At 42.3% G+C, this 139005-nt stretch overlaps 17 protein-coding genes across 33 annotated transcripts in view; 9 read left to right on the top strand and 8 right to left on the bottom strand.

The window, feature by feature from the left end:
* The window catches only part of LOC108037720 (potassium channel subfamily T member 2), a 29688-nt gene extending 24952 nt beyond the window's left edge, over positions 1-4736 (top strand). The window contains 4 exon segments of the mRNA XM_044459347.1: positions 357-562; positions 804-1161; positions 2615-2803; positions 2858-4736. Coding sequence (XP_044315282.1) covers positions 357-562; positions 804-1161; positions 2615-2803; positions 2858-3145 — 1041 coding nt within the window. The 3' untranslated portion in view covers positions 3146-4736.
* Positions 4737-5234: 498 nt separating this feature from the next.
* On the bottom strand, positions 5235-14131 carry LOC108037715 (nidogen). The gene is made up of 12 exons (XM_017114352.2): positions 13538-14131; positions 10970-11449; positions 10089-10850; positions 9329-10030; positions 8345-8612; positions 8133-8278; positions 7654-8063; positions 7219-7376; positions 6377-6631; positions 6146-6320; positions 5756-6040; positions 5235-5693 (listed from the first exon to the last, which is right to left on the bottom strand). The coding sequence occupies exons 1-12, from the start codon at positions 13766-13768 to the stop codon at positions 5432-5434; spliced, it is 4134 nt and encodes a 1377-aa protein (XP_016969841.2). The 5' UTR covers positions 13769-14131; the 3' UTR covers positions 5235-5431.
* Positions 6655-7212, top strand: LOC108037718. The gene is made up of 2 exons (XM_017114354.2): positions 6655-6823; positions 6883-7212. The coding sequence occupies exon 2, from the start codon at positions 6885-6887 to the stop codon at positions 7188-7190; it is 306 nt and encodes a 101-aa protein (XP_016969843.1). The 5' UTR covers positions 6655-6823; positions 6883-6884; the 3' UTR covers positions 7191-7212.
* A 2826-nt stretch (positions 14132-16957) lies between the features above and the next one.
* On the top strand, positions 16958-19719 carry LOC108037719. The gene is made up of 4 exons (XM_017114355.2): positions 16958-17819; positions 19095-19208; positions 19260-19416; positions 19476-19719. Exons 1-4 carry the CDS (start codon positions 17703-17705, stop codon positions 19685-19687), a joined length of 600 nt encoding a protein of 199 aa, XP_016969844.1. The 5' UTR covers positions 16958-17702; the 3' UTR covers positions 19688-19719.
* A 1-nt stretch (position 19720) lies between these two features.
* LOC108037716 (cell growth-regulating nucleolar protein) lies at positions 19721-20742 on the bottom strand. The gene has a single exon (XM_017114353.2). The coding sequence runs from the start codon at positions 20614-20616 to the stop codon at positions 19774-19776; it is 843 nt and encodes a 280-aa protein (XP_016969842.1). The 5' UTR covers positions 20617-20742; the 3' UTR covers positions 19721-19773.
* Positions 20743-21775: 1033 nt separating this feature from the next.
* Positions 21776-24411, top strand: LOC108037711 (ribonuclease Z, mitochondrial). The gene is made up of 2 exons (XM_017114343.2): positions 21776-23110; positions 23172-24411. The coding sequence occupies exons 1-2, from the start codon at positions 21895-21897 to the stop codon at positions 24245-24247; spliced, it is 2292 nt and encodes a 763-aa protein (XP_016969832.2). The 5' UTR covers positions 21776-21894; the 3' UTR covers positions 24248-24411.
* Positions 24412-24607: 196 nt separating this feature from the next.
* Positions 24608-57327, bottom strand: LOC108037710. Its single transcript, XM_044459348.1, is given in 20 exon segments — positions 24608-25515; positions 25584-25816; positions 25877-26083; positions 26590-26704; positions 26764-27097; positions 31614-31712; positions 31912-35730; positions 36089-36267; positions 36330-36382; positions 36805-36837; positions 37170-37290; positions 37353-37506; positions 37936-37968; positions 38172-38244; positions 38343-38482; positions 45349-45549; positions 48075-50323; positions 50325-52618; positions 52620-53593; positions 57151-57327. Coding segments are annotated over 19 exon segments (11451 nt in total). The 5' UTR covers positions 53565-53593; positions 57151-57327; the 3' UTR covers positions 24608-25346.
* A 7127-nt stretch (positions 57328-64454) lies between these two features.
* On the bottom strand, positions 64455-69606 carry LOC108037712. Of its 3 annotated transcripts, none has more exons than XM_017114345.2 (5): positions 68223-68388; positions 67021-67626; positions 66772-66934; positions 65584-65890; positions 64455-65523 (listed from the first exon to the last, which is right to left on the bottom strand). In XM_017114345.2, the coding sequence occupies exons 2-5, from the start codon at positions 67126-67128 to the stop codon at positions 64701-64703; spliced, it is 1401 nt and encodes a 466-aa protein (XP_016969834.2). In that variant the 5' UTR covers positions 67129-67626; positions 68223-68388; the 3' UTR covers positions 64455-64700. The 3 variants fall into 3 exon arrangements, with proteins under 3 accessions (XP_016969834.2, XP_016969835.2, XP_044315284.1); XM_017114346.2 differs by having other exon boundaries at positions 68303-68369; XM_044459349.1 differs by lacking the exons at positions 67021-67626; positions 68223-68388 and adding an exon at positions 69453-69606.
* Positions 69607-74012: 4406 nt separating this feature from the next.
* On the bottom strand, positions 74013-79377 carry LOC108037706 (eukaryotic translation initiation factor 4B). Of its 6 annotated transcripts, none has more exons than XM_017114334.2 (5): positions 79171-79377; positions 76551-77058; positions 76066-76177; positions 75255-75674; positions 74013-74654 (listed from the first exon to the last, which is right to left on the bottom strand). In XM_017114334.2, exons 1-5 carry the CDS (start codon positions 79186-79188, stop codon positions 74450-74452), a joined length of 1263 nt encoding a protein of 420 aa, XP_016969823.2. In that variant the 5' UTR covers positions 79189-79377; the 3' UTR covers positions 74013-74449. The 6 variants fall into 6 exon arrangements, with proteins under 6 accessions (XP_016969823.2, XP_016969824.2, XP_016969827.2 ...); XM_017114335.2 differs by having other exon boundaries at positions 76108-76177; positions 79171-79376; XM_017114336.2 differs by having other exon boundaries at positions 74538-74680; positions 79171-79374.
* Positions 79378-80520: 1143 nt separating this feature from the next.
* Positions 80521-87308, bottom strand: LOC108037723 (chondroitin sulfate N-acetylgalactosaminyltransferase 1). The gene is made up of 5 exons (XM_044459356.1): positions 87199-87308; positions 82416-83482; positions 81922-82058; positions 81547-81849; positions 80521-81485 (listed from the first exon to the last, which is right to left on the bottom strand). Exons 2-5 carry the CDS (start codon positions 83452-83454, stop codon positions 81342-81344), a joined length of 1623 nt encoding a protein of 540 aa, XP_044315291.1. The 5' UTR covers positions 83455-83482; positions 87199-87308; the 3' UTR covers positions 80521-81341.
* On the top strand, positions 83936-87218 carry LOC108037725 (synaptobrevin). 5 transcript variants are annotated; one of them, XR_001768900.2, is made up of 5 exons: positions 83936-84070; positions 84363-84419; positions 85363-85691; positions 85972-86192; positions 86805-87218. XR_001768900.2 is itself a non-coding variant. In XM_017114377.2 (4 exons), the coding sequence occupies exons 2-4, from the start codon at positions 84373-84375 to the stop codon at positions 86879-86881; spliced, it is 390 nt and encodes a 129-aa protein (XP_016969866.1). In that variant the 5' UTR covers positions 83936-84070; positions 84363-84372; the 3' UTR covers positions 86882-87218. The 5 variants fall into 5 exon arrangements, 4 of the variants coding, with proteins under 4 accessions (XP_016969866.1, XP_016969864.1, XP_016969865.1 ...); XM_017114377.2 differs by lacking the exon at positions 85972-86192 and having other exon boundaries at positions 85426-85691; XM_017114375.2 differs by lacking the exon at positions 85972-86192.
* On the bottom strand, positions 87243-88914 carry LOC108037724. Of its 2 annotated transcripts, none has more exons than XM_017114373.2 (5): positions 88467-88911; positions 88260-88410; positions 88060-88206; positions 87872-88009; positions 87243-87706 (listed from the first exon to the last, which is right to left on the bottom strand). In XM_017114373.2, exons 1-5 carry the CDS (start codon positions 88577-88579, stop codon positions 87488-87490), a joined length of 768 nt encoding a protein of 255 aa, XP_016969862.1. In that variant the 5' UTR covers positions 88580-88911; the 3' UTR covers positions 87243-87487. The 2 variants fall into 2 exon arrangements, with proteins under 2 accessions (XP_016969862.1, XP_016969863.2); XM_017114374.2 differs by having other exon boundaries at positions 87589-87813; positions 88467-88914.
* A 350-nt stretch (positions 88915-89264) lies between these two features.
* Positions 89265-90658, top strand: LOC108037707. The gene is given in 6 exon segments (XM_017114340.2): positions 89265-89505; positions 89556-89700; positions 89757-89882; positions 89933-90082; positions 90138-90171; positions 90174-90658. Coding segments are annotated over 6 exon segments (861 nt in total). The 5' UTR covers positions 89265-89377; the 3' UTR covers positions 90452-90658.
* A 62-nt stretch (positions 90659-90720) lies between these two features.
* On the bottom strand, positions 90721-99697 carry LOC108037722 (histidine decarboxylase). Of its 2 annotated transcripts, XM_044459353.1 has the most exons (9): positions 99652-99697; positions 98283-98513; positions 96930-97532; positions 96295-96404; positions 96081-96134; positions 94293-94986; positions 93546-93691; positions 93263-93491; positions 90721-91976 (listed from the first exon to the last, which is right to left on the bottom strand). In XM_044459353.1, exons 2-9 carry the CDS (start codon positions 98308-98310, stop codon positions 91270-91272), a joined length of 2571 nt encoding a protein of 856 aa, XP_044315288.1. In that variant the 5' UTR covers positions 98311-98513; positions 99652-99697; the 3' UTR covers positions 90721-91269. The 2 variants fall into 2 exon arrangements, with proteins under 2 accessions (XP_044315288.1, XP_044315287.1); XM_044459352.1 differs by lacking the exons at positions 98283-98513; positions 99652-99697 and having other exon boundaries at positions 96953-97066.
* Positions 99698-105778: 6081 nt separating this feature from the next.
* Positions 105779-107136, top strand: LOC108037714 (putative uncharacterized protein DDB_G0294196). The gene is given in 2 exon segments (XM_017114351.2): positions 105779-106596; positions 106599-107136. Coding segments are annotated over 2 exon segments (357 nt in total). The 5' UTR covers positions 105779-106323; the 3' UTR covers positions 106683-107136.
* A 546-nt stretch (positions 107137-107682) lies between these two features.
* Positions 107683-138756, top strand: LOC108037713 (probable nuclear hormone receptor HR3). 3 transcript variants are annotated; one of them, XM_044459358.1, is made up of 9 exons: positions 107683-108464; positions 133107-133334; positions 133722-133890; positions 134079-134242; positions 134871-134974; positions 135048-135194; positions 135259-135502; positions 135563-135713; positions 136196-138756. In XM_044459358.1, exons 1-9 carry the CDS (start codon positions 107720-107722, stop codon positions 136314-136316), a joined length of 2073 nt encoding a protein of 690 aa, XP_044315293.1. In that variant the 5' UTR covers positions 107683-107719; the 3' UTR covers positions 136317-138756. The 3 variants fall into 3 exon arrangements, with proteins under 3 accessions (XP_044315293.1, XP_044315292.1, XP_044315294.1); XM_044459357.1 differs by having other exon boundaries at positions 134073-134242; XM_044459359.1 differs by lacking the exon at positions 107683-108464 and adding an exon at positions 118605-118734 and having other exon boundaries at positions 134073-134242.
* Positions 113230-117805, top strand: LOC123037676 (myb-like protein I). Of its 2 annotated transcripts, none has more exons than XM_044459361.1 (2): positions 113230-113738; positions 117227-117805. In XM_044459361.1, the coding sequence occupies exon 2, from the start codon at positions 117427-117429 to the stop codon at positions 117787-117789; it is 363 nt and encodes a 120-aa protein (XP_044315296.1). In that variant the 5' UTR covers positions 113230-113738; positions 117227-117426; the 3' UTR covers positions 117790-117805. The 2 variants fall into 2 exon arrangements, with proteins under 2 accessions (XP_044315296.1, XP_044315295.1); XM_044459360.1 differs by having other exon boundaries at positions 113230-113823.
* Positions 138757-139005: the final 249 nt, after the last annotated feature.

The raw sequence follows: 139005 nt of genomic DNA, 5'->3' as shown, positions 1-139005 counted from the left end.
CTCCATTCTGGCTTTTGCAGCATGATGTTCTTTGTATGGTAGCATGATTCACTGCAACTAAAACAACTAAGCCGGCAAGCGACCATGGATTCCATTGGTCAGCCAATTCTCACTGTCCATCCGTCTGCATTTCAGCACAACAATAACACAAACTCAGGATCAGCTAGCATACATCCAACAGGCCTTATTGGGGTTTTTCTTACACACACTTTAATTTGCCTACGTTTGGTTTCAAAAGTGTAGCACACTTTTGTTCAAATTTTGATCAGTGAAAGAAAAAACGCTAACTGGCCTGTAACTTTATGTGTACGAAAAACTCCAAGACATTGTGTTATGAAAGTGCTTAACCCTTTTAGTATTCCATCAACCTGGCCGACGAGGCGAGGGACAACCATGCTCAGCAGATTGAGCGGGCCGAGATCGCGAACCTGGTGCGAAGTCGGATGGAGTCTCTGAATCTGCCCACAATAGATTACGACGATGTGAGCGAGAAGCGCAACCACCTGTCCTATGTGATAATCAACCCGAGCTGTGATCTGAAACTGGAGGAAGGCGATCTCATGTGAGTATCAAGCCATTTAAATTTTGTATATACATAGAAATCAGAGAAAAATAACTCTAAACATTAAGGAATGAAGATCTGCTCGGGCGCCATGTGTAAACCAAACGTAACTCGTTACTTTCAACAGAGTTTTCGTTTAAAAATAACTAAATAATTTACTTACGTATATATCAGCATATAGATTATTGATTACCAGTAATGGGTAAATGGTTATATTTTGAATGTTTTCTTTACATCTTAGATACTTGGTGAGGCCGTCGCCGTTCTCGGCACAAAAGACCTTTGAGCGACACAACTCTCGGCGCAAATCGAACATCTCGTTTTGCTCGAACATTAACCTGGGCGCCACCTGCGGCCCCCAAATGCCGCAGATGAACATGAACATGGCCAACACCGCCGTCGGGGCTGGATCGCGTCGAGGATCGGGCATCGGCGGCTTGAACCCCATGCAAATGCAGAGCGTTCAGACCTTGGCCGGGTATGGATCATCCTCGCAGCGCTGTAGCCCCCCGATGCAGCAAATTAAATCGAATTCTCTTTCTCTACCCGACAGTCCGACGGTGGTTGGCAATCAGCGAGGACGGAGTAACTCATTGCGGGTTGGCTATTATTCCTATTACACCCACACACCCCAAACACACACCACCTATTTCCTTCTATATGTTTGTTCGGTTTGATTCGATTCACGTTTCCACGTTGGTTTGTTCCATTTTTGTTTAGATACACCAGAAACACTAAATCAAATCACACTAAATAAAATCACGATGATCGAGTTTTATATTGCGATCGCCTAGTTAAAATCTCAATATATGAAAATGGAGCTTTTTTTCCGTCTTCTTTTCATTAAACATAAACAAAACAAGAGAGAACGCTATAGTCGGGTGCCCCGACTATCAGATACCCGTTACTAAGGTAAAGGGAGTGCGAGGGAGATGGAGATAGAAACTTTGATCACGCATAACTTTTTAACGAATGGTCCGATTTGAAAATTTTCTTCACATTTCGATAGGTATTGATAAACACAATAAAACTGCATTTTTACTTTTCCGAAATATTTAAATTTTTAAAATCGTATATAAGCGATTGTGGGCGTTAAAGGGGCGTGGCACCTTTTGAAACAAACTTGCGCTGCGTAGGAACTCCTAGAATCTGCATGCAAAATGCCAATCTTCTAGCTTTTATAGTTTCCGAGATCTCAGCGTTCATACGGACAGACAGACAGACAGACAGACGGACAGACAGACGGACAGACGGACAGACGGACAGACGGACAGACGGACATGGCTATATCGACTCGGCTAGTGACCCTGATCAAGAATATATATACTTTATAGGGTCGGAAACGCTTCCTTCTAGCTGTTACATACTTTTGCACGAATACAATATACCCTTTTACTCTACGAGTAACGGGTATAACTATCAAAATATTCCAAATTTTCTAAATTTTCTGATCGCAATGTAAACTCCATCTTAGAATTGCTAAAGTGAGCTCCTTACAGAGCTTCGAAAAACACGAGTAACTTTTTCAAACTTTAGCCTTTGCTTGGTTTTATTGTTGATTTCTTAACAAATTGGCTTGAACTAACGAACCCCGTTGCTTTTCCCACTTTCCGGGGCCAAGCACTTGCACTCTCACACTGAGCATCAAAATTATGGGTACACTTTTCAAAATAAGCCGCAGAACACTCCACCAAACAGCACGGCAGCCACTGCAACTATCAACAGCAGCAACCGCAAGAACAACTGCAACAATTATTCATAGCAATAGTTCGCACTCAGAGGACAATCACTAAAGCAAGGAACTCATGAAATAACAGACACGTTTCATCCAGTGTCCAAGTCATCGAGCCGCATTTCGAGTTGAAGTTCATGTGTTTCTTCTTAATGTATTTGTTTAGTTCATTGAGTAACTGTTACTGCAACAATAGCCAATTTGTATGTGTAAACGTAATTGAGTTTTGTTGGTACAATAATATCTTGGTTTTGGGCTTACTAACCCCACTAACGACCGCCATCCCTGGTGGATATTCCCCATGCTTGCCTCTCTTGCAGATCGACAACGACATCCTGCTCCGTCGATCCTCGTCCCTGCGACAGGGCCTTCCCAGCGTGGGCGTCAGCCACGGCCGGAGAAAGTCGTCGCTGGAGGAGATCGGCATCAGTCACTTCACCACACTCATGCAGGCGACGAACCACAGTAATCCCATCAAGATATCGCTTAACGGCAGCATCGGCATGGAGGTGGGTTTGCAGTTCAATCTTGTTAATCGACAAGAAGACTAACCTCTTGCCCAGAATCAAATCTCCCTGCAGGTGACGCCACCCGAGGAGCCCACACCCATGCTGGGTGTACCCTGTGTGGTGGGCGGAGGCGGTGGAGGAGGTATTAACCCATCCGGAGCTGGTTCCTCTACCGGCGGAATGCTGGGCGCCGGCTCTTCCCTGGCCATCAATACCGCTGACCTTGGCCCAGGACCGAGCACCTCATCCGGAGCCGGTGGGTCACTGCAGGCCCAGGATTCCCTGGGGCAGCAGTCGTCGCAAGTATCTTCGCCGCAGCATTTGCAGGGAACGATCGTATGATACAACCTGATGTGGGGGCGCCGACTCCGCTCCTCCATGTCGAAAAACAAGTGGATATAGAACACGGCCGGCACACACAGACACACCCGTAGAGATAAGTTCTAGGCAGAGCGAAAGTATTAGGAACCCAACCAAATAAACCCACCCACCCCAAAAGGCTGTCTGTGGTGTGTGGCCCCCGGAAAATCCATTTCGAGCCCCATTAAGTTAGTCTCGTATGTTCAATAGATCACTAGATCTCTAGTGCGCGTGCTTATCGGTTTATCCCTTAGGAGTATGTATAGATATATATATAATGTACATTGCAAGTTTTGCAATTAGTTATAAGCTAATGATTACGACGGCTTTGCACACTGAAGCCGCGGCAAATTGTGTTTTGGGAACAACAAATGTAGTTAAACTATTGGATAGGTGGGACTATGATGATTTAGCAAACTGTATAACTGTATATATATAATGCCTAGTTGTAAGCATTTCCGAGAAGTCAGACGTAGCAAACTATCAAATAGATCAGGCTTTAACGCTTAAATCCATGTATATACCTTAGGTATGACCATTTAGTTGGGCTTCAGCTCGGCTTAGCTTCCCCTTCCTTCGGGAGGAAATTCCTCTGACCCACGTAAACCCCATATAGATACATATATGAAGGTGCTATCAATGTCTTGTACTATACACACACTCAGATAAACGTTTTGTGAAACTACTATAAATGTTTTACAGAATTATAGGAAAGAAAGGAGGTAAACAAACCAAGAAAGTGAAAAGGTTTTCATAACATAAATTGGAACGGGCTTTGGTATACTCTAATGCTTTACAAAACCAACAGAAATATGTATACATATATAAAAATAAATCAAAGAATTTGTATATAAACTAATTAGGTAAGAACCAAACATGCATTCAAGAAAAAACAAAACGAAAAACTAACTACTAGAACCTAATGGACAAACTTAAATCGAAAAACAACAGAATCTAGGAATAAAGTTCTACTTTAGAGTTTACTAATTAAGACTAGTTTGGACCGAGGATGGAATACCGGTAACTGTACCAAATTCAATGAGCTATATGAACCAGCGTTCGCAGCTAACACAACCCTGTAGCAACGCAACCTACGTCCCTTTAAATTAATTCGATCCCAGCTATAGGCCCTATAGGAAGTAGCTAAAGCGAACAATGTACCTACACGACCACTTACCACTCAAGCATCCACACTCACTTAAAAATGTTAGTTAAAGCACCTAAAGCAGTTTTATAAGGAAATTTTAGTCAACGATGACGATGAAATGCATTCCAGTGTCTCGGGAGGAAACTAGTTAAGCTTATGCCTAGCACCCCAGAAACCTATTTATATAGATCTGTATACTTATGTATCTGTATATCTGCATCTACCACATAGATCCAACCGATGTCTCAATGTACAAAAGTAGGTAACTAAACCGCATCTGGCATTGGCTGCAGCATTAGAGATACATTTAGTGAACTAGGGTATAAACTTGCTGTAATATTTATCAGCGCAATGCTCTTTAAGGCATGCCGAACAAAACTCACAATAAACTCAAACTATAGTTGGAAATAATTGGATCGGATTTTGTTTTTAAACCTCTTTGGCCGCTGCAAAGGTAAGATATGGTGTTTAAGTACAATTAATTGTGGATTAATTGTAAAACTATCTGTTAAATATCTTTCTTAAATTTTTCTAAATTCAATGTTTAAGGACCACTTGGAGAGAAGCCAGATCTTAGCACACATCTATGTACGTAGACCAGATTATTCGGTCAAAATGTGCAGGCTGTTTCTTTCGGTCTCGGGCTGTACGTATATTCCTATAATTTTAACCAGGATTAATATGTCTATATTCATATATTTTTACTTCGCTGTCAATAAATTGCACATACTTTAGGTCTACATTTTCCCGAGAAAAGTAAATTTTAAGAACTTTTTAAAGCTGTTAAAGTTGACGAAACGGGAAAGAATGGTTGTGTTCCTTTGTACCTTTTTAGTATTTCACAACAAAATATATAGTGTGAGTATGGGCTCAAATCGATTTAAAAAATATTCATTTGTGTAAGGCTTAAAACTTAAATTTAAATCCTGTGTAAGACTTGTTTTTCTTTATTAATTATTTTTCTTTGAGTAGCTTTACATAAATTGGCACACAGGCACTCCTAGTTAGTTTATTTAATTTAGTTTAGTTTACTTCCGTTTCATTCAGCGCTTTGGTTAACTTGCTTTGTGTGTGATTGTATACGAATCGAAAAATAATTTCCGTTCCCATTAAACATATTCTTATAAGTTGGGGTAGGGCGCTGGCACAGTGCATCCGGTGGAGGCGGAGGTGCACTTGCAGCTCTTTCCAGACGGAGCCTCTCGGTTCACCAGGCAGAGCCGGGAGTCCGTGCATCCGCCGTTGTTGATCTGGCAGGGACTCTGGTACTGCGGGCAGTTCTGCTCCACGACCGTCATGGCGAACATCTTGTGGCTGCCGAAGAAGAACGGCTGGAGGGCGGTCTGCCGCGTGCCCAGGCTGTCCACGCTCTCAACTTTTTTGCTGAAATAATATAAACAGCTATTAGAAAGGGCTCTTAAGGAAGGCGGTCCGTGGAAACTCACGTGGTCCAGTCCGTCCAGTAGAACTTATCCTGCGCGTAGGCGATGCCGAAGGGATAGGACGGCTCGTTGGAAATGGTGCGGACCTGTCGGTTCTCTGGGTTGACGCACTCCACCTTTTTGGTACCCGCATCCGCGAAGCACACTTCGCCAGAGTTTTCGAGCACCACCAGGGAGTTGGGCAGGTTCACTGCCTGCTGACCCAGCAGCAGTTCCCGACCAGTGCCATCCAAGTTGGACATCTCGATTTTGGGCGAGTTACGGTCCCAATCCGACCAGTAGAGTTTTCTGGCAAAAGTAAACGAACATATTAGTAGAAACACGTTTGCTTTGTAGGTTGGTCAACTAAAAAAGGGGATTTCTTTTTATGAAAACCGCAGGGAAGGCACTCACTCCCTGTAAGGATCTACGGCAATGCCACGCGGGTTCACCAGCTGCTTGTTGATGAGTACCGCCCGCAAGGTAGGATCGTCCAGACTGGCCACCTCAATGGTGTCCTTCCCCGAATCCGCCCAGTAAAGGCGGCGCGAGATCACATCAATGGCAATGCCCTCGGGAGATTCGATATCTGGGTATAACAAATGGTTAAGGATTTGATTCCGTGCGGTGAGTTATTCGTCCTACCCGTGGTGATGAAGGGACGTACATCGGTGCCGTCGTACTTGGCGCTAACAATCTTCTTGCTTGAAATATCGCTCCAGTAGACACGTCCCTCCACACAGTCCTTGTCCAGACCAATGGCCATCTGGGCCATCGAAATAATTTGCACCTTGCGTCCATTCAGGGAAAAGCGGAGAATTCCCACGCCCTGGCTGACGATCAGGAAGTCCGATTCGTGCCGCTGACGCTCCTGGCAAATCGATCCGTTGCCATAGAAATCTGAAGCATTTAAAGTTTATGATTTGAAAAAAATAAATTAATTAATAAACATATATTATTGTTAAATTATGATAATTAAGAAGGAGTTGTTTAAGGGATCGTAGTACCAGTTTCTGTTTCACTCTTTTCTAGGCCTTTCTTTTTATTCAGAAACTACTTTTTCTTTAAATTTTCAGTTCCTTAAATCATTCGGTAAGTTTCCTTATATAGCATAGACATTCCTGATCATGTTAGTCTACTATCCCATCAAGGGATGCCTCACGCCCAGAAGCTGTTGACCAAGATGTGGCGCCCATCCACTAGTGGTCTGAAATTGAAATGCCGCTCTTTCAACCAGCAAAACTTCACCCCTAAGAATCCCGACGATTCGCTCAAGCGCCCTGCTCATTTCCAGTCCATGCGGGAATTCTTCATGCATCCGCTGACCTGGGACCGAAACAACGGCTACTTCAATGTGGTGCTGGCCCTGAGCATCTTCGGCTTCTGCTTCTTCAACTCGTGCGCTCCTTGCGAACAACAGAGGAGCGGCCTCGAGGAGCGCACCACCCGCCCGCAGTGAATCCAGATCGGATTGGGCCCCAACTCACCCTGATTGCAGACGCAGACCAGACCGGCGTTGGTCGATCGGCACTGGGCATTCATGTCGCACAGCGTCGGGTTGTTCAGGCAGTTCTGCTCCTCAATGCACACGTGTCCATCGCCCTTGAAACCAGCAAGGCACTGGCACTCGTAATTCGCCGGGTCCCTAAAAATATAGAATTGGAAAAATATTTTTATTTCTTTTACATTGACTTCCGATGATCGTCTTTTAGTCTATTAGAAATACTCCAAATCCGATTTTAAATATGCATAATTTAAAGTGATATAAACCTTCTTCACTTTATGAGTTCAAAGGTCGCAAAACAAGCCACTCTTGATCATGATTTTTCTATAATCAAAGTTTTTTTTTAGAAATGGCCTAAAAATACGAGTCGAAATGTATGTCTCGATTAAAGAAACCTTTTATTCTTTGAGGCACTCACTCGGTGGGCTCGCAGGAGGCATGGTCTCCGCAGTTGTTCGCCACGTGGCAGGAGAGGGGCTTGCTGATGCATCCTTGCACGGGATTGCCCTGGTATCCCTCGAGGCAGCTGCAGAACTGGGTGCTCTGCGCCGAGTCCAACTTGCAGATGGCATTGGAGCCGCAAAAGTCGTCGCCGCACCGTCCAGCTGGCACACAACGGTCGCTATCGTCCCGCTCGAAGTTCACTTGGCAGCGGCAGACGCCGTCCTCGCAAATGGCGTTCTCGCCGCAATGCTCGGCCGAACGGCAATGGGGGGCCGGTTGGCACCGGAAGCCATCGCCTTCGTAGCCCTCCCTGCACTGGCATACCAACTTGACCAGGTCCTCGGTGTAGACGCAGGCGGCATTGACATCGCAGAGATCGGGTATCTAAAAGCCAAGCGGTGCACGTTTTATGGAGGATTCTTATAGAGATCATGGAGGAATTCGCAAGCTCACATTTCCACAGGAGTCCTCGCCAACTGGTTCGCAGGTGAAGCCATCACCTCGGAATCCCGGCTTGCAATTGCAACTGTTTTTCAACTCCTCGTTGTTCCAAATGCAGGAGGCATTGATGTGGCAGGCTTCATCCACGTCGCAGGGAACTACAAAGTTGAAAGAGGGAGTTATAATGATATACCAATGTATATTGAAGGTATTCTAGAACTCACTTAGTTCGGAAATCGATTCCTGATCAAAATCTTGGGCGTAGGAGCATCGCAGGCCATCCTCGGTCAGATCGTATCCATGGGGGCATCGGCAATCGCCCAAAGCATCGCAGACCGGGTCCACGTCGTGCCAGTCATTTAGAGGCTCGCAATGATCGTTGTCCCAAATCTCGTTTTCCCCGCAAAGGGCGCTGCAGTTGTAGCCATCGCCATCAAAGCCCTCGTGGCAGGTGCACCGACCATTGTTGCAGTCGGCATAATGTGAACAGCGCTGTGAAACGGAATGATGATGCTAATGAGAAACGGAATACACTGCGGGAATATACTGCGTCTACTAACTATAAATATATAATAATAATATTATATAATAAATATATGACTGATAAAGGATATAGGCAACTCAAGGGATTGAAACGAAATGATAAAAAAGCAAGTAAACATGTTCAGTGTACACATAAAATAATTTTGAAAATTTTATGTGGAAAGCATTCCGCGATTAAGCTGCATAAAATCATTTAGGCAATATGGCACATATTTAAAAGCTTCAGGTTATAGTAATCCTTCGTAAACATATAAAAAGGCGATTGCCAGGTTTAATTTTTTAGCTCTCTAAATAAGCTGGCAAATGTTGTAGAAACTGATGGAAATGCGGACTAAATCAAATTGCCTAGTGATATTGGTCAGGAATACGATACGGTCAAAAATGTCTCCTTTCCAGTCGTTTAATTTTTGTAAAAACTTCTGCTTGCCCAAGTTTGCTTCCTTTCTTGCTTGCACTGATTCGGGATCTTTAAGTCATTTCAATTCTCTAGCTCTATTAGTTTCTGAGATTTCATTGCTTTTTGGACGGACTGAATGACTGATGAACAAAAGGATATGCATTCTTTTCACTGCCAAGCACATTTAGAGGATATAAGATATAAGATTACGAGTAATGTGTTTGACTAATAGCTAAAGTATGTATTTAGGATTAATTGGTCAACCTACGTAGCATTCGTCGGGTTGTTGAGGCACCTGCTCCCCAGGATTAGGGTGTGTGTCCGACTGGGAAGCCTGCTCACGTTCCCGCTCCTGTTCTCGCTGTCTTTCCCTTTCCCTTTCCCATTCCCGTTCCTGTTCCTGTTGGCGTTCCTGCTCCTGGGCACGGTCTTCATTCTGGTCCCCTTCGGGTTGAGGGTATGGATCCTGGCTTTGGTTGGGATCGGTATTAGATCCCCCTTGACCCTGGTTCGTTGGCAGGTACTCAATATTGTCGGCGGTGCTATTGGACAGACAACGGTAGCCGTTGCCCTGGAAGCCCTCGGAGCAGTAGCAGGTAAATCCGCCCTCCGTGTTGGCGCAGATGGCGTTTTCGTCGCAGACATGGGAACCCGTTGCGCATTCGTCGATGTCCAGGCAGACCTCCGCGCCCCGCTCGTCCAGCTGGGCGGCGTATCCATGGTGGCAGTCACACCGATAGGTGTCCTCATAAGGAACGCAGATGGAGTTGTCCACGCAATCTGCGCTACCATCGTTGCAGGCGTTTGATTCGGCGGTCACACCGACCTTGCTCAAGGCACCAATGCGCAGAGCCTGGTCACCATCCACGTATTCCAGGGACACCTTGGATATCTTCTGCAGCACCTTGGTGGCACTGGGATCCGGCTCGTCATCCCGCAGACAGCTGCGGTACAAGATGCGTTGCTCCACCTGCAGTTGCATTTTATGAGTCATCAACAATACTTCCAAATTTATGATTTGGTCTCACCTTCAATTCCAGCACACGCTGATCTCCCGTGATCTCTATCTTGTGCACCTGCACGGACTTGAGTTCTCCAGGCCGCTCGAAGGTGTACTCCTCCACATATTCGGGCAGATGAAGGACCGCCTGGGCCGCTACCGACGGCACCTCGCCGTACAGCTCGATCTTCACGGACAGAAGGTCCCACGGGTTGAGGCCCTCGAAGGTCTGGTTGACATGGAGGCTCTCCCCGGAGTCGAACTGCAGGCGGGAGATGTGGGTGAAGACGCCGCCGGTCAGTTGGTAGCCATTGGCCACGCCGCCCACCGACTTGGCGAACAGCCAGGGCACGGTGGTCAGCAGTGGGAGGACCAGTCGGAGTTGGGCGCCCTGTTCGGGGATCAGTGGGTGGATGGTCGTGTAGGTGCGACCTTCGCTGGTCACCACATAAGACTGCAGCTTGCCCTCCTCGGTCACGGGGTGGTTGTTCAGCTCTCCGGACAGAGTTCCGGTCACTCGGATGGGCTTAGAGTTGGCCAGACAGGACTTGCCATTGCCAAAGAATCCGGACTGACAGACGCAGCAGTATCCTTCGGCGTTGTCGTGACACTCGGCCTGCTCGTGGCACTGATGGGCATGGGCCTGGCAGCTCTGGGCCAAGGCGGGTGACTCTGTGCGAGTCTCGTCGTTGTCGGGAGTCCTCACATTCAGTTCAGGCTCAATGGGAGCCACTTCGAACAGCCAGACTCCGGGCACGCCCAGGTTGGTGCTCTCGCTTAGAAAACGCGCCTGAAAATTGAATATTTTGGTATATTAACAGGGATTTATCCAAGAAGAAGTCCGACTTAATAATAGTATTTATAATAATAGAAAACTAGTGACCCTAACATAGGGTCTTTCACACGTACGTTCGCCGATCCGGAACCATTCAATTTGTAGTAGCGGCCATCTGCACCCTCGAATCCAGCCTGGGCTCGGATGTCGGGCAGACCCGATCCAGCGGTCTCGCCCTGCAGCCAGTTAAGACCGCCTTCCGGATAGATGAGCTGCACAAAGGTCTGCTGTTCGTCGGCGATCAGTGCCACCTGGAAGGTGTTCAGGCGATCTGTCTTGGAGTCGAAATAGCCCACTTTGCGCCACGTGCCCACGATCACCTGGCTAGCCTGAAAGTCATGCTGACTGCTGAACGCGTACTGCACTATTTTGGAGGCTTTGTCGAGCGTTTCTTGCTCCTTGGTCTCAAACAGGGAGATCGAGGTGCTGTCATCGCTGTTCGAGGTGTCCACATTCGAGTAGAAGGCCGCTATCGAGGGGTTCTCAAGCGGAAATTGCTGGTTCAGATAGTCTGGAAAGTCCAGATTGAAAGTAAGAATGCCATTGGTGTTGATCTGGGAAAAAAACAATAAAATAATGTCCCATATTAGTATTACATATTTTCAGATTAAAAATATGTATTAATTAATTTTATATCTTTAATTGGATTGTAAATTATTGTTATTATATAGTATATGTAAAACGTCTCAGCTTATGTAATTCGGTTTCCAACCGCTTCTCATATCTTTCATCCTGATTACCAAATTTAATAAGGGCCCTTTGTTCAGGCGTTTTGGAAACCAAAACAACATTAAGACAATTTTTTATGTTGGTGTTTTGGAATAAGGAAGCTACACTTGGGATCGTTTGAAGTGGAAATACTTGGCCTCCATATGGCGTGGCAATTAGTGCGAGGCGTGAAGTGCTAACGGGCCACTTAGCTCTAATGGGCATTCTCCTGGCGGAAACAAAACAACAACAAACCATTAACAAGGCGGCAAATGATCTGACGAAGGGATGTGCATACGAGATGTATATTAAGGCCTCCTAATTGAGTCCTCGGCCGACATCCGCCCAACGATCCGTCTAAATTTAGCGGCATCTCCAGCGATGCAACAGGCAATCTGAATAAACAACTCGGAATTGGAGCACAGGTGTTCGGGAAATGCCTTTCTTGTGGCTGCCGACAGGCCGCAGCATAAATCATGTCCATCTTCTGGCTCCACGGACTCCACTCATCTCCGCAGGTGATCGCGGCATGTCTGGGAATTCCGGCATCTTGGCAGGTGATTTGTACAGATTCCTAACTCCACATGGATAATCCACATGCCGCAATAGATGCAAAATTGAGGTTGGGTGAGCATGTAGTCGTTTATTTCTTCTTGGCCTATTTTACACACTTGATTATGTTATGTTTTTGTTCCAAATTTGAATGTTTAACGAAATAACTTTGCCTTTTGGTAGCGGATTTGGTAGTTGACCGTACATACTCGGTTAAAATTTTTCTTAAGCAGTCAATATTAAATATATTATTAATATAATATTAAATGAGAACTTCTAACCCGTTAGGACTACAGAGTACGTATTAAAATGAGGAAATGGGCTTTAAAAAAAGTTATTAGGAAATCAAAATAAACAATCACATTTTAAAAATACTAAAACCTATTTTTCCAAATATTTAGTTTTTACATAGGTTTTTCGACTATTTTCTTTAAACGTGATAAGAAGACTGGGAAAATTGGGAGATCGTTAATCTTCAACGAAGTATAACAAAATTGCAAGAAGTGTCTGAAAATATGTTTTCTTATCAGAAATATAGGTAGGTATGTATGTATATATAACCAGACTTGTGAACAAATCTTGTCTGGGGTTATTCACACGCTATTGTGGATTGGAATTTGATGAATCTATTTATACGCCTCCAAAATGCTTTCGACACCAATTTGACCCAAGAGCTTTGAAACTGGTGGCAGACTCCTCTGATCTTTTCGACCATTTTGTCAAGGAAATTCATTGAAATTTATGGATTTCTATGGCCAAAGAGCTCGTTCCGATTCTGTGCCGCCTGTGTCTACGTCAGACACATAAATTCAGTTAATTAACTAACAAAATGCCGAGCAGAAAAAGAAAATCGTTCAAAAATAGGCGACACTCTCAATTCGGAGAACTCATAACATAACTTTGGCTGCCAAGTGCCGAAACCACTCAGACACTCGGATGCGGATGCTCACAACTCTGGCATCTGGCATTTGGCCAAGGCGGCAAGCGACATCGATGGGTTCGGTTCGGTTTGGCATGGTCTTGGACCACCCTCAAGTGGCTGAGGATTGTAGCTGCGGATGTATGGCGTGTGCATTGGGACACCCATGCGAGCGAGGTGTGTGGAAATCGATGTACGACCTGTCATGTTTTGCCTAAAATTAATGTCGCCTATAAATACGCGCGCCACAACAAAGCAATCTGCCCAGAAATAGAAAAATAGTAGCTATAAACTATTGAACCGCGTTGTATTTGCATATTGATTGCCTCTTATCGTCGATACACTGACCAAAGCTTATCACCTCGTCACCCTGCACGCTGCAAAAATTCATTCAGTGCACAATCTTCGAAATACTTTGTAGCCCAAGCGAACCCTGATCTCTTAAAGGGGGTGCATTACTCACATATAGCTTCTCGTACTGCTCCCCGTAGAAGTGAATGGGCTGCTCCAGTTGCAGCACGGCCGACTCGCTGTCGCCCTTGGCCAGGTACTGGATGCTGCCCGAGGATCCTTCCTCGAACTCGTACAACTCCGAGGATCGCAAGCTGTCCAGGTAGTGCTCGAACTGACCGCTGACCAGGATCACCGAACTGAGCAGCAGGAAGGCGAGGAATTTGCTGCCGAAGCTCGGCATTATGACGGGATATATGGGGCTCTTTTTGGTTTATTTATATTTTTATTTCTGTGACTTTGACACGCGAGGATTTCACAATTTCGCCAAAGGCATTTTCACACTAGACACAGAACACTTTTGCTTTCGCCTCAAGTTTGATCCAAAAATATAGGCGATTTATAAATAAAATGTGGCACTATCTATTCGATGGTAATACATATATAGAGGTGTATGTCGTGTGTATAGTTTGACAGATTTTTGGAACTGTCGCTCCAAGTGGCGGCCCAGCTCCTCAGCTTCTGCTTTTCTTCTGGTTCCTGAACACGCGAGCGAGGAAAACCGAACGAACCGCACGCCTTGCCAACAGATTCTCGACTGATTGGCCGTCGTCTCCGCTGTGGATTCTCCTCGACTCGGTGCTCATCCGTCCGTTACACTTGAGTATCTGTGTGCGCTACTGGCCCGAGTGCCAGTGTATTGGTAAGTGCCCGAAAGCGAGAGTTTCTCTGGAGGCCACAGATACCATGCATTTGTGTCCCAAATAGGATCCGCAAACTGCAATCCCCGCCAGATGCTGTTCAATTATGACAGTTCTTTATTGATGTTTACATCAAGAACCATCCGTGGCGTGGGCACTCAACTCGTGGAGGGACTATCTAATTATAGCCAAATAAAATAATCAGTTATTGTGCTTTACTTATGTATAGCCAAGATCCAGATAAATCCAGAAGAACGATTTACGCATGAGACCTAATATTAAGACTAGGACTAAAAATGTTTTAAGTCATATGAATCGCAAACCAAATAAAAACTATGGGATTCATATTTTTAAAATTTTGTATAAAATGAGAAATATGAACGTTAGTTTTTCTTGTAAGGTATAAACACTTAGACTAGTTATAGTGTTATCAATAAAATATAAATAAATATATTTTTAAATGTATCTACAATTACAATTCGAATAATAACAAGTAATCTACAGTATGATTAATAAATAAAATAAAGTGTTCCAAATGAAAAAGAATTGTGTTAACCTAATATTTAAATAATAACTTGTTGCACTGCGCTTATAAAAAATAGGAAACAAAAGCTTTAACGATCATTTGTAGATCCTAATACTTGTAGACTTCTGTGGCAACACAGGATGTATGACATCTTTATGATCTTTCCATCACTACGTATTTACCTAGAGTTCGAATATAAAAACTAAAGAGATTTCAGAGCCACTTCTGAGTAATGTGATTTAAAATCCATTACTCAATAAAAACTGACAGAAAATCACTCATTTTCACAAATTTTATAAATTAAGATTTAAGAATGCTATAAACAAATGGCCTCTTTTTCATTCCCCTGACGGTGACTTAAAGGCCGGGCTTCCGAAACTCACGGATGCGGCTAGTTAGTTGTGGGCGTTCCAGTTCCTAGGAACTGAACTTCAGGCGGGCACGTGCCGCTCTGTTGCTCTTGCCCCCCAAATTCCCCATCGCATACCACCGTGAAGCGCCGCCAAGAAAGGGAGGAGCGGATACCTTCCATACAGGCACATCCGAGTCCACACGCACATCCACACCCATTCCTCAAGTCCCCACCCCATTCAACAACACAGCAGTGGTGCTAATTTAGATTTTTCTGGATTTCTTTAGGCATTTAAAAAAATATATCATCTTTATCGATTTGAAAGCAAATCCGTTTTGAAAAATCCTCAGCAGACATAGGACCTTGAGCGTTTAACTCTTCTGTAAATTTAAATTTGATCAGAGTTTTTAAACAATATTTTTATACCCTGCAGAGGGTATTATAATTTCAGTCAAAGTTTGCAACGCAGTGAAGGAGACATTTCCGACCCTATAAAGTATATATATTCTTGATCAGGATCACCTCCTGAGTTGATATAGCCATGTCCGTCTGTCCGTCTGTCCGTCCGTCTGTCCGTCCGTCTGTCCGTCTGTCCGTCTGTCCGTCTGTCCGTCTGTCCGTCCGTTTCTACGCAAACTAGTCCCTCAGTTTTAAAGCTATCTGCTTGAAACTTTCCCAAAAGTTGTCTTTCTATTGCAGGTAGTATATAAGTCGGAACGAGCCGGATCGGGCCACTATATCATATAGCTGCCATATAACTGAACGATCGGAAATGCCATAACTTTGGTGTTTTTTAAGTTTGGAAGTTGGGATTTTCTATGGGTCTTATTTTTGGCTAATCAATCCGACCTACCAAATTTCATAAGGATCGGACGACTATATCCTATAGCCGCCATATAACTGATTGATCGGAAATGCAATAGCTTTGGTGTTTGTAAAGTTAGGAAATTGGGATTTTCTATGGGTTTTATTTTTGGCCAATCAATCCGACCTACCAAATTTCATAAGGATCGGCCGACTATATCTTATAGCTGCCATATAACTGAACGATTGGAAATGACATAACTTTGGTGTTTTTAAAGTTGGGAAGTTGGGACTTTTTATGAGTATTAAGAATGCATCATATGAATAATTTTGGAGAATATAATTTATAGAATATTCTGCAAGGGTATATCAACTTCGCTCCAAAACTTTCCTTTCTTGTTTAAATGTAAGATTTCTCGAATCTACTTTTGGTTGGAAGGACTTAAAATAAACAAGAAAGGAAAGCTAACTCGGGCGGAGCCGAAGTTGATATACCCTTGCAGAATATTCTGTAAATTATATTCTCCAAAATCGGGTCGGTTATTCATATGATGCATTCTTAATACTCATAAAAATCCCAACTACCTAATTTAAAAACACCAAAGTATGTCATTTCCAATCGTTCAGTTATATGGCAGCTATATGATATAGTGGCCCGATCCGCTCGTTCCGACTTATATACTACCTGCAATAGAAAGACAACTTTTGGAAAAGTTTTAAGGAGATAGTTTTAAAACTGAGGGACTAGTTTGCGTAGAAACGGACGGACGGACAGACGGACGGAAAGACGGAAATGGCTAGATCGACTCTGCTGGTGATGCTGATCAAGAATATATATACTTTATAGGGTCGGAAATGTCTCCTTCTCTGCGTTGCAAAACTTTTGACTGAAATTATAATACCCTCTGCAAGGGTATAAAAATATATATTTCATATACTAAACTATCGTTGCTTAAATTCAAAATGCATTTTCAAACATATCTGCGAGAATACTTGCTATTTACAAACAATTTAAAAAATTTATTTTATAAAGTATTTAAACCATGGTTTCGGTACTAGTAAATTAGAACACTAAAAAAATGTGATTTTGAATATGTAATGAATATTTTCTGTTCGATCTTGGACTTGAAATTGTTAGTCTAGATGTGTCGTCGGCATCACTGCTGCACACCACTCCTTTTCTTTGGCGGGGTGTGTGCGAGTCAAAAATAAACAAATGGTAACTTCTGAGGCAGCGACGCAACGTCTGCGCCCTCACTGATGGCGATCGGGTGCTCTCGCGGAGGAGCTGGATCCCAAGATGCAACTGGAACCCATGGCGGAGGATGGGGGAGCGGCAGTTGGACTATTTATGATGTATTTCTCGGTTAATTAGTTGCAGCTGAACGCTACGGAATGGGTGTGGGAATGGAATTGGGATCGGGAATGCTTCCGCATGCATTTGCTAGAAAGTGCGTTTCTTAGGGCTCTGGTTATTTTTGCTATATTTGGATATTGCGCCGCTTGATCGGTGATGGATGCCTGCGCCCTTTCATCATTTATCTTCGAGTGCGGCGGGCTAATGGAACTGCAATGCGTTTCAGGTACTGGAGCGGAACGATGACGACGACGATGGTCATGATGACGCTGCACCCGGGCAGACAGTTTTCAAAATTTCGGGTGAAGTAATTTAAAAACTAAATTAAGCCCCAAATTAAAAGCCATCAAATGTTCCGCAAAATTACACTTCCACAGCAACTACTCAGTTATAAAAGCCCCTGACTTCTAAATTAGATTACCCCGGGCAGTGCAAAAAATGTTCGACCAACAACTAAACGTACTTTTCCTGCTGCTCCTGACCGTTTGGGCTATGGGTAGAACCACTTCACCCGATTTGGATGAGGACTGCGAGCTTAATGCTGTCGATACAATGGTGAGTTCACTAATCAATTGCATAAACTGGTACTTACTCCGTCAAGATAAAAAAAAATTAATAAAAATTATTTTAAAAGAGTCTGAGATTTGCGTCTGTAAAAGAAAAAGAAAATTATAAAAAAAAAAAAAAAAGCTAACTAACGGGCGGAGCCGAAGTTGATATACCCTTGCAGAATACTCTGTAAATTATATTCTCCAAAATTATTCATATGATGCATTCTTAATACTCATAAAAAATCCCAACTTCCTAACTTTAAAAACACCAAAGTTATGACATTTCCAATCGTTCAGTTATATGGCAGCTATAGGATATAGTCGGCCGATCCTTATGAAATTTGGTAGGTCGGATTGGCTGGCCAAATATAACACCCATAGAAAATGCCAACTTCCTAACTTTACAAACACCAAAGTTATGGCATTTCCGATCAATCAGTTATATGGCAGCTATAGGATATAGTCGGCCGATCCTTATGAAAATCGGCATGTCGGATTGATTAGCCAAATATAAAACCCATAGAAAATTCCAACATTCTAACTTTACAAACACCAAAGTTATGGCATTTCCGATCAATCAGTTATATGGCAGCTATAGGATATAGTCGGCCGATCCTTATGAAAATCGGCATGTCGGATTGATTAGCCAAATATAAAACCCATAGAAAATCCCAACATTCTAACTTTACAAACACCAAAGTTATGGCATTTCCGATCAATCAGTTATATGGCAGCTATAGGATATAGTCGGCCGATCCTTATGAAATTCGGCATGTCGGATTGATTAGCCAAATACAAAACCCATAGAAAATCCCAACTTCCTAACTTTACAAACACCAAAGTTATGGCATTTCCGATCGTTCAGTTATATGGCAGCTATAGGATATAGTCGGCCGATCCCGGCCGTTCCGACTTATATACTGCGTGCAAAGGAAAGAAGGGTGTGTGCAAAGTTTCAATTCGATATCTTTAAAACTGAGAGACTAGTTCGCGTAGAAACAGACAGACGGACAGACAGACAGACAGACGGACAGACGGACAGACGGACAGACGGACAGACGGACAGACGGACAGACGGACATGGCTATATCAACTCAGGAGGTGATCCTGATCAAGAATATATATACTTTATAGGGTCGGAGATGTCTCCTTCACTGCGTTGCACACTTTTGACCAAAATTATAATACCCTCTGCAAGGGTATAAAAATCTAGTCCAATCGTTAAAATTCATAGCCAGACAGAGAAATCGTCTCTTAAAATTCCGATTCTTAATTGCAGCACGATTTCTGCTGCGACCTGCACGACGAGAGTCCGCAGTTCAGCGACTGCCAGATGGAATGGCATGAGAAGATCCCCTACGAGACGGATGAAGAGGAGCAGACCTACATGTTCGTGAGTTCAGTAAAAGAGGACATAAATGTACTTAACTAAATCTATGATCAGTGCACTGCAGAGTGTAGTTTCAACAACACTAAGTTTGTGGGCAGGGATCGCCGGTCACTAAATCTTGTACAGGTAAAGGAACATTTGGAAAGCGATCTGGTCAATGATGCGGATGTGACGCTCCTTTTTGACACGTATCTTAAGTGCGACAAGCATGGTGCGTTTAAATTCGAGAAGTTACTTTTAAAACCAACCTAAAACCGATTCTCTTTTCAGCGCTCTCGCTTTTGCCGCACAAGGGAGTCAAGCAGTTGGCCAGACGTCTTCTTCGCCAAGGCTGTCATCCGTACCCGGGTTTGGTCCTCGAGTGCGTGGCCAACGAGATGATCCTCCACTGTCCCGTCAAGCGATTCCATCAAACAGCCCAGTGCGAAGAAACCCGCAATCATCTAAAGCAATGCATGCAGTACTTAAAGTATAAATCCTAGAATGGGATTAAACACACAGTATTTGCAGCTTACACGTTTATTGTCCTTCGCTATAACTTAACTATGACTAAAGGTGGGATGCTCGGCTAGCTAGCGATCTTGACCAGATCGCCATTTACTTGAAGAGAGTCGGCGAGCTTGAGTTGCTTGTCGAAGCGTTTTTGGAACTTCTTGGCCTGCTTTTCGGACAATTCCTCGACCGAAAGATGCTTGGCGTACTTCTTGAATAGCTTCTTGCGAAGTTTTTCCAGGAAAATGCCATCAGCCTGCTTCCCTACGATCTTGGTTAGCTGGGCGAGCCAATCAAAGTCGGCGGAGATGCCATTGGAGATTTCCTCCGGTGCGGCTCCCTCGGCGGCCTCCGGCTTGGATTTCTTTTTGGGTGGCGCCTCCTCCTCCTCTTCCTTCTGCTGCTGCTGCAATGCCGCCACCTTTTCCGCCTTGATCCTGGCCAGCTCCGCCTGCTTGGCCTCCTTCATCTTGTTGAGCTCCTTCTCGAGAATGTCCCACACCTGGGTGGCCTGCTGGCGGGGAATTCTCATGCAGTTGCCCACGTAGTTCTCGAACTTGGCCTTCTTGCGCGGTACATTGTCGACGCTCTGGAGCTTCTGGAAGGCGGATCGCACGGCTGGCGTTAGATTGTATTCGCTGCTATCGAGGATCGCACGGATGATGTCCATCCAGCTTTCCTGCTTCTGGGCGTTCTTGTTGCGCGGCTCCTTGGCGGCGAATCCCTGGCTCTGGCTGGCATACTTCTGTGCCTCCGAGATGCACTTGATGTGCGCCACGTACTCCTCGCCGTAGAAGTCCTTCAGGCAGTCCATGCAGGACACGTTCTTGTCTTTGCCGCGACAACGTGTCTGGTAGTGCTTCTCCACCGCCGGCTTCTTCACCGACTCGCCGCAGATGTTGCACGTGAAGAAGACCATGGTTCTAAAGTCGCTAGTATACTGGGTTCAGGCGAATCCTTGCAATTTCAGGAGATTTTTTATTGAATTTAGCGCCGGCGGAGGCCAAACAAAACGCACGTGGACATTAGTGTGACCGCCGCTTAGTGGTGCGGAAAACCAGAAATATCAGTGTTGGTAAAGTATATGTACTTCCAGGGGTGCAAATTAAAAAAATGTATATAATTTAAATATTTATTCGATCGTTGTGTAATTTATTTTTAAAATCACTTGCTAATTTTTATCTAACTGAAAAGTGTTGATAATGGTAATGGTATCCATATTAATTCGTTCGCAAATTAACTGGCTATAGTTTCCGGCTTATGATTTCCGTCCTCCTTTTTTTAAACCGTTTGCGAGCTTAGCTTAAAAGCTTGAGACTTGAATTGTTTGCACTTAAGTTTAAAATCGGCGTCAATTTTCTATACCTGCCGAAAAAAAGATCGGCTACAATTTGCTAAATTTGATCGTTTTCGAATAATTTTGGCTCTCACTGATCACCATCCATTTGGGAGAAAAGGTTTAGTCGTGTCAAAAATGTCCTATATGTTTTTAGAATGTTGACTAACGTTTTTAATACGGTATTTACACATCGGCCAATAAAATGCAATACAAATATTAAAAAAAATAGACGTTAAAGGAAAAATGTATCTACTAGAACTACCATCACTTAGATTAGCCTGAACCAAAGACATTAGAATATATGAGATTATATTAGTCTTTGCATGACCCCAAGGACTAGATTTTCCCTATAATGGATGATGACCTGATCAACAATCCGTGATCGATTTCCAAATAAGTAAGACTGTTTCTATGCGCTCATCAAAGGTCGCCCAGCTGTTCTCCCTACAGGTCAATAAAATCAAATTCCACCCTGGGCGTCCAAGATAAACTGCACAGCTTTCAAGAATATGGCCCAAAATGAATCTCTTCAAGAACTCGCAAAATTACCAGATAGAAATTACATAAGTACTTAAAGAATACTGAACACAAACAGAATTTAAGGGCACTTTTATGGAAGGTAAAGGCGCTGTTGCGGAAATTGGCTGCTGTTGGAGAAACGTCGCATGTGTGAACAGACCAAAATATCGCTGAATCGTAAGATGTATCGCAAGCCGAGTTTCATCACTAATAGCAACAGCTGCTCGCAACACGTTGCCGTTTCTGGGGAAATTCATACAAACTATTTGGTGAAATCCCCGCAGTTTTTGTTTACTAGTAGTTCAACGACCCGCGATTACAGACGCTGACGAAATACGAATGTATTTAGTGAAATCCGTAGGGTCGTCACTCCATAGAACTCTACGAACCCTAACGACGAGTACATCGATGGCGGCCACAATAGCCTCCGCAAAAGATCCTCTAACAGGACCGCGCTATGAGCGTGAACCAAATATTCTGAAGAAAAAGCTGGCATCCGTGGTGCCGGGCACCGTCAATCTGCAAGTCTTGGGCTCCGGCGCCAATGGAGCACCTGCCTCTGTATACCTTTTCACCGATCAGGCTCGATATCTGTTTAACTGTGGCGAGGGAACACAGAGATTAGCCCACGAGCACAAGACCAGGCTCTCCCGCTTGGAGCAGATCTTCGTTACTCAAAACACTTGGGCTTCCTGTGGCGGATTGCCCGGACTGACCCTCACCATCCAGGATGCGGGAGTGCGCGACCTGGGACTCCATGGACCACCTCATCTTGGCTCCATGCTGCAGTCCATGCGACGATTCGTAGTGCTGAAGAACCTTCAGGTGCAGTCGTTTGATTGCTCCGAGGGAGCTTGCTTTGAGGATTCCATTCTTAAGGTGGACTCTCTGCCGCTGATTAGCTCAGAAAATCCAAAAAAATGTGTCATCAACTACATCTGCCAGCTAAAACCACGCGCTGGAGCTCTTAACCTGCTCAAGTGCGTGGAGAAGGGTGTGCCGCCAGGTCCTCTGCTTGGACAGCTGAAGAATGGGCAGGATATAACCCTTCCCTGTGGAACAGTGGTGCGTTCAGCTGATGTCACCGAGGCCAGCGAAACGGCTCTGTCCTTTGTTTTCCTGGATGTGCCCAGCGTGGAATACTTGCCAGGACTGCTGGCACATAGTAAACGGCTCAAGAAGTTGGGCGAAGAGCAGCTTACCGAAGTGGCCCTGGTGTTGCACTTCACACCTCATCTTATAGCTTCGTGCAAGGACTACAAGGATTTCCTCGAGGAGAATTTCTCGCCGGGCACTCAGCACATCCATTTAAGCTCTCCCCTTAACCAGTTCTCTGGATATGCTGCTGCTCATCGTATCCAGCACCAATTGCACCAGCTGGCCCCGCAGGTTTTCCCACTTCTCGGCGAACAGATGCCCTGTCAGAGTCAAAGCCTTAGCCTCAACCTAAAGAAAACCAAGTTGGAAGATAACAATGCTGGTAAGGCAAATTCTAGCCAGGAAGAAGAACAGGGCGTGGTAGCCATGACCAGCTTTCATCTGCGGCCAAGAAAGGGTGAGTTCTTTATCTGTAACAAATCCGCAGTCAACTTTATACAATATATTCATTTCCCAAGGTCTGGATCGCACTCTTGAGTCCAAACTCACGCCAGAGGAGTACGTTAAGGAGACTCATGCTGTGCCCGGCTTTACAGAACTGTTGGCCAAGTTCAAAGAAGATTATAGTTTCCCCATTAACTCTGCTGACAGCTACCCGAAGATAATTTTCCTGGGCACGGGATCCTGTATACCTAATAAGACGCGCAATGTAAGCTCCATTTTGATCAAGACTGCAATTGATGCCTACGTATTGTTGGATTGTGGAGAAGGCACCTACGGCCAGATTGTGCGGCTCTATGGAAGCGATCAAGGGAAGCATGTTCTCCGCCAACTGAAGGCTATTTATGTGTCACATTTACATGCTGATCACCACATCGGACTGATTGGTCTGCTCCGGGATAGGAGACAGTTGGAACCGAAGGCTGAGCCACTGATTCTGCTGGCTCCCCGCCAAATTGAGCCTTGGCTGGAGTTTTACAATCGTGAGATCGAGACCATCGATGATGCTTACACTCTAGTGGCCAATGGCGAACTTATGGCTGGCCCCCTGACCGGGGAGAAAGTTGAACCCCTGGGCATCACTGCCATATCCACCTGCCTGGTAAGGCACTGCCCCAACTCTTTTGGAATAAGCCTCACTCTGGCAGCTAAGCACAAAAATGAGAACGTAAAGATTACCTACAGCGGCGACACCATGCCCTGCCAGGATCTGATCGATCTGGGGCGCGACTCCACCGTGCTTATCCACGAGGCCACCATGGAGGACGAATTGGAGGAGGAGGCGCGCCTTAAGACGCACAGCACCGTATCGCAGGCCATTCAGCAGGGTCGCAATATGGATGCTCGCCACACAATTCTCACCCACTTTTCGCAACGTTACGCTAAATGCCCGCGGTTACCCAGTGACGAGGACATGCAGCGAGTGGCAATTGCCTTCGACAATATGGAAGTGACCCTGGATGATTTGGAGCATTACCACAAACTATACCCCGCCCTGCTGGCCATGTACGCCGAATATACGGAAGAACTAGAGCAGCGGGCCGTTAAGCGAGAGCTGAAACAGGAGCGAAAGCGCAAGTTAGTACAAACGTGATCACAAGAGGAGCAGCTGATCGCAGGAGGAGCAGCTTAACTTATTATGGGAGCTACTGGTAAAGTAGGGAAGTGTAATTGTTTATGCTTAGATTATAAAAAATGCCTTGCATCTATGAAATTTACACAAAAGCAAAGCGGGAATATATTTTAAATATAAAGTTATATGTTTGCATATATGGGATATTAGCATATAAGTCAATATCTAATTTTTTAAGATTTTGTTGGTTTTAGGTAAAAGTATTACAAGGGTAAAACTATTTACCTTTTCTTGAAGTACTCGCCACGTTGTTATTATAAACTATGGTTCCAAAACTGCACTTAATCCCCCTCAAATCCAATAAAATGTATAAAATCCTCATTGTTTTTTAGTTTTTTCTTTATTTACTAAATACGCTTGCAACAGTGTCTGTGTAATAAACGCTTTTTGTAATGATTTTAAAATGATTTCTGTTGGTTCGGACTTGACAATATCATCATAAATAATATTAATAATTATCAATAATAATTATCCACTGCCGACAACAAGGGGCCCTTGGATCTTAGCACGTTTTTTTTTTAATTTTTGTTTTTATTTTTAGTCATTAAAATTTCAACTTTAAGGCACTTTAGTTCAACGGTCTCCACTTCTTTATATTTTTTTGCAATTGTTTTTTTTTTTTTTTGGAAATTAGCTGTGACTAGTTAAAATTAGTAGGTAAACGACAAAGTATATATATATATGATCTTAATTTAGGTCCTTCGATATTTGGTGTGTGTGTGATTCTTGGGTGAATGGGGTGTCGGAGTGGGGGAGGTGGAGGGGACAACTTCTGGTTAATATTTGCATCTCATAAATAAACGTAATTCCAACATTGATATAATTAATGCTCTGTTTAAAAATAAATAAATAGCTTTAAATTACGGCAAAACGAAAGCAGTAGAATTAGCGGGATAAGAATTATTCAACAACAACATAAAATAATCCAGTAAAACCAAGTCAGAAATAGTCATAGAACTGCCTTCGCCCCGGCCACGCTGATTCCTCCTCATATTAGACTACAAATTCATTAAGATTAGAGACGAATGCCGACCCGGGGGCAGGATCATCCGGTCGATCTCTAGGCCCGTTCCACGTAGTTGCCGGGGAATGTGCCGAAGCAGCCGGTCCTCTGCGAGGTGCCCACGAACCATCCGTCGTCGCACTTCTCCAGCACATGGACCACATCCCCCTCGAGGAGCTCCAGTTCGTCGGAGTTCTGGGGCCGGTACTTGTACAGGGCGCGGTAACTGCAAAATAGTAAGATATGTAATACAAAATCAGGATTTAAAACGGACCCATCGTTTGGATAACTCACGCCAATGGCTTGGAACTGGTGTCCACATGCAGGGCGTCCGTCTTGTGGAGCGCCCGCGTTTCCTTGAGGATTCCGTTCGGTGGTTGGACTCCATTTTGAGTGAGTGTGTTGAACTCATTGTTGATGTTTGTGCGCAGCACATCAAGATTGGGCCGCAGATTCGTGGTGCTCTGGCTGGTAATCACGGTCGTTGTTCTGGCCGCAATATCCTCAGCACCAATATCCGTGAGTACCTTTCGTTATGAAACAAGATTAGCTATCTAGGGAACTTTCTTTTTAATTTCAGAACCTACTTCGACATAGGAGCATGGGAAGATGCCCTTTCTGTTGGCAATTTTGCCCTCGAACCAGTTTCCATCCACTCGGCGAGTCAGAATTACCAATTCGCCCTTGTTCAAGGAAAGCTCGACGCCCGATTGGGCTTGGAAGTTGTATTTGGCACGGGCCTGGCCCTCCGATGGTCGCTTAGATGGAGTACGGGCACCATTTCGACTGACAATCTGGAATTGGGAAATTGATTCGAGTAATTATTAATTGCTGTTTTTGTATGCTAGTAGATAATTGTTGGTTTTGGTCAACACTTATAGACTTTATAAAATTATAAAGGAATATTATGCTGTTCTTGTACTCTTTTTGTAACTTATAGAGATAGTTGCTTTTCCTGTTTGTACGAACTACATTGGCATGTTGCTTGCATTTTTTCAATTTCTAAAATAATAGTTTATTCATCTTTTGTGACTACCTTTTTCGGTTTAATGAAAAAACAGTTTTATCTGTATGTGCAATAGCAAAAAAACCCAATAAACAGCGTGGTTTATTTACTCACTGGTCCACTAATATCACTAATGAGTATTTAATTTTAATATCATTTAAATAACACTAAACAAAAACACAAAAGTTTTTTACATATACATATAACATAAATAGAGAATGAAAGGATTGAACTACATTTTGAATAATTACCAAAAATATATCTATATTACTGAATTAATGAATGGCCACTCACCTCAACATAACTGGCCGGGAGCAAACCAATCATTGCATTGTGCTCGCCCTCGTACCAATTGGCGTCGATCTGACGCCTGATGTAGATGGTGTCGCCCTTGCGGAAGGAGAGCTCCCTGGAAATATCCTGGCTGGAGATCATCTCGTTAAGAGCAACAAATTTTAATCTACGTACTTGGAGCTCTGTCCCTGGAAGTTGAAGAGGGCCCTGGCCACCGTCTTGGGTCCGACCAGCGACTTGAGGGTCACGTCCGTGGGGAAGTCATCGTAGCGATTGAGGGCGATGGGCGACTTCTGCGACGGCGTGAAGTTGTCCGTGTGGCGGCGCGAGTTCATGTCCTGCAGCTCCTGTAGATACTTGCGGCGGCGCTCCTCGTGGTAGAGCTTCTGCATGTGCTCCGCTTGGCGAATGGCTAGTTCCTCCTCCGGCACGTTCTGGCGCTGCTCATGCCTGATCGGGGTCTTGAAGTGGATGTTCACGTCTGTGGCATAGTAACGATTGGGAGAATCTGTTAAGATGAGAGGGACAAAAGCGGCAAGATGGGGTTGAGGCTCAAGCTTAAGCGATGCGGCTTTGGCTGTGTTGGTTCCCCTCTAATATATGCAAACACACTTATGATTTCATCTTATCATCTTACCCTATCACAACTCAAGGCGATCTTAATAAGACAAAGGGGAATTTCCACAGCACAAACTTTTGTAAACCGATAATTTTATATTGATATAAAACTACTAACAAATTAAATACTTTTTATAACTGAAATGTTTCTTGAGTGGTTCCAGTGCTTATACAAGTTGTTTGAGAACCAAACTATTTAAATTAAGAACAAATTTTGCCCGAGTGTACCCGGTGTTTACCCTAAAAATAGCAAGCTGTTGTCGCCATCGTAGTTGTCTGAGTCGTAAGACGATCTAACCGCAAATCGTCGTCACTGCTGCCGCTTCTGTTACGAAACACTGGCTTATCTGAGAGTCGGGTGCGGCTGTACATATCTGTCTGCCAATTGGTAGGCAAATAAACAGCCACCACATGGCCCCCACCCACCTGACACCCCACCCGACCAGTAATAAGCGGCATTCCACAATCCCAAATTGAATTAAGCAGCTCTCTCGAATGGAGAATGAGCTGCAATTGAAGTTAATGCTCGTTAGCTTAACAATCTGGTAATTGGGGTCTGAAGGAGGCAGCAACAACAACGCAACTCTAAGCCAGTTGACCTCGCGATAAGACTGTTTCCTATTTGCTTGCGAATCTCTCGGAGTTACTGGTCGCTTTAAAGTGCCCCGATTCCGTTCAGTTCAATTGATGCTATAATGGAATTGCGCAGCAGTCGACCAACTGATAAAGATGAAATTAAACATCCATTGACCCGATTCGGGAAAATTTCAAGGGGAAAACCTCGGAAGATGGATTGGGGGTAGGTGGAAATGGAAATGGAAGTGGAAGTGGTGCGGCAGCTGCACAAATATTTGAACGGCAAATAAACCATGAGCCACAAAGCTTTGTTTTCGAACAACAACAATTAACAACAGCTTTGTACGTGCTGTTTACGCCAAGTGAAGAAATGAAAAGAGAGGTTTAATTGACACTCGGGGGATTTTCACTTTCACTGATTCGCTGCGGCATATTTTTGTCAGCGTTTGAAAGTGCTTGCACAGAGAAAAATCGTCGTTGGTATCAATATGATAGTGTTATCATTTTTTATAAAAGGTCTTGGATTATTTTTAACTATCAAGGTAATTCTAAATGTGGCGCATTCTTGTCAACAAATTTGGTACAAGTGTACATGTATTTCAAAGTCGAAACTGTAGGCCTTTCTCAATCACTTAAGAGTATGATCAAAAGCATTGGCATATAAAGAACGCAAATTAATGATAAAACATTTATTTTAATAGTGTAATTAGCTGGTAATGGCTGATTTCCAATTAAGACCACTTTACATTTTTCCCCAGTAAGGAAAGCGTTGCTTTTCATCTATCTCTGAGGCACACACACACATATATATATGCAACTGCTTTTCAAGGCTTTTCCTTCCATTTCACGCTCAATTAACTGTTTTTAAATGGTTTTCTTTATTGTTTTCTTCGGTGAGCCCTCATTAGTCACAACAATCAATCAGAATCGGAATCGAAGGCTAAGGCAATTTTCTGATAAAGCTATGGAGAATCGGCAAACAACAACAAACAAGCTTCGCGCTTCACTTGAGCCGGAGAAAAGGACAGGTAGAGGGGGTGGAGAAAGAGAGGGACTTAATAACCGACTTTACCGTAGCACGCGTAGCGCTCAACTGAAACCGAAATCGAAACTGAATGGGGGCCCCAAGGCAGCTGAGCGATATAGAGATAGATACTGAGACAGAGAGAGACGGAGAAAGGGGGACAGCAAGAGACAGTCAGAGAAGAGAAGAAAGAGAGGGAAGTCCAGAAGACGAAGCTTCGCGACTACGTCAAAGACATTTCGCCTCTCTGCCGGGTGAGTAATTCCCAGAGATAGCGGCGTTCGTATTACTACAAGTTCCGTTTTCATGCGGCGCCGCCTCACGTTTAATTGTAGTTGTTGTTGGTGGTGCAGTGGGGTGTGTGAATCGCTTGTTGGTGGTACAGTGGGTCGAAGTGGTCGAAGCCCGATGAATTTATCTCGAACGAAAGATTCGATCGATTTCTATACCGCACTGCCTTCTATTTTATTTGTTGCCGAGCTCATATCCGTAATATTTTCAGTCAGCGGGAAAAAGTAAATATTATTATATTTATTAACAACACAGTGTAATTGTTAATAACCAGTGTAATTATTATAAAATTGATGGCTCTTTTATAATAAAGATACTGTTTTCTGTCTATAATTACATTGTGTGGTTAATAAATATCGTTTAATAAAAAATATATTAATTGTGTTCAGTCCGATTAAGCCCCCTTTCCACTGTTTTATCTTCACCTTGATCATAGTAAAATAAAAGCTTTTCCTCGCAGTTACTGACACAGCTTCAAGCTTTTATCAAATCTTTCCGATTGGAACGTGAGGAGCGTGGCCAAGTGGTGGCGAACATGTGGCCAACTTTATCTCTCTCTCTTTTGGCCACCTCTCTTGAGCAAACTCAGGCGGCCCAGGTGATAACGAGTTTTTACCTTTTTGCAAAAGAAAAACCGTGAGAAAGTGCAAAACAGGAAGGTCGCTTAGTCAAATGAGAAAGTGCAAAGCGAATGGGACGTTGGGAGCTGAAAAGGGGGCTCAATCGATAGTTTGGCTTTCTTTTATCTCGCTGGGGGTCTATCACACCGCTCACCAACATCTGTGGCTAGGCTAATAGTTCAAATAAATTCAAATTTATTAATTGTCTATTTAGGTTCAAAGAAAAATATAAAAATATAAATATATATTTTTTATACCCTTTTTGAAATTTCACAGTTTGATAAAATTATTCCTATATATTTGTAGCTTAACTTCACAAAGAATACGATTTTTATAAACTTGTTTCAACGACCTCAACGTGACTAGTAGATCTTAAGGTGTTGGAATAAAAAAAAATCTTTCAAATAATTATTAACATAAAATATAAGTATTATTAATATGAAATTAGATATGCACTTTGGAGCTACAGATTATCATCAAATATTTTTATATAAATAAAAATCAAGACTAAAAATAAATAAAAGATGGAGCTATCATTTATTAGATTCCCTTGCTTTATAGTGACTTTGTTCTAGATACTAACTGCTTGGCCACTGATGCCGCATCTTTTGATATCTTTGATGTTGCTGCAAATGCTGCTGATGCTGCTGCTGCTGCAGCTGCAATTGCTGTTGCTGCTGCTGCTGCCAGAGAAGCAGAGGCATGGAGGCCCCAATGGCGTGCTGGTTGGCCAGATAGGCCTGCCTTTGGTTGGGCTGCGGTGTGTGGGGCAGTCCCACCACGTGGTAGCCACCTGCAACACCCTGATAGTTTGAGGGGGACGGAGGTCTCAGGGGCGCGTTGCTCGAGTAATCGTATCCCCGGCGATGTATCCACAGGATTTTTCCACAGTTGGGAATATCGCAAGCGCCGTCCTGACGCAATATGCCATTGTTGTTGCCGCTGGCGTTACGAACGTTGCTGGTATCGCCTCCACTGCTCTGGGGCCTTTGCCACGGATTGTCGTTAATCTCCGGGCTGCGCCACTGGCTTTGTGTCTCCGGGATTTGGTATCGGTCATCCCCCAACTCCAGGTCATTACAACTGCGATGCAACTTCTGCCGCCAGTGGACCGCCTTACTCTTGGAGTAACTGGAGGATTGGCTACGATGCGGCGCCAGCGTTTGGTGGATCATATTCCCGCAGTTGCATAAGACATTTAATTTCCGAGCGCGACCCGAAAGACACGTTTTTTTGGCACGGAAAAGTGAAACTGACTAACGGCCGCGACAGGTATATTCCCGAGTTTGTTTTGTTGACGGCATCGTCTTGGCCATGGCAACGCGAACAACTGCAGGCCGGCAAGGTGAGCCACCCCCACGTGGCAGCAACAAAACAGCCGTGCCACCACCCGAAGGGGCGGACAGGTGGGTGGTGGTTCGGCCGGGTGAGCTAAGCAGGTCAGGCCCGTCCGCGTGGCCCGCATTCTCATTGGTGATATCGATTAATTTGGTCAACTGAGGCACGGCGCGCCTTCAAAGCGAAATTGCACCAATTGCGGAAATTGTTCGCCGCTGCGGTAGTAAAAATGCTTTTAGCAAAGGTCAACGAATGAGAGCGGCTTGGAACGGGAATAGAATGTCCTGGCAGTAGTTTCAGTTAAAAAGCTCGCTTAAACTAAGCAGTTTTTATAAGGTCACATGTGGGTTTATATTCTTCTAAACTAATCTATTTCAAACTGTCTATTTACTCAATCTTACAGTGTACAGTTGAATTGGTATATACCATATAGATAAAAGGACATCAAATTGTTTCATAAAAAAGCCTCCTTACTATTTAGTAAGGCTCTTAAGCGGAGGTTATTTTCGCTCCAATATGGAGTAAGCCAGGAGAACACCTGCTTGATCGTCACTCACCTGATCCGTCGAAAGTGTCGGTGTTGTACGGGAAATCGTAGGCGGAGAGACCCTTGACTGGCGGCTGAGGGGGTATTGGGGGCGCGTTCGGGTCGAGATCTGCGCCAACGATTACAGATAAGAGACGAGTAAAGGGATAATTTGGAATAGTTAGGACCAATGGGGGAGTACCCAAAAGCAGCAGCTAGCTCTACGATATCAGGCGACCAACGAAGCATAGTCTAGAGTGGCCCTGGCCCTGTGATGCACCCGAAATACCCCCAATCACTGCTCCCTGAAAGTTGTTACTGCTAATCACCTTTGAAAGTCACCATGGCCGTCTTCTTGAGGCGCTCCAAAGTTCCATTGTCCTTGGGATTCTTATTGCCATTCTCTGCACCATCGGGTACATATCGAGCCTTGGGACGATGTTTGTTGGGATCGAACTTCTGGTTGGCGAATATGTCCCTCATGCAGCTAGTTAGTCGGGAGCCTAGTTGGTGGCTCTCCGATTTTGCCGGACGCAGTGGCGAAGTGGAGCTGGCCCGCACCACCCGCTGTGGCTTCCGGGGCAGCTCCTTGGGCTTCGAGGGCTCGGGGTGCTTGTGAGCCACCCAGTCGGCACTCAAGTGCGGCGATATGTCGTGGACATCCCGCATGTCCGGATGCGAGGTGGACAGATAGCTCTGGGTCTGTGGCTCCGGCGATTCGTAGCGCATCCTCAGTCGCTCGAAGCAGTGACTGTTGCTGCTCACGCTCCTCGTGGGACTCGGCCGGATCGGTAGCTCCCTTTTCAAGGCCGCCGTCTTGCTGATGATGTCGATATGGGGCATTAGCCTGTCCTGGGCGCTCCTCAGGCGCCTCCTCCCGCGTTCCGGCGAGGGCGTCGCTGCCCGCAGCTCGAACTTGTGGGTCAGCCGTGGCACATCCTCCTTGGACACCGCCTCCGTAGCGGTGTCCGGGGCGTCTTTGGATCCCGCATTCATCTCGGGATCGCTGCGCGCCCTCCGCAGCGAGCTAAGCCCAAAAAAATCACGCCGCTCGTTGGATGGCTCCCGGGACTGCTCCCCGGACTGCTGGATGCTCTCGAAGTGCTGGCGCATCTTCCTCACCTCGCCAGTGTATACCCTCTGCAAATAGGAGCTGGAGCAGGCGGAGGCCTGCGATTGGGGCGACAGACTGCGCGATCGGTAGTAGGAGTCCGAGTAGAGCTCAAGACTGCCGTCTCCTTGATCCGGTGATCCGTTCCCAAAGCTGATAAGCTCGTCGTCGGGCGGACGGTCGGGCGGGCTGTGCAAGTGAAAATTTACTCGGGCAGCTGGACGCTCGCCGAAAACGCCGCTCAAATCGGTCAGGGAGTTGCTCAGCTCCTGGTGGTGAAGAAGCTGCCTGGCTCGCTGGCGCTCCTGCATATTTTGATTGATGAGTCGCATAACCTCTGCCTCGTCTGGAGAGGAATCCTCGCGAGCGTGGTAAATGGTCTTCGGTGGCTCATCGAACTGGCGATCCTCGAAGTACTGTATCTTCTGGTTTATGTCCTCCGCTGGCTCGCGAGTTTCCACTTTAGAGTCCGCCTTTGCAGGTGGCTTGCTCTTGGCCTCCTGACTTGGTGCGGGTTTGGGCCTGGGTGGCACATCAGGCGGTTTGGCCAGGGTCAACTCGGCATTCTTGGCTGCGATGGCGCCACGGGTTTCCCTGGCCACCACCACCGGCGATTGACTGCGAGTGGCACGGGGCAAAGTCTGGTTGGACTGCTGTTCGTCCCGCTTGCGTTGAACGGGGCCCAGGAGCTGATCCTTGGAGATGGTCGAGTTGCAGCGCACCTTCAGGCCATTCGGTCGGGAACCCTTCTCCACGGTGACCACATACTGCTCCTCGACGGCGGGAACCGTGCGGTTTCCCGAGTAAATCTCATTCAGCTGCTGGGTGATTTTCTTGATCTGATCCTTGGACAAAGTGCTCACCAGATCGTTGTCCAAGTGGCGCTCCATCTCCGGCTCAACTTCCACGCGGTGCTCCAGACTGCTGGCCAAATCAGCCACCGTGTTGCGCCTCCAATGGCGATGAACCGGTTCCGATTGCAGTTGCTGTTGCTGCCTGAGAAGATTCAGCTGCTCGAAATTGTCCCGGAGATCCTCGACGGACTTCTTCTTGGCAATCAGTGATTGGTCGGCCTCCTGGCGCCACTTGATGGAGCCCACGTCCTTGGAACGGAAGTGCAGATCCCGCTGTTTCTGGTCATCTTGTAGCTTTCCCACCAAATAGTGGAGCTCCTTTTCAGCGCGTTCGTGAAGTCGCACCCGGCGCCATTCATCAAAGTCCAGGAGCTCGGCATCTTTCCTCAAGGGATGGAAGCTGCTGGAGGATGTGGCCCTCTCCAGCTGACCCACCCGCTCCAAAGTGCTGTAAAAGCGGTTTAGCTCGGTGAAACGCTCGCAGTTGTTGCGATACCGACAGCTGGGGCTGTGCCGCTCCAGGTGGGTCAGAGAAGTGGCGCTGTGGGCCAGTTCCCCGCACTGGTAGAGTCCATTCGCCGGAACGGGAGTGGCCCTGCGACGCTCATCGGCGCTGCTCAGACTGCTGGCCCTGGCCAACGACTGCTCCTTGTCCTTGGAACGCAGGCTGTCGATGCGTCGGCGAGAGGGGGATCGCACCTCTCGGCTAATCTGGGGCACTCTCACCTCTCGAGTGGGCGAAAAGCGACGCTCCTGGCTCAATTGCGGCGACTGCGGACGGGCAATGTCCGTCACGGACACTTGTTTCGGAGGACGCTGCTCCCTGCCCTCATACTTCCACACGAGGTCCTCGATGCACGGTTGCTGGATCGGTTGACTGGCGTAGTCGCACACATCCTCCGGACCGAATTTGTATTCCTGGGGCAATGACATGGCCTGCTTCGCATTGTACTCGTTCCAAAAGTTGGTCTTTTCGCGCACCGACTCGCTATAGGAGTGGACGGTAACCGGTGGAGATGGCTTGGAGGTGGTTTTCCCGGTCTGACGCTTCCGGGGAACATGACCTTCGCTGCGGCTGTTCTGGAGAGGAACCAGCGCCTTGGAAGACGAGCCTCTGGACTTGCTCACATACGTTTTGGGCGGTGCAATGGGCACGAATTCCTGACGCACCAGCGAGTCAATGGAGAAAGTGGAGTTACTCCGCGGCAGGCTGTCATTAGACCCATTCTTAACCTGACCCTTTCCAGCCTTCGAGGAAGACTTCCTCAGCGATCGAGTTCCACAGTCCAATAGCGTCTGGGGTCGCACTTGTGGGAAACACATGGTCTGCCTTGTAGTGGTGCTCACCGTGGTGTGACGGAGCCTTGGCAAAGACTTGCTACGCGAGGTGGCGTACGAGCGCACTGCCTCCCTTACCTCTTGAGGGGATTTCAGAGAGGGGTCCCTTAGGATATTGGTACTAGCCTCAAAGTTGGTGCGATTAGCTGGTAGGGTGTTCTCCAGTCGCTTCTTCTCCTCAGCGAAGCTGCGCTCCTTCGAGATGCTACGACCAAAGGCCACGGGGCTCCGGCTGGAGTGGCGAAGAGCCAGCAGACGGGCGGGACGTCTACTAGGACTGGAGGACCTCAAACGGGACTGCTGCTGCTGCTGCTGAACGCGACGCGTGAGTCGGGTTTCCTTGGTGGCCGTCAGGGTTTGCAGGAGGGTGGACACCGCTCCCGCCGACTTCGACCGACAAATGGGCTCGCGACGCGAACAACTCGAGGTGGCCACCTTCCTCAGGGTGATGGTGGACACCCCAGAGGCATTGCCATTCGGTGGCTGGAAGCACTGCTCATGCCTGGACTTCGAGGCGGAACTCAGCACCCGAACAGTGCTCTTCGTGCAGCTGGACTTCCGGTGGGGCGGTCTTGGAGGAGGGTCATCCTGTTGCGATACTTGCTGCTTCTTGCTCAAGGGAATGAACGAGGGCAGATTCTTCGACAGCTGCGAGAACATCTTCGCCGGCTTCCTCTCCCTCCTCTTGGTCAAATCTTGCGGTGGCGGTGGTGGAGGTGGTGGCGGCGGAGGCGGTATGGTTGGCAGTTTTTTCAAGGGTTGCTCCTCTTCCAGCTCCTTGGTGCTCACACGAATCTTTGTGAGCGTGGGAGTGATCTGTATGAATTCGAACTCCTCCACAATTTCTTGAGGAAGGCAATAATTTGGGTTTTGGGATTAGGCAGCTGCGTCTGCTAGGTTTTTGGTGGTGCCTGTTACAGTGCCAAAAACGGTGGTGCTATTTTTGTTTCTTGTCGGTGGTGCCCGCCTCCTGATGGGCGGACAAATACAACTTCAGGTGAGCAGTGAGAGTGGGTGAGAGGGAGTAAGCCAGGGCAACACGTGGCAAGAGTTTACAATCTTACATAGTTTGAGTGTACGATAGATAGACCTTGGAACCAACACCGTTTGCAGATTAGTGAGTAGAAGAGCCCAGCGACTTACAACTATGTTAGTTATTAGATTAAATGAAACTACCCAAAAATAAGAAGAGATGCGACTTACCACGGGGCTTCTCGGGCGCTGGTTTGCGGAAGCCGAGCAGTGGAGGTTCTCCGCCTGCCTGGAGACTCTTGTAGGCCTCCTTTTGTTCAACGGGACTAAGGGGACTGCTTACAGGTAGCTCCTTCTTTCGGAAGACGAGGTTTGAGTCGCTGGTATAGCCGGATTCCTTGGCCAGAGCTCTGGGAAGACGGAAAAGGCTGGTGTTACGTATCTTTCTTTTTATTTATTATAGCTTGCTTACCTGGACAAGTTACCTTCGGTATACAACGGCGATAATTTCGATTGTTCTAGATTCTATCAAAGGGGAAGAGAGAATACAAAACTTAGTTTCAATTTATGAACAAAATTGCATTTGATCGAGTGGCTTCTATTAGTAGTTCTTGTGCCTTTTGCAATGATTCCTGCCTCGCTTTCTTAATAATCTCTGACAGATCGATGGATCTTCTGTCCGGGGAAACTTACTCCGATGTCGTCGAAATCATCGACGAACTCTATGATAATTCGCGGGATGCGTGTATGCTCCCTAAGCCACTTTGCGAACGATATGGGTCAGGCGTTTTGGCAGGCGGTAAATGGTAGGCAAGGAAAGATACAACAATAAGCAGATAGTTGGGATCGGTTTAGTTTACGGTAGGCGACGGAAAACAGTCTCGAGTAACTCAATCGGAAGGTAAATAAACTAAAACTAAATCTAGAATATATAGAAGAGATCATACCCCGTTAAAGATGTCCATCACTTCGTCCCACCACTAGAATTGTGAATAGAATAATTGCTGTGAGTTAGAAAATTTGAGGCGATCTGAATGACTGAATATGGGTTGTGAATGTGAATGCTGCTTGATTATGGGCCCGGCTAGGGCTTTTTGGGTATTATCATGGCGGTGTGGGGAGCAGGGGCAATAAGCTAATAGTGGACGGTGCTAAGGATTAGGCCAGTGAAGAGGCCCATTAAGTGAATGCCGCTGATTGCTTCGCATGGGTTAAAAGTGATGGTGGTGAAGTGGATTGTTCCAAAATGATGAGTTTTTCGGTCGCACTGATGAGAGTTTATGTGGATGTTAGGAGTAGGGGCAGCACTTACCTCCTTCTTTTCCTTTTCGGAAACAGACGAATGACCTGTCGTGTAGTTCTCGATGCGACCTGGCTGATTTTTATACGAGTTCTGCGCTGATTTTATGGGATTTGGCATAGTACCATACAACCTGTAGTAAAAAGTTACTCGTTCAATAGAGGGATCGCAATTATGATAAAACTAAGGACTCACTTCTCGTCCTGGTTGAGGTTGCGCACATTGACAGCCGAGGATACGGACTGCACGCGGTGCGGATTCTGGGTGCGGTACCTCACCGTGGAGTAGTCGGAATCGTAGTTGGGTTCGGGCTCTGAGACGTAGCCGTTGCTCTTGTACGACGGACGGGCTGAGCGGATATGGAAAAACATATTAGTTGAGCCAATTATTCAGTCTAGAGAAGCTTAAAGCGGTTTCTCAAGCTCTACCAATCATAATCATTACTTTGTCTAGGTGGTGTACTGGCGGACATGATGTTAGCGTAGTTTTGTGGTTTTGCGTTGGGTGAGTTAGGCCTTAGATTAGGTTAGTCTTGAAATTTAGTAGAAAGCTTCCAAATTGTCAATGAGCTAGACACGGGAATATGAGATAAATCATATGTAGATAAACCAAATAATACAGCATGCATGTAAACAAAAGATAAACCAAATAAGTATGAGGCTCTCTATTTCTTAGAGGTTACATGGTACTGGACCTTGTCTATATTTACAGGCAAAAACGGGTAGCTAAAGGGAAGAGTATACTAGGGAATAGCATAGTTTATAGATCAAAGAATCACCTCTGGGACACTTGTAGCGAATCACGAAATCATCTTGAGGCGAAAGCGGATGGGAGAATGAGAAACGAGAGTATTTGAAGAGACCAAAACGATAAGTTGGAGATCGGACTGAAGCATTAGAGGAATGGGGGAATGGACATATTTGGGTTCTGGGAATGAGCTGGGATGGGATTGGGAATGGTGTACTCGGGGAGTTCGTAATGCTTCAGACCAAAGGAAAAGTGGGGGACATTTACCGCCGTTCTTCTGCTTGTGAATCGTCTGATACAGACGCTTGTACCACTCATGCTGATGCGGCTCCTGGACCTCCTGCATGTGGATAGGGATAAGGAACAATACTCGTATCAAATCATCTCACTTCGAGTTCAAGACCCCCGATTTGCCCATGTTAATGGGGCTTCCTTTACCGATCTGAGGATGATGGGCATTCCATCGTTGGTCACCGGACCGATGCCGTCGTACTGTCTTCGCCCTAACTGTGCCATTTTCCGGGGACGATCGCTGCCCGTCTCCGGTTCGCTCATATACTCGTGCTTGACTTTGTAGACTGGAAACCGCAGATGGAGTTTGGTTAGTTGATTGGGTTCTCTGGAGGGCTTGGTTTAGGTATTTGGTTAAGGTATTTGCGGTTAAACAGAGGACACAAACATCACAGCTACATTCAGTGTTGTGCGTCGACATGAGCTCGCTTCACCTGGTCACTTGCCCTACCCTCATTGGCTATACTTACTGACTTCATTGGGCCTGTACGCTGGGCGACTGGCGTCGGACAGTTGGCGCCGCACGAACGGCCTCTGCAACTCCGAGTTGGAAGAAGAGCGTTCGAATGCTTTTCGGGGCGATAAACGACAGTTAATCGTTAGCGAAATCAAACGAATATGGGTCTGAGAAAGGGGTTCCATGTGAAGGGGGAAGCAAGAAGGAAATAGTCGGGAAATCCGACCTAACCATAACCAATACTCAAATTTTAATATACTAGCAATTTGGTTCTCCTAAGAAGCGACCAAAAAATCATCAGGTAACTTATGTGTGTGTACCAAAACCAAAATAGAACACAACAATTTCCTTTTTATAGCAAATCATTTTACAAAAGCACTAAATAAAATCGATTTTGCCGGAAATTAATGATTCATATATTCGAAATTTGTTTTCTACTACAAAGTAACTGAATATTTCCCATTAGTTTCTTGACTCGACAAAGTCATTTATGGAAATAAACGTACTGTATAAAAAGTGTGTACAATAATGTCTGCATATTCGGTTTGTTTTACTAATAATGTGGTAATAATAATATAACAAAAGGCATAAATGGTACAATTTGGGGCTATAATAAAAACCAGAGCCTTTTTGGATTGTTTTTCATTGATAGTGTCTCAAAATAGGACCTCAAAAGAAGTCTAGAAACTATATTTTATTTGGAGAGTTAAAATTTAATAGCCTAACTGTTGCTTCCTTAAGTATAAATGTATCTTAGCCTTTTAAAATCACGACTGCCTAACAATTTCCCTTTAAGGGTAAAAGTATAACTTGCAAGATAATAAAAACGGATATAAATGGATTGACTTTGAGTATTGGACTAAGGAAAGAGGACCTCGGCTAAGTAATAAGGGTCAGGGGAAGCTGTGTGCGGATATAGTACTTCTGATCTTGTCGGAGACACTGGCACTGGGCGCCACGGGACCAAAGTGTCCCGAACAGTCGGTCTCGGCGTAGTCCGAGTTGGAATTCACGGAGTTCAGGGAGGGCGGTGCGGGGGGCAGTTGGGGGGCACCTTCTCCGTTGGTGTATGACCACGGCGGGATCGTAGTCGTCGTCTTCTGTTGCTGCTGCTGATCTTGCTGCTGCAAAGCCGTGTACCGACGTGGCAGAGTGGGGGACTCGAAGTGGACCGGGCGGAACTCCTTGCGACCGCTCAACACCGGCGACGGCTGGGGCGTCCAAACGGGCAGCGAGGGCGGCGGCGGTGGCGGGGGCGTGGCCGAGGTGGGGCCCGATTGGTTTAGTTCGCCACTGGAACCGTAAGGTGTCCACACGCCTGTCGAAAGTTTTCAGAGGGTGAGCCAGTGTGGGCGTTGGGTCTTTCATGTGGCTGATGACATTTTCAGGGGCGCCGGCGAGTTCAGAGATTGAGTTTCCCGCCCCGACATTTACACTTGTCAACAAATTTATGCTCGCTGGCTATGCTTAAACCGCAGATCTCCTCGAAAATAGCTTCTTGGGCAGTCAACAAACCGAGCGAAGACAAATTGACAAACAAACACAGCGACGTGGAACAGCCATAATTAATACGACGGCGACCGAGGAAGCCGCCATTTGGCAGCCATTCAAAATTTGGCCAACACACACACGCACACGGACACAGAGACGCACACAGACGCTCCTCTCACACGGATGGAATGAGTCATCGCATTTGGCGCATGTTTAGCATTCACAAAAAAGCACACACATGCAGAGAAGTAGTATAAATTTATATTCCCGTACCGTTAAAGAACAGGGCGAGGTGTGCTACCAAGGTTCGTTAACTTCTATATATGCATACCAAACACAAAATTTGTCTTAAACGTAAGATCTATGTATGTAAATGTAGTATTGCATGTTCAAATCAATTTAAATCAATTAAATCGTTTTCTCATATTTACATCCTTTTCAGAAATAAGATATTTAATTAAGACATTAATGGATAGATAAAAAAATATTTCGGACACAATTATGAAACAATTCAAGGACTTCAAACTACGTAAACCCAAATCAAATTTACGAATACAATCTCAACTCAATTTATACAGCTTTAGATAGGTCATAAAATTTGAAGCTAATCTTCCATTTTAATCCCCGGTTAACCACTTTAAAGCAGTGAAAATAAATTGCCGCCAATTGTGGATTTATTCTGTCAGCGTAATCTGATTACTTGTCAACTAACCCCCGCGATGTCTGTGCAGCTTTGCATTGGGTCTAGCCAAAATCTTTCATTCTACAGATTTATATGCCACCTGTAAAAAAACAAGAACCACAAACAAACCCCCGAGATCACAGATACATTTACCGATTCAGACACAGATACATTTAGAGATGCCCTAGGCGCATTGCCTTCGAGACATTGACACGTATTTGGCCGAGGAGCAGTGGTGCTGCCTCGAAATTCGTTAGCGGATTGCTTGGGTTTCACAGGGGCGGTGGGGGAAACTGTTAGGGGGAGGTGGTGGAGGTGGTGCTGATGCTGGTGTTTCGTACGTGGGCGCGCTGACGTCTTTATTCAATCAGCACTTAATTGAATTATACAATCGAATCAAAAGGAAATTTCTCCTTGCAAATGTCAATCAAACTCGCACACACCGAGATCCTCTGAGTCACTCAGATTAGTACTACTCGGATTTACTCGAGGGATTTACCTCAGGAGATTGCACAGATACCGGTTACGGATACGGATGGGCCACCGATTTCGAGAGCGATTTGCTGATTGAGTTGCTGACTCCGCGCACGGCTCGAGGCGAACTGAATTTTGCGTGACTCGCCAGCGTCGAGCAGAGCTACTATAAAAGCCCGGGAATGGGGATGGATTCCGATTCGGATTCAGATTCGGAATAGGAATGGGAATGGCTATGGGCAGGGAGAAACAAAAGCCAAACACACCCAGTTGCCGATGGCGGCTCCTCCGCCTCATCGTCACAATCCCCAAATAGCAGATCAATTACTATTCTCGCCGCTCGGTGTTCGATCAACCGGAGACAGGGGCTCTTCGAGGGGGAAACGCCAATTATGCGTGCAATGCGAAATGGAACGGAAGTGTGTGCGGCGGAGTACAGTGAAGCAGCTCACAAAAGTCACAACAAAACATCAAAACATCAAAACATCCAAACAACTCTTCGGCAAAGCCAGACAAAAAGCAAACCCAAAACAAAAAGCAAACCCAAACACACAAAGCCAACTCGATTGGTTTGGCTTGACTTGGCTTGGCACTTCCGGTGGCCACTGACGCTACTGCTGCTGCTTTAGAACAAATCAGACGGAAAATTCGAAAATTCGCTTGGAAAAATGCTAATAGTGGCACTTGAGTGCGCGACACACCCGCAAGGAGCGCCCGCAGTCGAGCAGAAGCCGCATTTCGCTGGCTTTCGTTGTTCGAGGCAATTCATTTCAAATTTATCGATTTGCGAACAAGAAAAAATTCAGAAAACAACAAAAAGGGGACTCCACGGAAAACAAAATCACTCTGAAATTCATTTTTGCTTTGAAATCAAGTAACTTATAACACCTATTAACCGAATTAATTGATTAGCCCTAAAAATAGAAACTAAATTGGTTTTTGAAAACATTTATAAAATATTGAAAATGAATTAATGTTGTTATATGTTCTTATCATGTTCTAGTTGAATGTATTAGGCAAATTTGGGTTTACTTAACGTCTCAGTCATCATACTGTATTTGGATGTAAAAATGATTAATTCTCATTTAAGCCTTGATCTTCAGTCCTTATCGTTAACTTTGTGAAACTCCTCGTTTTAATACTAGCTTAAACGGACAGAAAAGTATATTAACCATTTATCAATTAAATCAAAGACTTTTCTTTCACTGTACCTGCAATGAGGGAACCATTTAATTTTAACTCTGGATTGTTTGTAAAATGTTTTTCTAATAGCGGAACCCATATGCTCGCTGCGGCCTTGTAAAATTCACACAATAGGTGGTGGGGAAAATAGTTGGGGAGGAGTGGTGGTTGGGGGCTCTACGCAACCTGTCACAGATTGGAAAACGGGAGTTGGGATCGGGAGTTCCGAGTCAGAGTGCGACCTGTCAATTGGAAATGGGAATGAGAATGGAAAAGGGTGCGGCTGCCTCTGGCAAATTAAGAGCATTTCCTGGGTTGATTTATGTGGAATTCAGAGGGAGTCCGCCTGCGTGTGGCTCGTGGAGGAGGCGGGGACTCCTCCATTTGGGGTTATTAATGGAGTGCATATTTGCGGTTCAGCCGGAACTGATTGGAAAAGCTCTGGTTGCAAACCGCATAATGGGCTATGACATTAGCGGAATAGAAAAGAACAGAAATCATTCACTCTAAGTTATGGTGTTTTTAATGAAATTGAATAAATTATAAAAAGTATCTGGGTATCTTTTATTTCGGCTATCACGATTCAAAAATAAAAACTTAGATCCACATTCATATCCGTATGATTTCTATTAAATAAATATAAGTATCTATCTTAATTACATAAATAATTGCTTTAAGCGTCTTCGTTAAAATCATTTAAGATTAAAATTATTTATTCACAAGTCAAGTCAATTGCACAGCCAATTCGTGAGATGATAATAAATAATTATCTCATTCAGTTTAATTTGTACGCTCATCCATATACCTATTTCATCGTGATTGCCAAATTCTTTTCCAATCTATATTATTAAGATCTCTTTCAAACAGATTGATAATCCCACCGATAGCTACGTCATCAAACAAAATTAAATCGCTATTTCCCGACCAGCAGCTAAGCAAAGGAATCTTTTCGTTCAAGTTCAACTGAATTTATACCGGACTATAAATTATTTTCACTCACTAAAAGTCTTAAAATTTATATTTTCCATTCTTTGGCATGGGCAAAATAGTCCGAACAGAAAAAAAAGAAAGGGGAAAATGTTAAAAATAACAACATACAAATTAATGCTTTAAATAAATGTGTAGGAGATCGTTATTTCCAAAGCATAGATAATGCCATCAGATGACGCCAATCAAGGAATAAAAGTTTTGATGGATTTGGGTTCGCCCCCGTAAATCCTCAAAGGGGCTTTATGGCCCGCGGCGGATTCTGCTGAATGGAAAATCCAACGGACTGGGCTAAAACAACATCAAATGGGTCGAGATGGCGACATGGCATAGTACTCCCCTCTCCGTGTTGATCTTATTTAGCAGGCATTTTTATTAGAGACTGTAAAAGGCGGCACCGCGTGGGCGGCTAACACGAAAAGCGAACAACAATTGAGAACATTGCAAATATTGTAATAAATATTCCGCATTTTCTCCCTCGGATTTTACGTCATTTGATATATTTAGCAATGGCGCACCTCGTTTCCAGTTTGGATTTTCCAAAACGCTGGTCTAAATCATGTGGAAACTTTGGTGTGTGCACAATTAACATGAACTAATGTGAAATATTTTAAATAAACAATCGCAACTGCCAAAGTCGAAATCAAGTTCAGTCCTAAAGAAACAAAAAATGAAAGAGCTAACACAAAAAATATTATCTATAAATACGAGCAATAAATTTGGAAACGAATAAGTCGAATAAGACTGGGAAATCGCGGCGAAAGATCCACTCAACTCGTCTGCCGTCGAATCATCAAAGACAACCCACTGAAAACGTCATGTTGGCCATTTGTCACACTTGACGTGGGTGCATCCGCGGGATGCAAAACGCATCCGCCAGATACAATTTACCTGAGCCTGGTGGCGCGCGCGCCTTGAATTTGGGTGCAAACATCGCCGTGCCCGTGCTTTGTGTGTGCTCTGCAAAAATCAAATTGCAAATGGCCAAATCGGCGATTTAATCGGGAATACTCTTCACTGAATACACTTCACTTCGGTTGCAGCTCGTGCATCTTTGTATCTTTTCGATCTTTTCACTGGGCAGCCGTCGAGGAAGTGGCAACAAGTATGGGGTAGCACAAACAAATTCGAATACAAAACACTCAACTAACCCTGCCCCATTTCTGCTGTGGAAATATAGAAGCGACTTCTTTTTGATTTTCAATTTCCGACTTCGGACTTTTCTATATTTCTATTTTCTGACGCGCCTTCGCGTTGCTCACACGACTTTAACACGACGACGACTACGAAACGGTTGAATTTTCGGTCAGGTTGCTTGGACTTTCGTAGTCTAGAGGCCCACCGAAAATCCCAGCCGAAAAATCTCAATTTGTGTGCGAGCGCAAGACAACAAATTTGTTGAACGTTCTCGTTCTCAAATGAAAAATTCGTATTTTTTTTCCGTTTCGCCCAGTATAAACAACAGTTTTTTTATGCTTTCGTAAACAGAGACAGGAGAGGAAGCCAAAAAAGAGCGATCTCCGGGAGTGAGAACGAGAGGTCTTCGACTCAAGTGGGTCATAAATTATGGACACAGTGCAGATAAAGATAAATATATAGAGATATGTATGTGTATGTGGCCGAGTGTGGCAAGTGACCAAGAAACAAGGAGCCTTCATGTCGTATACGCAATGTGCTGAAACAAAACAGGCGAACTTTGTTGCCTACTTTCAGGCAGGCAAGTGAAATCCGCCATGTATAAAGTGGATTTGGCTAAAAATAAACTTAACATAATTAATCGTACAACGAGAAGGGGCTAGACAATTAGACAGCAGGGGTGGGGAACGGTAGTGGGCGGGGGGAGGAAGGTTGATGGACGTTCTGGGGTTTTTCTGACACACCATTGGCGTAGAGGAAGCCCTTGGCCAGCTGCAGTTCGCTGTCGATCTCCTTGAGAAGATCGCTTTCCGACCAGCTGCGTCGCTGCCGCTGCTGTTGCAGCTGCTGGGCGTTGAGGAGGAAGCGCGTCTGCTTGGGTGGGCGTGGTCGCAGCCGGACACCCATTCCCGCTCCTGCGTCCGCCTCCGATGCGGTGGCTCTGTCTGAACGATAGCATTCGGTTAGATCTTCGCCTTCTAGCGGAGTCCGTTCGTTGCCCCGTCCCTGTTCCAATTTCAGCATGCATAGTCGCTCGTACACAGAGAAAATAACCAAGGCTCAAATTGGCAACTGAATTTTGAATACAATTATTATTATTATCATTGCTGTTATTTACTTATTGTCAGTGAAAGTTAAAATATTTATATGATTTTTTTAATATTATTATTGTATATTACTTTTAGTTGAATAGTCATTTCAAAAGAAATATAGGTAAACAAAACTTCTGCTGATTGAAAAATGTATTCTGCCAACAGAAATGCCAAACAGTAACAAACCTTAATATTTTTTGAGAATTTGATTACATTTAAACTTTTAAAAATGGACCTAAATTTAAGGTCAAAGTATAATATTTTTGAAAAAAAGTAAAACTGTTAAGCCCTATTAAATTTCCTTTTCTCAAAACTTTGTGGAAATAGGAAAAAAAAATTATTTTACTTATTTTGCTCGCAGAAAAGAAATGCATCTTCACTACATTTATTTTAAAAATCAATGTGTTATTTTTCGAAATAAGTGTGTAATCAATAGATTCTGAATAAATATCAAGAATTTGATCATTAGTAGTAGTAATATTTTTCTCTGTGTAGACGCTCTAGCTCAATTGCCCCCGATTCCGTAATTCTCGTTTAAACAAACGGAACGTCTGTCGCACTGCACTTTGTGTCCATGCAATTGAATGGAATTAATTTAAAATTTCCGCTTAATCGCAATTTCGCTTGTCTTTCCTTACTTCGTTCTTGTTTCTTGAGCATGATTGCGATTCTTGGGGGGCAGATAAGTCGACTTAGGGGGTGGAATGGGTGGATTGCGATGCCGCGGAAGGGTTAAGCCGATTTCAGCCCTCGAGCATTTGAGCACAGAGCCTTAAGCGAAAGCTTGCGGATTACAAAGCCAAATGATTTATTACCTTAATTAAAGCTTAAGATTAAACAATTATACACGGTAAGTGGGGAAATATCAGAATGACTAATCTTTATGTTAAGTTAATACTAGTAGTTATGAGTTTTAGAAAAATATGTTTTAATTGCATTAGTGAAATTGCATCAGTACTTAGGGTATTCAATAAGGTAACTCGGTTAAAAGCTTGATTGAGTTATACAAATTCAAAGCATTTCCCAAAATCATGAGACGAGAAACGTTTTTAGATCTTGCGTATATCTCATGAGCATTTTGTTTACGCCTGTCTGATATTTCCCAACCGCACTGTCCGCAAATATCTGTACACTACACACAAATATGGATTAGTTTTGTTTTCAAGCACATCGTCTCTCTCTCGGGACACATCATACAACTAGAAGGAATCGCATGCGGAATATATACAAATATCGAATGAATGCAACGAAAATACTCAAATCAAGTAAACAATTTTTGGTTAATCAAATAATTTCGTTTATTAAACATTAAACAACACTAAATATAATTTTCGGTTTCGTTTTATTGCTATGGTATTAATATTATTTTTAATGTTTCGAACATTTAACAAAGTTTCACAAACGCAATTTGGACAAATCAGTAACTTGTATATTTATTTATTTAACATGAGTGGGGGGTTGCTGCATGCAGCTGCAGGGGGCGGGGCTAGAAAGGGGGCGGGTCAGGGGTCAAAGCGTTCGGTTTGTGGTTCAGGATGGCCCTAGAAAGTGTTCGAGGCGGAGTGCTCGAAGTTTCGCCAGTACTTGTCGAACTCTTCGAAGATTTTCGATCGGAAGGGCGAGCCGGCGAAAAACTCGTTCAAATTAGCACCGAATTTCCCCGCCTGGGGATCGCTGGAGCGATCTATCTGGTGGATTGTGGTGCTCCTGGAGCCGGGTTCTGTGGCCTCGTCTGTGTGGATTAAGTAGGAGCGTTTCGCGCACAATGAACAATCAGAAGAGTGAGAGAGAGATAGAGATATACAAAAGAGAGAGATAGGACAACACCAAGTGGCTACGGTATGCGGGTGAGTGTGTGATCGAGATGGCCGAAATCCAATGGGTATAAAGCCAGATATGGGATTACTTTTAACTTGATATTAACAGATGGAAATTTGGTATAGTTGACTGTTGATACCTTTTAAGATCAAGTTTGGGAAGTGATCATCAAAATAATAAACATAAGATGTGGGATCAACTTAGGAGTGAGTGGGATATGAACTAACTGAACTTGTTCCAGGCGGTCAGCAGGGATAAGCCCAGCAACAAAGCGGTGCCCAAGATGCCGCCAGCGGCGCTGGATGAAGGATTCAATGGTTCGATGGGTGGCTGTGCTGGGGATGCTGGGATAGAGGATGGGGAGGAGAGGGAGTGGGAGAAGGAGGAGGAGCCTTGTGCTGAGGACGAACCACAACCGGGATTGGAGACGGAGTCAGGCGATGAGCTGTGGTTACTGGTTAGTTCCAGGGGGATGTTATGGCGCACGAGCCGCGCCGTTTGCGAGCGTTCGCGATAGGGTCGGCCGCCCTTTGACCCGGAAAATTGGCCGGGAAACTCACCCTGGACGGAAGGCGGCAGCCGCGACACCTTGTACGTCTTCACGATGCTCGTCTTCTTGCTGGCACTGCTGTGCGAGTTGTCCGTGGCCTCCTCCCTGCGCTCCTGCTCCTCGTGGCGCTCCATCTGGGCGCCATCCGGCAGCTGCTCGCTGGTGGAGAACTTGGCGAACTCCCTCAGGTGGCGTGGCAGCTGGCGCAGATTGGCCTCCGCCTGGCCCTCGAGTATGCGCACTGGGGCGGCCTCCACATCCGACTCTGGCTGGGATTGGGCCTGATTGGGCTGCGGCTGGGACTCCGCCCCGCTCTCCCAGTCACTGTCCGCCGGCATGGCCAGCTTGTGGCGCCGCTCCTTCACCCGGTCCAGGAACTCATCGCTTATGGTGGCCCTGTCCACGGTGGAGTGGTCCTGCTCATCCTCGATCTTGGATATGCGTATGATCTTGTGCTGGCGCCGCTCCTCGCGCTCGGCCACCTTGTTCATCCACTCCTCGGCCATTTGCTGCCGGAAGACCTCATCCTCGCTCAAGGTGGGCAACTTGGCCGCGGGCCTGTAGCTCTCCCTCCGCTGGGGAGCCGGCAGGACCGGCGCCCTCTGCATCTCCTCCATCAGGCGACGCCGCTCCTGCTGCAGCCGCTCCACCTCAAACTTGAGCTCCTCCTCCTTGGAGAGTATGTACTTCAGCTGCTGCTCGTGGAGATCCCTGGGCAGCGAGGACCGCCTCTGCTGGCGATCGTAGGCGGGTGGCGGCACTTGCTGCTGCGGTGGTGGTGCAGCCGGTGGGGCAGGACTCACGCCCCTTCGCGAGGTGGTGCTGATGTACCTGGGATTGGGGTCCCTCTCGATCATGGAGTAGCAACTGCCGTAGTGGGGACGCTGCTGTTGTTGGGCCTGGTTCAGCATGGGGGCGTGGGTCCTCCGGCCGCCGTAGGCATTGAAGCTATCGAAGCTGTACTGGCTGGAGGTGCTCAGGTCATTGGTGCTGGCCGAGAGTCGCGGGGCCCTAATGGAGTGGGGTGCCCTCTGGTTCTGTCGCTGGTAGCAGATCTCCACCTCCCTGGCGAAGGGTCGCGCTATGTTCTCCGAGTAGCCCAGGTCACTGGCGTATCGCGACCAGTCATCCTGAGCCGCCGCGTGGTTGTAGTGACCCACTGTGGTGTGCGGACGTGGCGGTGGCTCGTTTAGATTGCAGAGGGACTCGGCACGGCGGGAACGGGGCTCCAGTTCTATGGGAATTTCACGGGATTGCGGGGGAGTGGCCTCCATTTGTCGCGGCACCGAGGACATGCGCTCCTGCCGGGACTTCGCCGATCGCTCTATTTCCTTCTCCAACTCCTGCATGTGGGCATGTCGCCGCTGCTGCAGTTCCTCCAGCTTCGGATGACCCGCCGAGGGCCGGGTGAAGCCACTGAGATCGTACAGGGAAGCGGACTTCTCCCGCCTTTCGCGGGTGGTTTGCAGCTCGGCGTGCATCTGCTGGGACAGCCTGTCGAAGTCCTTGAACACGCGGTCGTGGTCCAGGCCATTCTGCTGCTGCTGCTCCCGCTGATCTCCAAAAGCATCCGCCGCGGCCTTGGCACGCTGCCGAAATTCCTCATACGAACCGTTGCCGCCCCCGCTGCCGCCCCCTCTCGCCGGCTGGCTATTTTTGGGCGCCACGTCTCCATCAATGAAAGTGCCACCGTTTAATTTCGTTGCTGACATAATTGGCGGCGGGGGGATGGGCGGGGCGGGCTGCTCTTTGGGTGGCTCGCCCTCCTCCTTCTTCTCGCGACTGGAGGTGCTCACATCGTAGACCACCTGGCCGTTCTCCATGCGCTTCTTGGACTCGAAGCTGCTCGTCTCGATGTTGGAGTACCGCTTGGTTTCACTCTGCACCGGCTGATGGCTGGGGAACTCGATGTTGGAGAAGCGCTTGCGCTGCTCCTCGAAAATGTCGCCCTTGTGCTGGGGGAACATCCTGGCCAGCTCGCTCTCCATGCCGTCCAGCGTGGGAAACTTGGATGTGGCACTGGACATGCTCTCTGCGGTGTTGTGGACGCTTGTGCTGGTGGTGCTGCTGCTCTGGCGGTGCTCTGCCGACTGCTGCTCGCCGAGATCAGCTGCTCGCCTTGGTTTATTTTCAAGCGATGACGATTCGCCTGCCGCGATCTTCTGCTTTTGTTCGCTTGCGTCATCTCTCTTGGCGCTTTCATGAGCGGTTGCCTTGGCCGCGGTTTCGGCGCTCTTCAGCGGCACGGGCGGCGGGGGGAGGGGGCGCCGGCGGCGAGAGGCTCTTGCGCAACTCGCGCATCATGGCCGCGGTCTTGAGCATCTCGCTCTGCTGCTGCTGCTGCTGGTGATCCTGCTCGAGCACCTGGGCCTTGGTCAGCTCATGGTAGCCCCGGCGCTCCACGAACTTCTGGTGGGCATCCAGCAGGTCATCAGGCTGGGTCTGGGCATCCAGGAGCTCCCTCTGGCCGGGGGACAGGCAAACCAACAGCTGCGGATCGGACTGGGTGGGCAGGCCCAGCCAGGCGGAGGAGGACTTGCCCTCGCCGGCGTTCAACTGCAGCTCCTTGATGTGCGGCAACTGGGGCATGGGGTAGGGCATCTTGTTCTGCGACTGATCGGCTATGTTCTGGGCCACGCTGGCTAACTCCTCGAGCACCTGTTCGCCATAGGGCATGGACGCCAACTGCTCGGTGCACAGCAGACGCAGCTTCTTTATGGCATCCGTATCTGCATCCGTGTCTGCATCCGTATGTGCATCTGCATCCGAATCTGCAACTGAAAGCTCTGGCTCTGATTGGGGGGTGGGTGGTGCGTGGGGTGGTGCGGGCTTCTGTCTGAGTGGCGGAGTGGGTGGCTGGGCGGTGGGAGGCGGCGGGGGACTGGCCAGGTTGATGGCCGTGCATTGGCTGTGGGTGGTGCTGTCTGAGCAGTGGGAGTCGTTCGACTCCTGCCGCCTCAGCTGCAGCGGAGTGAGGTGGAACAGGGGGGAGGAGAAGGGGGACACTGCGGCAGGGGGCGGGGGAACGGGCGGCGGCGACGGCGAACGCGTCGTACCGGTCGGCGGGACTTCCACTTGCTCCTGTTCGCGCCGCGTCATCTCGATCAACTCGCGCACTTTGTCCATGTTGCGAACGAACTCCTCGCGCGTGGCCGCCAGCGGCGATGCTGTTCCGAAACTAACCGCCGATCCGCCAGATACATTTGTATCTTTTGCTAATTGTTCTCGGTCCGCGGGCGTGGGCGTCGGTGTCGGCGTCGGCGTTGCGGCGCTCAGCAGCGAAGACAGCGAGCTGGCGAGCGTCGGGTTAGCGTTAACAGGTGTGCTCTCGCGACTCTCCTCGGCCTCTCTGTCCGCCTCCGTCTCCGTCTCCGTTTCCGGTTCCGTCTCGCTCCGGTCCGCCGTGGTGGTGCTGGTGCTGCTCATCTCGTCGTCCGGCCGTAGGATCAGCCGACTGGCATCCGTGTCCAGATCGACCAGGGCCCTCTCCGCCAAGGCGGCCGCCTGCTCCAGTTCCAGCTCCATGAGGTCGGACACACTACTGGAGGCCGAGGAGCTGAGGTACACCAACTCGGCGTCTTCGGACTGCGGCGATAGGGCGCTCTGGAGACGGGTGCAGCTCTCCAGATCGGAGGACTCCTCCAGCAGCTTGGTCTCCAGCTTCAGCGGCGAGGGGGCCTCCTCTCGTCGCTTGTGCCGCCGGCTAAAGTCCAACTGGCTCTTGGGAAAGGTCTCGTCCAGCTTGGGCGTGCGGGTCCCCGCCTGATCGCCTCCGCCGGAGGAGGAGTTGGAGTTCCGGAAACTGGTCGCCTCGCCATTCTCCTCCAGGATGCTGTCCAGGTAGCGGGGATTGAGCAGCTGCGGCAGGAAGTGCGACTCCAGAGCATTCCGTTTCTGGGCGCGCTTCTGACGCAGCTGCTCCTGCTGCTCCACACGGCTGCTGGACGGCACCTGCTGATCCGACGGGGATCGCTCCGCCCCCAGGACAACCGATCCCTCCGATTCCGAGTCCGCTTCGCAGACGAGCGGCGACTGCAGGGAATTGAATTCCCCGGAGCTGCAATCACTGTTGAGCTCCAGTTCCTGGATTTGCACATCGCGGGAGAAGCGCGAGAATTGGCCGCCACTTGACACGTTCTTCGGTGATTCCACCAAATAGCGGGGCGGCGGGGAGAGAGTTCCGGCCAGAGAACCGGATGTACTGCTAATTTCCTCGAAGGTGGGCTTACCCTTTCGCGGCCGCTCTTCATCGCTGGTTTCCAGCCGGATCTGGTGGATGATCACCTTGGAGGTGTGCTGCTCAGGCTGCAACTTATTTTCTTTCAGGATTTTCTCCAAGGACTGAGCAGCAAAATCAACTTGAAACTGATTGATATTATCCAACAAGGACACTGGTTGATGCTCTTCAACTTGCTGCTGTCGTGCGTTATTAGCTTGATTTCCTCTCTGATCCTCCACTCTTTCTGCAACAGCAACATGCTGCTGCTGTACTTCATTTGATTCCTGGGGAGCTTGTGCTTTATTTAGCTGTGAGTTATCCTCTATATCTTTCCGGTTGTTTAATATTTTGCACGGCAGAAATATGTTGCTGGTGGGCATTTTCTACAAATTCCATGGCTTTTTCAAGTTGCAACACGTATTGCTCTGGTTCTTTTGGCTTAAGTTGCTGTTGCTCCTGGTCAGGTGGCAGCTCCTTAGAGGGTTCAGCTTCAACTGAGTCCTCCTTCGAATAATCCACTTCATCTTCCTTTGGTAATGAACTTTCGTTAATCTCTAGATTTTGTGCAACTGCAACATGTTGCTGCTGTGCGTCTTCTAATAACGGACTAGTTTCTAAAGGTTTCTGATGAGCTGCTTCGTTTTCTCGTCGTTCTATTGTGTCCAGTTGCGGCTTCTTTGATTCGTCAACCTCCAAGTGCTGCTCTTTGGATTCCACGACCTTCTGTTGCTGCTGTGATTCAGCCTTGCCATTTGCCTTGTCCTCCTCCCTCACAATGCGATGAACTATGACCTTGGCTTGGCGGGGGCTGCCGGGTGGCCTTCTTATAATTGTGGGTGGTGGACGCACCTGCTCTTCGACTTTTCCATTAGTCGCCTGCTTATCGGACTTTTCCTTGCGATGTTTCGAGTTTTTGGCACCCATTTCTGCGTCTAAATCTTCTTCTTTTTGGATGACTATTGCTGGTTTCTCGGATATTTCTTCTATTTCTGCGGTTTTCTCAAGAGTGTTCGTCACACTTTGGTCGAAAGCAACAACATTTTCGCCGTTTTCCGTTGGCCCATTTGAAACGCTGCCAGAATTTCCATTATCATCTATGGAGGAAGAAGAAGTTGCTACTGCGATCTGAGAATCCTGCTGCTCCTCCCGCTCTTCCCGCTCCTCCGCCCCCTCTGCCTGCTGCTGATTGTTTTGGTTTTGGTTTGGGTTTTGATTTTGATTTTGGTTTCGATTGCGTTTATTGCGATTCCGATTGCGATTACGATTGCGGTTATTGGGCATCGTCTACGTCCACTTTCGCTCGATCAGAACTAATGCAGTTTTTATGTGAGATATGTGTGTGCGTGTTTTGTGTTTCGTGTTTCTTAATCAGCCAGAATCTACAGTACAACTGAATGTTGTTTCGTTTTCGATGTCGTTTATTTCTAGTTCCCTCTGTGTGTGTCACTCGTCGCCAGAAACTCAACCAGAACTGAACGGAGAACCGAGAACCGGCGGCATTCTGCTCACTATACCCGACAGCCGGCAAAAAACGAAAAGAAAATAAAAAAGAGAACTACGAGCGGAATATCATATAAAAACGCAGCGACGTCGCTGCTGGCGTCTCTGCCGCCCCGCCCACCGCCCACCGTCCGCCAACGGCACGCGTCCGAAATCGTTATGCTTTCAGGTTTATTTTTCGCTGCCGAGATCGCGCCTTTGTCTCTGATTGTCTCGAATTGTTTTGGCCAAATTAAATTGCGTTTGCGTTTTGAACACTGAACTTTCGCTCTCGTTTTGGGGTATGTTCGATTTAGCTTCGAATTTGGGGGTGATTTAATTTTCAAATATTTTTTAGGATCGCGTTTCCCGCTCCTCGTGCCACTGGCGACCGACGGACAAGGAATGGGCCGTGGGCTTTCCACGATCCCAGTCGGGAGCCAGCTCCCCAGTCTCCCACTCACACACTGGCAATCGCGGCCCAATTCGGATGCACAGCGGCAAGTATTTGAAAATATACACACAGAAAACAAATCGGGGAATTTATAATGATGCTCATTTTCAAAATACACACAGAGAAACGGGCAGAGTGAGAGAGAGCGAGAGATACAGAGAGTGGGAGTGTTGGGGGAAATGTGCAAAACCAAAACAGAATGCAGGGTATTCCAAAGACATCAAAATACGCAAGAGACCGAAAAAACAACAATATAACTTCTAGGTCAATGCAATTTCCACAAGCCAAACAAACTCATAAAGTCAAATGAAGAGAAACGAATCGTACGTTTCGAAAATATATTTGGCGCATCCATAAATATTAGGAAATGTTTTTGGAACACGTTCATAATTTGTTTGTGGAATTTAAGCCCTCGAAAATAAATTTTTAAAAATGTCACAAACACATTTTTGTCTTGAATTTCATTTGATAAATGCTCTAGAGTGAAGGATGTAAGACATTAAGGAAAAATAAATTATTTAGAGGTCACTTGGAAGTAGAAAAACGTTTATCTGGCAATTTAAAAGTGTTTCATTTTGGTTATTTCCTACTTTAAGTGTTTTAATTTATGAAAAGCTGCCTTGCAATATGCCCAAATAGATCGTATGCAGGGCATTGAAGAAGAGAACTCAATACGGAAATAGTTTGCCACAGTTCGAGTTTGTCTATATCTTCTCGCGTGTGTGTGTGTGTATCTGATGAGTCTGCGCTGGCTGTGTATCTATATACAACTTATGGCATTTTCAAGATATTTTTCGTGCGTAATTTCTTTGATTTTTGTGGTCACCCGTCTCTGCTTTCGGTGTACTCTTGAATAATTGAAGAAGCATATATCCACGCGTATGTATATATAGCCCTCGCATGTATCATCCCAGTGGGCCATGCGGTTAGTAGTATTCCGCTTTTATTTTTAAAGGTACTTAATGGCTTTCAATTTCCCTGGCTTTGTCTGGCCTGGGGCCCCATCATCATCCTCATCTCCATCAACTTCCTCCGACCAGAACCGATCTGAACTGAAGTAGTTGTCAGGTGGGCCTGTCAGGTGCCAGACGACCCAGACACGTGATGTGGGTACTTGCCCGGGCATTATGCAATTCCCGGTTTCTGCACAGTGTGACAGACTGCCTAGCAGCGGGATCCCAATTAGGAACCTCTGAAACGATCACTTCCCCTTAGACAGAACCCACACTCTATATGTATACTCAATTAGTTTCGGTTTCCGTTCGGATTTCGTTTGGGCCTACTCGTTAACTTACTGACGTACACCCAAGTAGCCGCTATCTATGGAACCATTGTAGTAGCTTCTTTTTTTGTTATTCTGGCTGCGTAATATCAACAAATTCGAAATTGATTTCTTTGTCCCGTTTTATTTGCTGTAGAACATCGCACATTTTAGTTATCTTTTCTGGGCTATCGCTGATAAATTTTGCATTTCTGATAAGGAACGTGGGAAGGCTTGCGCAAAATGTTGCTTTCAGTAAAATCGGGGTTGGAGAAGTCAATGCAATGAGGTGATGTTTGCTTCTTGGAAATTTATTATAGATTGCATTTTTGTATCTAAACAAGCATCAAGGGGGTCATCAAAAGAAGTCTTTCATTAAGATTTCCTACAAAAAGTTCGCATGACAGAAGATCTAAGATATGCTTTTTGCTTGGGAAATGCTTTGCCATGAATGAAAAGTTCTTATGTTCCATAATATGATTTTAGTCATCACAATTTATTTACAATTATTTTGTATAGTGTTATATGTAATATTTTAATAAGTGTCTTATAAAAATAAAATTTTAAGATGTCAAGAGTAAACAATTTTTAATTTATAATTTTTTATAAATTCTTATACAATGTGGTAATTCAATTACGAGATTTTTGTGGATTCAATTAACCAATCAGCTTTTGTTGAAATGAAAATAATGGCATTTTAATGGTGAATTATCAATGTTGTAATTATTTTTCCTCTCTAACTTTTCCTTTCACAGCTTAGCATTCCCAGAGGTCACTATCATTTTTCCAACGTATGTTTATAGAAACACTCTCCATTCACTCAACATTCACTATTTGTCGCTGGTGTTTTTTCAGGGTATTCCGAGTGTTTGGCTGCCTGCCGATTTGTTGGCTCTGCACTTATGTTGTTGGGGCTATATAAGTATGGGTTCGAGATACATTCTCCCAGATACAGATACACTCTTCGCCTTTGTTGTTATTGCTGCTAATTAGCATAGATTTTTGAGAGTCTTGGTGCTGTCATGTTTACGCTTTGCTTATTTATTTGGCCAGCGCCGAGCGTTTTGTTCTCCCATAAACGAGCTGAGCACATGTCTGTCTTCCGCTCTCCCTACTTGTTGTTTGTTTGCCTTTTACACAACACTCTCAAGCACACACACAACACACACACAGAATGTTAACACAAACAATGTGCTTAGTAAATTAATTTATGAATCGCCCCACAAGAACATCGAACCCGGTCTGACGTCACGTTCTTACAATTTAATTCCCAATTAATTGCAAATCGGCGGCATCGGCGAAAAAGCGTTGCATCAAAGGCCGCGTACGTGAGCCAACTGAATTGCAAGTGCCGCAAAGAGGCCGCCGCCAAATGCCGGCCCACTGTCCCCGCCGCACAGTGGGCCACATCGCTGTCTTATCTGCGGGCATATTCTAAAATCGAATAATGATCTCAGTGCCTCGCATCCAAGTGCCAAAGTTGGCGCGTAATTGCCAACGTTTTCGCTAATAACAGTAGTTGTATTTGGCCGCGGCATAAACAAACACTTTAACTTTGGCCTATTGCGTCAGTTTTGGCAGGTTTTCCCGCCGCCTTTTCCCCCGCATTTCCCTCGGACGAAGTTAACACACACAGAGTGAAGTAGGGAAAACTAAACAAAAAACACACGCACACCAGGGCTATTTTTAAAGGGCGAAATCAATCGGCGACTCGAAAACCACAACTGGGGGAAAATCACTACAATTCCGGAACCGACTATGTAGTGCAGTGTAATTTCCGATAGCTATCAACTATGTATATAGCCCTCGCTCGATCGACACAACGTCAAAGTCGAAGTTCTAGTGCCCAACTGAAGCCGAAGCTCGGAAAGCTCCCCCGTTCACCTGGAAATACGACAAAAGGTAGCTAAACGCAGATAAGTTTCTGGCAAAGCCTTCAACTTTTGCCGATTGTCGCCCGTCTCGCTCCGTTCCTCAAGCCCTCTCTGTTCCGCACTGGAATCGATTGCAAATCGGTTTCCGACAGCTTCTAATTTGCTGGGCGCTTGGTATCGGACATTAGAAATGTTTTGGCACTGCGCCAATCTGTTGACAGCTGGAAGCAGCTTTCGATTTCTGGAATAAACAGCGGTCGGAGGGGGGTCGGAGGGGGGTCTTGACTTGCAAAACGGTTTGGAGTGCTATTCTGGGGCTGCCATGAAATCATAAGCAAATTATAAACTTGATTAGGTTGGAAAGTTAAGGTTAAACGGGTTTTGTTTTTTATCAGTATCGGTGTGCCACTTTCGAGGGAATGCTAATTTTTAAACAATGCTTAATTGTTAATAGTGAAGTACCTATGGGGTGCTTTGTATATGTTAGGTATCCGGCAAGTTATTTAAATTTTTCATTTGTTTATATCTTTTTATCGTCTTGCGTTGCTAGAATTCTTTTAGCCCAGTTCAACTATTAAATACAAACATTGGGAATTTCAAAGTCAAATATTAGGAACCTCGAATTCATATAAACGAACGCTTGTAAAGTGGAAATATAATCAAAGGGATACATTTTTCGATACATTTTTACCACTTATTTAACATTTTGCGTTAAACATCACGGCAGTTTCCACTGTACTGTAATCACTGATTGTTCTTCAAGATTTATGAGTCAATCATCACAACTGTGTCCACTGTCCTGTAATCACCAATTTGCTTTTGTTTCAGCATGATGTTAACTTATCGTACAACATAGGCCGACACAAATCAAAAGGGAGATAAGAATGAAATTTTTGCACGACAAACTCGAAAATCTTTATCAATATTTATTCAAGCATTTGATATATGATTTATTTAAGAACTTAAACCGCAGAGCAACAAAAGAATTATATAACCAAAACGTTGGCAAACGGAACACACAGATCTGAAGTCATCTTTTCGCAAAATAACAAATTCACGCTAATTGCATTGTCAAAAATTCTGTTTTGTGCTGCTTTTTCAGATACTGAATCACAATTCAATACTAAAATTTCGTTTTGTTTGTCGTTTGCACAGAAAATGATTGCCAAAAAGCCAGTCAGCTGCGTCAGCTGAGCGGCGGCAAAACGACTTTATAGATAGTCGCAAAACAGGCTGGCAAAATTATCATAATGAAATAATGGCCAAGCGACACAATGGTCAACGATTTTGGAAAGGTTCGGCAGGGGTCGAACTGCGGGGGCGCTACCAGAAAAGTAAACCTGACGCCATTAGCAGGCCGACTTAAGTCGAGCTTTTGGAGGTAAACACTAGACTAAATTAGCCGAAAATGGGGACAGAAATATAGAGGTAGCTTTTAGTCGTTTTATGGTTTCTCAGCCATATTTGTATCTTTTTATTAGCTTTTTGACTTCACTTAGTTTTTAAAGGTACCTTCTTATTTTACAAAAAGGTTGTAAATGGCTTTTTAATATAAAAGTTTGAATTAGTGTATTGTATTATAAGTGTTTGTAATATCTACTGTTCAACAGCTTTTCACTACTCATTGTTAATTTCCAAGATATTCAATGTTTGTAATTTTAATAAGCTTATATTTATAAGAAGAATAAAATGTATTTTCAACTAAAAGAATGTGACAAAAGGAACAATTAATATTTGTACAAATAAGAAAGAGTTTTAATAAAAATTTTTACGGAAAAATTTTGAATTAAAAAAATTTAAAAACATAACTTTTCAAATTTGCTTAATAAACCTCGAGTTAAAGTTGGTTATAATATTAATTTATCAATAATCTGTATTTTTGTTTCAAAATTATTACAATGACCTACATTTTGTATCTTTTATCTTTTTATTTTCTTATTAAATAATAATTCATTGAATAATTATCCGCCTACAAGTATACTTCTAAAGTTTTCCTTACACAACCAGGACAAGCGAATTAATCAATTATTGAACGCCTCTGCCATTGATACATATCTAACAATAATGGATATTAAATTATATATACGACACCTTTAAAGCTCAATTGGAAGCCGGATCCCAAAAAATAAAAACCCTCCTAACCGCGACAATCGATCGCAATCACTCATTTTTGCTTCATGGCTAATTAATGTGACAAAAGCCATTAAAATAGATACCCGACAAACAAATTGAGTAGCCGCAGGGGCAGCCCCCTCCCGAGAAATATTCCCCTAGGTAACCAGAAACCGCAATGTCTCCAGCCAAATTCAATGGCTTGAGTTGGCTGAAAGGGCCCCCAATTAATAGAGGAGTGTTCCCCGAGCCAATGACCGCACTTGATTGAGTCACCGCCAAATGATGACGATAATTTCGTTAAATTGTGTTCTAGCAATAAGTGAGCTGTTTTGGGACAAAGAACAGCTGCTAGTTAAAAATGCAGGAGTCGCTCTCAACTAGGTCACCTTTCCTTTATAATCGGTCGAAGTAAACAATGAGCTTGTCACTTTAAAAGGTTCTTGGATAGACATATTGATTTCAGTCAATACTTATACGAGCAACACCAGAAAAAGTACTTAAGGAGGCATTTCCGATTTAATGGGAAATATAATTTGGTGAAAAGTGGTAGTAAATCTATTTAAACTTTTTAATGGGCTTTTAAAAGTGTAAGGGTATTAGTCGCCAGCCTATATAATAATATTTAAACATTTTTCACTTCCCAACAGTCATAATCAGACATTTTTTCTCGCTCTTTTATAGTCTCTTTTTATCGCTTTTAGCAATTGACAATAAGTTTTTGTTAGTGTGTTTTATTTGCTGAGGAAAAACACAAACACACATAGGGTAATAATACAAAATTTTGAATTTTCGCCAGCTGAGGCTTATCAAAAATTTGTGTGTCGTCGACGTCGTGGAACGGTAAACAAAGGCAGAATAAATAGTAGTACATAGACAGTGTTCGCTATTTGCCTTGGCTTTCTTTCAGTTCAGCGATAGAAGAATGCCGAGCAGAGAATAATAATTAATCGTGAACGAGCTCGGGGAGTGCCGGTTGCCAATTGAATTATGGATTCAATTTCGTCTGACCCACTCGGGCGAAATTAATTTTAAAAAATATAATTTCACTATTAAATCAAACCCGAATTCCGGGACAAATTCCCGGCTTCATTTGCATGCACAACACACCAATCGCACGGTCACAAACACAACACTTAACATCCGGTCATTAGCGACTTAATTGAACTATGACCAACAGAGGAAAAAGGGTTGCACTGTATAATTTAAAACAAATTAGAATCGCATATGCACAGACAGATCTATATACGGCGATACACATAAAACAGCAGTTTGTGCCATTTTCGGGGTATTATTATCACGAGACACACAGGCAATGATTAACCCAAATTCGGTCTGCATTTGCCTATCGGCTGAATTTTAAATTGGAAGCCTATAATCAAATACTGCTCGATTGATTTAAATAAGTAATGAAGCCAAAAAGGTATGACACTTTTCCACTGATAATACTGGGTCAAAACCGACTTGGCACGCTGACACGAAAAGAGGGCGCCAAACTCAAGCTCTGAACGGATTTTTGAATGGGGCGACTTAGACTACGAGTAATTCGGTTAACTCACTTTGCTTGGCCTGATTTTATTGCGCTCTTTTTGCCACAACGGTAGCTAATAGTTAATACGTTTCACGCGCCCGTCCTAACTGTTTACGGTTTATTTTTTGGCACTGAACTTGACTGATCGCCCGCAAAAAAATAGCAAAAAATATATAGATTTTCGCTCGCGACAACTTGACTTGGCAAAACTTCTGTAGTAACTAAATCGGTTGGGAATACGGTGTCGTATCGTATAACACCAATACACCGAAGGCGAAAAGCACGCCAGCAGCAGGCAAAGCAAAAGCAGAGCAAAAGCAGCGCAGCAGCAGAAAAGCAGAGAGCAAAAGTCGCCTGTTGATTAGTGACTTGTTGCCGCTTCTGCCTCTGTCTCTGTCGATGCTTCTGCTGCTGCCTCTGCCGACGTCGACTGCGACGTCGAGTGGTGGGTGAGGACTGGTCTCCGCTGTTTGCACTGGTAGTTGTAGTTGTAGCCGGCTTAGAGCCGTGACTTGTTGATGTTTTGCCATAGTGGTACCCAGTAATCGTAGGACTCAGGGGTATGCCGAACTTTTAAAGAATATTTTTTCTTTGTAATAAGAAGGATATTTATGTCTTTCAATAAAATGCTTTGGCATTAATTCAATACTTATGTGAGTGGTATTTCCTGATTTTAGAATATTAGAATCCTGTGATCTAGCACATGTACAGCTCTACTGGATCTGTATATTTATATTTATTTAAAATTTTATTTTTAAATAAAAATGAGTTAATTAAACAAGAAAACTAATAAAGATATGTTTGACTAAACTTTAAAATGTAATGCTTAAAATGCTATTGTGTTTTTGGTGTAAAAACTAAAAAAGTTTAACTTTTGGTGAATTTATTACATAAAGTTTGTTCTCATTGGCAAGTAATAAAATTGTTAGGATTTGCTATACTAAATAAATATTTCCTGTTAATTTTAAACACAAAACTATAGTGAAAAACATAATTTTTAGATCTATTGTACTGGTATCAATATCGGACATAGAAATATTTACAAATTTAATTAAATGGGTATCCCGATTTCCATGCACGCAATATTCTCCTGTTCTCGGTGACTTTGTCGTCTTTGCTCCCTCGATTTGCGTTCTGCGTTCGGCGGGCACGAACCACAGATCCGATATTTTTCAAATTTGTATGCATAAATTCACACACAAATGCACACCGAGGGTCGGGGGGTCAGTTTGAATGGGGGTGTGGGTGGGGGCAAGGCGGGAAAATGGGACAGGGGCAGGGGGACGCGGCCTGGCCAGCAAACAGAACAAAAGAATCCAATCATTGTCAGTGCATTGTGCCGCAGCATGTGCGCATCTGGTTTAGGGCAGAAGCTGGGGCTGGCCTGCAACTGGAATCGGAACTGGGACTTGGATGGGGCTATATCACTCGCTATAGTCACTGCTCGACAGGCACAGACATATGTCTGGAGTGGAGGCAGTCGATGAATGACGATGACGACATAGCGGGCGGCAGTACTTATGGTCATGGGGCGATCAAGGAGTTCTGAGAAGCAATAATCATATCATATCATATTTTCGTAGAATTCGCCAAGTAATTTCTAGTCTCTGTGATTAGTTACCAAGTATATTTATTTAGTATATTTAACACTAAACATCATTTTGGAATTATTCCAGATTGTCTTCCGGAGAATTTTAAACAACCTCGACTTAAACCAACAATTAATCAACCGGCTGATAATACCGATAAAAAATGATATTCGCTGTTAATTATCTTAGGTTTCATGGAATCGATCAAACTTATAAGGTTACAAGCTTTCTTGTATCACAATCATTTATCAACACAAGTGAGGCTGTCCCATTTTCTTTTAGATAAGTAAGCAAATTATATATGTAAATATTTAACAAATTTAAAGAAAATGTTGACCTTTTTGAAAGTTTTTAATTTTTCGTTTTGCTGAGTTCTCATTGAAGGTAGTTTTAAATTAATAAATCACATCATTATATTTTAAAAGTGTAAAATGCGTGTAAAATGATTGTAACCAAAAAATAAAGCCAAATATGCTATATGATCGATATAAGATTAATATAATTTATTTCCAGTTCCCAAGCAATGATTAATTCCCGACTATCCTACTTCACTCTACAACTTTTAAAGCGACACTCGCATTTATGTTGACTTTTATTTGGTTTTTACGTTTTTCCCGGCTTAGTTAGTGACCACTCGTTCCGCACCCCCCGTTCTGCTGGGGTCGTGCCTCCCCCGATTCCAGGAACCCCCTCTCGCCACCCCGCCCCTCCTGTCACACTCCGCCGTAAACACATAATGCCAGCGTCATTGTCATCGGCGCGTCGTTCGCGTCGTCAAGCTCCAACAGATGACAGAGGCGCTGTCACGGGGGTGAAATGGGGGAAAGGGGAGTGGCAAGGGGTGCAGGGGTGGAGGGGCTGTTGGGGGAGGGTCCCTGAAAGGGGTTCGTCTTGAAATCGTTCGGCGTGCACTTTTAGTTATTATTTTTCCAATACCATTTGCAAGGGAGCGAACTGTTCTCTGCTCTGTTCTTTTCCCACTAAACTGTTTATGGGTTTGTTTTCGTTTATGCAGAGGCATGTTCCATGAGTAGAGAAAATTATTTTTGAATTATTAGTAAACTAATAAGCGACTTTAATGCTACTTTTGTACTTTCTCAGTGACTTTAAACCAAATAGATAGTTAGGTAAAATTAAATCATAAGCTATTTAAATAAATATCGACTAACTGCCCCTGTATATCTTTAAATATATATATATAAAGAAAGGTCAGTTCTTTTAAATCTTTGACCGTTTATTCTAAAATGTGTGTACTCAATGTGTACTTTTATATGTTTTTATCATAAGGGGAATGTTTCACTCCCTAGGGAGCTCTTACAAATATTTTGGTTTGTAAAAGTGTGTGATTGCTTGGTTGGAACAAAAAACCCAAGAGAGTATTTGTCATGAATTGGAATTTGAATGGTAAGCCCGGTTTTTTGCTTTTAACAATTAGGGGAGGAACTAGCATTTAGTTCTTTATGAAATGGTTCGAGTACATAATACTTGATTAATTCAATGATATTACACGGTTTTAGTGAAGGCAATCAGGATGCGGTTAACTATAGGGTTCTTTGTAATATTATACCCATTCTATCGCTCACCTGTTGTTCCGTTTTCAACCACCTGACGGCTTTCGTAGGGGGTTCCGCACTTCCGGCAAGTTTCCACTGGACTCCCAGCACTAGAAGCGAAAAAGGGGGAGTTCTCACCTCCGCGAAGGAAAACTACCGAACTGCTCACCTGCTCAGGGCCAAAATCAGAGGACCCCGCTCCCGCTGAGCGTGGAGCACTCGGAGCAGCTGGGCGTCGTTCAGCGGGACATCCTTCAGCCGCAGCGATGACTAATGGGTTGGATGGGATGTGGAGAAAAGGAAACCAAACACTTCGGATTACATCACAAATCACTTAAAGCACATTTTATTACGGCATAACACTTAGGGGAAACGGCTGGGACTTAAACTAATTTGTCGTACACTCTTGGCCACTTTCGGAGTCGCACTCGCAGGCTCCTTGCCCCTTCGCAGCGAGCAGAACTTCAGCATGTCGACGGGCTGGGGCCACGCAATCAACTGACCCGCGAGATCTCTGGTTTTTAGGGGGCGTCTGTCGAAGATCGAACCACTGATTGGGCCACGCTACACCAGATCGCAGACGCCGCGGTTTAGGAAGACCTCGAGGCACGTGTTGTCCACGCGGTCGAAGAGCAGCGATCCGAACCTCCGGGCCGTGTAGTCCACGATCAGCACCATCTTGCAGTTGATGCACTTGTCGCGGTAGTGGAACAGCAGCCCCACCGTCGGGTGCACCACATGGTCCGCGTACCCGGGAGCCGAGCGGTACACCTGGTGGTTGCCCATCTCCACAATGGCCCTGGCATTCACCACCACCTTGCTCCGCACGTAGGCGGGCAGAACCTCCAGGGTCCTCCGGACCTTCGACTGGGTGTATAGCAACCGGTTGAGGACGTGGGCGGGGGCGTTGTAGGTGTCGTTGCTGTCCCGCCGGTGGAAGAAGACGTTGCGGAAGACGAAGCCCGCGGTGCGCCCCTCGTCGCACTGGCGCAGGTAGTCCGCCAGGGTGTTGTGCTTCAGCGGCATCACCACCTCGTCCAGATCCACAACCGCCGCATACCGGAAGTTGTCCACCACATTCGCCCGGTAAACGCAGTCGTTGAACTGGGCCACTATTCCGGCGTAGTGGACGTCCTGCAGATGCGCCTGGACATTCCACTCGAAGACGTCGGCCAGGCCGATCCGTTGGTAGTGCTCCAGAACGCGACGCACATCCTCGCTGGCCTCCACGTAGTAGAAGTAGAAGTGGCTGGCTCCCTGCAGTCGATATATCTCCACGAACTCCACCAGACGGAGCACATTAGAGTAGTTCTCCTGCAAGGGACCCACGCACACGGAGATCGTGGGACGGGATCGAGCGAACAGGTTGGTCATGTTGCGGGGATAACTGGGGATTAATGGAGACTTTAAGCTGGATTGGATTATAGAGTGGACAATATGCACTCACCTGATCTGAACGAAGGTGGGACTCAGGTGACTGAGGCGGTTGGAGGCGTAGGCCAAGGCCACCGCCTGCGGCAGTCGCATGGGGGCGTGGCGGGAGGCGTGCAGCGGACACATGATGCTCCAGGCCGCGAAGGTGTTGTTGTGGACATCATGCATGGCGCCCGCCTCCTCAGCCACAATCTCCTGGCTCTTGAAGTCCGCGAAACGCACGATGCAGCTCACTTTGGAGTCGCGCATGCGCTCGGGAAGAATGGCAAAGACGCGCAGCGATCCGATGGTCATCTGCTCCTCGTCCAGGCGGACATTCCCTATCATAAATAATTGTTTATTAGATTTGAGAAGCCTTAGTGTTCTGGTTTTTAGTACTATCACAAAATAAATACCCCCTAGCATTTTTTACATCGCTACGATATTCTTATCAATTCCTTTTCTTATCAGTTTTTCACTTTATATTTTTGAATAAATATTGCCAATGTAAATATGACGTCATATTTTTGAAACTTTCAAAGTGAGAAAAGAGAAAAATTTGGAACATGTTGGCATGTTGCTTACAGAAATGTCAGCCAATGCCAAATATTTAAAAATAATTATACCCGTTACTCGTAGAGTAAAAGGGTATATTGTATTCGTGCAAAAGTATGTAACAGCTAGAAGGAAGCGTTTCCGACCCTATAAAGTATATATATTCTTGTTCAGGGTCACTAGCCGAGTCGATCTAGCCATTTCCGTCTGTCCGTCTGTCCGTCTGTCCGTCTGTCTGTCCGTCTGTCTGTCTGTCTGTCCGTATGAACGCTGAGATCTCGGAAACTATAAAAGCTAGAAGATTGGCATTTTGCATGTAGATTGTAGAAGTTCCTACGCAGCGCAAGTTTGTTTCAAAAGGTGCCACGCCCCTTTAACGCCCACAATCGCTTATATACGATTTTAAAAATTTAAATATTTCGGAAAAGTAAAAATGCAGTTTTATTGTGTTTATCAATACCTATCGAAATAATTTTTCAAATCGGACCATTCGTTAAAAAGTTATGCGTGATCAAAGTTTCTATCTCCATCGCCCTCGCACTCCCTTTACCTGTGTAACGGGTATCTGATAGTCGGGGCACCCGACTATAGCGTTCTCTCTTGTTTTTAATTATAATCAAATTATTTTTGAAATATTTATTGACCGGCTAGAGTCTGCCGAGCTCACCTATTATATCCGTCCTGGCATCGAAGTAGGCCGAGTAGATCTCGTGCCGGAACGTGGCATTGCCTATCCGGCGCCAACTGTTGCTGTAGTCCCAGTGCGGATTGGGCCGCTCGAAGATCAGCTGGCGATGCGCCTTGGCCAGATCCTCGCGCAGGCGCTCGTTCTGCAAGTGGAAGGGAGAAGGGAACAAGACCGGGAAGGATTAGTCACAGGACCGTTGCGGGGCTGAAGGGTATCCGCCACACTCACAAGGCTCGAGCGCATGGAGATGTAGACCAGGACGAGCATGGCACTGGCCACCAGGGCGGACAGCGCGAAGTACACATGCTGGAAGCGGTTCTCCTGGGCGGCCAGCATTTCTCGAGTGGGGGAAAACAGCGCTCGGGACTCCGCTCCTCAGGAATCGCCGACGGCAACTAAACTGTTTATTTATTTTCTAGCAGCGCGTTGCGTGGACGTCGACTGAAACCGAGACTGAGGGCGGCAACGGCTACGTTGGCGTTGACCTAGACGCCGACGTCTTGGGTCTCGTTCTCGGGTCGGGTCTTCTGATTCTCGGGCTTTGGGGTCTCCAGTCAACCCCAAGCGGCTCCTGTTGCTTATTTGCTTAGTGCTCTTGATGGCCGGCCATCGATTAGCGATAACACGTGTGCGGTTGTCGCTATTCGCTAGACGCTTGTCTTTGTGGGGGCGTTCCTCCAGTGTCATCACCATCGACTGCCGCCCGTCCTCGGCATTCTTTCGCCACCTCCGCACCACTGACCCACCCAGCCACAAGTTCACTTGGCGCCCCGCAATACGCAAATAAGTATTTCCCTCACACACTGGCAGAATGAAGATACGCAGGGTATACGCCTGGCCGGATAAAGCGCAAAATTATGGCATTTTAATCCCACAACATTTAAAATAGATCTCTAAACTGTGTATATCACTTTTACTGTGCGAAAATGAACATTTTTATTTTCAAAATATATGTAAATGTATATAAACGTGAAAACGAATGCAAAATTTACGATCTTTATGTTTTTGCTATATGTAGGTTAATTAACTATTAGCAACTTTTTTCTTTATTTTTTTGTAGGGTTATTGAACTCCATAAATTGCAAAAATAATTATTACAAAAAAAATCTATAAAATTTTGTTTTTGGTGTATTAGCTTTGATCTTTTCCAAAACTTAAATATGTTTCAAGTCCTTTAATTCCTATTTAATAGGTTTATTTTTCATAAGAAATTTTGTAATGAGACGTTTTCATAGCTCAAGAGGTGATTTTAGGACACGAATGGTGCTTTTTGTTAAATACCTCAATTGGTTTTCGTTATAAGTAATACAAATTTGTTTAATATCATTTCCGCATTGCCATGGCAAATTAATCACATTTATATTTTCATTTAATCATTGTTCGACGTGGACTAAATCAAACCTGAGAAACACAAGTTTCAAATTTTATACCCTTAACTATGTATATCACAATTGTAACCCCTTTTGTAACGATTAAATGCATTTTAGGAATTTTTCCGCTGTGCACTAACGAGGGTGGGGCGTACGCTTTCCCGCTTTTCTGCTTTTCCGCTTTTCTCCAGGACGCGTATGCAACAAGTTAATCAACGCACGCCTCGCATCAAACTGGCGCCTCAGTCCACGGACGCTGTCATCAAATGGCGGCGCCCCCGGCAGCGCGGCGGCGTCGCAGCAGCTGCGCAGCGGCAGAGCTTCGAGGGCCTTGTACAGCGTACTCATGCCCCAAAAGTGGGTGGTGGGTGCTGGACTGGGGGGAGGGCTTAATAAATTGTACGCTTGTCTCCCGATTGGAGTGTCCATGTCCATGTCTACCGCCTCGAGTGAGTCAGCGTCGCTTTCCCAAGCTATTTTTAAGTTAATACAGCCGACATCCTCCACTTTTATTATTGAGAATGAAAATATATCAATTATACATAGCCACATGCCAGCGGACAGCACACACAAGCGCGCTTTTCTTTTATTCGGACACATGTTTATGTATAATTGCCGCATTTAATACATTCGTCTTGGACATGGCAATCGAAAGTGAGCGAAGGCGTTGACCACTTGATGCTTTGGGCAAAATAATGCTGCCACAGTGGGACCAAAATGGTTTACAACTTTTGGGTCACCGAAATCAGTTCAATCAGTGTTTAGAGCAGTAAACCGTTTTTCAGACTACCGCATTAAATTTATTTTTGAGATTTTTGCTATGTTGTTTTTTCATATTTTACTGCCACCCCTTAAATTTTTTATTTGCACATGTAATGTACTGATTATTTACATACGTAGAAGCAAGCTAATCACGAAATACGTACATGAAAAAACTATGTTGCCATGTGTTTTTCTTCATAAGTTGAAGTCCCTTTATGTCGTTTAACACAGACATAAGTATAATTTCGAAATGTTTGCTTAAACGTTTTACCCTAACGGACAAACAGCTTTATACCTCATTATTGGTCATAAACACTAACAATCGGGGCACTGTATATTTCAATTTGTTTTCCTTCACAGCGTTTTCACATAAATACAACGAATATTTTGTAGGTATTTCGTTCATTTTGTGCTATTCAAAGCGAAATATTAATTATTCAAACCATTAAGTACTTTAAGGAGGTCCGGATGTGTTTTTGACAGAGCCTATTTGTAGCCAATATAATGCGGCTAATTTGTCACACTCACTTGTAGGAATTTATAGGCGACGAGCAGGAAAATATATACGAAAAAGACCAGGAACGCGAAATAGGTCGCCTTGGGACGCTGCCAGTACGAAATCTTACGCATTTTCCACAAATGCTGGGAAATCACGCATCCAAAAAACCGAACTATAATCCAAAAAGAGTGGAACTAAACTGAAGCGCAGAGCGCTTCACTGCCGATAATTTATCAGGTCTTATCAGCTTGGTTCCATTGATAAGATGTGCTATCGCCGGAATAGAAACGCACCTAATTGAGTTGCTCAGGTAGCGAACACGCTTTTAGATAGTTTTTGAGAACACTTAACGAAACAAAATGAAGAGTCTAGTCGTTAAAGTACTCTTTTTCCTACAATATTTTTAAATAAGAGTGGTTAGACGAAGTCAAGAAGACAATACAAATTAACCACCGCTACTTTCAGGCATTTAATTGGTCATTTAATGGGTTAGGTTTGTTAATAAGGTTTGTTATAATATTGTTAATAATAATAATAGAACTATGATTATATTATACTGATAACTATATAACCAACACAAAGCAATTGTTTTATTTCATTATCAAGGTTTAAAAAAATGAAAAATATAATTTAAAATCTCAAAACATGTAAAGATTTTTGCGATTTTTTTTAATAAGCGCGCTTATCTCCAAACATATTATTCATATCATTGAATATATATCTAAGCCAATTACTCATGCATTTTGTTCAGATTTGAACCTTTTGATAATTGTTTAAAAGTGTACAATTTTTCAAAATGTGCGTTAAAATACTTTTAAGTTCATTGAAATGTTTCCTTTATTTAACATTATATAAAGTGTAAGTCTTAAAACTTAAGAGGCTTTTATTAGTTTTAATCAATTAAGTACTTAAAATCTTCTTGGTCTTTTTTCAGGAGCCCCCGTTCCCAACAGCTGCACCTTTGGCTCATCCTTAGCCCGCATACTGCCAGTAGCCAAATCATGTCCAATTGATGATCCCACAAGAGTCCTAAGTGAAATTAAATGCAACCAGCATAACTGAACAACCAGTAGTTGCCAAACTGACACAGGAGCTGGTAAAACCACCCCAAGGTTGATACCCCTGCCCCTATCCAACTGCTTTTGTTATCATCTCTTTGAGAAAACATTTGGGTGAACACCTTTCACGGGGGATTTTCGCCAAGGGACCAAAGGAAACCCCCAGCAGCGTGAGAAAGCGAACGGGAGAAATCTTGACTAATTACTATGCACTCAACTGGTAGCCCTAGATCACTCGGTTCCCACAAGACGACAAAGTCGGGCAAACCGGGGGTGACATAACCCGGTAACCCTCCACCGGGAATCGGAATCCAGAGCCAAGAAGTAAGGCGATCGCGGGGACAGTGCCGACATACCAGCATAAAAATGAAATAAGCATTTCCAATTCAATTCATTCCTTGAGCCTAACCCTCGTTTTATTGTTGTTATGGCCCAGCGGCACGCACCCGGTTCTTGGTTCCCAGTATCCAGAATCGAACCCCTTCCAGGCATTTTGAATTCCCCCTCTGCTGGCACGCCTGCGTCATGCGAAAGTATTTCCAACAGTCGGCGATGGTGGTGGATTTTCCGCCCAGTATAAAAGACCGATCGAATCGGCATTGCAGCACAGTTCAGTCTAGTATTCCGAAGAGTGACGACATCGGACTCGAAGATCGCTAAGCCGCCACCGTTTGGTGTGGCGGCCTCAGCCGTTAATTAAAGTTCGTTAATTAAAGAAAAGTATTTCGACATTGGAAAGTTCTTCAAGACCATGGAATTCTTTCTGGATTTGTGTAAGTATTAAGCAAGTGACAGTCCTTAAAATAAATATTACAATGGCTTGTTTCCTTCTGCAGGAATACAAGAAAAAAACTACTATATAAACCGACTCAACAATAGTTCAACAGTTCATAACTTTAAACTCTTGTTATGATAAAAGCAACAGGAAATACATTGCTCAACAAGTAAATGCAAAACCAATGACTCATTAAAAATGTGGATATGTTATTGGCCACGCTAAGACAATACAGCAAATATTTGCCTTACCAAGAGTTGTGAAACTAAAGGTGTTAAAAGTTGACTTCAATACCAGCAAATTATAGCCATGATACACCATGATACAATAGCATACAATCAGACAAAGGAATTCCATATCATAAAATAATAAAAACTCGATATAAAATACAAAAATCCAAGAGCTGCAAATATTACGATTGCCAAGAAAAAATTACTACGAAAATTATCAGCACAGACATAATTTAAAAATATTAAAAAAAAAAATTATGGAGGACTGCGACTCAAGGACATATTTACTACATTTCATCTATTCTTTCACTATCCAAGCTGTTCCTTAAAAAATGCTATACAAATCAACATTTCGCTTCACCATTATCGACCAAACTAGCCAACAAAAGAATAAATCTTCCAAAATTGTATTCATAAGTTCTCCAAATTTCAAACATACACCGCTCACATTTAGTTAAAAATTTATTTGTGCCTTTTTAGTTTCATATTTTTTTTTTAGTTTTGTTGATGTTTTTTGTTAAACCAATTTGAAAGCTATAAATTTGTTGGTCTAACAATATCCTTGTAAAAAGTTTCCACTCTGTAAAGTTCTAAATTAACAGATGAACTATAGGAAAGTTTTCTCAATGTATATTGCCAATAGCAAAGCATGTTTTTGTTAAAAAATGATTGTGTTAAACATGAGGTTCCCCGAGCTATAACTAAATTCAATTAATTTTGATTTCATTCCCATTTCTTAAAACGTTAATATTCTGTGATTATCATTTTCAATTCATTTATTTAATTTTTTTTTTTAATTTCCTATTAATTTGAAGATATTTTGTGATTTTTTCGGTTCATTATGATGGATGTGGTAAGTGTTTTTCTTTCATTATTTTCATTAATTTTATTTTATACAAATCCTTTATTTCCAATTTGTTCTTATTTGTATTTAATTTGCTTTCTTTAATAGTTTTTTTTATTTAATGAATTATTATTTTTTTAAATTTATTTCGTTGCAAGCTTTTTTCGAGATTTTTATTTTATTTTATAATTTTTAAAGTTCAAATAATATTTTATTTTCGTTTTTTTATAATCGATCATAATTGGTCAAAAATGATTCTGTTCTTATTTTATTAAAAAGTTTTTTTTTTGAATTATATTGGGTTATCTAAAATTTGGTAAGTTTTCAATTTATTTTATTTTTATATTGTAATTTTTTTTGCTTTATACTTTACTTTATATATACTTTACTTTATATTTATTTTAAAATTTCAATTTATAAAATTATGTTGATTGACTTATTTTTAATGTTATTAAAATTATTAGATTATCTGTTTAAGTATTAGTAAATTTTTAATTTCTTATTTTTTTTATTTCTTATATTTCTTGACAATTTTGTGGCGTTATTAAACTTATTTTAAGCATTTTCATTTCAATATGAACGTAGATATATTTTCATCTCCTGATTTCTAAATTTTTAAGTTGATTAAAATATTTTTTTAGTTATTTGTTGGAATTAAAATTTTTTTTGTTTTTATTTTAATAAATCATTAAGTTACTGATTTATCTTTAGTATTTACATAAGTTCAATGTTGTTTTAAAAGGTTTTTTGTTTTACATGGTATTTTAAATTTGAATTTATTTTTTTATTGCTTTAATTTTTGTTTAATTTTTTCATTGGATTTTAAATTGCATTTACTACTTTTTTGACTTAACGAACTCTTTTTTTTAATCATGGGTAGTTGACTTTAGTATTTGCTTAAGTTTAATATTTGTTTTTTTAATTTTTTTATTGTGTTTTATTTATTTTTATTTGTAATTTTAAATTGATTATTGATAATTAAACTTTAATTTTTTTAATGGATTTTAAATTGCAGATTCTTTTATTTTTAATTTAACAAACTGTGTAGTTTTTTTTGGTAGATATATTTTTTTATAATAAATCATGAGTTGTTGATTTACCTTTAGTATTCACCTAAGTTCAATTTGCTTAAAACATTTTATTTTTTAATTTTGTTACATAATTTTTTAGTTCTGGAATTCTTTTTATTTTATTTTAATTACCTTTATATTTTTTACTGTGGTCTAATATTGCATTTCTTTTTGCGTATTTAAAAATTATTATTTTATTTAGTTTTTGTAACAATTTAAGATTTGTATTGCTTTATATTATTGTTTTAAATTTTTTTATTTAAAGAAATACTTTTTTGTTTTAAAATAAATCTAATTTCTTGAGAGTTTATGGTTTTTGTTGATTTTCGTTTATATTATCCTTTGACCTTGCATAAGTTCTGTGATTCTTTCTTTTATTTTATTTTACAAACTTTTTGTTTTGTTCATTCATTTATATAATGTTGTTTAATTATTTCTTTTATTTTTTTTATTTCTTCTTTGTTGAAACATATTTTATATTTTAAATATGTGTTATTTATTATGATTTTATCAATTTTGATTTGTTTAATTGTTTTGATGACTATTTCAGTTATTTATATTGAAATATTCGACTTTATTTTATTTAATATTATTATTTTTACTCTTACTTAGTTATTTTTTATATATTATTGTGTATACTTAATTTTTTTATCAAACTTAATTTTGTTGTTTATTTCTCGAGCTCAGGGTTTCTCACAAAGAAAGTTTATTGTAATAATAAAAAATAATGTATTACCTCTTAGTTAAGCATTTAATACATGAACAATAAAATAAACTGTACTTCCAACTGAAAAATACTTATTGTACTTATTACCCTGATAAAAACCAACCATTTTTTGAGGATCTTTGAAATTTGTTTATTTGAGCAAAGCTGTGCCACACATAAATATTTCTTTGGAGACTTAGCTTACGAATTACACATAAATACGGATAGTAGGTTACACTAAGCCCTGCCACGCCCACCGGGCGGGCATCTCTCCCAGCCGCTGCACTGCATCCGGTCCTGGATTTGAATGTGGACTCTGATCTGGTTTGGGTTCCAAGTCCAGTTACTGCTCGGCTGCGCCGGCACTTCCCTCGGCGGCTGTTTGGGCCGCTGGGATGGGCATGCTCTGGCCACCAGCACCACCACCACCACTTCCACCATTGCCGGCGGGACTCGCCGTGTTTCCTGGACCGTCCGATGGAGTGTCCGCGTCCCGTTCGAGCAGATAGCTGACGCCTAGAGGACGTGGTCGGCCACCATAGGAAGAGCTACAAGGGGCGACAAGAGGGCAAGCCTATCTTAATGCCGTGACCGATTCCGAGTTCGAATCCGTGCGGGGAATTACTGTGGGTGCACTCAGTGACCAATAAAAGAACCTTGAACCCTAAAATGGTTAATTTCTAATACAAACGTCAATCAATCAAAATAATAATATTGACGATTTTGGTAAGAAAATCATTAAAAATGTAGATTGCGGTAAGTTTATAAATTTAAAAGAAATCTAATGCTGTCCCAGCATTTTTGATTATACTAAGCATTCTTAAAAATGTAATATTCACGCGCTCTTTAGTTTTATAAGTTCTACAATAACATATATAGCTGAGCTTAAAATTTTGTCAAGACCTTTTTAATAAACACCTTTTACAGAAGCATTTTAAAGCATTTTTCTTAAATTTTTTTAAAACTCTACTTTTTGTTCCTCAGTGTAACGTCAGCAATATTGAAAAACAAAAGAATGAAGTCAAGTAAAAATATTATTTCCTAGGATAATTAGCTTGTTTTAATCGAGTCTCTCAAATTCAAGGCTATTTTATTTGTCTGAGTGCGTTGACGATGCTGTTGCAGGGGAAGCACCCACTGCAACTTACCTCTGTGCATCCCGCTCCCTGTCCCGTTCCCGTTCCCGTTCCCGCTCCCGACTGCCGCCGCTGCCGCTCGAGCCGTTGCTGCTGCTACTGCTGCCGCTGCTGCCCGATGCACTGCTACCGCTGCCTCCACTGCCCTTCTCCTGGTCCCCCAGATAGGTCCAGCTGCCAGGACCTCCCTCCGATCCCAGCACATTGGTATGGCCGCCCACTCGGGAGCTGTCGCTGCCAATGGCCGAGGATGTAACCTTGGAGCCACCGGCATAGGGACAATTTCCGGAGATTCGCCCACAAGGCGAACTCATTGAGGAGGAGGGTCGAGAGTAGGAGTAGCCATGCCCTCGATTCCTGCCAGCATCACTTTCGTCCTCATCGCCGGCGAAGTAATAGCCACGTCCGGAGTTATCGAAGCCGGATTGACCCCTGATCCATTTTAAGTGGTTGTTGTTCGGCAAACGGAAGCGGAGCGGTAGTCGAGTGGGAGTCAACGGGGCGGATACGGGTTTTTTGGGCGGAAAATAGTGAGTGCAGTTGTTGGGGTGCATTACGGATTAAATCATGTTGGATTGGTTTTGCCAGCCGTGAATCATCCGCAGTGTCCACAGTGTTGTTGATGTATGGTGTGTTGTTCAGAGTTGTTGTTGTACATGATGTTGGTGTGGTTGTTTTTGTTGTTGTTGTTAGCGTGTTGTTGAGTTGTTGTATGAAAGTAGAGAGTAAAATCGGAAACAATTCAGAGATAGAAAGCCAAAGATACTGAGATAGCAGACAACATGGATATACATTTTATATACACAAAAGAGTGCGACGATACCTGTAGGTCTCATCCCAAGGGCGATAGTTGCGAAAATCATACCTGGAGTAGTAGCGATCGTACGGATCGTACCGATCATAGCTGCCAGACCTCGACCGATCGTATAAGCGGTCTGAAAAGGAATAATAAGTTATAGTATACTATATGCACAAGTATAAGATTATGTTTCCAAATAACATTTTGCGCCCATATGTAAAACTATTATATTATATATTTTATACAGTATAAATATTTAAAATAATTAAATATGTTACTTTGACTATTTTACTTTTATGTAGGGCTTAGACAGATAAATAGTTTAGTATAAAATTGAGGATGTATAGAAAAGGGACTCATAAATTAAATTAGTATTCAATAAACACTTTTCTTGTTAAACTTGTATTAAGTAAAATTTAATGTAAAACCTTTCTAAAATATGAATAGAAACCCACATTTCACCTTTTGTGCTTAATAATTTTAAATTAATTTTTTTAAATTTTACATACCTCGGGAAGAGCCTTCGCTGTAGCGATCACCTCCATAGTAGCGATCTCTGTTGTCGTACCCATATCCCCGTTCCCGATCGTAGGCTCCGCGTTCGCGATCGTAGGACCCACTATACCCGGACCCCCTTCTGTAGTCATCATAGCCACGCCCCTCGTACCGGTCGTACGTCCTTGGGGTGTACCGATCATCGTAGTAGCGGGAGCGATCGTAGTACCGGTCGTAGTCGCGATCCCTGCTGCTGCTGCGGTCATCGTAGCCGGAATAATACCAGGCGCTGCTGCGCATATCGTCGCCCGATCGGCTGGCATATCCGCCGTAGTAGCGATCCCGGTCCCGATCCTCGTAGCACCTCACACAGCGCGACTGGCGACTCTTTCCCCGCAGCACCGAGTCAAGGATTCCAACGCTCGCGGTGGCCAGCTGCTGATCCTTGACGTCCACGCCGGAACGAGCCTCCGGTCCTGTCACCGCCGCCTGGACACAGACTATCAGGGCCAGGCAGGATAGCTAATACCAGACAAAATATACACAAATTTAAAAGTATTCATTACCATATTCAAAGTAATTTAATTTTATTTAATTTTTGTTTGTAAATAATGAGGTCTTGGAACATTTGTATTAAAACATTGTCTTAAGAGATTTTCAAACCATAACTCTAAGACTAACTCCATAACCATAACTCTTCAAATATTTCTGTAGTTTTCAGTTTCAACTGTATGAGAATTGTTTTATAAGAGGCTTTGTAATTATACAAAACGAAAATACGAATTAAAAAAATAAAAATATGAGCATAAACTAATTTCATATCATAGCATGGTAATAACTTTATGCGATCGCAATTTAAATGGCTTTAGTGGTCTAGTTCTAAAGGCACCGATAAAGATCCTTTCAATTCACTTAATTATTCAGATGTATACGTAGGTGATATTTTGTATTCTGCATGGAAATCGGGAGTGCGATCATCATTAGTTGATTGGCTTTAATTGCCGCTGAGTGCGGGGCCTATCGCAATCGGCTAAGCCGGGGAACCAGCCAGCCAATACATATCTCACGGTTCAGCTGCCAACTGGGCCAAAACACGGAGCTCCGTGGCAGCCTCCGATCGTAATTGAGGCGCCCTCCGCCCACAGATGAACACCGCTAAAGTGGACGACAACGCCGCGTGGCCAGTCGGCGTGAAATATGATCAGCTCCCCCACCGATTATGCAATGGATTTTGGGCCAGGCCAGAAGAGCTCGGGGATGGCCGGGTAGCATTGACATCATTTCCAGCCCGGCTCATGGCTGCATGAATCAGATTTGGAATCGGAATCGGAACCATAACTCCAGTGGCACATGCTAAAGCCGAAAATCCGAGAATGGCCAGCCCAAGCAGAGTTAATCATGGAAAATATTTTGCTGGCTGGCCGCCACGCTTTGTTAGCCAAGCATCAGGAACAACTTCCGGCCAAAGCCGATGGTGTTGGCTTCGGCATGTGGGGAATGGATGTGGATCGACGTGACTTGTCACTGACTCTGGCCAACTTCATTAGAATAATTATATTTCGAGCGAGTACCGGGCGGTATGAGTATATGAATGTGGCAAATTGTTTCGCTGACCGAGGGTCGTTGCCATCGAAAATCCATGAATGGGTTTTTCGGGGCCCTATTGGAGTTTGGCCATTCCGTCGGCCCTAATTTACATAACATGATCGTAATATTTTGGGGGTTGCATAATGTGTTCTCTATATGTTACATAACATTTATTTTGGGTCAGGTTTAGTTAACAGTTCCACGATTAAATAATGATACCACGAAGGATGTATGTATATGCATTAAAATCAAACTGCCCTTACTTTTCTTTAGATATAAGGAAACAATAATTGTCATAAACTGATTTATGTTTTCATTTTCAAAAGCCTTTTAAGAATATCTGAGGGTAGTTTATTGTTATGCACAATAAATTAAATACGATGCACGCTATGTGAATTAATAAAAACCAAGGGTGTTTAATATGTAGATTGTGTTCGTTAATGATTGATATGGAAAAATATGTTAAGTCGTTTAAAAAAGCAGATATACATGTTGTATGTAATGATTTAACAGATTTAATTTTCTAATTGTTCTACACATCGTTTTACTTGTAGGAAAAGTCTTTTTAAAGTGTAATTAAGTGATTTTTTTTTTAGGATGTAATGATTATTATTTACTATGTTAGGATTTTAACAGATTTTGTTATCTAATTGTTATACAAATTCATTTACTTATAGGAAGTGTGTTTAAAAAGTGCTATTAGGTGATTATTCTTTAGAAAGTTTGCCTGATTTTTAAGACAGGGTATGATTAATAAATATTATTTAGTTGTTAAGGATATCGACTAGTAAAAATAAATAAAATTGACCAAAATGATGTGTTCAAAGACATTTATAAGTGGCAATATAAACTGTGGCAAGGATTTAAGTCATAAAAGACTCATCTGTGGAATCTAGAAGACCTGTTTGAAGTTTCCATTATATTTCTTGATAGTTAGAATCATAGAGAGCAATTTTATAATGTAGTATTAAAGTAGTGGATTGATTTCCCTAAGAATTCTGGTGGAATTCCCGCGGTTATTTAGAATTCCACGACATCAGAACTCACCAGCACAATAGCACGCATGGTGACCCCGCTTCACTTGGTTCCACCGAATCGATCACAAACTTGGCACCTGGCACACGACGCGCCTCTTTTATTTTGGGGTAAGACCGAGAATATCCTTTCCGAACTGTTTCACAACGAGCCAAAGCGTCTCGGACTGGCGTCAGACCGCGAATGATGTGGCCGGGACGGTGGGTCCGTATTTATCTGAACTCCAACCCGAGCTCTGGTTCTGGCCGAGCCGAGAGCACTGAACCGCGATCCCAGCCCCGGATCATCGTGGCTATTAGAGGTGGGATTGCTTTTCGGCGGTTGTGGTGCTGATGGCTGTGGTTCGCTGGCATTCGTGGCTAAGGTGTTGGCACTCGGTGCTTCTGATTTTTTTTTGGCCTGGGCTGGCACGTCGATTTGTCACTTCGCCTGCTCCAACACCTTGGGGCGGGCTCTGCTCTCGTTTCATGGTCAGTTTGCCTTTCGGAGAATGGCAGGGAGGATGTGCCCGAAAAACGCCTCGATTGTCTCATCGAGACGCGGGCTAATTATGCGTCTGTTGCGTAATGCCCCGAAGAACACTCCTGTGAAATTATCGCGGATTATTCCGGCTTCTCGAGCGCTGAATCACAGAGACCTGAGGCTGAGACTCAGCATGAGATTAGCATTTCCACTTCCAACTGGAACAAAACACTTTTCAGCGCTTACATAATTCACGACCGTGACCATGAAAAGGCTTTCCACCTGAAGACGTCCCAAATTAAGAAATGTTATTCGGGCTCTACCAGAGATTTTGAATACCCTTGAAGAAAAACTAAGACAAGCGGTAAAATATGCCCAACATTGCTTGTAGCTATGGGATTTTTTAAGAAATCAGTTTATCGTTTATCCCTATCTAAGAAAACAGCTTATTATTTTGTTTTAATTTTTTTCACAATTTCCAAAAAAAATAATTTCAATATTGATAGGAATGAAAATTTTTAAAGATAAAATCTTTAAAAATCCATACAATATATTCTTAAAACAGGATACCATTACAATTGTAAAGAGATTACAATTGTTAATATACTAATGTATCAACGACAATTTTTTTTTTCTCTTATCTTTACTTTAAAAAATTTGTTTATTCATTTTTAATATAATATAATTAACATACAATTTTTTTAAAAAATAATTCATAAATAAATATTTATGTATATTAATGAAAATAATCATTTCCATAGGTAACAATCTGGTAAGATAATCAAGAACCAACCGTTAGTTAAAATCAATTTGTTGTAAAAGAATTTCAAAGCATGACAAATTACCTCACCAAAAAATGTATAGTCAGGAGGGGTGGGGGGATGGTGTGGTGGGGGGGGATGATTCGAAATAACGCAGGTGGCGCTATGGATCACCTTCTTAGTCTCCATGCTCACTGAACTCCGGACGGAGGTCGTTGGCTTCGTCCATAAAAATCATAACCATCCAACGAAAATAAACAACAACCAGGCGACAAGTTTAATTAAACGATTTAATTTAGTTTTTACAAAGCGCGCAACAGTCTGGCAGATTTGTTAGGCTCAGTTTGAGAAACGGGTTCGATATGGTACTCGTAAATATATAATTTCTTGGGCTCTGGAGATTGCATCTAGTTTGCTTCATGGAAGAACAATTTGTGATGTGTGTGTACAGTGCGATTTGTGTCTGTGTGTGGCACTTTCGAGGGCGCAACAAGATCAACAATTAAGCTAATTCAACGATTCTGCTAAATACGAGTTATTGTCTCAAGTTGTACATACTTATAGCTCAGAGTATGTGTGTTCGCATGTGTGAAGCAGTGGCAGTGCTCAGAAATGTTTTGGATATACAAAAAAAAGTCAATTAAACCGACTAAACTAAAATTAAAAATACAATATCACAAATATTCAAATATTCTATCTAAAAGAGAATTATACATTAAGTTGTCTGCATTCGCAAAATAATAATTAAGTAACCTATTTTCATTTAACTATAAGGTCCCTATTTAAAAAGATTTGTTTCATAATGTTGAAATTAGGAAATGTTGAGATGGAAAACACTAAATATAAATTGTCCTAGATCTATTAACTATATCAGATCACTGCCCTCCCTTCACACACACTTGAATGTCCGCCGTAGATAGAAAGCCAAGCGATTAAGGATAATTGCGGTATAGCCCAGTATCACAATAGCATCTTTGCCGCATTTGCAGCGGCTATGTCATCCTGGAAAGCCAGGAATCCAAGCTGGGCATGCGAGGCCTCGTTTAAAGCCCTCGATCGAATGCAGGCGCGGTACTGATCGGCTGTCAGCGAGTTGGAGCAGATCTGTAGGGTAGAAACATCTATAGAATTCCAATAAGATAGAGTTCTATAGCAAAGTCAATACCTTGGTGTGCCAGCGGTGGAAGATGCCGGGATCGGTGGCCCTGATTATCTTGATCTTTGAGCGAACGTATTTCCGGTAGAGCATCACATCCTCGCCGCCCCATCCTACGATCTCCTCCTCGTCGAAGCCTCGCACCTGCAGGAAGTTCGAGCGGTACTGACAGGTCATCCCGTAGCCAAAGTCCCGCCAGAATCCAGTGTCCCGGGAGATCACCAGCTGCTCCTCTTCGCCAGGCAAGGATTTGCCCTGCAACGTGTACACCACATGAGGATTGTACAGGCTGAATACCACCGGATAGTAAACCTGAGTAAATTGAGGGCAACAATTATTTATTCTACATACATATCAAATAACTTATATGGTAGATCCACTTACCTTCTTCCCTGGGGCGGCATTCCATCGACATCGCTCTAGAAATCTGGTTGTGAACATAATGTCAACATCGCACATGAAAAGAAGGACGTCCTCTTTGGCCGGTTGAATATGTTCCGCTCCCAGTCTCAATGCCTTAGCTGAAATTAATATTAAAACTAATCAAATTGAGCTCACAATATCTCAAAAGCAAAAAAATCTAGATTTAAGCTAAAAGTATTTTAAAATCTAAGTATTTATAAGCTAAGTCCCATTTTTAGTAGTTGTCTTGTTATTCAAATACATCTTTTTTCATTCGAATAAAGAATTTTCTAAGAGTCCAAGAATAATAATGCATTTTTTAATGATTGTTATTTAAATTAAAGTTTTACACTAAAATTTTTCATTTTGGTTAAAAAAATGTGACCTTTTTAAAAATTTTTAACAAAGTATTGAATTGAAATTGAAAATTTTAAGACACACGGTATTAATTAAATACATTTAAATAATTTGCGTACCCCTGCTAAAAGTCTCATTGAGTGCCAGAAACTGGGTCCTTTGGGATCGTCCTGCCAGTCGTTTGGCCTGCGCCAATGCGCTGGTTCCAAAGTACACCACAATGAGCTCCAATCGACGATCCTCGAGCTTGGCGAACATCTGCAGGAAGCTGCGAAAGCTATGCAGACGACCGGCCAGGGGCAGTATCACATGGATCACGGGCGGACTGCGACTTGGAGTGGCACCTCCACTGTCCACCATCGACGTTAGCTCCGATAGCTGCACCGTTTGCAGGGGGGCGAAGGGGCGCATGACCAGGGCTCTCCTCACAGGACTCGCCTGGTTCTTGACACTCTGGAAATACAGCTCGTACTGGGTGCCGGTGGTGGGTTCGTTGCGGTAAATGCCCTCGATGAAGTCATCCAGGGTGTACTTGATCACATCCGAGGGGGCTCCAGCTGGGGAGCCGGCTGCCTTTGCTCGAATCCTCGCCGAGTGGTTTCTATTCAGGCTCTCCAGGGCCTTGTTAACAGCCTCGATCAGGTCACGCCGTCGATAGCCGATGGGCTTCTCCACCACCCGCTTGCCCAGCCCCAAGTCGATGGGGTAAACGCGGGTGAAGGTGAAGTGGTTGTAGGGAATCAACTCGTACTCGTTGTTCAGCGGCAGTCCGTGCAGAATTTCGGCGGCGCCCACCTGCTTGCGGATGTAGCTGCTGCAGTCGTAGTGGTGGGCCAGCGGGGCAGTCGGTGGACCCACGGTGGTTTCCTGCAGCTGGAGACTGCCATTGGAGGGCTTGCCGGCACTGCGATTATTCTGCAGGAACAGGATTTGAGTGCGAAGGCCCAGGACCTCTTGTTTTAGCCGCTCGATTTCCGCATCCCGTTCGCTCAAAGCATAGCTGAATCCACTGGATTCGCTGGGATTGCTGGGTTGCGTTTCCCTCGCCGTAAGTTCGTCGAATCCGCATTTTGTAAGGATTACGATGGAGACGGCCGTCACCAAGGCGAACAGCAGCAGCAGACGCAACAGCAATTTAGACACCAGCGAGTTATGCATTTTCCATACTTCTTTCACTGTTTATTATCTGAAATATATAGAATTTGAAAAGCCGTTAAAGAATTAGATGGATCTGGCAACTTCCTAGTATGGTAGTGCTAACAATGTGGTATACCACTTTCCAACACTTATAGGTCGTAGAGGTGGCCACTTTTTAAACGATTGTTCGTACTGAGACATTGTTAAACATTATTGGATATAATTCACTTGAATTTTATCAAATTATTATTTATATTTAGCTAACCGTTTAAAAAAATAAATAAAATATTGTTTCTGCTTTCTCTATCTTAATAAATGAGCTGTCCTATGTTTAAATAGCATATAATTTATATTTCGACTATTCATTCACATATTTACAAAATTCACGCAAGGCGATGTGTCCCAGATAAACAATTAGCACGGACAGCAACCTCGAGGATCTTTGCTAACTCAGGGACCCAGCGCTTTTTCGCCGGTATATTTTAGTATGTTTTCGTGACAACGGAGTAATTAAGAGGGTCACACTGATCACAAGCTGATATTTATTAAAAAAAAATTGTGCTATTTAAAAGTCAGCCGCAAGTTTTCCGTGGAAAACCCGAACTACACAGCAGTATTGTACAGGCACATTGTCAAGGTGAGTGCTCGGAGGGTGGTGGGTGGCCCGGGGTGGTTTTCAAGCCGTGTAAACAGCGCTTGTTGGCAGTGCGGCATGCAACAAGTTCTTTTTTCGCCCCCATGGTGATGGCATTTCTCTAAACCGAGTGATTCATTGGCCAAATAGATAAGGTGTGTGCTCCGGTTTGTTTTCTTTCTTTTTCGGACGTGTAATCTGCGTACTTTTGGCAGTATGTGTGTCAGGGAAATTGCAAACCACTAAATAAACCAGCGAATAATGGCCTTTCTTCGATTAATTTTCCCACCTACAGCACCATCACAATGGAGAACAACGAAGCCCCCTCCCCCTCTGGATCCAACAACAACGAGTAAGTGGTGGAAATTCATCGAATCAACAGGCTCAGCGCACAAAAGCAAGGAAAATCCCATTAAGTGACGTCATCTGCCTCAATTAGGGGGCAAAGCAAACCGGAAACTTAGCCTTAAGGTTCGGATTCTGGACTTTGGAATGACAACTACAAACTATTAGATTCGGAACTCATTGAGAACGTCAGGAAAATAGGTTTTTTTTTACCCATATGGTATTGTAGCAAACAAAGATGACAAAACAGAAATGCAGCGATCACTTAGAGGGATTCATAAAGACCATAGAAGTCTCCAAAAGCATTGTATTGTAAAGTCTTTTGAATCAGAAGGGAGTAAACATTTAAATCAGTCTGTTCTTTAAAAGTTTAAAATACTAGAGTCGGTTACCTAAACCATTAAATCACTTTTATTTCTATTCCATTTCAAGTAAAGTCACTGCTAAATAAAACAGATTATAATGGATTTCGATCTAAGTCCATAGAAAAAAAACTTTAAGCGATCGTCCAAACTCAAAAGTTAAACCCTTAGTCACTTTTACGGAAGTAAGTTTCATACAACTTTCTATTAAAACAAGTCAATTAACATAATTGATTCAATTGTTAGTTTTTAATTAATTTGTTGAGACCTTTTTAAATGAACTAAGCTTTAGACTGATGAGTTAGATGCAATTATAATCATAAAGTTAATGCTAAATTAAAATATATGGCTTTATATGGCTTGAATCCTTTATATAGCAACACAAAGACATCTCTATATCAAAAGTAAAATTGATAACGATCAACTTTATACTTATTAGTACGCCTTATCGGGCATGTAGACTTTTGCCGACTTCGAGTATATTTAAAACAGATGTTCAAGCCACTTGCTTTTGTGCCCTGCAGCTTTACTGATCTGATGCTCTTCATAAGTGTAAGCATCCCCCAAAAAACACATAATATTGTACAGTTTTCCCATACTTCCGCCACCGCCGAACCATCAAAACAACCAATTCGGTGACCACCACTCCAGCAACAACAATGCGGCCCAGAAGCGACTGCAGCAGACCCAAGCCAAGGTGGACGAGGTGGTCGGCATTATGCGGGTGAACGTGGAGAAGGTTCTGGAGCGGGACCAGAAGCTTTCGGAGCTGGGCGAGCGGGCGGACCAGCTGGAGCAGGGAGCCTCGCAGTTCGAACAGCAGGCCGGCAAGCTGAAGCGCAAGCAGTGGTGGGCCAACATGAAGATGATGATCATCCTGGGCGTCATCGCCGTCGTGCTGCTCATCATTGTCCTGGGTAAGTTTCCCGTTTGAGTTTCGCTTCGGCTTCTGCTTTCTGGGGCTTCTGGTTGCGGTTTTTTCTCGATCAGGCTAAAGATCAGTAGTGTAGCTAGGTGGTTGGTTTAGTTTGGCTGTAACTATAACGCCAGTCGACGCCCTGCTCGCCCTAATCTTGCTCAACCTGTGGTTTCGGCTCTCTTGCAACTAATCCATGTGGCCCCCATCTAACTAACTCAATACTAGATACTCGTACTCGTACTGATGACAACCCGTTGTGAATTTCTGTTTACTTGCAGTGTCGCTTTTCAATTGATACAATTAATTACACACAAAGAAAAACAAAAGCAAAACCGACAAAAAATCAAAATGCAATTCCGTTTCCCATACAGCAAAGTTAAGGTTCAGACTAATCGTTAAACACGTTTATGTACGTGTATCGGGCTCCTACTATATACACTTAAAATTGTATATTATTTTAAATAAACATCTTAAGCTAAGCAACTCTAAAACTCTAAAGGTAAATGTTGTTTTGTGTCTGTCCTATGTGTTAATTATCTTTGTATTTGCTTAGTCTATAATGTGTATAGATTAGAACCTCGATGTGAACGTGTGTAGACTATTAAGTATTTTACTCTAGGTCGGGGTAGTTTTTTAAACTATAAGCATGAGAGAGTTTTTAAATGCCATTAACGGGGAAAAAATTACTGTACAGGCATTACAGTACAGGTATCAAACTTGCGGCATCAATAATATTTGTTGTTTTTAGGACTTAGTACTCAAAATATTAAAATTTAGTGATTTTATGGAACATCTTTTAGATTTATAGTCAATTCGATTAAATATCAAAAAACAATTTGTAATTTGGTAGATTAACGAAAGCCTTTTGATATTGGAAGAATTCTTACTTATTTTTATTTTGAATCATCGGTGATTCAATTTAGAACATAAGTTTATAACTTGAATCATTGGTTAGAAATTGATTAGAAAATATGACTGTCAGTCAAATACTTTGGGGACGAAAATAACAAATGGTGCAGCATTATTTTAATAGGTTTGAATAGCTCAATGATGGAGATTTGACTTGTTGAATCTTTTGACAACCTCTAACTTTTGTGCTCTGCATTTTTAGTGTCCGTTTGGCCATCTAGCAGTGACAGTAGCAGTGGTGGAGGAACTAAGGCCATCACCCAGGCACCGCCGCACTAAACGCCTCCAATGGAGTGAGGCAACTACACGGATACGGAAAGGAAAAGGACCAAACAACCACATCTAGGACGGGAACCTCAATTTCTGGTCTTTTCGCGCAATCAGAGAGTGAAAGAGGAATAGAAAAATCAAAAGGAAAACTTACTAAAATTGCGTCTAGCATATATTTAACCAGAATGTAATTATTAAAACTTAATGTTAAACGAAACATTTTTACGTATTGTAGCCGAGACCAGAGGTCCACATGAATGTGTATTGCATATGTACAATTATATATACATGTATGTCATCCAATCGAAATACATCATGCCACCTACACTTTAACCAGTCCAAGGAAGCCCGGCGTAGTTTTTTAAAGCGGTTCACAGAAAAGGCCATTTATTTACATTCAGTGACGATGGTTAAATTGCGCGTGCTGAGAAAACAGTTATCGATTTTCCGGCAAACCGAATTGAACCGAAACGACTAGAGTCGCGCCACCCTGACAAACTTGCACCATCGACATCGAGGCACTGAGCACTGATGCCCCATCAGAGTCAGAGAAGCGGAAGCCTCGCCTCGCGTAAACATTCCCAGCTGTTCCGATAGTCCGCGCATGCGTCCCACTCAGTCGGTGACTTCCCGGACAAACAGGTACTTCAATATGCTCTGAACGGTCACATCCCACTTCATCAGCTCCAGAAACGACGCTATCGTCCACACATAGCCCATGTATAGCGCGAAGAAGTTGAGGTAGTACAGCTGGCCGATCAGTATATAGTCCCCGTTGCACTCGTGATGGTAGAAGTCTGGTCTTCGCATCGAGGCAGCGAAAACAAGGACGAACTGTGGGGATATATTGTGTTTTATATTTATATTACTCGTTATTTGTGTTCCAAAGTTTTACGTAGTACAATTTTTACGTTATTGTAAAAGGTATTCTTCAGTTTGATCTGAAACTGTCAGTAATTTGGGAAAATAAGTGTACAACTAGATATCTTTGAGCCTTACCACGTTCGAGATAATAGTGTATACAAGCAAGGTAGGAAACTCGATGGTAACCCGCTTCATCTCGGCGCAAACGATGATGCCGAAACAGGTGAGCACAAATATCCGTTCGCTCCAAAGGATCACTTTGTTGCGGGAAGTCTGAGGAGAAAGAGGTAAGTGGCTGAGACCCCAAAAAATTCGGCACTTACAAAAAGGCCCCTTCTTTGGTGCACTGCCTTATTTCCGTATATTACGCTGATAGACATCATAAGGAAGGTGAGGAACACCGAAACGATGAGGCTGAAATATGGGGCTCGTTTGGCGGGCTTCATGATCGACATGGTGTTAACCTCGTACTAGAGGCAAGAAAATGGCCAATAAGATCGGACTCCTTAAAGATTAAGCTTACCGTCCAGAAGCCCGCCAGGATCCGAACCCACATAGGCTTTTTGACGATCAGATGGTAGAAAAAGCCGTAAAGCTGGATGGACAGGAAGCTGATAAGGAACTGGACCAGGCTGAGGTAGTAGCGTTCCGCCAAAAAGTCCTTAAGTGGCGTGCTGGGGGGGAGAAGGAGGTGGAGGACCTATCAAAGGGCTGAGGGACCACTACTCACATCTCCATGGCCGCCGAGACCTGAATCTGTCCGATGACGAGCATAATAATGGTCACCCTGTACGTGGGCCCCACCAAGCTCTTCTGGCGCAATTCTGGGCTCTCTCGCAACATATGTACAGACGCTCTAGGCCTGGAACGGTATCTGGAGTGGCTTGTTTAGATTCACATCTAAATTTATGAAACAAACACCTAACTAATTTCAGAAAAATAAATGCCAACTGTTCCGTCCGCCGTCCGGGACGCGATTAAGCATGTTTTGGGTGATAATGGTTACTTTTTTTTTGTTTTTGCTGTAGGAAAACGACCCTGTTGCAAAGGATATAGTATATGGCGGATCCAATATGGTGTGTAATTGACTAAGTGCCATTTTAATTTTTTTCTAAATGACAATATTAATCAGCATTCCTAAAAACCCTTGGATATCTATGTTTAAAAAAAATCATACAATAAACACAGACTCGACATAATTTATTTAAAAGCTTCCTTTATCAATCTTTAAAATTGTATTACAATTGAAAGATAGTTTCCTAAATCATTGTTTTATAATTAGAATAAATCGGGCTGAAATATTTCAACAAAAAAAGTTTTATAATTCCACATATATATTTGTTATATATGATTTTTGTGAGTTTTCTTAAGGTTTTTGAAAATATTTAATAAAAAAATCTCGCCAATGCTAACATCTGTTTAAGAATTTTTAGTTTGACACGGTTATTTAGGTTGGTAAAACCGGTTAAAGACGGAAGTAAATCAGCTAAAATTATAATGACGTCTAGGCACAGCGTCCCTGATATCATAGTAGCCGTGACTACTCCGTTAAGTTTGAACCTAGTTGTCGTTTGTTCCTATATTCCTTGCCTTTTACCGACACTCAGCTAGGGCCACGCCCACGACCACGCCCACAACGCCATGGAGGAGCGTCGCCAGAGAATGCGGGCGTACCGGCGTGCCCGTCGGAAGTTCGCCTGCGTGGTCTACATGGTGACCATAGCCTGGATGGTCCTGGCCCTCCTGCAGTGGCTCCTGGTCAGCCTGATGTGAGTTGGGAGGGTGCAGCAGAGGACGCGAATAACCCCTGTCCTTTCAGCTCGGACATAAGCCTAGCCTTCATAGAGTTTTACTGGATTAGCGTGATCTTCTTTGCGCTGGCCATGGTGATGGTCACGCTGTTCATATTCTTCGAGCGGATCCGCTTCATCATAGGTCTCAACTGGCTGATCACACTGCTGATAGTGAGTATCCTGCGAAGAGATGCTGCCTGATCTACCACTTCGATTCCATCGGCTAGGTGGAGTTCGTGATTATAGGTATATTTGCGCTGGTGGCCCGATCTCTGTGGCCGGATCTCGTGATGTGGTTTTTCATCTGTGTGCTACTGGTGTTTCTCTTCGTGCTGCTGGGATCCATAATACCAGTAAGGGATCATTCATTTTATCTACCGATTCCTCTTTACCTCTTTTTTAGCACGACCTCACCTTGGACGTTGTAATCCTGTTTGTGATGGCTTTCATTTTTCTCATCGTCACCATCTTCTTTATCATGATGCACATTTTGATAGCGATGCCGTACTCCTTCGTGGTCTTCCAGATCTTCATCAGCGTCATTGTGCTTTTGGTAAGAAGTTGATGGCCCATTGGTGACCCTTAATGCGACCCCTCTTGGCCCACAGTTCGTGATGTACCATGCCCAGACCATCAACGGGGGCGCTTCGCCGAGATGCGACTCAACGACCACCTGCTGGCCTCGCTAATCCTCTTCCACGACTTCATCATCATCTTCCTGCTGACCTTCTATGCGCAGATTGTCTACCGGATCGCCTCGAATAAGACCAGCACCACGGCGACACCACAATATGTAACCTGGGTTCGCCCGTCCTCTAACTCGGAAGTTGAGGACGTTACCACCGTTGATCCCAACGCGGACAGTGAGAGTCCCCCCGACGAAGTTAAATCACCCGATGAAGCAAGCATGATTTTCTTCTAATTTTTCTGGCATTATGTAGGAAATGAGTGGGGGTAACCTGAAGAACCTAATAAAACCATGTCTTCTCCGAAGACCCGTCGCGTCGGATAATTTGAAAACATAATGCCTATTTTCGCGATTATATATTAGTTTACTCTTTTGACTCAACCGCAAGACCAAATTTCTAGAGATTTGTTCAAAGTTTGTTAAACACGAACATATTTACAATTTGTGGGGAACTGACAACATAACTAACATCTTTTGGACCCCCGCAATAAAACAGATTTCGGTTAAGTTTAACTGGAACCATGAAATTTTAATCACATTGATTAAACGTGGATATATGTAAGCCGGTTAGTTTTTGAGTTTTCTGGTTAACTAATCCTGATGTCTGCTGCTTACATCAGAACTAGGTGACCGCTAATCAGTTATCTTACAATAGGATATAGATATAGGCATGCAAATTATGGATATAACGTACGGCTCAACATTGATTGATACTACGATTGTTTGCATTATTGATTGATTGCACAGCAGCGTTGGATTACTTGTCCTTCTCCCCAATCACACTCACATAAATATGTACAATAAAACTAAGATATTGCAGGAAATTTTGGAAATCTTGAGATTGTAATAAAAATGAATTTGAAAATATTTTACTGCCGCAAAAAAGATTCATAAATGAATAAATAAGTATTGATATTTAAATTTCGATCTAAATCGTTGGTCTAAATCGTTGGTCTAAATCGTTGGTCTCTAAGGTGAAACTTCTTAAAGTGCTCAAATTTCAAAGTCAAATAAAACTAAAGAATTCGCGTTTTCAGGGTATTAATCTAGAACTAAAGTGATTCCATCGACGAGGTTGCCGAGCAAACTGTCGCATCTGAGTCGTTCTCCAGTTCCCGTTCCCGTTCCCGTTCCCGCTGCCCCTCCCCGATTCCATGGGCGGAGAGCATCGGCAGCGAGGAGGGGGAGGCGAAGGACTGCAGCAGAGGGGTCACCAGATCGTCGAGGCTGCTCAGGGGCGTAGGCGTGGGCGTGGGACCGCCACTGAGACTGCTGCTTTCCGTCGAGGAATTCCCGAGTGACTGGGACTGCGAGGAGTAGCGTTCCAGGAGGAGTTGGCTGAAGGTCTTGGCCGGCCAGTCCGGATCCTCGAGCGCCTCCAGGGTGGGCGTGCCCAGGGGCGTGGCCAGGGGAGTGGCTAGGGGCGTAGGCAGCCGGAAGATGCTGCTGCTGAAGGAGGCACTGCTCTGGGCGAGACTTTCGAGGGGCTCCAGGAACCGCTTGCCATGATAAACGTTGCAGGTGGTGACGGGGGTCAGGAGGCTATCCACGGACACGGTGACATCGCGATTGGGCAGGGGCGTGAAAAGGGGGATCGAAATGGGTCGAAACTGGTTGGCTGGCGGGGAATGCGTGGATCCAGGGGAATGCGGGTGGGAGTGGGAGGAGGAGCTGCAACTGCGACTGGGAGTGGACAGGGAGTGGGCGTGGTCGGGAGTGGGTACATTACTGGTTCTGCACAGCGACAGCAACTCAGTTTCTAGAAATTGAAGACAAACAACTGAATTAGTTAGTAGCAGTTTCTACAATCCTGATCAGTGATGTCACATAGACTAATTACCCAGTGGGAAAGTTTAAAAGAGCTTAAAGAGTGGGAAATAAAATATAAATAAAATAAATAAAACAAATCAACTGGAAAAAATAAAAGACTTTTAAGATAATCTATGGTGCGGAAATTTTAAATGACTGTTTCTCAAATATATAAATAACAGTTATTTATTTAAACAAATTTGTTTTATACAAATAAATTAGAAACAGATGACTATTTCAAATATTCAAATAGTCGTATAATAATAATAATAAGAAAGTCGAGCTAACCTGTCGGTCTGTCCGTCGTGCGCTGACCGTATGAACGCTGAACAGAATATTATAAGCTACATTATTGATTCTCCATGTAAATTTTAGAGTTCATATGATGCATTCTTTATTCTCATAAAAAAACCCAACTTCCCTAACTTTAAAAACAACCAAAGTTTTGATGGCATTTCCAATCGTTCAGTTATTTGGTTGCTGTCAGGATACCTAGTCGATCGGTCCTAATAAAATTTGATGGGCCCGATTGCAACGCCCAAAAAATAAAACCCATAGAAAATTCCAGCTTCCTAACTTTACAAACACCAAAGTTCATGGCGCCATTTAACCGATCGACTTCAGTTACAGCTGGCAAGGTGCTCAGATAGAGTCAACGTTAATTCTCGATATAGATTTCTATTAAAGGAAATTGAGATGGTGTTGCAAATTGTCAATTCCGAACTATATCCTTAAAACTAGCAAATCAAACAAGTTTGCCTAAAACAGAGGTCTGAGTCAGACAATGGCATGACGTGACAGACAAACAGACGGACATGCTTATATCAACTCAGGAGTTGCATATTTATATTAAGAATATATTACTTTAGTAAGGGTATCTGATATGTCGCCTTCACTATAGCGTTGCACACTTGTTTTCAAAATTTTAATCTATATAAAGGTATATAATATATATAAATTTATACTTAAAATTGTTTTATATAAATAAATTTATTTCTAAGTCATTTGTAATAATGAGAAAAGTTGGATAATTATACTTTAAATTACTCTTTTAAAAATAGATATTTTATAAATTTAAAAAAAATTTTGAAAAAATTTGTTTGAGTAACTCTTTTAATGGGTTTTTTACAATTTTTTACAGACATCACTGATCTGAGTACTTCAAAGGGGTTTTCAAATGCAAACTAGCACTGGCAATATATCTAAAAGGCCGACTACACTACCTGGGCTTCATACCTTCCGGCGACTCCTCGTTGTCCTCCTGAATGCTCGCCTGCCTCTCGGCGTTTGTCTGGGCCGTGGAGGTGGTGCGGCCGTAGGAGTTGGTGGTGCTGGTCCGAGTTGCACCACTGCCGGCGTCCAGGGTCGTCTGCACCACCACGTCCATGTGCGAGTCCAGCGAGAACTGCTTGCCGGACATGAGGATACCCCGAACGCGTCGTCTCATCGATGGCGATTCCTGGTGCTGCAAGATCGTAGGTCCAAGTGTTGGCTGCCTAACTAACCCATATCGACTCACCGCTATCCGGACGCCCGCGTAGGTCTTGGCCAGAAACTCGTCCGCATCGAATATGGCCGCAAAGGAACCATTGACCACCTTGGGCGAAAGCGGAGAGTTCGAGAGCAGCAGACTCGACCCGAAGGCTTCGTTTTTCTCCTTGGTTTCTGAGGGGTAGCAAGGTAATATCATAAGGGTTTATCCCAAAGTTTTCTACAGATGACGAACAAAAAATGGCTGTAAAGAAATCAGTTACTCCACAACTCAAAAGCTTTTTATACTACTTAAACCAAATATGACATATTGTCTATAGGTCTATAAACAAGATCAATTTTACTTTTAAATGCAGATATGATCTCAGTTTTTTTCTATAGTTTTAATATTTCGGAGAAAGGTCTTCCCTTATGGTTTATATTTTATGAATCAGGTTGGGTTATCTATAACATAATATCAACAGTTCATTGATTTTTATCGGTTCCCAACAGTTTTAAACGCTGAAGATCTTATCAAACCGAATATATTTGTAAATAAATATAAACAAATCTATAAATCAAAACTCTAAAAATACATTCAAAGCACAACCGTGTATTAGCTTAGTCAAAAACCAACAATTTCGGGTGGATCGGGGTGCATTAACTGAAAACATGAACATCAACGGCAACGGCAACGCAAACAGGAACGGAAACGGAAACAGGAACGAAAATGATAACGGGAACGGGAACGAAAGCGGAAACGGTGGCTACTGAAGGCGGTACGCCTTGCGTTTACCCTTGAGATACACGCGGTTCGAGATGGTGATGTTCATTTCCTCCAGCACCATGGAGGCCACCTGCCGGATCTCCATCCAGTCCTTCACAATGTCGTCCAGGGTCGTGTGCGTCGAAGTGATGGTGAAGCGGATGACGTACTGCCCCTTCAGCGAGGAGGGGATGCAGTGCAGGTTGCCGCGGTGGTTGAGCCTCTTCAGCAGCTTCTCGGTGATCTCGTTGTCGCCTCGGATCCGGAAGACCACCAATCCCAGATGGCGCTTGGCGGGCAGTTCGAACCGGTGGTCGGCCAGGACGAGGGCCTCGAACTTCTGGGCCAGACGCACGCCCTCGCGGATGTGCCGCTGCAGTCCCTTGATCCCGTACGACCGCAGGACGAACCACACCTTCAGCGCTCGGAATCGACGGCTCAGCGGTATCTGCCAGTGCATGAAGTCCACCGCCACCCCCGAGTTCTCGTGCTGCAGATACAGGGGCTCCACATTGAAGGTCCGGTGGACGGCGGTGCTGTCGCGCACCCAGAGGGCGGTGGCATCGAAGTGCACCATCAGCCACTTGGAGGGGTTGAAGGCCATCGAGTCCGCCCGCTCGATGCCACGCAGCCAGGTGCGAAACTCCGGGCAGATGAACGCACTGCCGGCGTACGCGGCGTCCACGTGGAGCCACAGGTGGTGCTCCGAACACACCAAGCCGATCTGGGGGAAATTGCAGTTTTAAAATTATTAATATGAACGAATATGTAGATGATGATTATAAACAAGAAAGGAAGCAAACTTCGGCAAGCCGACGTTTATATACCCTTGCAGTTATTACAAATCGACTACATTTCTTTTTCTATGCCTATATTACTAAAAACAATGAAATATCTCACTTTTGCGCCGCATTTTGCATTGTTTCTATGGCAGCTATATGCTATTGTTGTCCGAATTTTAATTTAATTAAAACCGTAATTCCGTAATATTTAAATATAATTCCATAATTTAAATATTATGGAACACCAAAGAAAAAAAAATAAAAAACAATAAAGTTATATTTTTTTTGAATTTTTTTTCCGATTGTTCCTATGGGAGCTATATGATATAGTCTCCCGATCTGGCTCTTTCCGACTTATATACTACCTGCAATAGAAAGACAACTTTTGAGAAAGTTTCAAGCAGATAGCTTTAAAACTGAGGGACTAGTTTGCGTAGAAACGGACAGACGGACAGACGGACATGGCTAGAAATGTCTCCTTCAATGCGTTGCAAACTTTTGTCTTAAATTATAATATCCTCTGCAAAGCTATAAAAATGTAGGAAAAGCCTTTATAATTTTTTTAAATTTACCTAATTTAAAATATGTTTCTAAGCAGGATAAAAAAACTTAGACACTTTTAGTTAAGATATTACACCTACTAACGATTGACATATTCAAAACTTCACAAACTGTTTTAACAATGAAACATGTAATAGTCAAAAAAAAGTTCGAAAATTTAACATCATTTTTTTTAACAAATCTTTTTCTTCGATTTTTAATAAGAAATTAAATTATGACCGCAAAACACAATTTATATAAACGGTTGAAAATCGAATTTAAATATTCTCATCAATAATTGTAGTGTTATTGAATTACTCGTGGTCATACGTTGGTTATATTTTAATTTCTTTTATAACACAACGATTTATTCCACTTAACTTTCATCACACTAAAACTTTCATCACAATCTAAAATCTTAAATGCAACTTAATAAATGTGCTTTTTGTGGCCAGCGAGTTCCTAATTTTTTTTTAATTATTCCCTGAACACCCACCTCCTCCAGGTTGTCGAAGCTGCAGCTGCCGGTGGTGCCGAGCGTTGCGCAGACCTAAAAGAAAACGACCACAGGACACTTAAATGCTGACATGAATTAATTGGCTCCAGTGGGAGTCGTGAATCTGGGGTCTCCAGTCGGGAATCAGAATCAGAATCAGGAATCAGCTGGCTGCGAAAGGCGGGCCAATTAGTTTTGACAGACTGCCACTCACCCAGAAGGGAACCAAGCCCTGCTTAATGTCATCCTCGATGGCCTCGCGCAACAGCTTGCCGCGCATCGCTAGGTCCTCATCCGCCTCGATGTACCGCATCCGCACGAGTCCTGCGGAAAAGGGAAGGGGGCGTGGCTTAAGCGGTAAGCGGCTTAAACAATAAAGTTAGCTTGGTCGAGCAAACCGACTATAAGATATTGTGGTTGCAAATTGTATCACCAATATCAAACTTCATTAAAAAACAAAACCACCCGGCAGCAGTTTGCCAAATAAGTGGATTATATTCTACCATTTTCATTCAGAAAATCCAGAATCCAGTAACTATTTCTTCGAAAAGAGGGGCTCTCAAAAGTTTACAAAGTTTGACATTTAGCTATGTGACTTGACAGACATGGCTTATTCTTTTCTCTCACCTAAGAGTTGTTAAATTTAAATTAACTGAATATTTGTCCCATGATTTACATATTTAAATTTTGATATTAATGATCTCTCCCTCCGTTATGGAAGGTTATACACTATACTAAAAAGCAATTATTGTGAAACCGTGTTCCTACAAAAAAGCGGTTTACAGCTATTTAAACGGACGAGCATGATTAAATATCTTGTTCAATCTAAGCTAATAATCCAATGAATACCAGGCTGAAAATGGTAAACCCACCGAATCAGCGCTGCTTTTTCCACACTGGAGTGCGCCTGGTCCGAGCAGTAGGCCACCAGTCGGGCGTTGATCTCCGCATCCTGGTAGCCGGGATGCCGCTCGTGGAATCGCTGGATCGCCCGAGTACGTCCTGCCAGCAGGCAAACGAGAGTGGCCTCACTGGCCGTGGTCTGCAGCACTCCGCCGCCCTGACTCTGCGAACTCAGGTGGAGGAAGGCGTCCGGCAGACCGATCATCTTGCCCAGCCAGTTCATCACGATTATCTCCAGTTCCGTGCAGGCCGGCGAACTGGCCCAGGTGAATCCCAGGCAGTTGATCGCGTCCGCCAACATGTCGCCCAGAAGCGAGGGCATCGAGTTGAGGGCTGGGAAGTAGGCGTGCATGTGGGGCGACTGCCAATGGGTTATGCCCGGCATCACGATCCGCTCCACATCCGCGAAGATCTTCGGCCAGGGCTCGCCCTCGATCGGAGCCGATTCCGGGAGCAACTGGCGCATGTAGCCGGGACTCACGTCCGGAAAGACGCGACGCTCCCTTATGTTCTCCAGATAGTCCGCTATGTAGTCCACCATCTCCTTGCCTACAATCACAAATCATTTCATCACATTAAAATGCTATTGATTCCGCTTGTTCATGGTTAAACATTCACTTTTATTTTAAATTGGTTAAATTTTTACATAACGAATTTGTTCTAAGTGTATACATCTGTTGTCAAAATATATTGATGTTTAATTAGCCTTCTTTGGAAAATGATTTACTTAATAATTTTATCCCATAAGTAAACATTTTATTTAAAACTATATGGCTATAGTCGTAGTAATCGTTTGAATGCAGTTATAAAAAACATTATTTAAGAATTTAAGTTTTAGATAAATATTGCGCAGAGAACAATTTTGGAAGTATTGGTGTGATTTCAAAATTACTTCTTAAATTATTAAATTGAAAATTTATTATGGCACTTTATAGTTAAATTTGTTAAGTCGAAACTAGCTTATTTCCCTTTACATTAACACAAAAAAAAAAAATCGGAATATAAAATTCGCAATAGGAATTGACATTTTAATCTACTACTTTGAATAGCCACTAAAACAAAATGTCAATATAGGCTGGAAAAGGCGAGTTACTTTGATTTGAAAATATGATACTGGTTAAATAGGATTGTCTGCGAATTCAATTACGGGCCATCAAACGAAGACAAACGGCCGGGACAAATCCGCCCAGGGCCAATCAAATATACGCCCCGTTGGACTGGATTTCCATCCGGTGTTCACACTCACACACATGCGTCGGCCGCTGTGCATTTTATGGCCCAGATTTGGCCAGAACTCACCCCTTTGGCGGTATTCCTTGAAGTCCATGCTGCAGTCGCCTCGCTTAACCCTTGCTGACGTAAATTCTGTGCAATTGTCGCACGCAATCAGGGGTTATAAGTTTATCTGCAAGCGTCTTGTTTCGCAATGAGTTTGGCCTAATCCTGTTGGACTTCTCGCTAGGCCAGCTCCATTTTTCGGGGACTTGGGCTAAATTGAAATGCCAAATGGGAACGTCGACCGTCTGACCGCTGGCGAAAAACAGAAAACAACGGATAACAATATAATGAAATGGAAACTTGGACACTTCCGATGTTGTGGGGCTTCTGGTGATGGCTGGAAATGAAAATGAAAAGAAAAGCGCCTGGAAAGGCGCTGAGAATCGCTGCCAGCTGTGAAAACACAAGGGTGAACCTCGGGTACTGGAAGGGTTCGCCCACGATAAATCACCTAATTACGGCAGAGATAATATTATTCTATAACTACGGCTTTTGAGATCGCACCCTGCTTTTATAGACCCGGCCAGAACCAATTAGAGTGTTCGCATCGAAGTAAATCCGATTTGGCAAGGGATGTGTCGACAAGTTGTCGGAACATGGAGCTCGCTAATTGACCATCCCCCGGCAATCACGACATGAGGGGCGTGGAAAGGGGGTTGCTCTCGGATCGCAGCTGATCCCCTACAAAATTCCGTTTAAATTGGAAAGCGCCCTCTAATTGTTTATGCTTGCTGACTTGCATAGCTTGATTATATTTTAAATACCGCAAATTAATTATATCGCTCAATCTGCAGCGCGTGCGGGCGTAACGTACGGGTGCACCAATTCTCCAACTGCATTTTGTCATGCATTTAGAACGAAGGAAACATGAACTTAAACTCATCCATGGAATTGCCGGAAAATCTCATTAAATGTTTGCCATATCAAAATAATGTTGATAGTCGTAGAAGCGCAACATTGTTGCTCTAGTTGTAGATTATAAGGGCAGACGCTTTGGATAAAATGACAATTTAAATTTAAATTTTCAAATTAAATTAAAGTTAATACCAAAATAATCTTAGATTTAAGTCGCTTAAATATTAATTATATTTAAAGTTGAAACAATTGAAAATGTTTTTTTGTTAACTTTAAATACATTTTACATGATTAGGTAAAAAATATTCCCTATTACATAGTTTTACAAAGCAACTAAAGTTATAAATTAAAAATGTTGCTTTTAATTTGTAAATGACTTAAGGGTTTAGTTAAAAAATTAATTTAAAATTCAAAATATATTTAGCCTTTATACAAAAGTTATTGGAGCAGCAGTATACAAAAAATGGTTTATCTTTCTTACTTAGTTATACGTGAAATCTTTAAATAAATTCTTAAGCAAAAATTATTTTATTACCAAACTAGACACGTTTAAGCACTATAGAGTTTAATTGCCACGCACAGGACTAGAATCAAAGTCGAACTGAATGAAACTGAAGTTTTAAATTTAAAACTAAACATTATTAGCTTAAACTCATCTGTGAAATTGTCGGAAAATCAAATTAAATATGCTGTTAGTCGTAGAACGGAAAGACTTTTGCTTTTAATATAATTGTATATAGCTAGAGCAAAGACCTTATTCAAAGCTTTATTTATAAATTATCAAAAAAATTTCAAGATATAATATTTTATTTTATATAATTAGCAGTTGTATAAAATGTATTAAAGCTGCAGTAAATAAAAAAACGTTTTCTGTATTACTTATTAATAACTTTTAATAGATTTCCTAAATAAAAATTTTTTTATTACCAAACTAGACACAATCACAGAGTTTAATTCGCCACGCACAGGACTCGAATCAAAGTCGAACTGAATGGAATTGGAGTCCAGCAGGACCTATTTATACCCGGAAACTGTTGCTTTCCTTTTCCAAAAACGAAGGACACTGGGCCAAATGAAAATGCCATTAAACAGCAGGATGGCTTTTTTTCTAATGGGAGTGACGACAACAATAAGCTTATAGAATCGTGGCAGTGCGCGGAAATCTTATGATACTCTTCCGACTCTTTTTTTATGAATAATCAAATATTTACCCTATTTAGATTAACTAATAATACAATTAAACAAATTTTAATTATTCTCATATATAAATTGTATATTTATACAACGTAAATCATAATAATAATAGACATAACGGACACAATTCTTGTCTTACGAATTTTAAAAATTGTCTGCATTGTCATGATGTGACATTGTTAAATTTTAATAAATGAAATCTCTATAAATTTCGTTCTATCAGGAATGAGCACCAAGAAAGAACAGAGTTTCGAGTTTCCAAAATACGTTAACAAAAAAATATGTGAATAAGTATACCCACAACTAATTAGTGTACCTTTACCATTATTGTTACATTATTTATTTTAATTATAGTTTTTTGTATTTCCAGCTTCCTGATATCGCAGAAGAGTATACAAAGCAGCAACAGGCAGTCGTGAAACAAAAGGATTTCGAAAACAAAGCAGAACGAAGCAGCAAGAGAGGGAGAAAGAGATAGAGGGGTGGGAAGCAACAGCCAATAGCGGGAGGTGTCCTTTGGTAGGGAAACAAAGCCACTGACCAATGGCAGAACAGCCTGGCAAACGGGATCAACAGGCTGTCATCAAAATGGCTCCCCCACACCCTGACTAATTCGCTAGCGGGCTTTCTGATAAATAAATACCCCATCTGGACAGATTAAATCGAAGTTCCCCAGGGAAAACGAAGAAAACCAAGAGAAGCACAGGAAGACATAAAAACCGAAAATGCTCAAAACTTATGTTCGTATGAAGCCCGTCCCAAAAAATATCAAAAAAGCAAATCAGGCCCCTCAATCCCCGCTCATTACACACTTGTTACAAGGGAATGGGGCAGAAGACAGAAGAGAGAGAGGTCAATGAGCTTTGTACTCGTCTCGAGACTCTGAAAATTTCGACAAAATACCGCTACATTGAATGGCTTTTGCACGTTGAATGTAAATGTATCTGTAGTTGTATCTGTATCTGTGACTGTGTATTACCAAATATTGAGCAATAAGAATAAGAATTTCGGTTTCTTTTGGTCATGAGACAGACAGTTACAAAGCGGCTTTTGTTCCGCACTCTCTCTCTCTCTCTTATTTTTTTCTTTTTAAATCTGCTGCTAAAAATACATTTTTTGTAAGCTTTTATTTAGCTGTAAGCAACAGATACATTCGTTTCAAAAGTGCATGTGCATACAAAAACACAAAAAGAAATACTGTCTCATTTCTCTTTATTGGAATATTTCACTCTTCAGTTTACCTGAGGCACTCTTAAAACGATCGCCTGTCTTTCTTTCTCTTTCTGCTTTCTTTGCTCTCTCTTCCGCTCTCTCTCTTTCTCTGCCTGGGGTTTTTCGTGTGTTTTGATTCCTCCATTCTTGAGCGCTAAGAACGTTCGTTGACCTCGGAGAGTTGGGGCCTCCGCTTAGCGGTACTTCTCAACCTGTTTTCCCCGCTCTCCCGCTCGCCGCAGCGCCTATGAGTGTGTGTGTGTGTTTGCCGTAGAAGTCTTCCTGTTTGCTCAGCGATTAAAGGTGCAACTGAGCGAGCTGCGATCCGATGACGGGCCCCAAAGATACACACGTACTTGTAGCTCGACTACAGATACAACGTCACGGGTTTCGGGTCCCTGACTCTTTGGGGCTCTACGAGTTTCACTCGGACTCGGAGTTACAGTCGGACTTTCGGACAGCATATCCCATCTCTGATGAAATGCACGCATGACTCCGCTGGCATGTGTATCTGTTACCCGCCAATACAGGCCAACTTCCATAAATCAAACTCATATGTTAACTTGATGAAATGTTAAGTAATCTGAATGGATTCCCCTGACGTTTTCCATAACAACTTAAGAAACTTAGGTTATTTATAAAAAAAAATCCTTTTTTTAATTTCGCTTTAACTCACTTATAATTTTTAAAACCAGCTAATGCTTTAATATTAAAAAAAAGTCAAAACAAATTTGGAACAAAGATTTAAATGAAATTTAAGTAGATAAAGAACAGAATCAATCTACTTTTAAGGGTATATCGCATTATTCGGTACTACTAAAACCTCACAACCACATTCTTTAGCTTGGCTTGGTAAAGAAATAAAAAAGTTTCGGCAGCTTGGATAAAAAACTGTATATTTAAACACATCATTGACAAATAAACACAATATTAAAACACAATATTAAAACAAAAATGGTACTAACATTTATAGAGAACTTAATCTCCTCGTCACTTTTACAAACGGGTTACAATAGAGGTTACTATATTTAGGTGGTTCAGACCCATACCCAGGATATTATTAGCTTGGCCACCTATTTATTTATAAGCCACCGAACTTTTCATAGGTTGATACAAAATCTGACATAGGAAAGCGGGACTGTAGCTTTTCGGTTGCTGCGTGGATATTTTTGGGCAGTGATCACGCATTTAATTAGCAGGAATTGTGGTGAGCGCCCCTTCTGCAGGTGTGTTGGTGAGCGCGTGTGCTGAGGTGGGAACCTCTTGCAGCTCCTTTCTCCTTTCTCGGCTGGGCTTCTGTTTCTGTTTCTTTTCGGGCTCTGCTTGTTTTCCGCTCGCCTCCGCACACAGGTTCCGCCAGAGGATGATGATTCCGCCGCCGATGAAGAGGAGCCCATGATGAGGACCGCGATCATGATCATCGGATGCAACGGGTCTTCGACTCGGTCTCTGGCCATTTAGTGTGCAATCGCCTGTCCCCACGTCCAGTCCAGTCCACACGGGTTCTGGGCTCTCTCATCGGATCGCTTCCAATCCCGATTAGGCTCGCTCTCCATCCTGATCCGATCCACCTCGCCACCTTCATCATCACCTTCGCCGGCTAATTCCACCGTTTGAAAACCGTTTGATCCCGTCTATGCGACTCGAACTAATTCGCGAACTTAACGATCATGATCATGATCTGGTCGAGTGAGGAGTTTAAAGCCTTGAAATTGATCCGATCGGTCTGAGTGTGTGAATGAAAGTCCATATCCATTGATGAGATCCGAGAACCTGGATAACATGCCAAGCACCATCAGAGGTTAGCTATTCTATCTAGTCTTAACTTTAAAAAAAATAATTCTTAAAATAATTTTAAAGAAGACTTTGTAGATAATTCTTTTTAACAAAAATAATGAAGAGGAATGGTGAAAGTTTTTTCTTGTTTAATTCAATTTCAATCAATGAGTCACTTTGGTGATTCAGTAAAACTTAAAGGCAAATAAACGAAACCGAAATAAATGTATGCTAATTAATACAATCTTTAAATATATGATTTATTTAAAATTTAGTTTAATTTCATAAGATTGGGGTCTAATGTATTGTATGACGAAAAATGTAATAAATTGTATGGTTATGTCAATTATTTCTCCTTGCATTCTTACAAAGATTTTTTGGAATAATTGGTCTTTTAAAGGTTTTCTCTGTCGAATATATAAAGATTATTCGCAATATTTGGATTTTTAAAGGTTTTCTCTGTCGAATATCATTTCGATACGTCTGTCGAAGGTCTTTTGAATTTGCCACTTAATTTGATAGAGCTAAAGCGAAGTTTCTCCGGCAATCAAAATAGTTCGGGTGATATTACGCCTCAGACATCAGCCTTGCATGGCTATAACCGACTAATGGAATCATTAGGCTGACTGAAAAAACCTAATTGATTATAAAAGGCAACGGCTTTCAATAGCCGCAAATAAATGGATGGGCTATGCAGTCAAGCTGCAAGACATGCAATGCCTTGCTGCTGGGTTTCCGATTCTAGCCAAAAGATTTTACCACATCTTCAAGGCAGCGCCGAGAACAACAGTAATGGCCAACTGTTGCCTCATCGACAGTGGGGCTGCAATAAACCAGTTGGAAGTCGCAGCTAATCTTGCAACACAGTTGCGCAACAAAGAATCCGAGGCAACGGTACTAACGTGTTTGCTGTTTCTGCTGCTATTGTGGCTAAATGCTCGGCTCGGCTCGGCGTTCTTTTCTTTTCTGTTCTGCTCTGTTCTGCTCTGTTCTGTTCCGTGCTGTGCTGTGCTGTTCTGTTCTTTTCGTCTCTGTTCTTTATTTTCTTGGCAAACAGCTCTGAGCCAGTTGCGTGTAACAGGTTTTTCCTCTTGAATAACTGGGACTTTCTTACGGGACTTTTTTCGGAGAGTTTCTGCAGAAAACAGGTTAGAATCGGCACAGACTTGCAATAGATGAGGCAACACCGCCGCAAGAAGTTTACAACGGTGAGGCACACATTTTCACGTTAGAACCAACGGTGTTTTAGCCAAGTTTAGCTGCAAGTCGCTGCCAGAACCAGTTAGCTCTTGATTGTTGTTGCGCAAGCGGCAGCTGAAAGCAGCGCAAAATAAATCTAACATGATTTAAGCAACGGAAAAACATGAAATATTAATGCCGATGGTTGACTCTTGGCTCCGAATCCAGCGTAACGGTGGTCGCTAGGTTCGCCTTCATCGGCCCTAGACCTCCACCCCCCCACCCCCACCCCCCACTAATGATGGCTCCGATCCGTAGCGATCCGATCTGTTAGGTTTGGGCCCAGTTAGGCGATTAGTCCAAATTCGCGATGGCTGTTGGGCAATGCCCGAGTTTTTCTCCCTTTTTTTGGGCAATCACTTGGGGGTCATTGTGGTCATAGCTGTTCTTCGACTTAATTTTGCAGAGTTTGGCTACTTTTTTTTGGTTATAGGGAGGTTTAATTACCGAACATGGGTTCTGGATAAATTCTGCCTTGAAGATTCTGTTAGATATCAATTTTAATGGGGTTGTGAAATAGGTCATCATCTGCAATACACACATTTAATCAATGGAATTTTTTTTGTTTTTGCACAATTTACCATCATTATCTTAAGAAAACAATTTATTTATTAAATAACAATCAACTTGTTTAGGAATGCAACGTGTTAAGCTCAAAAATATCTGAACTATTATTATATTTCTAAAAATATATTCTTGCTTTAGCTATTATTTAGTAACTTAAACTTAAGTCTAATGTTAAGTAGTTAATTTTTGACACCTATTTATTTTAATATTGGTAAAATATGGTACTGTTAAATAAATGCACTTCAAATATATGTTTTGAAAAATATAAAATCACATTTCTTTGCTGAACTATTTTTATTATACTTAATTATCATACTTAAAGATATTAAACCAAAACTAGGACGTTTTTTTTTCTTTAACTGTTACATTGGAGATTGTATTACAAATGAAGAAAATGTTATTAATATACTTATACGTTCAAAATCTGGCGCCCTTGGTGATTTCACCTCGACGGTGCAGAAATTTCCCGTGACTGTTTTCCACCGCGGCGGGAATTTCCCTGGCAGTCAACCACCCCCCGCTTCACCACCCCTTCCCGGGGTTAAGGGTGGAAAAGCTGCGCATCAACGTTCGCCTGTGCTCGTTTTCCCTCGTGTTGTGGCTTCCAGTTTTTCCTGGCTATGCACTTGGCATTATGCCTACTAACCCTATTTTCGCAGCAGTTCGCAGCGAGTCCCATTTTTCAACTTGCATGCGGATACACACACGCACACACACACTCGGCTTTTCCCAGAAACTGAGGCGCAACCCCCATGAAACAGAAAGTTTGTGCAGCGGCAGAACGAACTGTGTTTGTGGCACTCGAATTTGGGACACATTCCTGTAAAGGACGCAGCTCCGGTCAGCTGCTGCTCGAAACCCAAAAGGAGCCACTAGAAAAACGCGCGCGGTGCAGTTTGCCCTGAACCTCTGAAAGTGAAAATACAATACAGACACAGTGTGAAATGCAGAGTGGACTGTCCGCCAGTGCAGTAAACTAAATAGTGTATTTAACAAGCATTGAGCACTTGCAAGCTAAAAATCATTTTGGAAAATCGGAAAAGGGAAAGCTGCAGCATTGCTTCCGTTTGCCAAATATTGATTGGCAAGTGTGTTGCTGAAAAATCGATTATTAAAGCCACTTTCCACACACAGCTGGTGGTTGTTGTTGCTGCGAGGATGGAGGTGGCTTCAGTGGTGGCAGTGGTGGTGGCTGCATAGGCGAGGGTTGCGTGCCGCAATGTGGGAACTCAACAGCAGCAACATTGGCACATCCAGAGGCACACTTCCAACTGTTTTGACGTGGTCGAGTTCCAATGGCGCTGGCTCCACCGAATGCTGCAGCGCAGCCTTGCAGCCATCCAGCGGCGACGCGTTGCATGTGCAGCAGCAGCAGCAACAGCAACAGCGGCAGCAGCAACAGCAGCAACTGCAGCAACAACAGCAGCAGCAGGATACGAAAACGAGGATGACAACGACCACAGGCAACCGCGGAGGACACAGATACAGAAACACAGGCACAGTCACCGATACACAGCAACAATTGCTGCAAAACAGCCAATAGCAACGGCAACATATTGTGGCATATTAAAAAAATAATTTAAAAAAAAAACATAAAGACAAACCAAAATGAACTATAAAACGAATACAAGCTGAAACCATCAAATTATAACTCAAACTCAATGCATCGCACAAAGTTACGTTAAGTATACGACGCGTATTTCCAGCTGCAAAACGAACCAAAACGAACCGAACGAAACGAAACGCACAGGTGCATCTGCAGTCCCCACTCCGCCCCTGAAAACCCCCCACCCGCTCCCCCTTCATTAGCCCAACCCCCCCTGGGGTATCTACACCAATTGACAAGCAATCGAGGCAATGCAGAATGAATGAACTTGTTTAGTCGACAATTTTTAAGTGCACTTTCGTAAGGCTGATTTTGAATTTATTTCGATGTTGTGCTTCTACACCCCCCAAAAAAACGAGAAAAACGAAAACAACCAAGAACCAAGCAACAAAGAGCAATGAACCAAGTGAAAGTGTGAGTGTTTAGTGATTAAGTCGAAGGCGGAACTAGAATATTTGAGCGCACCTGTTTGGAAACGGCCTCCACAACGGATAGGCCCAGAGATCTCCTGCTGATACAGCAGGCCAAGTCCGCCGGCGGCAGCAAATCCTCGGGCGGCGGACCAACGTACCTCGGTACCGATGCCGCCACGGCAGCGGCGGTGGCCAATCTGCGCAGCAAGGTGCCCTCCATCTCGATAATCCCGCTGCCCGTCTCCACCACCATTGTGGCACGAAGTGGAGCCATAGGAGGTGGCGCCCCGCCAGCCCTGCCCCAGCTGGTCCACTCGGCGAGGAGTGTGTCCATGTCCACCAAGTCCACGGCCACGTCGCCACCCCTGGCCTTCATCTCGGAGGGATCGGGGGCGTCGGGGGCTCCGGCCCTGGCCCTCCTGCCACGCCCCCAGCAGCAGCACCAGTACCAGCAGACCGACAAGTGCACGGTCCTCAAGCTGGACGTGCTGAAGCCCCAGTCCGGCGGAGCAGCCAGCGGATCCAGCAACAGCACGTACCTGCAGATCGAGCAGCAGCTCAGCGAACTGGAGGCCGCCGACGAGGAGGAGGAGAACATGGCCAGCCTGCTGGGCAGTGCGCCGCCCGCCCAGATCCTGGCCAACCAGCCCATCATCGTCAAGATCGAGCCCACGCAATCCTTCCACATTGTGGACGAGGGCGACACGCGGGTGCTGAGCCTGCCCCTCAGCGATGCCGACAAGCTGGGCGCCAGTTGGATAGACCTCAAGGACATTGCCGGCCTGCAGGCGGGCGGAGGAGCCACCTTGCTGGACGTGTGCTTCGAGCAGGCCAACGAGGAGGACACCATCATAGCCACCGTGCAGCCGGACATGGATGACGACCCCGAGGGTGAGTTGGAGCCGGAGGCCAGGCCGGAGGACGAGACTGAGCCAGAGCCACCGGCAGCCAAGAGATTGGCCACCAGCAGGCCACCACAGTCGCGGCCACAACAACAGCAGCAGCAGCAGCAACAGCAGGTGAAATTCCTGTCGGATCCCCCTGCCTTGGCGCGGTCCAGCAGTTTCAGCAGCCTCAGCAGCTTCAGTAGCATCAGCAATATCAGCTCCGTGTGCAAGAACATGGCCAGCAACACCAGTCAGGAAGGCAACCTGAAGCGGTCCAAGGAGCGGACGCCACCGCCAATGCCACCGTTAACCGCACACAAGCCCGCTGCAACATCAACAGCAACATCAGCGACATCGGCAACAGCAACGGCAACAGCAACGGCCAGCACATCAACAACATCGGTGAGGGAAAACAGTAGCCACCACGGCAGCAGCAGCAATGGAGCCATGACAGGTAAATTTGATTGAAATGGGATTAATTTACTACTCTATAAAGAAAATCAGATTAGTAACGCTCTTCAAGACTATTCAAATCTAGTATATATTTCAATTTAAGGAATTATGCAATATATTTTCTTATTACAATAAACACTTAAAGAATTTGAGGGAAAAGTTTAGGACTTGCACATGACTTTAAGTAGTTTTACATACATAGATGGGAGGTTACTTAATATTTGTCAAATCTGTAGATATTTTCTATGGCTAATCTGGGATAATACAGGTGATTCGGGAAGTTACATTTACTATCTCAATAAATTTGTTCGTTGCCAAAACATCAATAGTTCAGATCAGGAATTTGTCGAATATTTCACTACAAGCCTCGTTCAAATGACAGAAAACTTGCCATGAGTGATTGTAGCAAATATTTGAAAGATCTTAAGTCAAGGATTCCTCAAATGATGAGTTCACACCCCATAAAACTCGGCAAGCGGCTGTGTCCCAGAGAACTCCACTTGTTGCGACTGCATTAGAACAACAGTCGGCTAACCACAGTGAGCACTCACCCAGAGCGACCACCGACGATCAGCGATGGTTCAGATAATCGCACGTATACCCCCTATAGAATCCCCCTGTAGAATCCGAGCTATGCAAATGAACGCTCGCTCATTGCGCAAGCATCCCAGGCAGCGGCAATTAACAGGCTGACACATCAGCAACACATCAGCGTCAGCAGCAACAGCAACAGCAACTGCAACAACAGGTGTACAGTGTACACACCCCATGCTAAAAAGAATTTCAATTTACAAGCCTCGATTTATTGGCTATTCACCTTTGTGTGGCTGCAGCAACAGCAACAACAGCAACAACGTAGCTACGGGCATGTGTCCCACTTTCCATAGTCAACAAACAACAGCAACACCACCAACAGCAGCAGCAACAAAAACATGTTTTGACATACTAAATAAGCCGCTGCTAGGCTGACTAGCTTTTGGCCAAGTCTAGATGGTGTTCTTTATCATTAGGTTCTGTTAGCTGTTTTTGCGATTCTCGCTGCCTCGGCACATTCGCTTTACTGCTGTTGCGGCACAGCAGCAACACCAAGAGCAACAGCAACAGCAGCAGCAGCAACACCACCGCCGTTCTTCTGCTTAGCTCATATTTTTACCGTAGCACGAACCTTAGCGGTAAAATCGTCAACTACAAACTATACAGTTAACTGAATGAAGTCTCAAACGGAGCGAGCGAGACGGACTGAGAGCGAAACTCAAGCTTAAGCGAAACTGGCTAGAACAGAATTAACGTTTATACACTGAAAAAGGCCTATCAATTCTACTGAATAACATAACTTACTAACCATGTTCTAAGTCATTTATTTTAGTTCTTTCTTTCAGTTGTATAATATACCAAATTGATCTTTTAACAATCTTAAAAATAATTTTTTTAAACTCCCAAAGATACGTTTAAGAAGTAACATTTCGAAATGAACAAAGTTTAATCTTGGTTAGGATCAAAGGTATTCTTGTTTTAATATCTTTAAGATCTTAAAGTTATTTAAAGGGTCCCAACAAGCAAATTTTAAATCTATATTTGTTTAAAATAAGATTGATAACGATCAAAACTTTAAGTGATAATACCAGACCAGATTAAAAAAAAATTGTTTAGCTTTCTTAGTTCGCTTTAAAAATCTTCAATCTAAATAACATCATATAAAAACAATAAAATATGAACAAAGATTTGATGAATTTATGTGCAAAATATGCTAGATAGTTTGACTTTTAAAAATGATTCGGCCAAAGGACATTCGTAAGATCGCACGCGTAGAGCTGAATCATATATATGTATATATTACCATATTTAATCAAAAGTTAATGGTAATTTTTTCAGTGCAGGCAGTCAAGCAGAGAACGGGATCAAGCCGGGGGGTGGCTAAGCTGAAAAATTGATTTGGCAGCGCTTCGGGCCAGCGACTCGATTCTGCTCCCTCGGCTCGGCTCACTTGATGACTACAAATGAGTGTCAGGCACTGACACGACTTCTCATGTAGAAGCCCTACAGTTTCGGCCAAGATTGATCTATATTTTATAGTTTCTGTTGATATCTGTGTGCTGGGGGCCGCCGTATCCACATACGCGGCTCATTAGCAGGCTGGGGCGGTGGCCAAAACGTCGGCTTTTCTGGGCTCATGATTGATGATCGAGGCGATGAATCGTTACCTAATTGCTGTACCCACTAGAACAAGGCTTTGGTTCGACAGAAGAGATCACTGATTTGTTGTGAGATTATATGCTCTCCCAATTCCAGAAGCTGACTGATCGATCTCTAAAGTTGATCAAAATGTCTCTACAATTCCCAAATGCTTACAGGCTATAGAAGCTTTTTCTGTGGCTTTGGGTCTTTAAAAATAGAACCCTATCCATATTTCATCGCATTATACTAAATACATTTTTTAAAAAAAAAATAAATAATAAGAAATAGAGTCCAACTCAAAGCATTGAAGGGATCGGTTTATACAATTTTTTAAAATTAAAAAAAAATTAATAATGACTTCCTTAAAAACTCAAAAAAATTTAGAGGGAATATAGGCCTTTCAAAATTAAAAGGGTTTTGTTAATTTAAACATTAGAATATATATCTCAATGATAGAAATTAATTTATTTGATAAAATTAAATTTCTTTAACTTAATAGATAATAAGCGATTTTTAAAATTATTGATTGGTAAATTACCCGTCAGCAGAAATTTTCAAAATGATTTAAATCATTTTCAAAACCCGTTTAGAGTCGAACGTATTCACAAGCGGATTTGACAATGATTAGCCCACATAATGGTAGTTGGCAAAAAAAATGTAAAACTAAAAACATAAAGGTTTTCTTCATCCGAACCTTTCTGCAGATGAGGCGACCCTGAACGTGGTCGATGGACTTTGGCAGTCCGCCGTTTTGCCGTTGTCGCCTTCGTCGGAGATGTCGCAACCGCGGGGATTACGAGATATATCTGCGCCATTGGGACTCACACTATCACTTTTGCGAAGGGGTGTTTGGTCTGTGGCGGGTTTATTGTTGTAATTTCCCATATGAATCGGAGCCAGGTTCATTATAATTTGGTTGGACAACGCTTTGCATTTCATGCATGAATCTTCTGCTTGTTGGCCGGTCGTCTGGGCCTGGATCCGTGGCTATTAGCCAGGTCAGCGCCGCATGAGATTTCGTCTCCAATCGAGCGTGGCGAAGTTTCATTATCATATTTTCGATTTTGCCAAACTTCATCGATATTGCCTGGCGGTTTCGTAACCATCTCATCTCTTTCCCGTCTATGCAAAATGCGATTTATGCTATGATCACATGTATCTTTGTATCTGCGAGATGCAGAGTTAATGGTTTTAGTATCTGGCGTCAACGAAAATACATAAATTAAGCTAAGCGAAATATTAATTTATATCTTGAGCAAAGTTTGTTTCTTTTTCGTTTTCAACATTTACATGGAAATTTACTTTTTTATTTTTATTTTTGGATTGCTTTTCATTTTGGCAAAGTTCGAAAGCAAATTGCCAAATGAGTTAAACTAATTTTAACATTTTTAATTGGCCAGCAAACTCCGTGTGCAGTTCACCTTGACTGTCCGGTGATTTTTTTACCTTTTTGCATTTTTTGCAAGCATAATGTTTTGAATATTTATAAAATTAATAAAAATAGATGCCAAACCTCATCTCTATAGGATTTAACCCAGTTTATTGTGTCTTCATTATTTAAGAACCCAAGCTTTTACACAATAAATGATTAACTGGGCGGAAACAAAAAAATTTGTGCGACTAATATTTATAAAACCAAACGTTTTTATTTAAATATTCAAAAATTTACAAAGCTTTCAGAATTCCGAACAACTTTTTTGTAATATCCAAGATTATTGTTGTTCTATAAGACAAATTATTAAGTATTCAAGTACTCCTGGAAAAATCAAAGCACGCAATTGTTTGAGCCCCGGCTATTCTATACCCTTTATTACTGCCCTATTACATGAATACTTGCCTACCTTATGGCGCTACTACCCTACTTTTAAAACCTAAAATATTTTTTAACTTACCTTATAGATTATTCACAGGACTCTTATTTGAAACTAAATATCTATTAATATTTTGCAATCCCATAATTGTATTTTTATGAAATATACGCTATACTAAGCAATATTTGGGCCGAAAAGTCCTATTCTATCATTTAAAGCTTGTTGACAGGACTCGTGTGGTATAATTTAGGGCCAATTTCCACTTCCGCCCCGAAAAAGCATTTGAAACAATTCGCCAAACATAAGAAGTGCAATTAAATAGCTGGCAACACAACTGCAGTGCACATATTTTGGCCTAAAAAGCAATTGACCTGCTAATTGAAGGCGCTTCCTTTAAAAAGCTCTCGCTCTCTTTTGGGTAAAGAGAAATTGTGATTCTCAAAGAGACGGAGTGAGAGAGAGCCCCCGCGATAACAGCTGATTATGCCCCACACTCTCTTTCTGGCGAGCGGTTGCCATAGCGAATGAGCCGAACAAAGCGGACGTCGCAAAAGGGGAAGGGGTGGAGCGGAGGGGGGCTGGGGCAGCGAACTGAAGAAGAAGTCATCGGCACAGAGACACATATACCCACTTCTCTCTCTCGCTCTCCCATGCGCTCCCACTCTCTTTGGGGGAGCGGGAGCTCAGCTGCCGCATTGCCGCCGCTGCGCTGCCAGCGTCGCTGCCGCCGCACGACGACAACGAACAGTCGATAACATTTTGCGGCACTTTTCAGCTACACCTCGAATTGAGCGTTTCGCGGCGGCGGGTTACGATGCGTGGCGCGTTGTATCTTTATTATTAATTATTTGTTGTTGTTGTTTATACTCTGTACCGTTTTATTTCCCATCGCTCGCGTGCGCGTCCGTCTGTGCGTTTGTGTGTGTGCGTGTGCCTATGCGTTTTGCCCCCCCGCCCCCCTCCAAAAAAAACGCCTATCCACTCCCCCACTCTGCCGAGAAATCGAACCCCCCAAAAAGTAAAAATTACTAAAAAAGGCAAACTACGAAACGCGAGTGTGTGCCAGTGTGTTGAAACCAAAATACAAAATAAAGCCTTGCAACATGCGGCGGCAGATGAAGTTTGTTCGGTTTCAGATCAAAACAAAATCATAGGATATATCTCTATATATACAGTACCAGTCAATCAATCAATATCGTGTGCATTCAAATTCCACATCGTGCCTCAAACTGCAATTGCAATTGCGCGCCCCCTCTCTAAAAAAAATCGGAAACAGAAGTGCCAGTGACGTAATACTCCCTAAAAAACCCTGAAGAATCCCTCCCACAACCTGATCCTCCTCGATTGTGCAACAGAAACAAAGCCAATTTCCGTGTATGTGTACGATCGATGTGCCCAAGTGTGTGTGTGCCACAAGGATATTAAAATATGATTAACCAAGACAAAATTAAATAAAAATCCATCAGGAAAATCCATCATCGCATCGCGGCGAAAGCAGACTTCCTCGCCCGCAAATTGGATAATTTATTGGAATAATCTATTTGCCTCTAATTGGATAGCTAACCACCAGTTTTCGGATATATCACACGATCGGGGATTTAATGATTGGGAAACAGAAATTTATGACATCGTTTAGGCTTGTTTGTGTTTATATTCGTTTAGGCTATTCGGGGCTTATTAAGTACACGTGTCTAGCACTTGAATAACTAAATGCACAGCGATGAAATTTAATTGAATAGTTGCTTGTTTCTAGGCATTATGAAAGTCTGTCACTTACAAGACCAACAAGAGATGCTTATTTTAAATGAAACTTATAATAACTTTATGAATATTTGCCTAGATTTACTTTGACTATCTTACATAGAATCCCATAAATAAAACTCTTAGATAATATCTAATAAAAATAATTAAAATCACTATTTTCAAGATTACAAGTTTTGACTATAGACATCCATGATTTAGATTGTGAAAGCAAAGGACAATAAAATATTTGAAAAAAAATATCTATGAAGTTTAGAATTATGAAAGACGGATACATTTAACAAGGCTAAAATTTATAATTTATTGAGTTCTCAAATTCAAAGTATCTAATGTGAAAGTCAGCTTACTCTTGAAGGATAAGAAGTTCAATGTTTTGTGTACCATTTCTGTCTATATCTTTATCCGCTTATCATGCTCTAAAATTGAAGTTCTTAAAGTGAAGTCTACTGGCTATTGGTTATCCCGTTTGGCCAGCTTGTTTGGCATCCCATATAGGAAATAGTTTCCCCAATTAACAACCTCTTTTCTAGCCACTATGGCCAACTGTCAGTTGAAAGCTTTTCGCAATTTTTCATAGTGTTCCCAGTATCTGTTACTCGGTGCTTCTGGGTCCATTGTCTTTGTCGTTCTTCACCATCCTCCGTGGAGATCTTAGGAACCCGAATCTCTGGGCACAAAGCACGAGATGCTATGCCCTTTTCTTGTCCACAGTTTCTGGCCCCTTTGTTGCCGCTGCAGTTTTGTGTCTCTGTCCATTGTGGCAACTTATGATTATCAACAATTGTTATTGTTGTCGTTAGAAGCAGTTAGAGGCGGCAGTACGAGTACTTGCACCGACTTTTCAGTTCAGGCGAGTTCAGAGCAGAGCAAAGTCGGTCGTCGCCAGCACCACCCACTCTGCGCCTCCTTTTCCGCCTGCTTCAACTGCTCCCCTGCCTTTTAGTCGACTGTTTGCATTACCGTTAGTGGAACAACATTGCTAAGCACACACACACACTGGCGGGCACACATACTCGCACACTCCTTGTGTCGCCCCATAAGTGTGCCACCCCAGCAACAACAACAACTGGGCCTGCACGAAGAAAAATGTGTTCTTGGCTCCATTCCTGGGGTTACATTTTAGCAATTCAAGTATTTTTAATACTTCTTTAGACTGTTTCTTTTTAAACCAGATATCCTACATATAGAAATGTGTCCCTCAAGTCAAAAATCTCCTAATATTTATTGATTATCAGTGCGATGTATTAAAGTCCTATAAAGTCCTCACTTCTTGAAATGCAAAATTTTCATCTCATAAATCTTTGATGATCTATTTTTCAATTCACAATCTTAATCATAATGTTTTGGGATTTTAAGAATTAGAATCGGAGCTACGTATATGAAAGCCTGACTTATTCCATTACTAACCAAATGCAATGAATGTCATTTCTTAAACTGAAACACATGATATTGTCAGAACTTTGGAAAAGGTTTTGTTGGAGGAATGGGATTTTAAGAGATTACCAGATTGATGAGCATTTTGTAAGGCTTTTCTGGCCGTGTAGAAGCGGAAAACAGCCTAAGCAGAAGTCCCAGGCGGAAAAGTGGGGCCAGCGGCAGAGCCCACCCATAGGTCATTGGTCTTTTTCGTCGGCGTCAACGTACTGCGACGGCAACAGCAACAACACAGCAGCAGCAACAACAAAACAGCAGCAGCAGCAACAGCAACAGCCCGAGCAGCGCTGCAACTGCGACGCCGGCAGCGCTGCCTTGTAAACTTTGTCGTCTGCTTTGCTGTCGCTCTGTTGCTGTTGTAACTGTAACCGCCTTCGGCTTCTGCCGCCCCCCGGCCCCTCCTCCTTTCTCCGCTCTCTCTTTCTTTCTCTTTTGCTCTGCTTCATCATCGGCTTGACCGGCTCGTTAGCTTTAGTACCGTTAGTAAGTTCGTTGTCGCTGCGAGAGAATTTTTCATTTCCACTGTGGGGCTATTCATTTTCATTTTCTTTTCAGCGTTTTCTTTGCGCTTTGTCTATATGTAAATTTCTCGCTCGCTCTTCGTCTCCCTCTCTCTTCTTGCCCTCCCTCTCTGTTTCTGAGCTGGCACAATTTCAGTGTTGTTGCTGTCGCTTTGGTGACGTATTTTATATGTCTGCCAGAGGCTTCCGCATGGCCACCCAAAAGCCACCCCCAAACCACCAACAAAGTGATTACACTCCCCCTTCCCCAAAAAAAGAGGAGAGAGAAAGTAAAAATGTTTTTATATTCATTGGGTTTGCCGGCTCGTTTGTCGCTCGTTCTCTGTGTGTGTGTTTGAGCTTTGGGTCATAGAACTTTTTTCTATGTTTACCCACACACACACGGAGGAGCACACCCACTATGCTTGGCGACGAGATTTATGCGCTGCATTTCAGAGTTTTTCCCCATTAGCCCCCAGCACCCCGTCCACCCTAAAACCCCCACCGTCTGTCTGGGCACCCTTAAATCCCATTTCTCTATCGATTTTCCATGTTCATGTCCATATAGTCATCATCACCAAAGGGAGTTGCCAACCGAAAAAAGGGAGAGCTACGGGTTATACTTTGTGGTTTGGGGGTTCGGCACAGTTCCTGAATTGCGATGCCTGCATAGGGAAAATTTGTGAGGGACCGTAATGTACATGATATTATACCATTATTGGCTATATCTGTTGGCTTAAATATGTCATTAGCCATTTTGGACCGAGTTCGCAGCAAAATATATAACAAATAATATTTATTGAAATGTAATTTGGTTCTAAACTTTACGGTATTTCCTGTTTTTCAAAGGGGTCAGAATAAAGTGGTATCTTTTGGGCAAAGATCCAATTTGAAAAGTTATATGGATCTCATTATCAGTGCTTAAATAAAAATTGTAATATTTAAACCTATATAGTAAATCAAAAACAACGAAATCTTAAAAAAGAGCGCCACACACACTCGGGCATAAATATATCCAACGACCTTTGATTATAGACCAATCAAAGATCGTTCGATTTATGTATCGATTTCCCCACTTGCAGACATCATTCCCGTGCAATATGCTGAGTGCCATGATTTGGCCATGGCTGACAGTGCGTAGCAAAAGTATTTACATAACTGGCCAAACCATTTTGTACATCAAAGTGTTCAAGCTGAGGGCCTGATTAAAACATATTGAAAAACAGATGAACGTTTCCAAGGCAGCGACAGTTCGAATCGATGAGAAACAGATTGCGCCTAAATGTCTTCCGGAATTAATTGTCGTGAAATTTTCGTATTTTTGGAAATTTTGATTTGGAATCAAGCAAAACAGAGAAATCGACAAAACAATGAGCATAGCAACAACAAAAGTAGCAGCAGCAGCAACAACAATAAAGAAACCAGCAGCAGCAGCAACAACAACAACAGCAACAAGCAACACAATAAAAATCACAGTAACCGAAGAAGCAGCAGCAGCAACACCGCAGTGAAAGTGATAAAGCAGCAACAACAACAGCAGCAGCAGCAACAACAACCACTGCCCAAAGCAACCAAAAACAAAAACTACAATAGCAATAACAATAGCAGCAACAGCAACAATCTGCACATACTGCAAAAGGGTTAAAGTTGGTCGTTCGATTTAAATAGATATTATCAAATCATAGAAAATTGCTTTAAATAAACGATAACGATAGATAACTAAACAAGTTTAATACATACGCGAACAAGTGTCTTATTAAAAAATAGTTTAATAAACAAAAAACCAATAATTAAGCGGCAGCAACAACATATAACATCAGATCCAACAACATCAACAATTTAGTACCTACAGGCCTGACAACGTTAGATCATCATATACATACATATATATAGCAATATACAAAAACAAATATATATACATACATATATATCGATTGGCAAGCCCCCCCACACACCGCCCCCCGCCCCCGTCTCACAAATCACCCACACACACTGTGATAGTTCTTGATTCACACTGAATGCGAAAAGCGCTGAAAATTCATTCATAAAAGCATCTACGGACAAGCTTAACACAAGCCACAACACACAAGTAAAGACCAAGTGCAATAAGACGATTGGCTAATACAATTGGAACCGAAGGGCAGCTATATAAAGTATATATATCTATATATTAAATACTGTATACAACGTTTTACATATTTACAAAACCCGAAAAAATATTAACTAAAATACTAAGCGAAATTCGAATTCATTAAACTGCAAAAAGAGCAGCCAGATTGCGCATACGCCGCGTATGGCAGTCTGTGTGAGTGCCCGTGTTCATCAGCGGTTGCAACAACTGATACCAAGTGTACATAACTTTAACTATAACTATTTCACCAATCAACTGCAGCGGCAACACCAACAACAACAGCAAACGTTACAAACGTCACCAAAGCTTCGCATTTCCCATTAATAATTATGTATACGCAACGTATGTTTGACATGTGGAGCAGCGTCACTTCGAAACTGGAAGCACACGCAAACAACCTCGGTCAAAGCAACGTCCAATCACCAGCGGGACAAAACAACTCCAGCGGTTCCATCAAAGGTAAACCAAACTTACTTAAACTCATTAATTAAGTTAAAAATATCCCGAGAGGAAAAAATAGAAAGGAGCAACAATTAAAATACTACAATATTCCCAAATCTTATAGGACAAAAAAAAGATTAAAGATAAAATACAAATCTTTAATTAAACAAAGAAAATTATACTTTAAATTAGGCCAGCACTTAAATTAATTTCGGTATGGGCCAAATTGACTTTAGTTTTAATTTAAATAAGTATAAAACTTTCAAAAATTCAACAGGAAAATCTATAAGCAATGATTAAACACATCTAAAAACACGTTGATTTCGTTCATAAATTTTAACTAGGCATGAATTTTTACTAGACATGATAAAATAAATAAAAATAAATATACTTTGTCTTCATTTGTGATGTAAGACGTAAACAGTCTTATAGGTGGGTATTACTTTTAGATAAAACTAAAAGTAGTTTAATATTAAAAACCTAAGTCGAAGACTGTGCTTTAAAATATATATTTGTGTTATTTCCGCTATCGTACAGAATATATAAACTATTTTCAGACGCTGGTAAATTTATTTTAACAGTTTTGAGTCCTTTGGGAAGTTTATGACTTTTATGGGAATTAAATAGACATTCCGAAGACAGAAAGTGAAGTAAGCGACAAGTGTGAACTTTCATCCCACAAAAAGTAACAAGAGAATTGCACAAAACAGCAAAAGCAATATAAAGTATAAATTTAATGAAATCCAGTTAAGTTGCTGGTTTTATGTGGCAGACCAGAGTCACTCAGTCAGTCAGTCAGTTGGTCCCGAAATGAGTTGCTGCTCTTTTTCGCTGTTTTTGTATATTCGTTGGCTTGGCAGTGAAAGTCACTTGGGTTTCTCAACAACAGCAGCAGAAATTATTTAAGGGAAATCCATGAAATTCGTAAATGAAGAAAGACAGCCAAATGAATATTACGAAACCCACTTGCGTGTGTTTGCGTTTGTATGCGAGTGGCCTGTTGCCTTTTTGCATTGACAATTCAACTAATTCGAAAAGGCAATCAGAGAACAGGAAAGAGACGGCTACAGACCCTTTCTTCTTCGCTGCTGCCAAAGATACAAAGATACAAATTGTATATGTAACAGAGGCGTCGTAAAAAGCGTACAGCAGGAGATCATAATAAAATAAAATGAAAAAGAAACTTGCGAATTAAAATTCGCGCGTCAGTCATAAAAACATATATATATGCGATATTGTAATGCCAACAAAGTTTCAACAAGCCATATAAATATATTACTATGTGAGTATGACTTTCATGTTTGTTGGTATTAGTTAATTAGCTCATTTCATTGTATTTTACAGTTGTTGGCCAGATTTGTATTTCTTGCTCTTCACAATTGACTTTCTTGTATTATTGGCACTTTTTATTGGGCGAAAATAAGAAACTAAGCAGCTCGACAAAAAGGTCTTGATTAATATTTTTAAAAAATATTATAAAAGAAATATACTAGATTAATGTTTAAAAAAGTACCCTTATCTGAGAAATGAAATTATGTATTTACTCAACAATAACAATAATTCAATACTTTAAATGGATATTTATATATATATTTTAGGAATAATAATGAGAAATTATTGTTGAGAAACTGATACGAATTGCTTTATCTTTTTTAAATATTAAACTAAGTTGTAGATTTATGGAATATACGATTCAATCCTCTTTGGGACTTAAAGTTTGGGAGGCAGAACTAAATTAATTCGTATTTAATTGGGGTGCTTTGACCCCTTAGCGGGTCAGCTGCGAGTGCAATTAAGGTTTTAGTCGGGAACATGGAGTATATTATTTCTAACATAAATCTTAATCGCGGCAGCAATCTATCCCCTGGTTTTCGAAGTTGCGTGTAAGTAATTAAGGGAACTGCATGGGTGGCGAGGGGGTCTCTTTTTTTGACCGCTGGCCACTGTTACTTTTGGCATGCAATTTGCCTTACGACTTCCGCAAAATCAACTTTTATTTTATTATTGAAATTTTCACTTTTTCGCTGCTGCTACTGCGTTTCGCTGTTGTTTCTTCGCCTTTCCTTTTGTGAAACAGATAGAAACGTAGGCAAAGTGAAAGAAAGAAATTTTGCGGCGTAAACAGAAAGCGGCCAAAAACGAAATTTAAAAAGCGAAAGAGTTGACAACGTTGGCCCTTGGAAGGAGAAGGAGAAAGAGATAGGGACAGAGAGAGAGAGAGAGGGAAGTGGCAACAATAAAAAATATTCAAAAAAACCATACCGAAAAAGTTTTGTTATAGTGAAATGCTGCTGTTGCTTTAGCTGATTGTGTAGTCCGCTCACAGACACATGCGTACCAAATAAAACAAAATGAAATGTGTGGAAAAAAAGCGACCCATGCAGGCCCAAGCCCGAACCGGCACCACCCCTTTCCCCCAACGCCCCTGCGAGATAGTGCGAACGCCAGTTTAACACTCGAAACAAACGAAAAACCAAAAACTATGAAGCTACAAAATTTCTAACTGACTAAGCGAGTGTGCGTGGGGGCAGGAGCGTAGAAGGGGGCTTAAGAAGTCCAAATAAATATATTTACTGTATTATAATTGTTTCATCTTATTAAAAAACGTTGTGAAAAGGATACAAAAAATACTTAAGTTTTCAATGCTAAAAATTTTATAACAATGTAGTAATTTTGTTCAAAATACATACATTTTATCACACAAAAAAAAAATAAAAAAATAAACAATAGCAAACATTTTTTGTATTTTTAATATATATCTTAAGTGTCTATAACTTTAAGTAAGCAGATTAAAATCAAATTTCAATGATATTTCAACATTGTAAGAAAATTATATTCTAACATTAAACTAATTTAAAGTCTAATAACTCAGAATGTCTATTAAGACCATTTTTACTGAGGGGGCCAACCATACAAAAGCCCCCTGAAAACGCCCATGAGTATGAGTAGATGTTTTTCCGTGTATCTGTGTGAGAAGCGCCAAAGCACACATTCACACATGCACAATCATCATCGCCAGCGTCAACATAGTAAAAGTCTAAAATCGAGGAAAAAATTATTTTCGGCGGTCATTCAACTCGCACGCACTCACACTTACGCACTTTTTGATAGAGCAAATGGGGGAGAGAGTGGGACAGTGGCAGAGCCGGAGAGTGGGAGAACGGGAGAGAGTGCGTGAGAGCGGCGCGTTCGTTGACTGTTATGCGGGAGCGAGCGTCGACGTCGACAGCGACGCTGGCCGCGCTGCCCACGCCACGCACATTACAACACCCAAAACACAAAAAAAAAACACAACAAACAATGGGCCATACTTTCTATGGCTTTTTCCACTTCTCCCCCATTTCTATTTCTCTTTTCAAACAAACTAAAATTATTATTTATGCAGTCAAAGTTTGGAGCCATATAAACGAGCGAGAGGGAGAGAGAAAGAGGGAAATTCTATTGCCCACTTCTTTGTTTGACAATTATTGCGTGAATTTCCACTATTACGGCTTCTATCGCTCATGTAAATGCCGTATTAATTGCCCGGCGAAGAAAAGTCGCCGAACTTTTGACTTCCTTTCTGGGCGGCCGTTAACTTCTTCGATTAAGCACAGACGATAAAGACTTATAAATAGGATTTTAGTAGATTAATGATCAGTTAATGAAAAATTATTATAGAATATGTAGGAAATGCTATAGGAAGTCAGTAAAAATCTCTTTAAAATGGGAAGGAAAACATAAAATTGTATTTAAATCAGTCAATGGAAATACAGGAAAAGAAAACTCTTATTTTTTTAAATATCTTGTAATTTAAATCTGCTGATAAAGACTAAAAAATAGGATTTTACCAGATTTCATGAACAGTTAATGAAAACGTATTAAAGAATATGTAGGAAAAGCGGGAAGAAAGAAATCTTTAAGATAGGAAGGAAACCATAAAATTGTGTTTAAATTAGTAAACAGAAATGCAAGAAAAAAAAGAATAATTGGTTTTTAAATGTCTTGTAATACAAATCTGTTGATAAGTGTCCTATAAAATTATATTTAGTTCTAACTCGATACAAAAATCCAATATAAACCGAGGTTATTCACTATGATCAGTATTTCTACGAAAAATCCATTGGAGTTTTCTTGATAATATAAATTCTCCATATTGTAATTCATTAAACTAAGACTCTATTGAGCTTTAAATGACATAATGTTTATTATGATTCCCTCCATTCAAAATGACAATTATTTTAGTATTTTACTCCAACCATAAATATTTTAGGATAATTTGGAGTTACATTAACTTTGATATACCCACCCAACCTTCCTTAGTTGTGTTTAACAGTTATACAAGCAATTGAACTGCAACCATTTTATTTATTATTTTTATGAGCCTTGATAATGTGATAAATGATAAAATTGAATTTATGGCGCACGCATGTTGATAATAAAATATATAGGATCACCAAAGGTGATGTTAATAGAAATACAAATCTTAAGAGATAGTGATGGTTCTGATTTACAGTCCCGTTTACATTTTCTTCTCAGTCCTACATATAAAACTGTTTGACATTTTTATTAAAGTCCCAGTTATAATTTCCCACTGAAATTCCCATTAGTTGACAGATGTTTGAAATTAATATGGCCGCCCTCAAACATTTGAAATTCGGCGAGCGTGTTCAGGCATCTCTCCATTTTGAAAAAAACCTAAATTTGGCATGGAATTTCCCATCAATTCCCACCCCCAAATATCCATATAGATTCCGTATGTGGAGCATGCAAATATTTTGAAACATTCTGGTCTGTCTGCTGGAAGCAAATAGAGTAATGTGTTCTTTTTCCTGGTGTTGGTATTGTTCCCGAAAAGTTCATTCGCTTGTGTCCTAGAAAACTATGAAATGCAGAAACCACATATTTATTTATTCTGATAATTTATGGAAACTTACAAGAGTGTGGCCAAAAAAGCAGCGAATAGATGAGTAAACAGGCGCTGAGTTCAACGACCTCTGGACAACATAATCGTGTAGATAGTGACAAAGAACATTTACAGATATTTGTCAGACCCAAAACCCAACCCATCGAAATGTCTGGGAATTATCAATCGATCCAGAAGAAGATATGGTGTATTGATTCAGCGGCACGCGTAAAGTTTGGCTTCGATTTATTTTATCTAAAACGATTGATTGTTAAATGTTTATTTTCGGACTATGATCAACGACAGAGATGGAACAATCGCTATCTCTTTGTATTTCTTTTCTAACTATTGTAGTTCTCGCCTTTCGTACAAGTAAGGCAAAAATAAACTTTTACATATACACGAGATAAGCTTAACCACAGAATGTGTGTCATAAGGCCACCGCAACTTCAATGCTATACACCAAAGCTATAGACAAGACATCAAAATAGAATACTAGACTTGAGTGGCGAATGAAAACTAGAAAGTTCCATAGTTAAAGGCGATATAATTCCTCGGGCAATACTGATATTGCACGGCAGTGCAAAACTATAAATAGGAAAGTCTAAAAATGTAGAATAATATCGTAAATTGCAGAAAAACTCCAGTAGTAAATACTGAATTTAACCATTTGTGGTCTTAAACAATTCTACCGATTTCTAACTTAAAGTATTGTTAGCTATTGGGAAAAGATTCTTGATTAAGAAGCTTAATAATTCAAAAGGAGTAATTTGTAGAACAAAAGTGGATAAGGTTATAAATTAAAAGCAATATATAAACTGATTTTATTTTTGAAAGGAATACATTACAAGTAGAATTTTATTATTGTAGATGTATAGAATATCAATAAATTCGCTTTTCTAAATTTCAGATTAATCTTTTTAATAGCTAAATCCTAGTCATCCTAGAAGTATTTATTGTTCACGATTTTTCTAAAATGTACGGCAAAACATTAATCAATTTGCAGGTGTATAGGTTTAAAACATTTTTATCAATTCAAAATTTATCTTGCTCAAACCAATAATTTTTTTAATTTTGACTTACTAAATATTATTAGAAGACTTTCAATAATACTTACAAATTCTATTATTTTGCAACGTTTTTCTCTAAAGTTTCGATTTTTTTATTCAATCTGCCTATGTATTTACATCCTCTCAATATAATTTTCTTTTCAGTATTATTGGGTTAATTGCAGTTTCTCGAATGTGAAAATATGCAGCATACACCAAGAGAGCATATAATGACATCCGTTCAATAAAGTATGGTTTTAAAAAAAATGTAATAACTGAAATGACAAACATTTCCATTATGTTAGGCAGCGGCGAAAAAATAAATTAAATGATATTATTCTAGTAATTATAAAGCAGACATCAAATGCGATGCATGAGTGGGCCCCTGCACCTCCCCCTTCCCCCACTCCTCCTCTACACCTCCCTCCAATGCAACAGCCCCCAGAAACCCCCCTCACCAACCATCTGCGTATCTTATCTATGCAACTCTTCGCATAGTTTAACGTTTTGTGCGTGAGTTTGTCACGAATATGTATGCGAAGTATATATCTAGGGGTAAACTATATATATATTCGTGATTACTCGCGAGTGTGTGTTGGTGTATGTGTGTGTATATATATAGGCAGCAAATAAAAGATTGCATGTGCCCCACAATGCAGACACAAACAGATTCACAGACATTGCATTTGAGTCGCGTCGCCAAATGAATAGACAAATATATACACACGAAACGCACACACTTGCAGGGTAGCTCCAAGCACACACACACGCACACGTAGGCGAGTACACACACACACACACTCAAATACAAACACACACATCACACTTAGACAGAATGCAACGCCAACGTTTGTGGAGGCAAAGCGCGCCAACAAAATGCGAAAAACTGGGACAAAGTTGAACAGACGAGCCAAGGACGGATATTAGTGCGACGCGGCGCGAACAGTTGCATGATGAAGCGGCTGTGGGCAGGGGGGTTTCGGGGGGCTTTGGGTGGCCAGAGGGGCGGTGAAGTTGGCAGCGAAAAGTGGAAAAACAAAATGAATGTTTTCTGCTGTTGTTGCTGGTTCAACAGCAGTGTACAGTAGACCTACATTGGGCCACCCAATAACTCAACTCCATTCAAAATGTATCCAAATGCAGCACTTAAAATAAACATTAGGTCGAATTATTTGCACTTTTAATGTATCTAGTCAACATTAAAAACATATTTTTGTATAAAAAAACAAAAAATTCTATACGAAATGCCGTACAGTTAACATAGTTTATTAATGTTGGTCTGTAACTCTTGCACATATGTACGTATATTGATAAAGTGTTTCAAAACTTGTTAATATATTTTTTTGCTAACTTTTTAAACAGCTTTTACAGTAAGTATTTTTTAGTTAATGATGTGTAAATTAATTAGAATGTGTTAAAATCATACGAATTTTCCAAACAGCTCTTACTGGGGCACAGTGTTTCATTTAAATAATTTATAGAAGATAACAACTTTTTGATAGTTTTAATTATACATTTCCACACTCAAGCCGGGTGCTCACTGTGCCTGCAGTATAGTTTTCAACTCTACAGAAAATTTTGTTGTTTGTTGATTACAATTTGCATGACGCCAGCGGCGGTACAGCCAACAGGGCGGATAGAAGCACTTTATCTCCCTCACTCGCCCGTCCCCTCTCGCTCGCTCTTTTGGGTTTTTCTTCTGCCTTTTCAGTAGCAAACTGCAGTCGTTGTTGTTAATTTTGCAGACATTTCAACCAAAATAAAAAAAATAGATTTTAATTAATGGTGGAAAAACGAGTTTGCCTGGTTTCCATCAACCCAACGACCACTATGAATGGATTTTCCTCAAGAACTCTTTTTTCCCCACACAGATGGAATTTTCGTATACATTTGTATTTAGTTTTTGAGTCTGTCTTGGTCTGGCTCAACTTGAAAATTCTTGTTTTGGCCAAACTGCAAGCTGCGAACGGCAAAAGTTGATGTCGAGTTCTTTTGGTTGATGCTTTAGTCAAAACACTTAAATACCATAAATAATTGGCTACTTAAGTGCATTTGTTGCGCAAAACCAAAAGAAAAACAATCAGAAACCAAAGAAGTCGGTTTACAAGCTTTGTGTGTGGCTTTTGAGGTTTTCAAGGTATTTTCCATGCGTTTTTCCATTTTTTCGTTGAGTTTCATTTATGCTGCAGCATTGCTGGTGCATTTGAAGCGTGCATAAATAATGCCGTAGGCCTACTTTTTATGCCGCGTTGTGGGTACTTTTCGGGGTAGGGGAACGTCGATGTCGAGCACATAAATATGCATTTTACTCCTGACTAAGTCAATTGTTCAGAGACTTTTTCAAACCGATTTTAAAGCAAATTTGCTGGATTTAAGAACTTGCTTACGTTCTGTTTAGCATATAAATAAAATGTAAAAATGAATGCACCTTTGGGCATTTGGTAAATAAATCAATTAAGTATTAATCTTTATAAATAGCTTTCGATAAAATACAAAGACTATTTTAATAAAAAAACTCTTTTATATATTTTAATTTTCTCTTATTCTATTTTTCATTATTTAATCGTACTACTTAATAAATCGATAAACAAATATAGACATATTATGTAAGATTATCAGACACCTGAAGTCGAATCGCCCCAATATAATATAATATTAGTTACACAAGAAATGTTAGATAAAGTTAACGGGGGTCCATTTATATACCTTTCATTTTGTTATTTCCCCGAGCAAACTTAACTTAGAATATGTATAGGTGGAAAGCAAATAATTTTAGTGTGTCAAACACAACTAATTCGAGTAACTGGCCGTAAATCTAAATCTACGCTTTACAAGGGAAAATTTTCACAAGACCGTGATTCATTTCGAAGAAAACCAGTAAATATCGCCCGCTCTCTCTCGATATATTTGCCAATTGTTCTCGCCTGCCATCATCACGTGAAGCGGCGTATACGTGATGTTTGGGAAACAATATAATAAATTGCGCATACGTCATGTGTCCGCCGTTCTGACTAATTGAGGTGTACGTATATATTTTTGGGTATTCTCATCAATACTTTGTATAAATCCCGTATAGAAGCGATCGGATTACGAAGAGAAATTACATCATTTGGTGAAAATGCTTAGCAATTCATTAAATCGACTAAAAATGGCAAATTCTTGGGTTGCCGCTGTTTCGGCCTCCTCTTTTTTTGGTTCCGTGGGTCAATAAACTTGTGGGCCCAGTCAAAAATTTGTATATGAGAAATTCTTTTGTTGGCAACAAAAGAACGAGCGCGTCACGTACGCCGGCAGTGCGAAAGGGACAGCAATGGGGAAAAGAGAAGGAGCGAGCGAGTGCGAAATGTAAACATTACAAAAATGCCAAGCCAACGTCTTCATCATGTGGCCAAAAACAGAACTGAACCGTTAGCCAAAGTTTATAGCCGCGTATATTATGTATATTTCGAGATGAATGAATTTTGGACCTTACGAAATTCTAACGGCATTCTACGGCCTTCTGCAAATATGCAAAGAGAAAATAACAACAATGAGCTGGCCGAAAAGAAAGCGACAAATTACGTAGCCAGCATGCTAATGCTAATGCTAATGCTCTTTTTCCCTAACGGCATTTCGCACAGCCGGCTAAAAGCCCCCTTTAACCCCATCCTCCCCCCCTTTTTTTTGTATATTTTGTATTTTTTCTTTTTGTGAAAGCTGGAAACCAGTTTTCTATTAGCATTTGCTTGGCGGCAAAAGAATGAAACACGACAGCGCGGAGAAAAATAAAACAGAGAAAAGAGCGCGGCTGGCTCTCTCGGCTCTCAGCGCTCTTTGGCTCTCTTTTGGCCACAAGGCAGTCGACTGGTGCATTGACCCCACAGCTCGCTGACCCACTTACGAAGCTGCTTTTTGCCACTGCGAATGCGAGTTGCGAATTGCGAATTGCCGACGCTGCGAGCTCGTGCCTCAGTCGACGTAGAAGTCGCCGTTGCCGTCGTTGTTTCGACGAACGAGCAACTTGTGCAATAGTCGCAGCAGCAGCAGCAACAATAACAACAGCAGCAACTGCAGCAACACCGATAGCAACCGCAGCAACGTCGACTGCGCTGCCACATGGGCAACTCAAAACTGACTGTGCTTTACTCTCTGCCTCAGCACAGTGGTTAGCAGAATGCAAAAAATGCAGCATATGCATGCACTATATGCACACTTTTAAAATTCCATATGCCACAACTTTAGTGAGTCGAAAACATTTGTTTATAAAAAAAGAGCAATATATACAAAAAAGAAAATACTATGGCAAAGGCAATTTGTTTCTACACTCAACCAATTCAAAAATATTTATATTACTAAATTTTGATGGTTTTCAGTCCTTTTCAAAAAGCATTGCGCCTGGCATTGAACAATATTCTCTAGACTCAGACCAAATCTCTATCGCCTTTCTTAAGAAACCAAATGAACAAAAATGTTTATTTCTAAAGCTAAAAATCAGAATAAGTTTAAGTTAACAAGATTAAATAGTAGGAATGCTTTTATAAAAAAAAACCGTTTGAAGGGGTAACCTATTTCAATTTTCATTTGCTTACGAAATATCATTATGGAAACATTAAAGTTTTTGTTAAATGCAAATCAATCTCTCCTTATTAGCTTAACAAAGTTTTTGCTGAACTCGGTCAGACTGTTCGTAAGGTATTATGTGTGTTTTTTATATCATTTCTATAGTTTCTGGCGTTGTTATTGTTATTTTATTTGACTTTGCCGTTCGCCGCAGTGCCAAAAACTGCAATTCATATGCAGCAGCCCCCCCTGCGGCCGGCGCCCCCCGCCCATTACAGCCTTACGTCCCGCCCGATCTCCCGGGTTTTTATGTTTTTTTCGTTAGCACATGTCGTTGCATATTAATTTTCATATGCAAGTGTGCACACATGCATGTGCGAGTGCTTTTCACACTTTTTACTCGCTTTGTGCTGCTTCTTGGCGAACTGCATTTTTTGTGGGCATGCATTCGCAATAAAGAAGAACATATTAATTTTGACTTCTGGTTATTGCTGCACCCAGCAGAAGCAGTGCGAAAAAGAAAGCCCGCGGGGCAGAGCAAATAAATTGCATATGCAAAATATTTGGGCGGCTTTCCGCTTGGCTCTCTTCCATGTTTGCCGGCGTTGGCCATTCAGAATTTATTTTATTCAGCCGCTTTTGAACAGCAATTAATTTTCTTTTAGGTTGAATAGGCGTAGCAAACTTGTTGGTTGATCAACCACAAAATGCAGTTTTCTTTACTTGATTAAGTATAACTAGTTTTTAGCCGACAACGGTGCGTGTACGTGATGATGAGGAATTACCTAATAATTGAATGGATGCGTTTTCATTGAGCAAAGGCGTTCGTGCCACTCGAAAGCAATTAAAAAACAGTCGCAGTTAATTAAAAAGTTATTAAAATTCGTATGCATTTATTTATTGTACGTATACTCCACCGTTTTATCCACCCTGCCTTTTACCTCTGATAAACAAACAATTTCACCCAATATTTGCCTTCATTTCAAGAAAAAGTATGTCATAAATTGTATTTTTTCGCCGTCAAAGTACACAACGCAAAAAATGCCAAATAAGACAATAAAATGTATTTCATGACACACTTTTCCGCACCACGTATTAAGTAAATATTTGCGCCTGCTATTTGTTAACCCAAATGGGGTCGAAAATATGCGTAGGTTAATATTTAATTACTTTAGAGATACTTGTTACCATGTAAGTGTCTGCAAGAAATGTTGGGTTCTAATAATAGAAGAGAGGTGCGGTGGCTTAAAAAATGTTAAGGAAAAGCTTAAGGGTCCACAAAACCACTTGTACTAATTAAAACAGAATTTTTCCGAATTGTTTAAAAAAATATATGGTACAGATATTAAGAAATTTAAAATTATTTAGAATAAATAAAAATAGTTTCGGTTATTACAATTTTATTGTTAAAATATTTTGATGTCGTGAATGGCCAATTGGCTTTATGTACCAGTGTTAAACTAAAACTACAAATTTCATGATAACTTTTATTTTTAAAATACCTTAAGCAAAAACCAAATGGTTTTATTCGGTCAACAAAATTATATTTCCACCTTTAAAAGTACATGTGATTATCGATTTCCTGAACTGCATACAAATGAGTGGGAATGGCCTGTAAAGTTGGAAGCTTTTACTTGTCATAACGGTAAATGTGCCCCTCTCTTTGCTTTTCGCTCTTTAGTGCAGTTACCCCCGACTTATCTGTCTGAAGACCCATAAACACGCACATTCCGGTACTTCAGATAAAGATTTATATGTTTTCGGGAGAAAGGCCTTACAAATACTGCATTTTCCGTGCAAGTATTTCGAGTATTTCGTAATGCCCAAGAACGATAAAAAGTTTAAGGCGGTTTAAGTGAGCCCCACGCCCCTTTAAACCCCCTCTAAAACCCCTACTTTTCCACTGATGACGACAACCATTCTAGCATAATTAAATATCTGTCTGTCCGCTCAGTTGCAACGAAAGAGTGTGGCTCTCTTAAGAGAAGCCCCCTAAGAGAGGGGCGAACTAAGAGAGCCGTGAGCAGAGAACTTTCTTTTCGATTTTGTTTTTGCTTTTATTTTTCTTCGCTTGCCGAGAATGTTGTGTGTGTGTGAGATACTGCCGTGTGGGAAAAGTTCATTGACTCTTGAAAAACATTCAGTCACTCACTCACACAAAGACAGTCGGGTTACTCACTCACTCACTCATCATCTGTCACACATTTCTCCGATCCGAAAAAAAGCGGCAGCGCTTGGCACATTTTTCAAGCTGCGCTTGTGTTGGTGTTGCTTTCTGTTGTGTTTTGATTGTGCTCCCCCTCAGTCGACATCAACGTCGCTGCCGACGACGCTGCCGACGTCGATGCCGGCGTCTCTGCCGCCGCGGATGCTGCTGCGTCTGTATTTGTGTGCGTTCGGTTCAGCGCGCATCTTTCATCCTCTTGGGTAAATACAAATACAAATACGCAAGGCAAAGCGCCTAGATTACACAATACAATACCGCCGCCAGACGAGACCAATCTGCCGCTCGCGCTCTCTCCCTTGCTCCTCCTCCTTCTCTCTTGCACCAGCTTTAAGTCATACACTAGGCCACAAAAGTTTGGGTGCTTCAAGTAAGACATCATAGTTTTTATAGATTCTACATGGTATTATTATTATTATTCGAATTTATACTAAATTATTTAAAGAACATACATTAATATTTGAATTCATAGATAATTTTAGATAAAAACTGAAATTTGTATATGCATAAAAACACACATAAGTTAAGTTGATTGACCAAACTATAAATTATTCAGCCAATTTACTTTTCGAAATCCTATAAGTCATAAAATTACTATTAATCTTCTAAGCATTACAACTTAAAATCGTAGTAGGATAAAAGTATAAAATCTAAGCATCTACAAAAAGGTGTCACAAGAAAAATCGAAAACAATTTTTAATTTTTACATTTTATATAGTTTGACTTTTTTTTAAAGCGTTTCCATTGTCAGATTAAACTTCCCATTTCTGCAGTTCAGTGTAAATTGCCGCAAATTTTAATTCTCTGTGTGAACCAGTTCTCAGCGATGCGATGGTGCACTGCTGTTGATCAGGAAATTGCATCACCGCTGAAAGGATTGCGGCAAGGGAAACCCGAACAGCTGTCGCACTATCCCCTCCCCTCTGCGAATCCCCCTCTTCCTTCCACAGTCGGGGCATGGTATTCTTTATTGTCTGGGCAGACAAGTGGCTTAAGGTACCGCGCGCATTGTGCTGCATGGATAATACATTACAATATTGCGCAATAGTTCTCTGGGGTCGAAGTGGCTTTGTCTGAACTCCGACAATGGAGAGGCTGGCATCGGGAAATCCATTGATTGTAATTGCGGGGCGTTCTCTATCGGAAATTACTTGAGGCCTGCAACTGCAAGATTTTAGTGGGTGAACAGTCTGTCTATACTTCTTTAATGTGTTTGCAACCTTACTTCAAGGGAAATACTCTTAGAAAATTTATTTTAGGATCATTTAAAGGTTTTATTTAAAATAATATGCTAAAATAATTCTTCGGGTAATAATATTAATAATATTTTACGAGTTCAATAACCAACATTTTTAAGATTTTCAGGTAATCTTTAAGACTTAATTGTAAACCTATAAGTCTGTCGTTACAGCTTTTTATTGAGATTATTATCATTGTGCACTTTGGTCGTATATACAAAATACTTCATATTAAGTACAAAGAAAATCGAGTTTGAAACCTTTTTAAGCTCTTGCTCAAACATATTGCTGCGACATTTATTTATACAGCTTTATAAGTACTTAAACATCTCTAGAGATTGCGGCGATATAGGTCACTTTAAACTACTCCAAAAAAGTGTTTACAGGAATATTTATAGAAAACATAATTTAAAAAATAATATCCTAACCCACTGTTTCCCATCTTCTAATTGCAGCTCAAATTGAGATAATTCCATGCAAAGTCTGCGGCGACAAGTCATCGGGCGTGCACTACGGCGTGATCACCTGCGAGGGCTGCAAGGGGTTCTTTCGAAGGTCGCAGAGCTCCGTGGTGAACTACCAGTGTCCGCGCAACAAGCAATGTGTGGTGGACCGCGTTAATCGCAACCGCTGTCAATACTGTAGACTGCAAAAGTGCCTAAAACTGGGAATGAGTCGTGATGGTCTGTAAAAGTTTTAGGCGGTGCACCCAGAGAAAATTGGTGGAAATTAAATTGATTGGTTTTGATTTCTGTACTCCTGCCAATGTTTGAAGGACGAAAAGGGAGAATTACTGATGGATATTACAAAATTAATTAGCAAGTAATTTTGAAATTCTTGTGCCAGTTCTCAGTTTTTACCTTACTTAATACAAAACAAAGTTTTTTTGAGATTCAAATATTTAAAATTTTGTTAAAAAAATAATGCCTATTCATATTGGCTTAGGGTTCAAATCGCCTTTAAAAAACCACCTCGATTTAATTTCCGCATTTTTCTCCGAGTGCTGAAGATCAACTTGCGCACTGCATTAATGTATTAACCCCCGCCCCATTGCCCACCCCCCTTTGCAGCTGTAAAGTTCGGCAGGATGTCCAAGAAGCAGCGCGAGAAGGTCGAGGACGAGGTGCGCTTCCACCGTGCCCAGATGAGGGCCCAGAGCGACGCGGCCCCCGACAGCTCCGTGTACGACACCCAGACGCCCTCGAGCAGCGACCAGCTGCATCACAACAACTACAATAGGTGCAGTATAGACGACATGAGATTGACCAGCCCCCTCTTATTTGATCGGCCCTCGATCGCCTTGACCCCTGACCCCTGGCCCGCCTGGTGAACTCGCTCTTTATCTCCCTCCTCTCGTCTGCTCTTCTCTTCCCCGTCTGCCATCACCGATCCCGACCCGTAATGCCCTTCTTGTCACTCAGCTACAGCGGCGGCTATTCGAACAACGAGGTGGGCTACGGCAGTCCCTACGGCTACTCGGCCTCCGTGACGCCCCAGCAGACCATGCAGTACGACATCTCGGCGGACTACGTGGACAGCACCACCTACGAGCCGCGCAGTACAATAATCGATCCCGAATTTATTAGTCACGGTGAGTTGAATGCTGCTTCTTAAGGAGCTTATTGTATTTCTACGAATTTCCTACATTTTAATCCTTTAATCCAAGTTAGTTTTATTAATGCTTTAATCCAAGTTAGTAGTTATTAATTGGTGCAATCAAGCAATTTAGATAATAATGCATTGCTTTGTGGGCCTAAGGACTTTTTGAAATGACAATTCCTAGCAATTTTCTTCGAATCAGAAAAAAAAATTATTAAAGGCCAATCTAAATTACTCTTCATAAAGAATTTTTCTAAAACTATATACGTATATAAATTAATAGCCTTAATAGAAATTATTTTTAAATATTATCACTATACTAAACTTCTTTTAGCCTTCAATTTGAAGTGTTAGAATATCTAATACAAATAATAACAATATGAAAAACAGAATTAAATTATAATTGTATATCTTTAAACTCGTTTTGTCAGATTATTTATATTAATAATTTTATTTTGAATCAAAAGTGTGTTTTAAACTGTCAAAATCCAAACGTCTTGGCTTCCCAGATATTTTTAGTTTCTTACCATGAAGAAACAACGGGCCGTATTTCTGCAATATCCAAATTTACATAAATTAAAATTTCTACAATTCAATAATTATTTTTATATATCCTCCAGCGGATGGCGATATCAACGATGTGCTGATCAAGACGCTGGCGGAGGCGCATGCAAACACAAATACCAAACTGGAAGCTGTGCACGACATGTTCCGAAAGCAGCCGGTGAGTGATGATTTAAAAAACCCCGAAAGTATGCCATGGATAACGGAGTATTGATCATTTTCTCGCTGTGTAGGATGTGTCGCGCATTCTCTACTACAAGAATCTGGGCCAGGAGGAACTCTGGCTGGACTGCGCCGAGAAGCTTACACAAATGATACAGAACATAATCGAATTTGCTAAGCTAATACCGGGATTCATGCGCCTGAGTCAGGACGATCAGGTAAGAACCCAAAAATCCATCTCCTTTATATTGATATTTTATAACATGTAATGCCTTTTCGTAGATATTACTGCTGAAAACGGGCTCCTTCGAGCTGGCGATTGTTCGCATGTCCAGACTGCTAGATCTCTCTCAGAACGCGGTTCTCTACGGCGATGTGATGCTGCCCCAGGAGGCGTTCTACACATCCGACTCGGAGGAGATGCGTCTGGTGTCGCGCATCTTCCAAACGGCCAAGTCGATAGCCGAACTCAAACTGACTGAAACCGAACTGGCGCTGTATCAGAGCTTAGTGCTGCTCTGGCCAGGTATGAATATCTTTTATGGTATTATATTATTATCTATAATTAAAAATCATTTATTACTAGAACGCAATGGAGTGCGTGGAAATACGGAAATACAGAGGCTTTTCAATCTGAGCATGAATGCGATTCGGCAGGAGCTGGAAACGAATCATGCGCCGCTCAAGGGCGATGTAACCGTGCTGGACACACTGCTGAACAACATACCCAATTTCCGGTAGGTCTATGAGGGGTACATGTAGTGCTTTATGAAAAATTGTAAAATACTTTGTGGACAATATATCTAGGCAGAAAGTAAGGTGAGGCAGAAGAGCTTTGGATTAGATCTGACGTATGATTATTTCTTAAAAATGTTAAGAGCAAACAAAAAAGAAACAAATTCTGTAAAATCTGAGTTATGATTACTAAAATCGTGTTCCCACAGTATAGTTAGAATATTAAAAATCTGGTCTTTTTAAAATTACTTTACCTACAGTAAAATTCAGTTCATTTTCTTATTATACAGAAAGTATTTTAGTTCGTAAATATCATTAAAGATAGCTTTAAAGCGTAATTTGCTTATAAGAAAAATGAATTTGTACCAATACTTGCCCCTTTAAAATATACATTGATGTAAAACCATTTCATCAAAGCACTAATTGTATCTACCACTTATAACTCGCACATGATTGTAACACGAGATTTTCCCTAATTTTACAGCGACATTTCCATCTTGCACATGGAATCGCTGAGCAAGTTCAAGCAGCAGCACCCGAACGTCGTTTTTCCGGCGCTGTACAAGGAGCTGTTCTCGATAGATTCGCAGCAGGACCTGACATAACAAGAGCAGCAGCCGTTCCTGGAGACGACCGCGGACGACGTTGCCGAGGACGCGGCTGCCACCGGATGTGTCCTGCCGCCGGTGGCGCCCCCTGCCGGGCAGCAGCCGCCGCTGCTCGAGGACTGAGGGCCGCAGGATGCGGCAACAATAATTATTTGAGTAACCACTGCGCGTGCAGCAGATACAAGAACTTTATCATGATTTAAGCTAGCATACAACCAAGGATGTGATCCTCGCCAAGGACTCACTTAAAAAGAACTCTATCTATATACATATATATATTATATATGACAGAGCGGATGGCGCAAAGGGAAGGGGAAATATTTCAAAAATATTGTTAACTCAGTTAAGACTTTTGCTTCGTAGAGAACCGAAACCGATTGCATTTCGAGCAAGGGGCATCAAACTCTGATTTTCGAGGTTATACTATAATATACGTATGTAACTTCCCAACTCTCATATCCAGACCCGAGCAGATCAGATCGACAAAGTACTTAAAACCAAGCGAAATTCTCTACCCCGCACACCCTGAACTCACGGTCCCAGGAACCTCAGTTCGGTTAACCCCCATAAGTCCCGATTCCGATTCCGATTCCGATCCCGCCTAGGTTGTCTTTGCCTTACGTTGTAACTAAAGTATGTGTATTATATATACAGCAGATGTATGTATAACTATGTCTTATCGGTTATATGCCTAACAACAATATTTCTTTGTAAACAACTAAATCGAATATCTCGGAAAATGTGTTCTTATAATTATATTGATTAATGCAATTACAATATATTTACAATTTACCGTTACGTTTTTACATTTTACATAAGACGAAGAGGAGGAAACAGATGATTAAGGATTAGGAAGCAAAAAAAAAAGAAGGAGAAGAGTAGCAGTTAAAGTGAGCGAGAAATCGAATGAATACCAGAAAATTTCAAGCAAGCACATAAAAGTATGCAATATTTTGTTTAAAAACAACTTTTTATTAGTTTCTTAAATATAACATAATTACGTACATACACACACGTATATATAGGGCTATATATATCTATATATATACATGATAGACAAATCCCAATCCGGTTCCAAGGTTTAGTAAAAATAAAGAGAAATAAAACGAAAAACAAAAACTTTTGATATGAAATCCTACGCATAATTACAAACTTTTATTGTTTCTAAGACTTAAACTTAAATAAAATGAAAACCAAAACAGACTGACGGACCGACCCCGACAGCATGCCACGCCCTCCCCCGCCCCCACCCTCCACAGATCCTGGCAGAAATTAACAAGGAGTTCGATGCTTAAATCGAGAAAAGAAATCTTCAAAAAATAAAGACAAGCAAACGGCAACTTTTTTGGTTGATACATTTAAATATATACATTTATATAACTGACTGACTATACAAAGACGTTACACACACGCATACACACACATACACGCATATACACACACACATGCTTACATTACATAAATTAGTTAAACTTAGAGTAAACGAAACAACAAAAACACATTGGATAGTAGGTGATAATTGGTGTGTCTTAAATAACCCCTCCCCCTTTCCCACCCCGCCCACTTGCTTATCCCCCAACACCCCCAAAACCCCACATTTTTACTAAATTTAAAGCTTAATCAAAACAATTTTTGGTACATATTCAAAAGGAAATTTCAGCAGGCAGGCATAATTATTAATTAACATTAATTATAGCGAGGAAAATTATAAATAAAATGTATACAACAAAAACTAAAAAAAAATCAAATAAATTACATTTTGCAAATTCCACAAAAAAATAACAACCTTACTTTGCAAGTTCTCTCAAAAATCCTTTCCCTGAATCCGTGCGAGAAATATTTACACTAGCTTACATTAAACTGGGACGAGGACATCAATATTTCAATTGAAAAAAATCTATGTTAATGTAATCGATCGATTTGGACATATTTAAGTTCTACATTTTTGGCCTTACAAAAGAAAACAAAAAGAAAGAAACCTAAAGTACTTTATATATATACAAACCATATATACAATATAGAGAATACAAAACTAGTTTTAATTTATACAAAGCAAGGGAGCAGCTTTCAAACTCAAAACAAAAATATCCCCAAAAAACAAAAACTTTGTTAAAAATTACCCATAATAAAGAAATTAATTAAATAAACAGACGACACAAAGTTAATCTATAATATAAATTGAAGTTAAGTTGGTTTGAGCGGACGATGGCGACAACATAAATGTATCTATAAATGATATATGTATTGTTAAATTTGTATGCTAAGTTTTTAGTGAGAGAAACGGTTAAATTTTTAAATAATAACAGAAGATCGCGAACTCTACACGGTGTAAAATGAGTACATTTAAATTTAAATTAGCATATATACGGCATAAATATTATGTTACGATATTTACATTTATATAAAACAACAAAAAAACAAAAGAAACCGACAAAAATCAGAAATCCCAAATAAAAAATGAAATAAAATCAACAGATATTAACTGACAAAGGGATTTCTGAAAAAAAACAGAAAGCCGAGAAGGAGAAAAAATTAATTATACAAAAACAAAAACTTATAAAGAAAAGAAGGCAAATTATATATTATATATATGATTAAGTAGCTTTAGGCCGACTGTTGCACATAAACATACACCTCACACACACACACATTCACTAACACAAACTCACACTTGCTAATAGAAAAA

This window comes from Drosophila rhopaloa, unplaced genomic scaffold (assembly GCF_018152115.1).
Source record: "Drosophila rhopaloa isolate 14029-0021.01 unplaced genomic scaffold, ASM1815211v1 contig_195, whole genome shotgun sequence".
NCBI lineage: Eukaryota > Metazoa > Arthropoda > Insecta > Diptera > Drosophilidae > Drosophila > Drosophila rhopaloa.
This window is presented reverse-complemented; position numbering and strand designations above follow the sequence as displayed.

Excerpts from the sequence above, each read along its gene's own strand:
- LOC108037718 (XM_017114354.2), top strand. The coding sequence starts at position 6,885 with ATGCCTCACGCCCAGAAGCTGTTGACCAAGATGTGGCGCCCATCCACT.
- LOC108037715 (XM_017114352.2), bottom strand. The coding sequence starts at position 13,768 with ATGCCGAGCTTCGGCAGCAAATTCCTCGCCTTCCTGCTGCTCAGTTCG. Across the intron at positions 10,031-10,088 it reads AGCGTGTGCTGGAATTGAAG|GTGGAGCAACGCATCTTGTA; the intron begins GTGAGACCAAAT and ends ATGCAACTGCAG. Across the intron at positions 8,613-9,328 it reads AACAACCCGACGAATGCTAC|CGCTGTTCACATTATGCCGA; the intron begins GTAGGTTGACCA and ends TCCGTTTCACAG.
- LOC108037719 (XM_017114355.2), top strand. The coding sequence starts at position 17,703 with ATGTTCGACCAACAACTAAACGTACTTTTCCTGCTGCTCCTGACCGTT. Across the intron at positions 17,820-19,094 it reads TTAATGCTGTCGATACAATG|CACGATTTCTGCTGCGACCT; the intron begins GTGAGTTCACTA and ends TCTTAATTGCAG. Across the intron at positions 19,417-19,475 it reads TCTTAAGTGCGACAAGCATG|CGCTCTCGCTTTTGCCGCAC; the intron begins GTGCGTTTAAAT and ends TTCTCTTTTCAG.
- LOC108037716 (XM_017114353.2), bottom strand. The coding sequence starts at position 20,616 with ATGGTCTTCTTCACGTGCAACATCTGCGGCGAGTCGGTGAAGAAGCCG.
- LOC108037711 (XM_017114343.2), top strand. The coding sequence starts at position 21,895 with ATGTATTTAGTGAAATCCGTAGGGTCGTCACTCCATAGAACTCTACGA. Across the intron at positions 23,111-23,171 it reads TCATCTGCGGCCAAGAAAGG|GTCTGGATCGCACTCTTGAG; the intron begins GTGAGTTCTTTA and ends TCATTTCCCAAG.
- LOC108037712 (XM_017114345.2), bottom strand. The coding sequence starts at position 67,128 with ATGCTGGCCGCCCAGGAGAACCGCTTCCAGCATGTGTACTTCGCGCTG. Across the intron at positions 65,891-66,771 it reads TGCCAGGACGGATATAATAG|GGAATGTCCGCCTGGACGAG; the intron begins GTGAGCTCGGCA and ends TATTTATGATAG. Across the intron at positions 65,524-65,583 it reads CCCACCTTCGTTCAGATCAG|TTATCCCCGCAACATGACCA; the intron begins GTGAGTGCATAT and ends ATTAATCCCCAG.
- LOC108037706 (XM_017114334.2), bottom strand. Across the intron at positions 76,178-76,550 it reads CAGCGAAGGCTCTTCCCGAG|ACCGCTTATACGATCGGTCG; the intron begins GTATGTAAAATT and ends ATTCCTTTTCAG. Across the intron at positions 74,655-75,254 it reads AGGGAGCGGGATGCACAGAG|CTCTTCCTATGGTGGCCGAC; the intron begins GTAAGTTGCAGT and ends CGCCCCTTGTAG.
- LOC108037723 (XM_044459356.1), bottom strand. The coding sequence starts at position 83,454 with ATGCATAACTCGCTGGTGTCTAAATTGCTGTTGCGTCTGCTGCTGCTG. Across the intron at positions 82,059-82,415 it reads CAATGAGACTTTTAGCAGGG|CTAAGGCATTGAGACTGGGA; the intron begins GTACGCAAATTA and ends TATTAATTTCAG. Across the intron at positions 81,486-81,546 it reads TCCACCGCTGGCACACCAAG|ATCTGCTCCAACTCGCTGAC; the intron begins GTATTGACTTTG and ends TCTACCCTACAG.
- LOC108037725 (XM_017114375.2), top strand. The coding sequence starts at position 84,373 with ATGGAGAACAACGAAGCCCCCTCCCCCTCTGGATCCAACAACAACGA. Across the intron at positions 84,420-85,362 it reads TCTGGATCCAACAACAACGA|TTTTCCCATACTTCCGCCAC; the intron begins GTAAGTGGTGGA and ends AATATTGTACAG. Across the intron at positions 85,692-86,804 it reads GCTGCTCATCATTGTCCTGG|TGTCCGTTTGGCCATCTAGC; the intron begins GTAAGTTTCCCG and ends CTGCATTTTTAG.
- LOC108037724 (XM_017114373.2), bottom strand. The coding sequence starts at position 88,579 with ATGTTGCGAGAGAGCCCAGAATTGCGCCAGAAGAGCTTGGTGGGGCCC. Across the intron at positions 88,010-88,059 it reads ACCAAAGAAGGGGCCTTTTT|ACTTCCCGCAACAAAGTGAT; the intron begins GTAAGTGCCGAA and ends CTTTCTCCTCAG. Across the intron at positions 87,707-87,871 it reads ACACTATTATCTCGAACGTG|TTCGTCCTTGTTTTCGCTGC; the intron begins GTAAGGCTCAAA and ends ATATCCCCACAG.
- LOC108037722 (XM_044459353.1), bottom strand. The coding sequence starts at position 98,310 with ATGGACTTCAAGGAATACCGCCAAAGGG. Across the intron at positions 93,692-94,292 it reads GAACCGCGTGTATCTCAAGG|AAACCAAGGAGAAAAACGAA; the intron begins GTAAACGCAAGG and ends GCTACCCCTCAG. Across the intron at positions 91,977-93,262 it reads CAACGAGGAGTCGCCGGAAG|AAACTGAGTTGCTGTCGCTG; the intron begins GTATGAAGCCCA and ends TTCAATTTCTAG.
- LOC108037713 (XM_044459357.1), top strand. The coding sequence starts at position 107,720 with ATGGCCAGCCTGCTGGGCAGTGCGCCGCCCGCCCAGATCCTGGCCAAC. Across the intron at positions 133,891-134,072 it reads CATCACAACAACTACAATAG|CTACAGCGGCGGCTATTCGA; the intron begins GTGCAGTATAGA and ends CTTGTCACTCAG. Across the intron at positions 135,714-136,195 it reads AACAACATACCCAATTTCCG|CGACATTTCCATCTTGCACA; the intron begins GTAGGTCTATGA and ends CTAATTTTACAG.
- LOC123037676 (XM_044459361.1), top strand. The coding sequence starts at position 117,427 with ATGTCTTCCGGAATTAATTGTCGTGAAATTTTCGTATTTTTGGAAATT.